This window comes from Daucus carota, chromosome 5 (genome assembly GCF_001625215.2).
Source record: "Daucus carota subsp. sativus chromosome 5, DH1 v3.0, whole genome shotgun sequence".
Lineage (NCBI taxonomy): Eukaryota > Viridiplantae > Streptophyta > Magnoliopsida > Apiales > Apiaceae > Daucus > Daucus carota.
The window spans coordinates 38,543,499-38,662,527 of record NC_030385.2 but is presented as its reverse complement, the minus strand read 5'-3'; the positions used below and the strand labels follow the sequence as shown (position 1 = coordinate 38,662,527).

Genomic DNA, 119,029 nt, shown 5'->3' with positions numbered 1-119,029 from the left:
AAGTGTTTCTTGCTTAAAATAAATAAGTGGAGTAAAAGTTAGAAGCAAGATAAGAGTTATAAGTGATAAAAGTGTTTGGGAAATAGGTAGAAGACCTGAAACAAAAGCTAGCATTCCTAACTTTTTATAAGTACTTCTTTACATATTCATAACTTGTAATCCAGGAACTGGACTTATAAGTCCTAAACAAACACCCGCGAAGTATTACATGTTACTCGAAAACTGAGTGCATCAAATTACAATCGGATGAAGCATCAAATTCACTGATTCTTGGAAGTTTTTTAATAGACACGGAATTGATCGGTATGATGTGAAAGTGATTGTTTAGCATTCAAACAAATGTGAAAAGTTAAAAGGTTAAATTCCATGCTGTCTCGTATAAATTATTCTATAATATTATTTACGGTGGCCGATTACTCCATCATTCCTTCTGCCGTTAATGTTCGAGACTGCTTTGTTTTGATTCTTAAACCCCCTAGCAGGGTACACTGTAGAATAATATATATTATATCATGATGAACATGAACAATAAAAGCTGTATTTTAATACTATTTTGAATTTATCTCATCGCTAATTTAAAAAGTAAAATATTTAGTCCCGCAGAAGAAGTAAATTTGATGTAAAAAAGAAGTCTAGGGGCAGGCCGAGAAGCGATCTTGAATTCTTCTATTGATAAAGCTCTAGACACTGCAGTTGTCATTGCTTCCAATTTTATGCCAAGATTGTCTCCGTCTGCAAACTTGCACTTTTTCAGGACCATTATGTTATCTTCTCTGTCATGCTTGTCTTTTAATTTTTCAGTTATCTTTGTAGATGAAAAGGTGATACAACATATTACTTGATATCTTTATGGTGCTAGTCGGTGTGTGGAATAGACTAATAGAGTATGGGTATATAAATTTGGAATTGGAACCGATAAGTTATTTATGGAGCGTTTGGGTGAGTTTAAAATAAGTGCTTCTTAGTTAAAATAAAAAAAAATAAAATAGAAGTTGGAAACAGGTTTAGACTTATAAGTGATTAAAGTGTTTGGGAAATAAAACAAAAGCCAGCATTCTCAGCTTTTTATAACTACTTCTTGACCTTTTATCCAAACAGTAAAAATAAATGCTTCTACTTTATAAACTTAAAAATCGAGTTTTTAACCGCCCGTCAAACACACATATTAATAACTACTTCTTGACCTTTTATCCAAACATTAAAAATAAATGCTTCTACTTTATAAACTTAAAAATCGAGCTTTTAACCGCCCGTCAAACACACATATTATTTTGTCTGATATTTTTTATAATAATCAAAAAATTTTAGTTAAATCAAAGTATAATTAATATTGTTTTTAGATTAATGATCACGAGAGTAGCAATTGAGGATTTAATTTAAGCTATAATGCAAGTGCAAAATTGTATTATTTTGCATAATTAACTAAAATTTATGATATATGAGTATTTGTACTATTAATTATTCTATTATTTAAATAAATGCAACTCTAAGTATTGTCCGTGTAATAACTAATAAATATATGATCGAATAAATTATATGACAGACATAACAATTATTTTTCATTTATGTGAAAGATTTTTATTGGCGAGACATCGATAGAAATCCGCCTACTCATTAAAAAATAATTGTTAGTATCGTACACTAGAAAATTCGAAATCATATTTATCTATCTAATACTTGTCCAAAAGAAAATGCATACGCGAATATCTTTAGTTATAAAAATTAAGTAAAAAACTTGATGAAATAGCTTTGCATGACTGAATTAGTACACCTACCAGCCTATAAAAGAAATCTGTTAAACAACAAGACAAACTTTGGATAACAATAAAATAAAATTATTATACAGTGTACCATACATATAATTGTGACTAATGGAAAGAATCTATTGAGGGTTAAGGAAAATGGACAAATTAAGTGTGTTTTAACAAACCAAAACTTGCTCAAATGTTGCCCTACATTCATCTTTTCTAATACTTGCCGTCCCATGGCCAACCAATGACAACCATGCAAAGCCTTGTGTTTTCCAAAGACTTTCCTCAATTAATGTATGTCCTATAATGAAATTGACACTATACCTTAAGCTACTGTTGCTTCTCAACATATGTTGTCAACGTATCATCTTATATGAATTATTCTCCCACATGAAACAAACATTAAAATTTAAGAACAACCATGTTCTAACTTTTCCACATAAGGTTGGACCCTGTAAACATAATCAAACATACTCTCAATTGGCCGGGAAGTTCCATCCGAGGAGGATAAAATGTAAGCAAATCGACGTTTCTCAGATAGAAATATCATTTTCTCAGAGACGTGCGAGTAAAATATTATGAGATTTGAGAAGTTCTTGAACATCTAAGAGTTACATTTATACACAGACCAAGTGCTAAAACAAGGAACAAGGACAAAAATTTGCCAGATTTAACAATTTCTACTCAAATCCAACATCCTTAACCTGTATTCTTTTTCAAGCCATTCTTTGTTAACACGAAATGCCTGACAAATCACAAATGCGTGTGCATACTTGCCGGAAATCGAACCAGAATACGAAACAGTGACTAGCAAATATAGAATGTTCATGGTCATCTTTCATGTGAGATGCAAAGTTGAGGAACCATATATTTTCAGTAGGTGCAAGTGATATGACATATAACTGGTTGATCTGGCATCAATGAACAGAAGCTGGTATCAAGTATTTGAGTACGCAATTGTTATACCTTTGACAACGGATTACCTACCGCTAATGGTTTGATTGATTGTTCTAAAAACATTCATGTCTATGCACTATGCTGAGTTCAAAAGCATCATTATACTTCATTAACTCGGAGACCTGTAAGAATAACTTATATAACTATATTTTATATGCATCTTAAATTACGGGCTAAGTTGTGTAAAAAAATTATAAAGAAATGAGAAGAAATAAATCATAGAAGGGACAAATAACATAACTTTTATATTACAAGTAAAATTATATAAATATTAATTGTAAGGTAACTAAACATCCAAGTTAGTTCACTTGAAATGAAAATTTACTTGCATGTACTTAAAAGATAGTAGTAATTTTTGTTTAGGTGCAGATGAATCTTCGCTAGGCCTACAATAAGGATTTGAAGATAAAACAGGAAAAAGAAAAAGAAAGATCATAATTACAGAAAGTGAGGTACTTGTTTGTTGAGACAAAGAATTGAAAGGGACATTAAGGCTTAAGGCTTAAAACTTAAAAGAGTGGTCCTTGTGAGTACAGAAGTAACAGAAAAGTTAGGTGCATAATTTTGTATGTTTTATGGTAGCACTTTAACAGGAAAGCTGATGAGTGATAATATGCCTTGTACTTTACATCTGTTTAAATGTCTTGACAGTTAAAACACACCATTGTCCAAAGTTCTTTCTCTCATAAAGACAGATGCTAGAAACTATTTCACAAAAAAAAAAACACTACCAAGTATTTCACAATAAAGAAAATAAAAAACTGTATTGTAACGGATTATTCAAAAAGTTGAGAAGTACCTGAACAAGCATCTCCAGGATCCATACAAGACAAACAAAATAAACACTTCTAATGACTTAAAAGGTCTCTTAGCATTCTGTATTTCTATTGCTATTGGTACATTCTATATCCCAGATCAACTCACTAGTGAATGCACAGATGCATTTTGGAATCCTCCGCGGTCTAAATCTATCAAAAGCATCCAGCCTAACTAGAACCATTAATGCCTGCTTCATACGCTATCAAATACATACTGCTCAAGATAACAAACTCTACCTGTCGGGACATTGTAGGATCCATCTCAGACACTAAATTCAGAACTAGCTTTTTTCCTCATTTCTATGACCTTCCTGTGCTTGTTTGAGTGCAAATATGGAGTGAAAGTAGGACTGGCTGCTGGACGATATTCAGGAACAAGCCGACCAGACCGGTAGCGAACCCCACATGCATTGCAAAGGGTTCTCGGCCCATTTGGTCCTTCCCTCCATTGTGGTGTTTTTGAGACTTGGCAATGAGTACATCTTCTGACTTGCATAGGCTGATGAGTTGCAAACCCCATGGCCCCGGAGTCATTTGGAACTCCGGACAGTTCCTTTTTCTTCTCTCTCTTTTTAGTGTTTATTTCCTCAGGGTCAGGACTCGGAAGACTCTCCCGTAAGAGGCGGCCCGACTGAGAACGAACTCCACGTGCATTGCACACTGGGCCTTCCCTCTGCTGGGGTGTTTTTGTAACATTACACAGAGTACATCGTTTGCATGGAAGCTGATAAGTTAAATCTTCTGCAATTTCGCAGTCTTCTGGAAGCTGATTTGTTAAATCTTCCTTAATCTCACTAGACAAATTTATTTTCTTCTCTTTTCCTCGAGTGAATGAACACTTCTCTGTGTTTAGACTATGACTTGAAATCAGACGATATGTCGGAAGGTGTTTCCGTTTACGATAACAAACTCCACATGCATTGCAAAGAGTATTAGGCCCCATGGGTCCTGCTCTCCATTGCGGTGTTTTTTCAGCTTGACAATGAGTACATCTTTTATATGGCATATGCTGAGGATAAGAGTCTTCCTTCATGTCGAATTCATTTGAATGCTGTGATGGTTGCATATTCTTCTTCTCTTTGCCTTCTGAGTGCAATATCTTTCTAGGTGGAGTTAACGGAGAGAGCAAATGCCATCTAGTGAAGGTCAAGCTCCGCGGAATCTTAGTCCGAGCTCTGACTGGGACAAGGAGTTCACAGCTAGTTGACAAGTTTTTACCAGCTGAGCAGGAGCTGCTACTTTCAAGTACCGAGTTCTGGCTTGGAGTTTGTAACAAGCTTAGGTTTCTGGGATGAAAAGAATCAAGAGAAAAATTTGTGCTGGAGAACTCAGTAACTGGTAGCAGTTTTCTATCAGAGGCTGCATCATTCTGAAAATATTATCAACAAACGAATAAAGATAAATTATTCAGCAAGCCATTATATATGCAGTCGTCATACTAGTGAACGCAAGCAGACTTTATAAACAGTAAATTAAAATTTAAAAATATACTATAAATTACCGTATTTAAAAGGTTGAAAGTTGAATGCAGTCTGTGTGACATTTTGTTTTCATTTATTGGGAAGAATGATTTTACTTAGATTTTTGATAAATCGTGAGATCCTAATTAAGGTAAATCATAGAATAATCTGTCCGCAGGATAAATAGTCAGCATTGAGTATATATTTTCTTCACACTAGCAGCTTATCTCTTCGCAGACTGAAAATCATTTTACTTGCCTTTAGGAAAGCGTATCAAATGCCAGTATTCTGATGTAAGATAAGAAGAAACACACAGGACATCCTAGGCTGTATCATCTACGTATGGGGCAGAATTTACTCGGTAAAAGAAATGAAGAACCAAAGATTTTAAACTTCTGGTTATAGCGAAATTAATTAAAGCAAGAACATTATCCAACTCCAGGCTTCAGACTAGAGGGGTAAAGATGTAAAAATGAAGAGTGGGCCAAAGCGATTATAAGAACTAATACAGCTGGTGCACAGTTATATCGCCCAAGTTGCCAGAATAAGACATGTTTGCTAAAATTGGCCGTTAAACCGGAAGTATGTGGAGTTACCAAACCAAACATACCCCTGGTATGTTTGACTCAGAAGTAGGGTCCGGGGAGGGTGAGAAATAATTAGACATTACCCCTATTCTAAGGAGTAGATAGGCAGCCGGAAGACCCCAAAAGGTAGTGAGGCGGTATCTATCAAGACCCCCCAACTTGCTGCAAAATCTATTAAAAGTCTCAGATCTTAAAAATTATATATAAGTAATTTTGAAATTATTAAAATGTTTTCAAACTCTAGGAGGAGATGCAAAAATGTATCAAGATACAAAAGACAGTGTAAATGGAAGTAAGTGTATGACATATTTTTAGTACATTAAGAACTAGGTATGCAAAGTACTAGCTAACACCACCCAAAACACAATTCACACAACACCCAAATACCCTACCAATTTGTTTACCCTGCTATTGAATTTATCTGCTCAATAATCCTACTCCGGCCAACCAAAAACATGAAAGTTCTCAAACTCTTACAAAAAGTCCACAACTGTTTTCTAGTGTCCTTTACTTTTTTGGAGTCCTTAAGAACTCTTATCAGAGTTCATTGCCCTAAAAGAAAATGGTTTTAGCCAGGTTTCTAAACCAACAATGTGTAGGACAAGAGATTATATAATTTTTCAAGATCATGCTATGCGGTCTATATTTTATCCAGAAGAAGATCATAAATTGCAATATATCTTTTCATTTGGTTTATTCTTGTGATTTTTTTATGGCTGTAAAACCCTATAGATCTTCATAGGCATGAGTTACCTTTTTGGTATTCCAATCTTCTAGACTTCAAGAAGAGAAAGAAATAGGTTGAGGAAGATTTGCCTTTGTTTATGGAAGAATCAAGTGATATTATCTTTTTAGAAGAGAAAACTCATAGTTTAACTCGAAAGAACAAAAAAAGGAACAGCTAATCGAAGGTTAAGTCGATATGTATTATAATTTAAGGGAACTAGAAAAGGAACACTTAACGGTTTAAGTCAATTCCGGAGATTAAAGTAATGAACAATATTTAGTCCTCGTAAGCTGTTAGAAGCCATATCAGAATACCGACTTGGTCTTGACATACCAACACAACGGTTTCACAGCGAATTATTGCAAATGTTGCAAAATAATTCATAATTCAAGTCTAGTTAAACAAAAGTATTTCTTTTAGTTTGATATTTTTAATTGGCAATTAAGCAAAGTAGGATGAGGTGTTTTAACTAATTAAGCTATTAAGCTATTCAATTTTAATAAGAATCACTAAATTCAAGCCATCGTATAACATCTGGCAAGTCATTCGCAATGTATGACGGTCTTATTTTATCATGTTTGGTCAACTAGATATGGATGTTAGTCATGAGAAATGGTCATTTGCACAAAGTTTGTGCAAATATCAGAATATCATTTAGTATAGTTTGTGCCACAAACTATACTAAATCTTTCTACATAATCAGTTGTATGGTATGCAAATATAGCTTCAACCAATAATGCCCGGTATATGACCAGGAAGTAGGGTCTAGTTACCAATCAGGTCTGAAAACAATATGAAAATAATATAATTATATATTAAACAATATGGTCATGTTCAGGAAAGAACCATTAGAGAGAGAACCCAGAGAACCCTTACCTTATTTCTAGTATTAGTTAGGGTTCTCCAGCAGAACTTCACATGCAAAATATGTCAATATCTATGTATTATATTTTAAAATTATTTTTGAACGCACACAATGATGAAAAAACATGAAAAAAACATGTATTTAGATTTATATCCTAAAAATCTATTTAGAATTTAGAGTTCTGCAGCAGAACCTTAGTGGTTCTCTGGTTCTATTTTAAGGAGTGGTTCTCTCTTGAGCGCGACCCTTAAACAATATCTGTTTTTTAATACTATTTCACCAAAGAGGAGGATTCCTTCTTTTTTTTTACCTTCCAATCAGAGCCTATATAATTCCTTATTAAACACTTTTCTAATCTAATTATACTTCATCACAACTTGCAATTCATTTTGTCACTGAATTATAACCAAAAATTGATATAATTTAATACCTTAATTCCTTAACCTGTAAGGCTGTAACCATATCCACATCATATGTTATCCAATAATCTAAAGCCAACAACCTTACGTAAAGAGATAATTCTGGAACATCCTCAGCATAGTTAACTTCATAAAATGATCGCCATTGAAACAACCTCATCAACTTCCATTTCTTCATTAAGAAAAGTTTATGTTCTTGTATACTTACATTTCATGTACAAGTATATCATCATACCACTACATTCTTGGACTAATCTCTAATAATTATGACTATGTGATTGAGAGTAGATCTAGAGGAACCTCATGTTGTTTCTTGGAATAAGATACTTCAATTCAATAGCTGCTGGTGTTCTTTGTGGAGATGTATATATTTCCTTTGTGCTATTAGGCTTAAAACTCCGAGTGCAAACTGAAAGGAATCCAAACGAACCATAATTTATTTATTTGTGATTGTTCGTGATGAGAGAAAGGCTTCATTCTCAATTTCATAATTAATCAAGATCTGAGATATAACTTTGCTCCTAAATAATCATACAAAATTCATTCTTTTTTATTTCTCGATCCCGATCACCAATTAGGAATTTGCAGATCACAAAATATCAAAAAAGTAATGCACAGGAAGCTAATCATACAACATTAGATATGTCAAAAATACAATGTGTTCTTTAAATATTTTTAGCATCACAAAAACCAGCAACCGTTAACCACATCGAATTGCACCAAAAACCGAATAAGTTTCAATTAAATTATCATAAAAAGTGAGATAAAACCATGCATTGCAATGTATTATTTCGTGAGACGGAGTAGACAGAACAAATTACGATAACTACATTGCCGAAAACAAAGAAAGTTCACCTCAATAAAGCTATAAGGCACGTCTTCAGTGAAATCAGATCTGAAAACTGGGGTAAATTCCTGCACAATTTCTGATGAGAATGGTCCTAGGCTTGGAAACTGAGCATCCCAATTCTCCTCAGCGACACACTTATCCTCTTCCACACTTTCCAAAGGGAAGTCCAGCATATTAATAACGTTATGAAACGAATCATCACCATTAACAAAGCCATCCCAATATCCCCCTGCCTCGCCCATACTCCTGAAACAAAACAGCAATATATAAACATCCGAAAGAAACCAACAAAATATCAAATATTGCTGAAGAATCGGACAATCATACACCTCATACACCATATAGCGTATGTGTATGCTCAATAGATACATTACTGGCATTCACTATACACATATTTAGCTAAAAAAGCTAACAGATTTTTACCCTTAAAGAATGAAGTTTCAAAATTTCAACACAAATTATTACTTACTGAAGTTAAGAGATAACGCACCAAAACTCAAACCAAAATAATATACGTGCAGTGAGCTGGAGCAACGTAATGTAATGCAATCCCATGTAATTTACTAAAATTTGCATAACTTCCATAGCAAAATATGTATTCTCCGTTATCTTGCAATTAGATTTATGAATCAAGTACGCCCGCATTACCAATTCAAGTAAAACGAAATAAAAAAACAAACTTTATCTTTCAGTAAAGTTTGAAGAGTACACAACTCCAACAATTAAACATAGCCACTTAAATATCCAAGGGTGTAAATTGCTACAATGAACAAGGCTATATCTTGTACAGTGATACTGACATACATGCACATTTACAACAAGTAGCAAATCTATTAAGAACACAAACAAGGCTATCTTTGGATAGAGTTAACAATTAAAGATTAAAAGCTAAAAACAGGCAGCCACTTAAAGCAAATCCTCAAAGAATCAAATCAAATATGTAGTATCCAAACGAAGAACCTGCAGTTAATAATGAATTGGAATAACAAATCGTAAAGCATGAGAATCAAGAAACAAACCCTGGGCTATCTTGTGAATTCTGGGGGAGATTCATTCTTGATTTTGCACCTCTAAACTCAAGGAAAAAACAGCCCTTTTTATTTAATTTTATTATTACTCATTGATTTACAGAATAAAGATTACTAATATATAAAGAATGATAAAAGGAGAACAGAGAAAAGAGGGTAAGAAGGAAAAGAAGGGTGAGGATGAAGGGGAAATATTTGTCTTTGTTTGAACAAAGTGAAGTGAACTAACTGATCTGATCTACATGTTCATTGTATCTACATTCAATTATCCATGTATAAAATGGGAAAAATAGTACATAAAAATAGATCATAAGAAAATACGGTATATTTATTTATACAAAGTTTTATTTTTTATATTTATTATTATATTAAATTAGAGTTATTCATTATGTGTATCAATTATTTTATTTTTTATGTTTGCCGTATTTAAGTTCTTTAATTTTTTTAACTTGAAAAATAATTAATATTTGGTTGTGTCTATTATTGTATTTGAATCTAAATTAAAAAAAATCCAAAATTATGTTATTTTTAATTTGAAACAGAATTAATATTATTTATAATTTTGATTTGAAAGTACATAAAAAAATCACATTAGGAACACTTTTAAAATGATTTCAAAGATACATCCAAATTCTCGGCTCTGCATAGATATATAGGCACTTTCCTTTAAAATATGTGAGATATATTTTCAAAACCCAAGTACTGATCGGTGTGAAAGGATACCCTAAGCCCCAGCAACTCGAACTTGCCCGCTTTAACATTTGGATAAATGTAACATGATGCCCCAATATTATTACTCCCTCTGTCCCAATTTATGTGAACTGGTTTAACTTTTTAAAAAAAGGTAGTAAATGTAGTTGAAAATAGTGGAGGAACGTAGTGGGTGCAATAGTGTTTATTTAATAAAAAGAGAGTATAAAATATAGAGGTAATGGGTGTAATAGTGAAAATAGTGAAAAGTAATGTTCAAAATAGTAAATATTGTAAGTTCATTCTTTTTGGGACGTTCCAAAAAGAAAATGAGATCACATAAAATGGGACGGAGGGAGTATAACTCTTCAAAAAGTGATCAAGAAGGGCTTTTTTGAAAACGAAAACCATATCACGAATTTGATAATACTACCGCCGCCAAAATGCTTAATGGAATTAAAATCCCTCACAACCAAACCAGATAATTCACTCCAAAAAGTTTGATGTTTTTCGGTTAATTTTCAGTTTATGGAATAAAGTGTAAACTTTGTACTTGGGCAGCTATACAAACAATGAAGACGAAAGCATAAATTATCAGAGCAATCGAAAAAAATACCAAGAGAGATTAAAAAGGGGGAACCATATATTTTCACCATATCATGATTGCTGATTTCTACAAAACTGCCATGGTTTGGCCTTAAATATGCAGATCAGGATTAGTATGTTAAATAACCTTTCATCCCCCCACCCCAACCTTTTTGCATGCATCTTTATATAAGCTTTGAGCCACATTTATAATTTAAGTTTCAACTTTGTTCTCCTTGCGCCTACAAGCAAGAATATGAAGATAAGCAGCATGCCGACTGTAGTCAATGAAAGGGTTCTCCAAGAGGGGGCATCTAGTGAAAGGGTTCTCCAAGAGGGGGCATCCAAAAAATATCTGGAGTTACTTTTTTGTATATCCTGCAATATAAGGTAACAAAAATCAAAATGTGTTTTTACAATATGACTACCTAGACAAGAAAGCAAGAAAAATCAAACAAGTGTTTTAAGATAGAAGTAAGTGGCAGAAATCAAATTATCAAACTATACGGCCTGGCTTTTCAAGTTTTTTCTACATAAAAAAATAAAATAAATAAAATAGTGGCCCTTGTTAGAAGTTTCATGCAACTGTCTTGGTTTTTGATTCCTACCTTCTGAACTAAGTAGCTTCACTATAGAAGATTGCAACTGATTAGTGTGACTTCAGTGTCAGTTTATTATCTTAGTTTTAAGAAGTAGCATGGTGATATGCATGCAGGAAGATCTGCGAGTAAGATGCCAAATATATCTACATTGTTAGAAAATGGAAAGTTTAAAGCATATTTTTTAATATGTTCTTGATGTAATTTCCGGGACATTTTCTTAGTGAAATCCATTGAGAAATAGAGTTGAATACAGTGGCTTGAAAGAGCTTGAAATGAGAATGTGATTCATTTAATCTGGACAAATGAATCTGGTCAGTATATCTGACAGATACAGATTCATTGAATCTGGACAAATGAATCTGGTCAGTATATCTGACAGATACAGATTCATTGAATCTGGACAAATGAATCTGGTCGGTATATCTGACAGATACAGATTCATTGAACCTGGACAAATGAATCTGGTCCGAATGTCTGACAGATACAGATTCATTGAACCTGGACAAATGAATCTGGTCAGAATGTTTGACAGATACAGATTCATTGAACCTGGACAAATGAATCTGGTCAGAATGTCTGACAGATACAGATTCATTGAACCTGGACAGATGAATCTGGACGGTGTGTTGGTGCCTTGGCCTCACTATAAATAGTGAGCCTCGACACTTGAGTTGTAGCACGGGAAAAACACAAACACCATTCTCATTCTTCTCTCTTACACTCTCACCATCTACTCCGATATATACACATATACATACTGTTCTCGGGCGAACTGAGGTGTTGATCGCTGTTGATCGTACTCGTGTCTGTGAGCGGTTCGGTCTGTGCTGTTTTATCCTGGGAGCGATATTGCGACTACCCATCACAGCGTAGTGGGGCAATAATCACTTCAAGAACAGTCTAGTCTTCATCGAAGGGCTAGGCGACTCAGCTGTTCTGTATACTAATTCTAGCGACGGTGTAAGGTGCGCCTTTCTCTTCTTTTCTTGTAATTTATCAGTCACTGATTATTGTATATACGATCTTCGTGCATGCTATATTGTTGTGGTTTCGTTGGCCTACACTTGTTTATATAATATAACTGCTCTATACATTGTTGCTGTGATTTTCACTGTGACTCCCAACAATCTTGAAGTGATTATCTGTTATATTGTGTAGTAAGCAAGATGGTTAATGAGATTGCGGATTCTGTTGTTGGTGGTGGTGCTGGTTCTGGGTCTGGTGTTACTAGTAACATCGATTGGACTACGTATCGTTTTCCACAGCCCATTGATTTATCAGGTATTCCTGATAAATTCGGTGGGGGAGTTTCTTTTTCTCGTTGGCAGAAAAAGATGAAACTGTGGCTTACGGTTAAGGGTCTATGGCCGGTGTTGCAGTATGAGAAACCAGTTGTGGTACAGGAAAAGGCTGAAACCCTTAAGGCCTATGCTATGTGGGAGGAAAAGGATGGGGTGGCTAGGGCTGCTATTCTAGCAGCCTTAACGAACACTCTGTTCGATGTTTACTCATCTGACTCCTACACTGCTAAGACCTTGTGGGAGAAACTTGATCAGACACACAATACTGACTCGCAAGGGTTGGAAAAGTATTCTGTGGCTAAGTTCCTGGACTTCAAACTGGTGGATACAAAATCCATGACTGAGCAGGTGCATGAGTTTGAGACGTTGGTGCATGCTTTGAAGGAGTCCGGAATGGACCTTCCTGAAAAGTTTTTGGTTATGTCTGTGATTGAAAAACTCCCTAAGTCTTGGGAAGAGTTTGCACTCTCCCTGAAAAGGCAGAAGGGAGAGATCACTTGGACTAGCCTGATGCTGGATATCTCTGTGCAGGAGCAGCACAAGTCCAAACAGGGACATGTGATGCCAACTGAATCTGGTAGCTCGAAGGTCAATGTAGTGACTGTGGGACAGAAAAGAAAGTCTGTCGCTAAGAAGGTGAACACTAAGCCCAAAACTGACAAGGGCAAGGCTAAGAAATCAAAGGCCAACAAACCATGTTGGTCTTGTGGACAGGTTGGTCATTGGAGTAAGGACTGTCCTGTAAAGAAAGCAAAGAAAGCTGAGGTGGTAGCACAAGCAAATACTGTGCTTGGAACCACTGATGGGCCTGTGCTTAACATGGTTGTTGGTGAGGCTGTTGCTTCTGAAACCAATGACGGGTATGTTAAGTACAACCCTGAACTATTTTCCACTTATCTGTCTAATGAGTGGTTGATTGATACGGGAGCTAATGTGCACATTTGTGCTGATATTACTCTGTTTGTATCTTATCAACAGGCTCATGGGATGACAGTGACGATGGGGAATGCTAGTGCGGCTCAAGTTCGTGGAATAGGAAACGTGGACCTGAAGTTTGCTTCAGGGCGTGTTCTATCCCTTACTAGAGTGCATCATGTTCCCGAGATTCGTAGAAATATTATTAGTGGAAGTTGTTTAGTTAAAAATGGCTTTGAACTTTCTTTAAAGTGTAATAAAGTAGTTATTACTCAGACTGGTGTGTTTTTTGGCAAGGGCTACTTGTCAGACGGCTTGTTTTTAATAAATGTGGAGCCTGTTTTAGGCGGTTTTATTAATGATATTGCTTCTCCTTCTGTTAATAATATTGAATCATCCGATTTGTGGCACTCTAGGCTTGGTCATTTAAATTTTGGTGCTCTAAAGAATATGATGAACTTAGAGTTGATTCCAAAGCATGCCATTGATAAGAAAACTAAATGTCAAGTATGTGTGACAGCTAAACTAACAAGGAAACCTTTTCATAGTGTGGTTAGGGATTCTGACTTGTTAGATTTAGTGCACTCGGACATATGTGAATTTGGTGGTGTGTTGACTAAGGAACACTGTAGATATTTCATTACCTTTATAGATGATTGTAGTAGATATTGTTATGTTTATTTTCTTAAACATAAAGATGAAGCACTTGAAAAATTCATTAGATTTAAAACTGAAGTTGAAACACAAACTGGTAAAGTACTTAAACGTTTGAGATCTGATAGAGGTGGTGAATATACGGGAAACACCTTTAATGAATTTTGCAAGAGCAATGGTATAATTCATGAGGTGACTCCACCTTATACACCTGAGTCTAATGGGGTGGCAGAACGAAAGAACAGAACTTTTAAAGATATGATTAACAGTATGTTGATTAATTCGGGGTTGCCCAAGTACATGTGGGGGGAGGCTCTGAATACGGCTTGCCATATTCTGAATAGAGTCCCTCTGAAACATATGGACAAGACACCTTACGAATTATGGAAAGGCAGGAAAACTAGTCTAAAGTATCTTCGTGTGTGGGGGTGCCTTGCGAAGGTACTTGTCCCTGAACACAAGAGAAAGAAACTAGGGCCGAAAACTGTTGATTGTATCTTTCTGGGCTATCTCGAAACCACTACAGCTATGAGATTTTTAGTATTAAAATCTGACATAGATGGTATAGTGGCAAACACGATAGTTGAGTTTCGTGATGCAACATTCTTTGAGGATGTCTTCCCTATGAAGACTGGTATACCTCAAAGTTCTTCTAGTGTTGATCCTACTCACACATCTAGTTCTATTCCCGATCATGTGGAAAAGATGACAAATGTGGGGGCAGATCCTACTAGTAGCTCTACTCCTAATGAAGTTGAGGAACCTAGAAGGAGCAAGCGTGCAAAGGTAGTTAAGGACTTTGGAAGTGATTTTATCACTTACAATGTCGAGGACGAACCTTTGACTTTCCGACAAGCCATGGATTCTTCGGAATCTAGGCACTGGAAAGGCGCTGTGAAGAGTGAAATTGACTCTATTGTTTCTAACGGAACATGGGAGTTGGTTGACCTCCCTCCTGGGTGTTCTACTATAGGATGTAGGTGGATCTTCAAAAGGAAGATGAAACCAGATGGCTCAATAGATAAGTATAAAGCTAGATTGGTTGCTAAAGGTTTTAGGCAAAGAGAAGGTATTGACTACTTTGATACATACTCTCCTGTTGCAAGATTGACAACGATCCGAATGCTTGTAGCATTGGCTTCCGTACATGGTCTTATCATCCATCAAATGGATGTAAAGACAGCTTTTCTTCATGGTGATCTTGAAGAAGAGATTTATATGGATCAGCCTGAGGGATTTGTTGCATCTGGCAATGAGAGCAAAGTATGTAAGTTAGTCAAATCCATCTACGGCTTGAAACAAGCACCTAGAGACTGGCACAAAAAGTTTGATGACACTGTTTTGACTTTTGATTTTATAGTTAATGATAATGACAAGTGTGTCTACTATAAGGTTAAAGGAAATGAACATATTGTGTTGTGCTTGTATGTGGATGATATACTACTGTTTGGAACCAATATTGAGATTATTAACGAGACAAAGAATTTCTTGAAAAAACACTTTGAAATGAAGGACATGGGTGAGGCGAATGTGATTCTTGGACTCAAGTTGACTCAGTCAACTGAGGGAATAACCTTGTCACAATCTCATTATATAGAGAAATCTATACTTGAGAAGTATGGTTATTCAAATTGTAGAATTGCTAGTACACCATATGATCCTAAAGTTGCTCTTATCAAGAATGCTTCAGGTGTACCTGTGTCTCAGTTAAGATATTCTCAGATTATTGGTAGTTTGCAATATCTTGCTAATGGTACTAGACCAGATATAACATATTCTGTGTCTAAGTTAGCAAGATATACAAGCTGTCCAAACAGAACTCATTGGGATGCTCTAGATAGAGTACTTAGATATCTGAAAGGCACCATATATCTTGGGTTGCACTACAGGAGATATCCGAGTGTGCTTGAGGGATATAGTGATGCAAGTTGGATAGCTAAGAAGTCTGGTTCCAATGGAGTGACTGGATATCTGTTTACCCTTGCGGGTGGAGCAGTATCCTGGAAGTCGACTAGACAGACTATAGTAACTCGGTCTACGTTTGAGGCCGAGTTGTGTGCATTGGATGCCACGGGTACGGAGGCTGAATGGTTACATGGACTCATGTCTGTGTTACCTGTAGTAAGTCGTCCGCTACCGGCAATTTCTGTTCATTGTGATAGCCGTACAACTATCGACAAGATCAGAAGTGTCAAGTATAATGCTAAAACAAAGAGACACATCCAAGTTAGACTTAAGTCTATAAGGGGTTTGGTGTCTGATCGGACTATTGCTATTGAGTTCATTGGAACTCAAGATAACATAGCTGATCCACTGACTAAAGGGCTTGAGCATGCTGTTGTCCTTAAGTCAAGGTTGGGGATGGGACTGATAACCCATCATGATTCATCTACAGCGGGAACCCAATACATCTGAGAGGAGATCCCTCAAAGTGTATTCAATGTGGTAAACAAGCTGTAAGGGTGGATCGGTAGTACCTTTAACTACAATGTAGATACTTATGCATCTGAGTCTATCCCCTGCAAACCTAAAAGGTACTGACACTGCAAGTATAGCAAGAGTTTTTAGAACTCTGAATGGGGTCAAGTCATTTGACGAGATGGTTGCAGTACATCTCTGGAGATGCCCAGCTAAGCGAATGTAATTGTGAGGTCGCAATTAGAGGAAAGGGTTATTCCTTGAAACATTCGACGAACAGGATCGAGACACGACCATTAATGTCTCAAAGCCGTAGATCGGCACCATAGCCTTTGACCTGTCGTCGTCTATGGAGTGTGGTTACACCCAACGGATAGAGATTCAAGGTGAAACAATCCATCTATATCCGGTAGCCATCGAAGTAGGGGACTTAGGAGGGTTCAAACCCGGAAGGGTACCTACTCTGAAAAACAAGTCATGATGAGGACTAATATGCATATCTATATGGATTTGTGGGGGATTGTTAGAAAATGGAAAGTTTAAAGCATATTTTTTAATATGTTCTTGATGTAATTTCCGGGACATTTTCTTAGTGAAATCCATTGAGAAATAGAGTTGAATACAGTGGCTTGAAAGAGCTTGAAATGAGAATGTGATTCATTTAATCTGGACAAATGAATCTGGTCAGTATATCTGACAGATACAGATTCATTGAATCTGGACAAATGAATCTGGTCAGTATATCTGACAGATACAGATTCATTGAATCTGGACAAATGAATCTGGTCGGTATATCTGACAGATACAGATTCATTGAACCTGGACAAATGAATCTGGTCCGAATGTCTGACAGATACAGATTCATTGAACCTGGACAAATGAATCTGGTCAGAATGTTTGACAGATACAGATTCATTGAACCTGGACAAATGAATCTGGTCAGAATGTCTGACAGATACAGATTCATTGAACCTGGACAGATGAATCTGGACGGTGTGTTGGTGCCTTGGCCTCACTATAAATAGTGAGCCTCGACACTTGAGTTGTAGCACGGGAAAAACACAAACACCATTCTCATTCTTCTCTCTTACACTCTCACCATCTACTCCGATATATACACATATACATACTGTTCTCGGGCGAACTGAGGTGTTGATCGCTGTTGATCGTACTCGTGTCTGTGAGCGGTTCGGTCTGTGCTGTTTTATCCTGGGAGCGATATTGCGACTACCCATCACAGCGTAGTGGGGCAATAATCACTTCAAGAACAGTCTAGTCTTCATCGAAGGGCTAGGCGACTCAGCTGTTCTGTATACTAATTCTAGCGACGGTGTAAGGTGCGCCTTTCTCTTCTTTTCTTGTAATTTATCAGTCACTGATTATTGTATATACGATCTTCGTGCATGCTATATTGTTGTGGTTTCGTTGGCCTACACTTGTTTATATAATATAACTGCTCTATACATTGTTGCTGTGATTTTCACTGTGACTCCCAACATACATATCATAGAGGGGCAGTAACAGAACAAACCACTTTTTGTGCCATATGCTTATGTTGATTTGCAAAAATGTACTGAGCATGCTTAAAGAGCTGCACATCAAGACTGTTAAGTGACGCTATCTCCCGAAGAATCGATTCAGGTACACGAAGGCGTGCCTGAAAAAAATCGTATTATAATTTTAGGACAGGATACAACACAGTGCATTACCATTCTAAAGAGCATACAGTGCAAACGAGACATTCCTATCTACTATCTTTCGATTAATTTCCTATATGATGTCCCTTGGGTGAACTGAAGTTGTCAATGGAAATAGAATATCCCAGTTACTCTGTTAACTCGAAAACACAACAGGATTCAGAGAGGTAAAGAACATGAATATGTTAACAGTCTATATATGTAAAATATTCTGGAGTAGCTTCTGATAATCGTGCATACAGGTTCTTAACTATAATGAAATTCTTTAACTACAATATATGGCTGAGGAAGATCAGCACAACCGATTAACATTAGCAGCTGTAGCTTGTTATGCAATATACAGAAATATTACCTCTTTCCTAAAGTTTAATGAAGGGATTTTATGAAAAGAAGTATTCCGTCGATTTGTTTGGACTCTACGTAATTCAGGAACACATTTCTTAAAAGCTTCGTGAAGTCCCTCCACAGTCATCTGTTTCAAGGAGCTCACAAAAGTCAGCTTTAAAGGAACCAATAATCATGATGTTAGTCCCACAAAAGCTAGAGTGAGATGGCTCACACTTTCATTTGTTTTCGGAGCGTTATCGACAAATGGAACCTCGACTTCTTTTAGGTGCAAGCTAATTTTCTGTACCATGAATATTAGTATATCAAAAGACAATTAAAAATAAGCATACTTCCCTAAAATAACACAAAAGGTTATCAATGTTTACCTGATGTAATGAAGTGTAAACCTTTGAATCTGGTACTGTTGACACATTTTGCGCTGCAAGAAGTTTGTTAGTAACAATCTGTAATCCTATCAATTAAGAATTTTATTTGAATGGATTCACATACTAAAACAGCTGATGTGCCCCGTCCCAGAGCAGGAATTGCCAATTTGTAATTATCTTAACTTGGCATAAAAAAGCAACCACTTCACAATACATATAACATAATAAATATTTATAATTCTAAATTTTTATTATTTAACCTGCCCAAAGATCCATATGCTTATTATAGTAATCTGACACAAAAGGCCGAAGGACTACCAAAAATATATACTCCCTCCGTCCCCCTCATTTGTTTACATTGGGGGACGGGGACTCGGCACGCATTCTAATGCTCTCGTAAAATGTAGTTTGATAAATTATTTTGAACTTTTTTTTTTCTGAATAAAAATTTGATGTTCGAAATACAAAAAAGGAAAATATCAAAAATAAGTTATGGAACTATGTTTTATATGCGCCTCAAAAATGCGTGTCGAGCAGTGTGAAAAAACTGTAAAGAAATGAGAGGGACAGAGGGAGTATACTTTAATTCTGATTTGACCCAAAGACCACCTAGCCAATTCCGAAATCTAATTTAGTTTCAATGGTATGATTCAGATTAACTGCTACCACTGTGCTTCACATAATAAATAACTAGTACCAGGTTCATTATTAGACGCAAGCTCTGTGCTTAAGTTCAATTCCACCAACTGGGAAATCACTTGTGCACCAACCAAATTTGCAAACAATAAGGCAGATTCATTGTGGCTCTCCGTTAGGCCAACATAGAGCATATCGTCCAGTCTCTTCTGCAAGATATGCAAGGATCAAATTAGATATTGGACAATAAAGTGCATGAGACCAAAATAACACCCATGAATGAAACATTAGTTCACAAGTCTACCTTTGCTACTTCAAGCACATGGTCACCAAGCCTCTGATACTTTATCACACATTGACGCAGTTCGTGTGCTTCCCTTAAATTAGAGTTATTTGTCAGCCCTGCAACCTATGTATAGCCGCCGTTAACCACAAAACCAATTACATTTATTTCAAAATATCATTGTTGGGCCTGCGTGGAAATTAATATGGTAGAGGATTCAAGAAGCAAAATAAGTTGGTTGAGATTTTGCTATACTGTTTTACTATGTGTGATTATACATAACATCAATATGGAACAAATCACGACCTGTATGTAGCATCATTTATTTAGAGGTCTGTCCAGTGTCCACTTGTCATAGATGGAGGATGGGGGGAGAAAAGTGAAAATTTTTTTTTATTAACTTGCCAAAATATAGATAGTAGCTATATGAACATGGTGAAACCTCATATGTGAAAAGAGGACATATCGCAGGTAATTTAGTCACAATTAATTTTATTAAGATGACATAAACACTTATTTATAACAATATATAGGGATTGGCATATGCTACCATACCTGGAATGTAGCTCCATTGTGAATGATGTCCAGAGCTATAGGGTGACGCATGTATTCGATCAATGGCATAACAATATCCTCTGCATTGTATAGGTCGCTGATTTGGGAATAAGATAAGCTTTTATGCTTTCTGGCTTCTTTCTATCCATGTGAAACAAAAGCAGGCCCATCAAGCACTAAAAGTGCACATCAAAATGTAATACATAAAATATAGCAAGAGACATATACAGGCAATTTGCACTTTGCAGCAAATAGGATAACTCTTAAGCGGTCACAGTTCATATTAGACAGATTAAAATCACCAAATATTGCTTTAAAACTTCGACTTATCTGCCAGTGACTAGCTACCAAGACAAAGAACTCATAGGAATGCTTAAGTAGCTGCTGATCCCATTAACCACTTAAGCAAAACCTTTAGACTTTTAAAAGTTTAGAGAACCTCCAAGGTTACATATACGTAGGGAAAGAAAAACTATTAGGAGATGATCTTCAACATCAAGAACTGTGTGTTTCAACATTACTTATATTCACAATGCAAAAAATTGATAAGGTAGAGAGAGAAACAACATAAAACAAGATTTAATTATAAAAAGGAAGTCCTCAATTACAATAAAAGAGAGGCTTATATTATATAGCATACATCTAAGCAATAATAAGGCAAATTATTCTATCAAGGAAACTAATACAATAATGCAACTATCCAATAATACTAAACTAGTATAATAATATTATATATGTTAACAAAAATTACCACACTTAACTATTTAACTACTTTATCATGAACTAATTCTAAAAATTGTCAGACTTAAAGTATCAAAATTTTCCATCATCAAATATAACTCATGCCAAAACTTCTAACTTTAACCTCTGTGATTAGATTTTAGACTATATTTTGTTTCTAAACTAATGTCGTAACTATTATTCTTCTAACCCGGACAGGAAGTTCTGAACAAAGATACATATCCTAGTGTCGGACTTGGCAGTATAATATGAATTTGCATGTTTTTTACCTATAGTGTTGAGTATGAACACTAAGGTGCTTGAGGGAAATAAAGAGTCACAGTAATATAGACCAGTATACACAACTATTTACCACACAATATAATTTCAACTTGTGATCAGCTTCTGAGTTGATCACCTGTGCTATTTGTCATTATATAGTCATCGCTTGCTTGCAAACTAATAATATACCGTGATATTGAAATTACAGTAATGGAGTGGACTGACCCAAATATCATGAAGTCCTTGGTAGTACTACCAACTTCTTTTTTATTAGAAGATTGTTACTCTTATATGAATTTGTCCTTGGTCATAATTTGAATTAAACAGGGTATGAGGATAACTAAATAACTAGTAGTAAATTGGTCCAATCTAAAACATTGATTTTCCTAACCAGCACATACAAATCCAAATCCAATGAAAAACTTCATGATGTTACAAATTTACTACAAAAACATATAGTGAGATTCCTTTTAGTATTCAGGATTGGAGGTAGTAATCTTTTGTGTTTATTGGCCTCCGTGATATCAAAGAAAGTAGACAGAAACGGTATCACCAGAATTTTATAATAATGAGATAAAATCAAAACATTATATAAACAAATATACAGCACACACAACTATTCTCTGATAATTTTTTATCTTCCATAAGGAAGACTTGCGCCTTACCCATGGGAACATATACAACACCAAACAAATTCTTCCAGAATTAAGATAATGTCAATTAGAGGAAATATGGAGAGCAGAATATGCAAATGAGAAGCATAATACATACCCGAGCAAATAGATCATCTCTCATCCAAGGAACTAAATATTTCCATGGCCAGATATCCATTGTGGTTACAGCTTTTGACTTTTTACTTGCGAGTTTAGACATTTTAGTGGCAGATGATATGTTAGGATATATCATATACCTAGCAGCAACCTCTATCGAAAATTCATAACTGCTGAAAAAGCGGTCGATCGGATTCCTAAGTAAAGTCACCACTGATGTTCTATCACTCGGAAGCTTGGACATCACACTGTAATCATCATGACTGGTCAATAACCGGCAATCTGTTTTGCTGCACTAAGAAAACAATCAAATTCAAAAGAAAAACATGAGATATTTGAGTGATTAGTCAATGGACTGTAAAAGATGTATAAACTAACAAGTAACACCACATCCTTTTTATTTCCATTCTTCTCCTCAGTGCCTGTTAAACATTAAGACCTGTGAATGTCTTGCTCAAAACTACTAATCAGAAATTACTGGACTTGTCAGTTCTTAAATAAAGACATTTACTTCAGTAACATGTTAGTTATAGCCTTATAAGAGATAAAATCATATTCTGTAGACCAACAAGTAGAACTATAAAACAAAAGAAAAAAAAATTGTGTGTGTGTGTGTCAATAAGAAAGAAAAGTGTCATCCTTGGACTTTGATTGTCCATATAAGCAATAAACCGATATATCTCGTAAAAATGTTACAGGCTAGTAGTGATTGCCAAACTACGATATTATTATCTTTGCTCCAAATGATCACTACCTATAAAGACTAATGCAAGTTCTTCAAAAAAAAACAACAAAAAAGAACAGTTGCAGGCTTGCAGCAGCATCCAGGCTCTTGAGATATGCCAATAAAATGACATCAAATTTGACATACTTAGATCAATTATACAACGATCCAATCGTATACACAATAAAATAATAAATAGGAATATGTCCAGTTAAATGCCGCTTGTAACAAGAGAAGATAGAGAAATCTTACCTGCGATTGAACCTGAACTTATCATAGGAACGAGGGCATACCAAAGACGAAGGGTATAATTTTCTCAAAAAACTGCAAATATTAAGTATATAGACATTAGGCCCACAAGCTATTTATAATATTTTTGCCTTGAAAACAGAAAGGGTGTTATTGTGGCATCTGAAGAAAATTACCAGTGATAATACGTCCTCCCTCCTGTTCTCGGGACATGAAGAAAAAATAGCAAGTGCTTGAGTACATGCTTATCTTCTCTGACATCTGAAAGGGAAGAAGATTTCCAATTCTTGACTATAGTTTCACATTGATCGAAACTTTTGTGCGTGAATGCATTTCCTGTCGTGCAAGAGGACAAAGTATATACTGCATTAGCAGGCCTACATCCTAAAATCTGTAGATTACGGCTGGAGAAAAAAATCATGACAAATCATCTTGCTCGAGCCTTAATACACACTACCAATCAAAAATTACCAATTACACATGAATCAAAAGCTTGTAAAGAGAGTACAAGAACAAAACTAATACCAATTTCGAAACCTTCTAAGTAATTTCAAAACTTTTCCTTTAAACAATAAAAATTTAGCCATATTATACCTAATCGAGCTACCAAAATATGCCATTGTCTCAGAAAAACACAAACAGATACAAGCTTTATCGAATATATATAAAACAATATACACGTATCTTTTAAAAATACATAAATACATACATACCGATCCGAGTAAGCAGCAGTAGCAACAATCCAAGCTTGAAAAGTTGATCCATTCCCTAAACATATAAAAACAATAATCTTTCCTTCATGCACGAAATGAAACTTTTATTATTATGTAACAAAGAAAGAGAATCGTATGTGCATACGTATAGACAGAGACGGGGACAGAGAGGGAGAGAGGGAGGGAGGGAGGGAGGGAGAGGGAGAGGGAGAGAGAGGGAGAGGGAGAGGGAGAGAGAGAGAGAGAGAGAGAGAGAGAGAGAGAGAGAGAGAGAGAGAGAGAGAGAGACCTATATCGAAAGCTGGGAAATTGAGATGCTACGCTCGAGAAATTGATGCAGGGACTTGGGCGGAGAAATGTCGGAAATGAAAACCACACGGATCGAGAAGCGTAAAAATATTGAAAAGGAAATGCGAGTGTGTGTCTGTGTGCAGGTAGTATGAATGTAACTGAAAATCTGTTAAGTGGCCGGCGGTAAATCGGAGATAGTGAAAACAGTAAAAAGATTGGGCATTGGTTGGGCGTTGGTAGTAGTAACAGCTTTATGTAGTTATGTGTGTGATTAATTTAAGTTGTGTGGTGGAAGGCAATATTGGGAAATTCAACACGAGAAACAAGACCCAACAGCAGCACGCTTTCATTTCTCAAGTGGAGTGCAATTAGCAAGTTTATTTTATGGAGTATTATTTATTTATTTAACTTATGAAGTTAGTAGATTTTATCAGCTCTAAAATTAGTGTTTAACATATTAAAATAGAATCTGGTAGCTCTTTTTCCAAATTCAGATATCCTGTATTAACAGCAAAATCTTGATTAATCAATAATTTATAAAGTAAGAAATCACAATAAGTTAAAACTTGAAATACATAATTTGTTGTACCAACACAATTTGTTGGATGAATATTTTTTATATTGCCGTGATGCCGTCAGTCTTTTTTGGTTTGTCACATCTGCAAAAAATACACATGTAAAGAAAAATTAAATGTTGTAAAAATTTTCCATGCATGCCTTTATTGGTGGTAAAATCAACCATTAAAACTAACAATTAAGAGGTAAGTGTGGAAATATATATATATATATATATATATATATATATATATATATATATATATATATATATATATGCACTAGAACAAGAACAAGAATGATATAATTATTCAGGGACAATTTTTTTTTCAAATTTAACAACTAATAAAGAATGGAGAGAGTATTATTTTTGAGCTAGATCTTTAAAATTCAAATGTGATATACTTTTAGTTATTATTGATGTATAATATTGCTGGTAAAAGACATAAGATTTACGTGTCTAGGTAATTTCTTAATCATGCTCAAGTTAAAAGAAAGAAGGAAGATGTCAATAACTTTGGGTGGATTCAATAAGAAAACAACTTAAGTGGGGATCCTCAATACTGTAACTTATGCTGGAGAAAGAATTTAATCAAAAACTTTGTTGCTATTTTTAATTAAGTACTAGGGATAATTTAGGGTGCTGTTCAAAAAAAAAATCAAAAAGGGGATAATTTAGGAAGTCGATAAATAAAAATGTTATCCACAGTAATATTTTGGCTCATTCAACTCATTTATTGATTATTGATATCATTATTCAAGATATCCTGTATTTATTTGTAGATAACCGATACATAATGCTATTAATGCACTTTGATTTTTAAGATCTTTTTAGTTCATAGGCAATATTTTTGTTCATAGGCGATATATCTGCATGTGACTAATATTTGTTCAGAGTTCACCTGCTGCATGCTAAAAGGCTTAGCATAGAAGGATATCGTCCTTACGTAATATAATATATTTGTTTTTTATTATATCGTAAGAATATAATTATTAAATGGGTTAATTATCAAATTGGGCACTCATTTCACACCAATATATTATCCGGTGCACTCTCGAATTTTCGGTCTCATTTGAAACACTGTTTTCAGAAATCGTACCTGTCTTAAAAATAAAACGTTAAATTCGAAAACAAATTGTTAGTTTAAGAAGTGTTACTCATGAGGTTTTAACACAGTAAACTATAGAGATTATGTAGGTATAATTAATTGAATTTCCGCGTCTAAGAAATGGGTAAAATTGATGGTGGAAAAAATGGGTTATGAAGAACCCTAATAATACACATATAGGCTATAGCCATTTTTTGAATGCAGAAATTCAATTAATTGTGCCTACATAATCTTTATAGCCTATTGTGTTAAACCCCATGTGTAACGCATCTCAAACTATCGATTTGTTTTCGAATTTAACTTTTTACTTTTAAGACTGATACAATTTCTGAAAATAGTGTTACAAATGAGACCGAAAATTCGAGAGTGTCCCGAATGATACATTGATGTGAAGTGAGTGCCCTATCGAATAATTAACCCATTATTAATATTAGTGATATCTAATACAAGATGATATATATTATCATTTAAATCGTTTATGATATATATTAACATATGAAAGGATTATGAAACTTGTGAAATCAACGTTTATGACAGTTATAATAATAAAACATGCCGGTAAAATTTATGGGCAACTTATTTTATGAAAGAGTTGAAGCTTGTGGGTGTGGATGCTATTAAACCATCAGAACCAGAAAAAAATTAAAATATTTTTTTTTTAAAAAATCCGGGTCAAGTCACAAATCTCGGAATCCGGAAATAAGTCAAAATGGCCCGTCCCGATTTGACAATTTTGGTAATCCTCTGGCACACCATAACCCAAATGAGATCATGATCTTTTTTGTGCATTTAAGGTCATGTCTATGTTTATAAATCGAGTTGAATTCTCATATTACTGGATGTAGGATGAAAATATTACCATCCCTCCTTAAATTCGTAATATACTCGTCAAACTGAAATTGTACTTATCTGAGTATTATGAAAAGTCTAATTTTGAATATTTATTTTCAGATGTTTGTCATATCACCGATTTTCGTGTCTCCATATCTATAACTTTGATGAATCAAATTTTCGAATATTAACTTAATATTAATATATTAAATTTAAATGATAATAACTAAATTATTTCAAGATCTTTCAATTCGGGATCACTGGTTATGCAAATTAATGATTTTATTTTGCTAAATACGCAAATAAAATTTTCATCTTAAATCTAAAAATCATTTTAACTAGTCGGCTTATAACTTATACTCCCTCCGTCCCAATTTAAGTGAGCTGGTTTGATTTTTACGGAGATTAAAAAAAAAGTAGTAAATGTAGTTGAAAAGTGGTAAAGTGGTGGGACCTATCGCTATTTAATAATAGATTTGGGATAGTGGAGGAAAGTAGTGGGTGTTATAGTGTTTATTTAATAAAAAGAGAGTATACACTATAGAGGTAATGGGTGTAACAGTGAAAAGTAATGTTGAAAAATAGTAAATATTACTCTATAGGCTATTTTTTTTGGGACGTCCAAAAGGAAATGAGGTGACATAAAACAAGAGGGTATAAAACAAACGGTCTCATTATGCAGACTACTCACGGCCCGCATCCACCGAAACTGATCCACAATCAAAACCAAAAACCAAATTCCCGCTAATACGTATACCCGGCCGTGTCTATAGTTTATACACACAGTCACACACTCGTACCAAAACGAGACTACACAGATTCTCATTTAAACTTGATTTTTCTACGACCATGTCAATCTCACCGGAAAAGCTCACAACTCCGCCGGCGACTCACCTCCGTCAAATTCTGGATTCCTTCTCGTCTACATCCACAGTAAGTCTGTTCTTCACCTTCAATCACACACACACAACTTTATTTAATCAAAACTTCAATTCCACCAGTTAATCGAGCCTCAGAAGTCGAGCCAATTAGCAATCTCCACTTCCGAATTAGCCGATTTTCTCGCCACTTTATCCGAATCAGTTGCGGCGGAGCCGGAAAACTCGCAATTCGAGAACACTGCTTTAGAAGTGCTTTCTGAAATTCATACATACATATCGTCTACTTCAAGTGATCAGGTTTTTATTTTCGTGAATTTAAATCTTCTCATATTTGTGACTTTTAATAATATCCGGTTCAAGTGTGGATTAGTTTGTTGTACTTGATTTTATTTGTTCCACTGCGAATTGTGCTAAGTTGTGAATTGTGATTGAGATGTAGAATAGATTGTTCAATCGTTTTTCTATTATGTAGGATGTTATGGACGCACTTTCGTTTGAGTTGCCGAAAGCTGTTGCTAGGTTTTCGAGTGGCTCCAAGAGGTGTATAGATGTTTGTGAGAGTATTTTTGATAAATTTATCACCACTTGTAGCCCTCGGGATATGCTATCTATCCTCTGCGAGGTTTTTTATTGATCTTCCAAGTTTAAAAACTTTTTATTAAGTATACAGTTTCAATACTAATTATTTATTTTCATATTTTGGTGTTTTGAGCAGGCATTAGGCTGTGATGTTACAATGTGCAAAAGTTGTCGATATTATGCTTTTATATTTAGTGGAATCGCAAAAGGTAATAGTTGCTGACTCATGAATTGCATGTCCGATGGCTATATGATAAACTTTCTTGAATTGAATGAAAGAATTACCTCGGTGATTTGCTGAATCATTTCTCTTGAGATTCATTCTCACTCTAAAAAAAAGATTAATTTGGGGGCATATAGAGGATTGATTATGTAAACTCATGTAATCATCTTAGCATCAATCATGGCTGTCACGTCTATAATTCGAAGTGAGTCAATGGACATCCTGCTAGTCGACTAGTCGTAGACTAGTCGATAATAAAAAAATAAAATCTAAGACACACACACACACACACACACATAATTATAGTATTATAGATCATGTAATTTAGGTTTATAAGTTCTAAGTTCTAACAATTAACATAATTATCATTATGACATACTAACTTGATCTAAATGTGTAATGACAGTTGTGGTACTGATAGTGTTGTGCAAGAAAAAAAGTTAAAAGTTAAAACAGGAGTGCAGTGCAACATAAACATAACATAAGTAATACTTAGCAAATCCAGCAGACACAAAAAAACTTTTGGAAAGGGAAATAATAAAAACAGGGCAGATTGCAAATAACTTGGTTAAAACACTAGATTTCAGAAATCATCGTAAAGATCCAAGATATCATCTTGTGCCCGTGCTTCGTCACTTCTCTAACTTCTATCAAAAGTAATTAATTAATATAAGTTATCCAAAAAAGGTACGCAGCTCTAAAGTTTTGAGTAAACATTTTTATACATGTAAGTAATTATTTGCTTATCCCACAAACACATCTTTTTTTGACTTAAAAGTCATAAAGCTAGCTGCTCAAAGGAAACCAAACATGCTCGATATCTTGTGTGATTTGCAGGTTTCTTTTAATATTTTGTTACTTATATTTTTGAATTGTATTTTTTTAATTTATATTTGTTCGTAGTCTTCCGACAACATTATCAATTTTATACGATATCATGTGTAGAAATATTGATATACATAATTAATCATATTAATTAGTTATCTGTATTTTTGTATTTGTACATAATTAATATAATAATGTAAGTAAATGTCTTTTGTTTAGTTTCTTAATTTGTACTAAATAGAATTAGTGTATGTATATTGTTCTTTTTAATTATTATTACAGTATCTTTTACTATTAATACCTTTTTTTTAAAACTTTTGTGGGTTCCTCTGAGGGCCATGCCACATTATCCCCTTATGCTATTTATATAGAGGATTTAATCATTTCATTTTAATTGAGAAAAAAGCACAAGCATGTGGTGCTTGCAGTAGAAGTAGGAAGCACCAGTAAAATTTTAATTCCACGTCTGAATACTCTTGTTATAAGGAATATGTATTTATAGTAGCACACAGTTGATATATGAACCACTGTGAAACTACTGAGAAAACAAATGTTATGGCTCAAATTTTTTTTACTGGATATCACTACATCAATGATGTAAAAAGTTACAGGTATCTATGCAATTAAGTGATTTATAACCTTAATTTTGTTATGTTTATCGTTCTTTGATCAATTATTTTTCCCCTCATTGCATAATAATCTACACTAATAATTAACAAATTTGCTTTTGCATAGCTACTAGCCTACTATTGACTAAATATGATAACCGACAAGCTTTTGATTGGTTTAAGTGTTCAATGTGTAGACGATTTCCGTCAGAGTTGCTACTGAATAAATGAGCTATATATGAATAATATGAATTCCGGAGCTCAGAAAGTTGGATTGAGTTTGTTTCTTGGTTTTCAGTTTTTCCGTTCATTAAGAGACGGCACTTTGAGCACGTAAAAACTGCGGTTCCAGGAGTACTTAATATATTGAGTTCCATATCTATGGAGACAGATCATGAGGATGCAGATGTTGAGGACTTGTTTAACAAAACAGTTGAAATTGCTAGTTCCATACACACAATCTGTGTAAAGTTGGTTGGTGTCTATTGTACAATCTTGTTCAGTAAGCTTGTTCTAGTGCTTATTCGATCTTTATGCCGATCTTATAATTTTCTTGAACAGGAGGAGGAAGACAATGAAAAGATCCGTGCTCTATTTGGCCTCACCATTTTACAAATCACGGTTAATACTCTTGTACAATCAATTAGTTCATTTTTTTTTGGTGCTTTTTTTCTTCACCTTTACTTTAGTTTAGGGCTGCAATTTGAGGCAGGCTTTTCTTAGTCAAATTGGAGCTTTAGCATATAATAAATGATTTGAAGCTAGCTGACTTGTTAATGGAGAAAAGTTTGCTGTTCAAACTCGAGCTCAAATTCTTAATCAACAACCTGAGCTAAATCGAGTTCGAATTACAGCCCTATTTTGCCACTTAAATCCTAGTATCGTCTCGAAGGCGTTGCTGCACGGAGTTACATCATATCACCTCTTTTTGGTCTGGTACTGCTTTTTTATACGATATATGTTCTGTTTGTGCTATAACTTCTTTCTTGGTTCACAGGCTTTAACTTCAGTTTGCTTGGGGAATGCGATTTCAAGATGCTTTCCTCTGGTGTTAAAGTTGTTTCATTATCTTCAATACTGCCAGTTATCTTACCTTAATCTAATAGCAGGTGCTGATGTTGACAAACTAACGAGCATTGTCCTTGAAGGTAGTCACCCCTTTATCTTACAATTTTTATGAGTTTGACATGTTTTTTTTTATATTTTGTGATCTCTGAGGTTTACTGTTTCATCTGCTCTAAGGTGTGGATGATGAAGAGGATTTCATGGTCTGCTTTTCTCATGTCAACCTTGGAGCAGCACTAGCAGGTATATATATTTGGTCTTGAGTTGTTACTTATAGGTCAAAGATCCAGTAAAAATTACAGTTGTCAAATCTAGTGCCTCTTCTTTTTCTTGTGATCTTACACTTCCTTTATTGAAATGCAGTGGTTTGGGGTCAGATGTCCGATGAGGTTCCTTTGGCTGTCGAGATGGATTTGGCTAAAGTCAAAGATGAGTTACGAAGTCATCAGACAGAAAGATGGCAAGCTGTGGGCCTGTTAAGGCACATATTTCTATGTGCCAACCTCTCATGGATAATTAAGAAGTATGCCATACGATTTGTGCTTGATATTATGAAAGGCGCTGTCCCTAACAATAGCCATGTCGAACATGAAGACAACTCAATTTGTATGTTGAGTCTATGTGCTTCTTTGCAGGTGGATAGTATCACTCGGAGCATCTTTTACATGTCATATTTTTGAAACACATTCTTAAACTGTAATAATCTTTTCAGGCTGTTCAAATGGTCATTATGTATGCATCTGATCGGGTGACAGGGAAGATGGCTTTCGATGCATTCAAAATGGTAAGAAATTGATATCTATCTGTCTTCTTATCAACCCACATATAGCTGCAAATGTCCTGGTGCTCTTATCAAGCACGAGCTTTTTAAAAAAGCATGACAAGCTGCTTAATTACTGGGAACAGAATTAAGGCACTAGTTGACTGATGCTTCTTTACTTTAAGAATTTATACCATACCTGGTTATGTGATTTACATTTAAACTAAAGAAAATCTTCTTGTCCAAAGTTTAGACTGATGCTCTAGATGACAACTGCTGATTAAGGTAGTTTTGTGTAATATAAAAGTGGCAGACGTTGCATTACTATTTAATTAATATTTTATTCTACAATTACACAAGTTTATCAGCTTCAGATGATGGAGTATATATTTTGAATTAAGTGCATTAAATATGAAAAAAGTTGAAACTTTAAGCGAAACCTTCGTCCAGTATATGTCCGGCTTAAACTATGAGCACGAGTTAGAGTTGGAGATTTTCCTGAAGAGGATCTAGGAAATTTTTTAAAACCTGGGTGAAGTTACTCAACCCACACAACTTAAAATGTTGTTAATCTCTCCATTCCACTTAAAGATTGTAGCAGTCCAATATACCTGTTCATAGATCTCTTAGATGTAGCAACTAGCAAGTATGGGGGAAGAGTGACATTCAACCTCAAAATCAACTATAATTTTGCACTCTTTGAAGTACGGTTAAGGGAATTTTACTTTCAAGAATTGCCTAGTTTAACTTGGCAAAGTGCAATATACCTAAAACATATATTACTAAGGTAAGTCTGAAGAGATTAAAGGGTCCTTTGAGGATATAGTTCCTCTTTAATAGTATATTGCATAAGAAATCTGTATTAATAAGATTGTAAAGTTAAGGTGTTGGAGGTTGACAATATCACATCCTTTTTTCATGGAGTACTATCTGTTTTTCCTCTGTAGTAGTCATCTTAGCTATCCTTGATTAGTTAGTCACTAATGTTAGCTTAAAAGGTAATGCCTCGGTCGTCTGCAAAAGTCTGTCTTCTTTTCCTGCAAGTAGAGCCTAGTTGTGATGAATTTCTTGATTCATGAAACTAATTTAGTGGTAGTAAGGAGCCCCTTCGTGGTTCCTGCTTATAAATCATTTATGCAAATTCTATGCTGTTAGGGGATTCACAATTAATATCGGATCCGGATTTTGTAATTCTACTTAATAGCATCAGAATTAAAAATATAGTTTATACATGTGAGAATGCAGTTAGCTGTGTGCATACTTGTATTTTATATACTGTTTTTACTTTATTTAAATTTGTACAGTATAACATGGATATGATATTGATTGGCTTCATATAATCAGGTACTTGCAGATGTCCCGGCTAGACATAGGTTTGATATTTTGGTTTCTCTGATTAAGCATAGTGATTCGTCTTCCATGGTGAGTTACCGAGTTAAGGTTGTTTTTATTTTTATAAACTGAATAGTGACAGATGCTAGTTGTACAGATTGCAATCCTACTTGATTGTTTTAGAGAAGAAATGCACAAGGAAAGTTGTCAAAGGGTTGCAAATGGAAATGGAATTTCAGATGTAAAATATCTAGAATACCAAAATAATGTGTTTTGGAGTGTCGAGACTCTTGAATTGGTAGAACTCATATTGAAGCCTCCACAGGGAGGTCCACCAATTCTACCGGAGGATAGTGATGCGGTATCTCTCTTTTATAAATATTCTTTGTCATCTTTTTATTTTTTGTTCACTTTTTTACTATATTTTAATTGTTCTTTTACTGCTGCCAAATTCTGCACGACTGCTCTATAGAAGTAAAAACTATACTTATCATTTGCAAATAGAAACTTGACCTGTTAAAATGCAGAAGCTCCTTGGGATTTAGTTTCATTGGGATAATGCTTTGATGTGTACCTAGTACCTGAAACCTTGCTTTTAAGTTTTACCTTCGTATTTCTCCTGCTCTTTTTGATTGTGTTCATCTCAAATTTTAGAATGTCTTTAAAAAAACACATTTGTGTTCAACATATTTATTCTTTTGAAAATTCATATGAAATCTTAGAAAATATCAAGGTGTTTTTTTCATTAATATTGAAAATTAGCTAAAGAATCTAGAAGATATTTCAAGTAAAGGTGAGATGCATATTTTTCCAGCATTTTTCCAGCATTTTCCGAACATGAAAGATATATTAACACAATCATATAGTTAGAAGTTAGTATGTCATGATAAGTAGTTTTGTTATCTTAAAAAGAATACCTAAGAAATGAGAGGACAGATTATAGTATTTATTAGAAATGTAGCATTTCAGTTCTACTCTTTTTGCCAATTGAAAATTATGTTGTTTGTGGTCATATGTTTCACTTAATGTCTTAATTGTTAAACTAAGCGCTGAACTGGATGGTTGTGGTCATATGTTTCACTTAATGTCTTAATTGTTAAACTAAGCGCTGAACTGGATGGTTCTGCTTGTCAAATTGTTCTCATCTGCAGTAGCATATATTATGTTGATCTTCCAGTCTGTTGGATACTTGGATGAGAATAGTATGAACACCAGTGCCAATCTTGAAGAACTGATGCACTTTTGTTACAAGTTTGAGTATCAATTATTAAACTTGTTCGCAAAGTATGCACGATAAGATGATTTTCTTTTGAGTTCTTGGTAGCTTGATTGCTAATAAGCTTTTGCTCACAGATGTAATGCATAAAATATCATCATAACTATATGTTTAACTATTTTTCTATTTATGATGGACTGGAGTAGACAGTAAATGCATTACCATGTATGATCATTCTGCCATGACACCAAAGGAAAAAAAATGAAGCTATAGTGTCGATGCTAAATACTATGAAGTGATGTAAACATTTTTGAAGGCTGATCTTCTAATTTGGAGCAATATTTTCATCTGTGAACTTCTAAGTGTCCCGCTTTGGCATTGTTATGCTGGGCCTCTTATAGTCCAACTAGTTAAAGTTCACTTTAAATGGAGACTGATATCGTCTATATCATGTTGCGCAGGTACTATCAGCTCTTAACCTGTATAGATATATGCTGATTACAGAGTCAAGAGGTATAGTAATCCTTGAAATCTTATTATTGATAATATATTCCTAGTGATATCTTATTGGTGTCTTTTGGAAACATCAGGCGTGTCCACATGTGGATCTGTTTTCTGCTGTATGATTGTATTACTGAAATACATTTAAATATAGGCATTCTTTAGCTAGTAGTCACTGGATTTCCAGGAAGCAGTTAGAAGTGAAAACTTGTCGAGTGTGTAGGCATCTTAATAGCTTAACAATAAGGCAAAAGGATCATGGATTACACATAGTTTAACGTGTAACTGAAATCATTAAGAACTGAACTGGTACAATGGCAAAGCTCCTACTGTGAAATCCAATATTGGCAGAGACCTACATATACAGCTTTTCATGTCATGCACCAGCTGAAAAGAAAAGAAGTACAAGAAAATCTGTTTATTATTATTATATAGAAGTGGTACCTTTGAGTTCTTCAGTAAGCTTGCTTCTCGTGTACTCTATTTTGCTGCTACAACCATCTTTGGTTAGAAAAAGTATATATTTGAGTTTTCAGAAACCATTGTGGGGGGATGTTTTAGCTGATTGCTGCAGGTCGTTCTGACTGTTGTGTGCATACAGGGAAAACCAATTACACTGGCGCACTGTCTAAAGAGAACTTACAGAAGTCTTACAAGGAATGGCTTCTGCCTCTGCGTGTCTTGGTGAGGAGTGTAGCAGCAGAAAGCGAAAGGGATCACGATCATGTAGATTCTGAAGCATTATGTGCTCTCAACCCTGTTGAGTTAGTTTTGCATCGTTGCATTGAACTCATCGAAGACTATATGAGGTAATCTTCATTTTGTGTATCATACTAGGCCTATTTACCTATTGGCCCTGAAAACATCAGTGCCATTTGTGTTGACCTTATTTTGGCTCCATCGTGTGGGAACATAGGCGATGGGAAAAATCGGCCTGTATTGTCGTTGTAGACTTCAAAATGTTACAATTGAAGCTACAGTCTGCAGTCACAAGTTGCAAAAAAGAAGCTAAAACTCTGCTTTCCAGATATTTTTGGATGAGATTGTAATTTCTTGCTGTCTAAAGCACAAGCGAATATATAGATAAGTAATTCATCTCTTTTAGTGATTTATATTTCGAAAGAAGGGTTTGACTTATCACTTAATTAATGTCTCTCTAAATTAATAAAGCTTTCTGATCCAACTCTATTAATATATAAAGTTTTACCATACTTGTGAAAATCCGTTGGTCATGTATCATTTTCTATGGAGGTGTCGAAGTTTGATTCGTTACGATAATAACCTTCCCCTCATTTCGGAAAATGATAAACTAATAATCAATATTCTTTAATTAATTAAATGCAGGTTAAATTGTTAAAAAATCATCAAAATAAATATCTTTTTGTGCGATTTGTCAAGCAGCTGATATAAAATCTTGTTAAAGATTTTATCTTAATTAAAACTACTTCTATACGAATTAGAAGTCAGATATAGAATTCAGTAGAGTTAACATGAAATGGTTCTATATAATTTTTCACATAGATTTTGGTCGGTTTCAACATATCAGAAACAATTTTTTTAAATCAAAATTCAGTAATTTATATAATTCAAAAAAAAAATCTAGAAATCCTTTAATCAAACTTAATCATGCAGGTAAGTGCAATTTTTTTAAAGAATGACTGATATTGAACTTGAACCTACGATTTATGTAATTTGATTATTGAAAGTATATAATGAATTACCACCCTTTACACTCATTCAATTGACTGAGAAAAAAGTATAAAAATAAAAAAAAGACCACAAAAATCTTAAAAGATAAGTTGATGTCAAAATCCTAACTTCTCAGACAAGAGAATCCTTATTTGATTTCTTGACCTCATTCTCCTGATGTCCCAAAAGTGGTGTATTAGTGTCCCTGTCTTTAACCTGAAATATATCACATATCTCTCAGCAATTAAGGCAAATAAAATGCTACAGACACAAGCAGCCAGAATACAAAATGTAATCATTTTGAGAATTTTCATGTCAAAAAAAAAATCATTTTGAGAATTTTGCTCTGCCTGTATCCTGTACAAGAATACAGCATCTTTTTGTCGACAGCTTACTCGTTATATAGTACATTGTACAGCACAAACAAGATTAATTTTATGTCGAATGAGAGAGATTTCAGAGGATGAAAAATCATACCTGAGGAGAGGAGAGATCAACCAATTGTTTCTTTTTGTTTTCGTAGGTACAAAAGTAAGAATACAAACCCATGCCAACAATAGCAATGAGGATTCCAATAATGTTCCTAGCAGTGAAAGGATCATGTAGTAAAGTATATCCGAAGCCAAGAACAAGACATGTTTTCAGATGTCCCAAAACTTGATATGTAACCGGTGATGTTTTCCCAATAACCAAAAAGGTGCTGAAGTTAACCGATACAGCAATCAAGCAGGAAAGAATGATAAAGCCCTGCATCATATTGTACAGTTTCACTTGTTAATCACTTAATCCCAGATACGTGTACATGAGTTTTCATTTGCAAATTCATCAGACTAAGATATGTATACCAAGACAAGAGGAGAGTAACTGAAAGCAAAAACATTTTGCTTTGTGAGGTACTGGTCCAGTAGAGGGCCTGTTACAAAAAGGATCGCAGCTTGAAATGGGGCTGACTGGTACAGAAGCTGAGTGGAAGACACGTTTAGCCTCTTTTGTATTGTGTTTGTGAGCTGAAATTAGTACCATTGGTTAAGAGTAAACTCCTGCATCATTCTTCTCTGATAGGAATATAAACCCCAACACTCAATCAAGAGAGGGGCATGACAATGCTACTCTTCTAAAATAAGTTTTTTTTTATAGTAACAGTTTTTTTTTAGGACAAACGGATATATATCAAGACAGGGGAGATATAAGAAAGGATACAATTTGTCCAACGCATGTAGTTGCAATTGCTAGAAGAGAAAGAATTGATCCAACTAAATTGAGCTGAAGATCTGTCACTGAAGCCACCCCAACTCCCATGAGTAAGAGCAGAAGGGAGAGCTTTATTTTTTGGCTGCAACCATGAATGAATAAATTAATTAGCGACGAAAAACACCTCATACCGGTATATGTACAATATAATTAGTTAACCCCAAATGCAGATATCTTACCTGAATTGCTTGTTCAAGAAGATGGTCTCCAGTAACACTGTAAATGGTATAATGGCTAGTTTGGTCATCTGCACCACTCGAGCCCAAAATATTAGCAAGGTACAAAAATAAAAAATATGAGGATAAAATCAAAATTACATACAATAAATGCACGTACCTGGTAAAAACCAATGGAGTTGAAGCCAAGGCTCAAGTTAAGAAATCCAATGGAAACGCCATTAAGGATGCCAAAGAGGATGACAGTCTTCATATCAATAGATTTAGTCTCGAAGAAATTCAAGCGTTGGGCCACATGTAATGTGCAGTATGTTACCATCAGATGCCAACTTGTCAATGTAGTAGCTGATGATCATGATCAACAACAATCTTAACTAAGCTGATAATAACATTCAGAAAAACCATAAAGAGTAATCAACTCACTAAGTACCAAATGGAAAACCAAGATTGCTCATCAAGGCCTTGTTGCAAATCACAATTGACACCGATGAGGCCACCGATAGAAACAATGCACCAATCACACCCAGTTGAAATCCCATCATCATCTTCTCCATCTTATGTTTCACTGCAAATCCATTCTTAATTAACAACAGTATATTGAAAAATATTATTCTTATAGACAGATTAATGACAAACATTTACGAAACAAAATATTTTTCTTAAATTGGCAAAAACAAGGGCAGATGCTACTATAAGATTTACTACGTATTTATTGCAAGTCAAAAATTGTACATTTAGATTTAGTGATCGTTTTTGCGGAAATTTAAATACTCACGTGAGGCTCAAACTCGCGACCATTTTTATCTCATGCTGAATTCTAAATCTCTTACCAAATTTGCAATTCTTTTTTACAAGTGTAATAATGTAACATAAGTAGATATGCAAAGCTAGCTTTTGTGTAGAGATGATGAACAGAGCATTTACATCTTTTATTAATACACATAAACATATAAAAAGTGTTTGTGTCTGCATGTGCAACAGACTTGTGTAGACACTCACCTGCAGATATCAAACAAACGCCGCCGACAGTCGGAGCCGGAGAGTTGCTGGAAGGCTGTCACTTTGGAGAGAGAGAGAGGGAGAGAGAGATGGAGAGAGAGAGAGAGAGAGAGAGAGAGAGAGAGAGGCTTGTATTGTATGGGATGAAAAATTTGCAGGGTTTTTAATTGAGGAATTGTAAGTTGTATGGTGGTTTGGTACAATTAATTTCTATTTGTTTACTTGCAGATGGGTGCTTTAATATTTGTTGCTTATTATATACAGTCCAAATTCCAGAAGAAAGTAAGAGCATCTCCAATGGTACTCCTAAATCATTCCCTAAACAATAATATAAAATATGGCTCCTAGTAAGTTAATACACCGGAAAACGTGAGAACTCCAATGCTACTCTTTAAATTTGGCTCCTTATTCACATTTTATATTTATTTTATATAAATGAGAGGAAAAAGTTAACTAAAAGAGAGAGAAGATTGAAGGAAAAATAATATAATATTGAGTTAGGAGCTACTAGATGCTCTTTAAAAGAAAGGAGAGAGAGTAGGCTCCTAAATTTTTAAAGAGCATCTAGGAGCCCATTGGAGCACTAAATTTTGATTTGCTCCTAAATTTTAGACTTAGGAGCTTGTTTAAAGAGCCCCTTGGAGTTGCTCTAACGGCTCTTATAAGCAAACAGCAAGCTATTTGGTATTGCAAAAACTGAGGTAAGGTTATAATCATATTATAATCCCACTTGTAACTAATAAAAAGGTAAAGATACTTTGTTACAAATTTATAAATTATGTAATAAATATATTATCAAACATACATCTGAATCTTTATCATCTTTTCTTTCTTTTTTTTTTATATTTTATTCCTGCGGTGATTATATTTTTTCCCGAATATGTTATATTGCAGATGATATATTGAAATTTGATTATTATTATTATTTTAATTATGAAATTCATCTTTTTTATTCAAATACTTTTATGTTGCCAATGATATACTGAAATTTGATCATTATTTTTTTTAATTATTAAATTCTCACCCGGGAGTATTTCTATAGTTTAAACCATATACACGTAAACCTGGTTTGTTGGCACTTTAGTCTGTATAATGAATTGATAATACGATAATATAAACATGTTTATATACTATATTTGTGCGACTAAGTTGTCAAGGGATAGAGATCATACGAATAGAGAGATTTTAATTATGATACTATGAATAAAAAGGGACATAAATTAGGTGGCACGGCCATTTGTGTGCAAGTGTGTTTAAAAGAAATAATGCGAGAGAGAGGCAAAGAGAAAATGAAAAAATGATAGATGGATGTTATTGCAAGCAAAGCTGGGGCTAAGCAGCTACAGAAATGAGTTGGGTTGGTGAGAGATGTGATATGTATAACAAAATGGCTTTCATCTTACTCCAACCCCTCACCAACTTGTTTATTTTACATCCATAGCTACGATGTCGTTTGGGTGAGCTTAAATAAGTGATTAAAGTGTTTGGGAAAAAAGTAGAAGTCATGAAACAAAATCTAAGGATACTAACTTTTTATAAATGCTTCTCGACTTTGGCTAAAAGCTTCACCCAAACACCCACTATATCCGCCACTCTTCGCCATTTACGTACAACCACTTTCAAATTTTATGTAAGTTTAAAAAACTATAAATTTGTAGTTTTTCTTCGTGTTCCTTTATATTATTATAATTATTGAAAAAAGGAATTTTTTATTTCAAATTATTCACCATAATTATTAGTGATAAATAAGTAAACTAAAACCTCCCTTACATTTTTCAAAAGAAATAAGACAGAGGAATAATTTAATATAACTTAATCTTATTACTCCCTCTGTCCCATTTAATTCTATACATTTCTTTTTCACTGCTCGACACGCATTTCAATGCTCTTATAAAATATAGTTCCGGAACTTATTTTTGAGATTTTCTTTTTCTGTATAAAAATATAACATCCAAACTTTAATTCAGAAAAGAAAAATTTTAAAAATAGATTGCACAACTACATTTTATAAGAGCATTAAAGTCCGTGCCGCGTCCCCGTCCCCCTATGTATACTACTCAGGGGGACGGAGGGAGTACTGGATTTTATCCGTACCGGAGGGATGAAATCTGAGGCACATGAATCTGTATACTATAGTCGTTACCATCGTGCACATGGTCTCTGTTTAATTGAAATGATCCGGTTTTGAGTAGTGTAGCAAAATTTTATACGTAAACTATTGAAGTCAATGGACACATTAAACTTTCTTGGCTTCCTGTTTCCCTTCACTCACTGTTCCGAGATCTCACTACATACACGCGTGTACTTTTTTTTTCTTTTTCATACAACATTTGCTCATATCCATTTTTGATTCAATTTCAGTGATCTGTTCTCATTACTTTTTGTGACTCTTTTATTTTCAAGAATAAATATAAACCTTTTTGGACATATTAATTGTTAGTAGTCATATTTCATAATGAAATTAACTATTTCTCATTAAATCAAGATGATTAATATGGATAAAGATGAAAAGTATGTTTGATAGAATATTTTAGTAATTCTTTTAAAAGAAATTTGTAAATTGAGAGTATTTTCTTTTCTCCCAATTAAATGTTTGACGGTATATCTTGCTCTCGGTGCTTTTTCTATCACTTCATTAGTTTGTTGGTAATCTGGTTGTGTAATGTCAATTTATACATAGGCCATCAGTGGGTAGTGTGTGTCCTCAACAACCAGGCGGTTATTCAGTCTCACTTTTGGGGTTGGGACTCATGGGAGTATGGGTCATCACACTTATTCTTGTTGGTTGACTTGGCAACTTAAAATTACACTCAGATCTCAAGAAAATTGCGAAAGCTTGTGAAAATATATACAAACCTGGTCTCAACTATTTGTCAATTGTCTTAATAAATTCTGAGCATTAACTTTGATCTGTCGACAGTACAACAACCAGATAATTAGCAGCCGTACAACTACAAACATGGAAAGATTGCCGGATATAGTACAGAAGTTGAACCTCTAAGTTCAACGTTCATGTATATGCACAAACAACCTACATCCTCTCGACCACTTCATATAGTACATAATATGCAGGAGCCCACGGTACTCTATAATATATATATCTGCCTGGCGTAAAGGAAAGGGCTTTAAAAGACCCTTTGCATACCTTGAATGGAATAAAGAGATAACGAGAAAAGGAAATGTACAAGGTGGTGCTGCCAAACATGTGCTGTGCATTAACCCTTCTTCTTCTGCATAAAATATGCCTGGTCTGCATTGGTAAGTCGGTCTTGAAATAGAGCCCACTCACTTCTGCATCTTTGTTTCACCTACAAAAATGAAACGAGTCGTTTCAATCTAGTTGGAGCAAAAAACTTTTCCCCTTCAAAGATTTTATAGTTGGGAAATACTCTATATTTATCAATGTAAATAATTTTAGACTCTCAAATTGCTATTTTTTGTGTTAACATAATGTACCTTTAATTAGTTTTCTGTCTAGTTTACAAATAACTTATATATGGACAAAAAGTAATTTAATCCAATAAGAATTACTTTTGGGTACTAAACTTGTGCACAATTTTAATCCAACATGCATCAGGAAAAAAAAGGATAAAAAAAATTTCAGGGTATCTCAGTTTACTGCCAAAACAAAGAAGTTAAAATACTCGAAGTTACGAAATAGATGCATATATACACTTGAAAATGGTTCGAATAGAAGCAATAGACACAGTAGACAACAGATAAAACATACCCCTTCCCATGGAGCTTTACCATCCTCGGAGACACCCTGTAATATGATTAAAAGTATAGTCAAAATTTTGACCCATGAAGCGAATTTCAACAAAATCATAAACAAAACAAGGACTTCAAGTTCCACAGGACTTAATTCATTTCAATATGGAATCTGTTCACATTTCTTAAAGTTTGGCGACATAATGAGAGATCGTGATGAAGATAATACAGGCACATGATCTACTTAATCAAGATATTAAGAATTTGAGATGCTAATTTTAATTATGTACGGGATGCCTCATGCTACAGATGCAATGACAGCAAACAAGTGGTGCACTCTCATCCTAGTGACAATTAAAGAACACTATTTGGACTGTCATTTGACAATATGCCACTTATTTAGTGCCATTTGGAAGCCTATCCTTGAAACCAGCATGTCAACACACACACATGCAAAGGCATTTAATATAAATTCACAAATATTTACTCAGGAGTCATGCATGCGCTGAGCGATAAATTGTGTATTTAGATACCAATTATTACATCGGTACAAAAAAGCTTTGTCCAAGCATATAAAAGACAGCTGCTTCATTAGTTTCAAGTTAATGTCTCACCTGACTCCCAAGAGAAGGAATTACTTGATGAATAATCCACTGTGAATCAACAACACCGATTTTTTCATGTGCAGGCTGTAGAAGTGTAGAGAAGCATAAAGAATTAGTACGCCAATGATAATTTTGTAATCAAGCTTGTTTAATCATCAAAAAACCAAATGTATGCAGACGATATTTAAAATGCTAGTAGTAGGTCAATAACAAAATAATGAAGATAATGATGAGTTTGTACTTGTGCAGTATATACACGCAACATCTTTGATAATACAATTATAAAATAATAGCCGAAGACATCGTATAATGCACAAGTTCCATTCATGTAGATCGTCTGGCTAACAAACTTGGGTTAACAATCATAAAAGCATCAACATCTTGTATATGTGTGTGTGTGTGTGTGCAAATGATCAAATAGAAACAAATACTAGAATAGAAACTAGAAACATCATTGATTAGCGTAATTATACTTATTGATTATCTTCCTCAACCCACCAAACCCTACAGCCATCCCAACTCATCGCCCATCGCCACCACCCACATCCCAACCCACCAGCCCCGTATTCATACCCCATCCGCAAACACACCGTCATCATCCCTTCCACCTTCCACCTTCCTCCTCACTCTTTTCTCCTTCTCCTTCTCCCTCGATCTCTCTTCTGCCCCCTCCTTGCAGTTAATCGTCGAATTTGGTGGCGGCCGGAATCGACGGTGGTGGTGGTGATTGGAGGTTGACTTGTATATATATTTATTTAATTTAAAAAACAGAGCAATCACTAAATATAATTGTTGCAATCACTGGTTTCTAGTTTCTATTCTAACTTTGTTTCTAGTGTTGGAGGACTCTATATATACATACGTACATACATAAATACATATATATAGGGTAAAATCAAATACAAACTTTAAAATAGAAACCTGGGTAATAGCTTCAACGAAAATTCAGCATATTAGGCTGTCACTTTATCAATGTAATAGTTTCTTTTCAATCACTGGTGTAAGTAAACTAACCTAAGTATAGTTCTTGTTTATAACAATTTCGATTCACGAATGTCAATATTTCCCTCAATGTTTACTGCTCCCAACTTGGAACACAGTTCCTCTCCTATATAAAAAGAGTTGACATATTTAATTTTGTTGAACCTAGTATTTTAACACTATTACAGCGAATTCATTAGTAGTCACTATATGAGGTCTTTACAAGAAGTGGCCACACACACACACACACACACACAGGCACATGAAAACAAATGTCAACTGACAATAATATATATGAAATAACATAAAGCTCAAAATATTGGAACTTAGCGCTTCAGAGGAGAAGTAAAGCATCCACTAACCTCCACACATCTTCTCAGGGCAAAATCCAAACCCCACCCATGCACCAAATCATTCTACAAAGATATTTAGCATTTTAATGACTCAATAAATAAGCATTAGAAAAAAAAATGCATAATCACTTGTTTGGGAATACCCAAATATACCTGAATCATATGCCACACACACCGCCAAGCTTCTCGAGAAAATACTGGTGCCATAATCTCTACAAATCTGGATGAAAAAAATTTCAAATGACAATTTACTTACCAGCAAAGGGTGCAAATTACTTCAAAAATATATATACACATGACAATATAAACATGTGTGGGTAGCGTAGGTCTTGCTCGACCGATTTTTGCATACTTCATTTATTTGTTGCAGCTAATATGGCAGGAAGGACACTCCTAAACGGTTTGAGAACTCCTATTGATATTATTAAAATCTGACATCGAACTCAATGTAAAAAATGTCAATTGACAACGCTCATCATTGTGCTTCTTGCATTGCTGCACAGGCTAATCTTCAATCTGAGTTACTTGATGAGCAAGAGCTCTGATTCAGAACAGGAAAAGAGAACAGAAGTAAACAATGTAGAAGGATAACTAATAAATTAAGAATTTGGAGTAAGTTTCAACACTGGCATTTGCTTTCAACTAATAAGCAGTCTGAACTTTTATCTTTTATATGAAGCAACATAAGGAACTGGAACATAGTTATTTAATGTTGCAGCACAAACATCATAATCATCTTTTACATAGATGTTTATTATGACATAGATAGTTATATATTAACGATGCTCAGACAGTTGGTTGCTCCTAGATGGTTCCTGTTTAATCATGTACTAATAGAGTTGATAGATATTTCTTAAACACAATGAACACATTTAAATTGATATCCAATGGGAAGACAGAGAGCCTTACGCAGCACATGGAGGCAAATGGGGGTCACTGCACCAGCCTGGTCTCTCTTCTGTATTCCTGATAATTAAAGTGTAACAATTGTGAAACTTTATGCTATACAAACATTTCTTAAACAAAAAAAAAATAACAATAGAATATATTGTATCAGAGGAAGAGATGATAAACGAACTTGTGAACTTCTCTGTCACCTCTCCTCTTTGTCATCTGCCATGTGAGTCCATTATTGGGTTCAAGACCTGGTTGGGATATCTCGAGACCATGTTTCTTTACTAGTTCAATAAACCTACAGATTGCTCGCTTTATTATTCCAAGAACCTAATAGACATCACATACGATCGATATTCACAGAAAAGGAGAAGAAAAATACTTGTCCCCATTGAAGTGCTCAACACCAAGATCTTCATCCCAAATAAAAATGTAATCATAGGCTGCTACAACATCAGGATGCAAAAATCTCTTTGCATACCACCTAATAGGTTTCAAAGCAGAGAGAGAACACCAATATTAGTTTCTTCATAACAACCATACAACGTGCTATGAAGAACATAATTTATGAAAAATAATCAACAGAAATAAAACAATGAAAAACTTGCCATTTTGTTTGTTTCCTAACGCTGACATGAACGGCACGCTTTGACCATTCAAACTGATCCCATTCACTAGTTCGACCATCATAGTGGAAAAGCATAATTTGAAAATCATCGGAAAACTACAAAAGAACATCATGGAAAGCATCAGTACCTATGCAATATTAGGATATGCAGTAAATAAATAGAATGAATTACTTTTTTGACTGCAGCATCAATATTGTTTCTCTGATCAAAACCAACTGTAAAGGTTACCAGGTACTTTGGTTTCTTTTTAATATCCTGAAAAGAAATTTGCTAGTCAAGAAATTGCAAAAATCTGCGGAAAGCTAATCTAGATAAAAGTTAAGAATAGGACAATGGCCATGCAAACAATGTATACAGAAAATTTCTTCATTATCATTAAAATAGTTACCTTCTTTAGCAAAAAAAAAAGGGGAAGAAGTTACCTCAGTTGGATCACCCCATAATCTTCTTAACATATAATCTGTCTCAGAAACCACAATTCCTGGAGGCAACGTCTCAGCACCGCGAGGATTAGATGGAACAAAGATCTGGAAGCAAATCAAAAAAATCCCAAAATAAAGCCAATGTAAAACATTAAAGCTTTCGCTCAAATATTAGGCGGCGCAGGTATAGTGTATTAATATGCCAATTACTTACCAAACGTAGCTTATTAATATCTGAACAATAACCTATGAACTGCTTACCACTTTCTAGCTGTTGGTCATACTAGTGAAAGTACTTAAAATTCTTGGTTTATAAGAGAGTTGTGCATTTGTAACTGTGTCCCACCCATATACATTAAAATATTGGAATTTGATATATTTATGATAGCAATACCAAATTGAGTTCATGTCATAAACAGCAAGGACCTTAAGACCTTCAGCTCCTTTCCGAATCTTATATTTAAGCCTAACCAATGGCTGTTATGAATATCCCAAACCCCAACTCCACTTCCAGGTTCACATAAAATACTACATTATTACTCACTATTTTCTCAATTGACAAATTTCAATAGCAAGTTCTGTTACGATATGAATTGTTTCCATAATTTTCATAATAAACAGATCAAGTTACGATAAGTTCCTTCTTAACTTCCTTATCAATTCTACGAACATTGGTGTCACCATAAAAAAAGAAAAAAAGAACAAGTATTACAGTAAAGCATATGTAGTAGTAAATCATATAAAATTATACATAAAAAATGTGCGATGTGGTGGATATTGGGATTTTCATTTAGTCCACTTCGTTTCAGAAGTAGATCCTTTCACCAATTAATTTACTAGTCATGTTACTATTAATAATAAATACGAAAGAATTCTCAGAGACCTGAACAGCAAAGGAAGACAATTATGTTGGTATGTGGTAAATAAAAATCCATTTCCAGCAAGCTTAGAAATATTAGCGGCGAGAAAATAGTACCTTAGGTATTGTAGGTGTGTTACCCGAACCAAGATTTTCAGGAAAACTACGGTCAGCAACTTTGATATTATCATGGGATGACATAAGGCTCGAAGGTAAGTTAATCTGAAAGATTTAATCATATGACAATTATGAAATAGATGATGTTATGAAATTGAAGTACTGCTCAGTGCCCATAAATGAGAACTTACCCTGGTAAGCGAAACTGACGGAAATGAAATACCAATAAAATAACCGAATACCATTCCCATGATGGTTGTTATAACAAGTCTTGCACTGTCATTTGATTTTTTAAAAGGGCCACTGAAAATAAGGAAAATGAAGCAAGCAGGTCAGATTTAACTAGAATCCAAATCACAAAACTTTCAGTTATCACTCGTAAAATTTAAAAGTAAAAACATATATCCTCACAAACCTGCGATGGATGTTTCCCATGTCTGGTAAACTTCCTCAGTTAAAAAGGTTAGTACTTACGTCCTGACAAAAACTGATTCCTTGAGCATCTTTATAAATCAAAATCAATGTAAAACAAAGCATACAATTCACAAAATTGCTGGCCTATTTTTTTCAGAAACATCACATATATATATAACTTAACATCACATTAATGATCAAAAATATTATACAAGCATTTTATTCCATTCACAAGAATATCATCAATTTCATTAACTAACTGATACATTGAGATAAATGAAACCTGGTTAAAAGCTCTTGTTGTCACAAAGCAACAAACAAACAAAACTTTCGTTAAGTACTAAGTAGAACCATCTTTTTAGGTTTCCTTAGCAAGCTTAAATTAAGTTCAACACATCCACTCACTCGACAATCAACGTTCACACACAAAACCCATTTCCAGCCCTCGAAACCCTTCCATCAAAATACTATACAAAACACAACTCAGTTGCACAACAAATTCTAACAGGCGGATTCAAATCAAAGCATTCCTACTTCCTACATCACCACCAAACTATATTACATACACACAAAACTCAAATCAACATCAAACAAAACACCCCATTTCACCAAATCAACACTTCTTACAAAACTACCAGACTCAAAAACGAGATTCAGACAAAACAAAGATTCATTTCATAAACCCCAATTCAACTCACAACACAAACTAAATAAACACAACCCACGAACACAAATCAAATCTAATCCACTTCCCGACAAACAAATCACCCAAAACAACATTAAATCAAAACCAAAAAATCTCAACACAAAAATGCAAAAGCAACTCAACAGCATTAACAAAAACCAAAAACAAAATTAGGGTTATTACATACAAGTGGGTGGAGCAGAATGAGCAATATGAACACAAATATGGGCGTCGATATATATATACGGACATGTATTTGTGTGTATGTATAGGAGAGATCGGCAAGAATGAAAATGTTTCTCTCTCCGGGTATGTTTGAGAAGCAGAAAGAAACTGAATAATAATGGAATAAATAATTTAATATAATTATAAAATAATAATATAATTATAACAATAAAGCTAGTGATACTTTTGTCGAGTTTGTAAGAAGGTAACATGTGTCACCAGAGACTTTAACATGTTGAATTTTTGCTGGCCTTTCAAACATGAATTGTAACAAAGAAAAAAAAAGGGTCAAAATGGCGTATTATTTTATTTTATAATTAATCTCCTTTTTTTGTATTTAGTCGGTTTCCTAGAATTCCGAACACATCTGTAATCAAAATTTGAATTTTTTGGAGATTTATTTAATAATAATATAAAATTATATAATTAAAAATTTTATAATCTTCCCCTATAACCAGTAGCATGGGGACAAATTATGAATGACATGTAATTGGAAAAGAAAGATTGATGAGAAGGAGCTATGGACTAGATTCCAATGACAATATATAAAGTTGATGAGGTGTTGGGAAAATATTGGTCTTTTGAGTATATATAAAGAAAGATGCTATGCTTGAAAAATGAGATTCTCGTTTTCAAGGAGTTTTGGAATTTCAAATTAAAGTGGACGACAACTGAATTTATGCATTTCACTGTAGAGTATCAACCTTGATAAAATGAATGTGATGCTTATATTCACCACCATCACCTTTTTTTCAGGACAATGTTTCCCTGTCACATTTTCTATCATTTTTTGAATAGATGATTAAATTCGGCCAGGAAAAGGCCAATCACAAGTCACAACTATGAACAAAACCCATGTTTAGCTCCAGTGTAATATAGTTCTAGTAACATATCTTCTGAAAATCTCGAGATGTCAGGACCGGAGAAGGAGTATCGAAAATTCGAGTGGCCAAGTTAAAGCAGCCTTTTGAAAAAATAGAAAGAAAAACAGAGTAGAGTAGGAGAGTCAGAGTCGAAAAAGGAATTCTTCACTTTTTTCGCTCATTCAAAATCGTGCATGAGACTTTCATCTCACACAGCTCCTAAGTGATAAAAAAGAAAGAAGAACTCAACTTCTTTCTTATCTATTACCTTCCTCACATGTGTATAAGACCGGATCTATTCGATTTCTAAAAAATATAACTAATCGTTAATCTTTCGAGGAATCGTTCATCAGTGGTTGTATATATTAAAGTAGGTAGCATCAATGTACAGATTGGAAAAGTAAAAATGAATGTAATTCAGAATCTTGTACAATGTGAAGTTAGTAACCACCAGATGCTTGACATCAGATGACTGCACAATGTGAAGGTAGGCCTGTTTGATGATCAACAATGACTGTTTGTGTAATATTGCATTGAAGCACATCCTGTCTGAGCTTTGCCCCTGCGGCCTTGAGTCCTCTGAGCGAAACTGCCTGGTTAAAAAGGCTGAGTGATGGCAACTTTGAAGCTGGTGGCAACTTACCATCTGGCAAATAGTTGATGAAATGATCTTGTAACAATGGCACTTCATAATCACTTTTGCTGTGATCAAGTACATTGTCTTTTGCATTAATATGTGCCCCGGGTTCCATATGGTTGGTCGAAAAGCTGGTTTGGTTCGGAAAATTTGGATACAGACTCACATACCCTCTGAGGTACATCATGTCTATTAAGAACTTTTTCCATGAAGCTTGCCAACCATTTGTTCTTGACTTTGGTATTTGCACTGGGTTTTTCTTGGCATCCGCGGTGAATCTCATGTTCATGTATACATAGAATTCTCTCCATTGTTTTGGGAAGAAGACTGCGCCCCAACTACAGGGTAATTGATGGAGATAAGGCGTGTTTGGATGAATGTGCTTGAAGTATTCGGTTCCATTCCATCTAGGCCTCTCTTTTACTACTTCTATTAAACGGGGGGTGTAAAGAGAGATGGATGAGAGCTCTGGGAGAGGTGCTTGTGGATCGTAATGGTAGGTCAGAAGTGCGTATTTGATCCATAAGTAGTAGTATGGTGAGACTTCAATATCATCTTCAAGGAGGAGGCCAAAGTCATTATCTGAGGAGGGGTACCAACTTTCACTTACTGCGCGGATGAGTCCTCCTTGGACGATTCTTCTCCTGAGGATTTTAGGACCATGCGGCCACTTAAAAGATTGCACAAGTTTTAGGGTGGCCTCGTCTACTTTGTTATCCATGTTAAAACTGATAGGGATTTCATCATCAAGATAATAAGCAGTGCTGAGAGACTTCAGTAGTCTTGCCAATGAATGAGCACGATCCTGCGTGATGATGTTTATTGATATCCGCATACAGTTCCATTCTGCACAAGAAAATAATTAGATTTTATTTGCATAAATATGCCTACTATGGTAAAAAAAAAATCTCTGACTAGATTTACATTTATATTGAGATTTATCGCTCTTACTTGACAATGCTGTAGCGCGTAAATCAGCAATCCAAGTAACCTTTGACACAGAAGGCCTTGGTAGCAAAATCAGTGTTGACTTTGAATTAGTCTCAGTAGCCATTTTCAATGCTTTCAACACATTCAGATCAATATCACTCACTGCGATCACTACACTTGGGTTATGAATTTTGATCAGTCCTTTCATACTAGCATAAACTGCTTGTACCACAGGCACTTCTGAGTTTGAAATTCCTAGAATGGTGTCAATTCCCAAATCAAAGATCTTAAATCTTCTTTCTTTACAGACTTCCTTGGACCAACTTAAGGCAGAGGCAGCATCTTCACAAGCGCAAAATTTTCCTCCAGAGATAGCAATGTATGCCTTCTTGCCAATAGTGGACCTGAACTTAATAAAAAGCTGCGCAAGAGCTTTAGCTTCCTCAACAGAATGGGCATAAAAAAGTGCATCACTTCTTTGAGGATACATTGCAGCCCACTGTGTTACATAACCACTGGAGAGGGCCCTCCACCATTGATCATCGCGGACTTCAACTATATCTTTAAAAATGACTGTGGTTTCGGATACATAAGCAAGCCTATGTTCACTGTCACCCCAGGTTTCTTTGTCTTTTGGATCAACAGGTAAAACAAATGAACCAGCATTTCTGTACTTCTGAAGCTGATAGCTGCATATATGCCAACACTGATAGTCATCAGAACCATGACCATAATACATTAATGCTTCACCGAAAGGGTCATGTAATTGTCGTGCCTTACACTATATAGGCCTGCACTGCTATATGATTAGATTTGGTCGCTTAAGTATCATCTATTTTATAAATCTAAGTCGTAGTTTATGCAAACTAAGAAAACTAAATTACTAAAATTACATACCTTAGGTGAAGATCTTCACCGGTCATGAAAGTGATGGGTGTTTCAGTGAAAAGTGTTTTGACAAGGTCTGCTGAAAGAAACCAAGAGCTAGAAAGAAAATCAACCTGCACCATCTTTTCAACTGTGATATTATAAGCAGGGTCAGGCAAATAAAGACCAGCCTCTTTTGATCGAAACTTTCTGTAACTAGGAAAGCTAAAGTCTTTCTGTCGAAAAGGCAAAAGCCTCCCAATGCTTCCCAGTACTGAGTTCTTATACTTCTCTGTCCCTGCAACATGTGATAATATCTGTATCATTTTTGTACCTGGGATCATGTCGTCGTCAAGAATGTATACAAGGTCAGCTTCGGTCTGCAAGGCCATTTGGAACCTTCCATAATACTTGAAATCATAGCTTGAGCTGATGAAACTTATTCTGGAATCATTGTAGCTCTCCACGATTCTCTTTAAGATAACTTCTTTCGGACTCCCAAATGAAAGTACCCAGACGTGGTGAAAGGGTAGTGTTTGATGAAGCAAAGACTCGAGCTGAGCACAAAGTGTTCTTCTTCTGAAATGATTCAAAATTACAGTCACTTTAGGAATGTTCGAACCTTTTAAATCCCACTTGGACTTCATTGCCATCAGCTCAGTAAGCGTCTCCCTGCCAAAAGACTTGCTCTGATAATCAAGCACTTCCTCATAAAGTTCCCTCCTCATTCTAATCATCACCTCATCATTAGACCTCTTCTGCACAAAATCAATATTCTCATTCTCACACACCGTCGTTTGCTTCAAAGCCTGCTGGTATCGACTCACTACGTGTGGCTGGACGATCAAGTGTTTCCATTGGTGTGCAATTCGCGTAGCCCATGAAAAGTCCGGACTTGCCTTCGAATCCAAAGAAGGGCTCATGTGATACAAGAGGAGCGTTGCGTAAACTGCAAAGGTGAACTGGAGACAAGTGAGCACTGTCACAAGCCTACCCGAGGTACTCTTTTGTACTCTCAACTTAATAGCTTTTCCTCCAGCATTATCACTAAGCATACCATCAAAATAATCCCCGCTTTTCATAATCAACTGTTCTCAATTTTTTTTTCTTTGCAGAGATGTATTATACATGCAAATAATATCAGAATCAAGCAGAGAGAAAGAGAGATGTGTGATCTGTGCTTAAGTGAACAGGAAAAGAGCAAGAAAGCTATGGAAAGACACCCCCCATGAGAAACGCAAAAGGCTCACATGGAGTTGGCGTCTACGATAATAAAGATGATTAAATGTATGAATGTCACGCCTTGCTTCTCCTACAAAATCATGAAAACGAGCTAATTGAAAGCCTGTATTGTAGGCGTGATAAGAGGGCACTTCTATCCCGAGAAGAAGCCTCTACTTCTTTAATCTGCAGTGGAGCATTAAAATGAGTGTGCATGTAGTACTAGCCAATACAAAAACATGCATTAATTTATAAATTTTTAAGTGACCAATTCTGCCCATTTTTTGGGCATAATATTTCCTTTGAGTCCATTTAAATACAACAATATTGAGGGTGATGGAGAGTCGAATTTGAGACTTACGGCAAATTTGAGTTATGATACCATGTAGAGAATCAGTCCATCTAAAATCTTAAGATGTTAAGGAAAGATCATAAATGAATCTTATGTCATACTTCAGCAAAATTAAATTTTTTTTTTTTTACTTGATAATCTTGGTGGATAAACACCTTGCTCATTACATGGAGCACGGTTCGATTTGTCTCAGTTTTAAAGATACAAGTCAACTTGCTATTATCCACAAAAAAAATATAATTATGGAATTATATATGCAAGAGGATCTGAGCGTTGCTTTCTGAGCAAATCAAGGATGGACTTACAGGGAGCAGCTCAAGTTGTGGAAATAAAAATAGATAATGAAAATTCTTATATAATTTTTGAACAAGTGACTCATATTATAAAGTCAATACGATCAAAATGTCGACTTAAGTTAAACACATTGTTTACTAAATAAGCCCATCTGCATGCTTTGACCATACTGTATTAAGGATTGCAGCAACATGGAGTAGTTTCATTTTGGCCCTTACATAGTCTAGTCATTTCTGGCTTCTGCAATGGGTCAACACCAGGACTTGATCCTTCTGCTTCCACTGTCAACCTTGCTGCACACATATTGAGAATCCGGATGAGGGCGAGGGCACATTTTTGTCTGAATGTACTTTCATATCTTCTGTCAGAGCTGCTACAGTCCGCAGGGATTCTTTAGCTTTGAGTTCAGCAGTTATTTTCTGTATTCTGTAGCTACGCCATGCTGCTTGTACAATGCATGCAGCCCACGTTCGCCACTGGTGAGAATGTCGGAGTTTTGGCCTAAGCTGTTTGCTGTGTAGTCTTCCAAATCGGGAGGCAACAACTTTTAAGTCTTCAGCTATGAGAGCAAAGGCTTCAACTTCAGAAGTGGCTTGTACTGAGTGAGTGGCTGACGGACGAATGACACTTGGACGAGGATCAAAGGCCCATGTTAGCAATTCTTCCCCACACAAATCTCCCGGACCAATACCAAAAGAATGAAAGAAGCCACTCTGACCACCATTTGTTGTGCAAGAAAGAAGCTTCCCTCGGATTATAAACAACATTTCATCAACGAGTCCTCCCTCGTACACTAGGAAAGTGTGTTTGGTGAACAGGACAGGCTTGAGCCTCAGACATATGGCTTCTAGCATTAATTCATCCATTTGATCAAACAGTGGAACCTGCAGTTTGATAGAAGAATTAAACAATATATCAGAAATTAAAATAAAATATGATGCAAATTATTTTATACTCAATTTGGATCTGTATATTCTTGAAATTAACATTGGATTGATATCAAAAAGGGTCTAGATCAGAAACTACAACCCTTCAAGTAACACATGCATTTTCTCTTGACATTGTTTTTTATTGTACAGTAATAGAACTCAACTCTCACCAGACTAATGCAGGAGGGGGAAGGGGTTGCTATAAAGGGGACAATGGAAATCAGGATAGGATACCTACCCGTCGAACAAGATCGTAACAAAAGTGTCGTTTTATATCTCTCCTAAGATCCGGTGGGAGATCTTTCAGAAGAGCCTCTTCATCGACTCCTCGAAGAGCAACCCACTTATACTGGTTGTATTTCCTAACACGCTGTCTCAAGTCCTCAGGCAGTTGCCTCCGACGCATCCATTGTTCTGTATCTGTTTTCTTCATTCTCCATTCCTCTAATCGAACTGTGGTTGACTGGAGATATGTCTGCAGTGCAATCAATTTTTGCAAGTATTTTAAGTCGCAAAGAGTGAGAAAATCACAGAGTTAATAATTAATCCCTCCAGTGAGCAAGTAAATCAGTTATTAGCTATTGACTATCATAAAAACTTACTTGCATATTTCCAATAAGCAACGCGAAGAGAAGTAATCCCAGAACTGCAATGATAACAGCAAAACATATTTCCCCGGCATACGTGGTTGTACCAAGACCTTGCCCCAGAGAACTGCACAACTTACAAAAATTGTGAGCGGTTATGGTGGAAGCATTATAGCACATGCCATGTAAGTGGAAGCACTAGTAGCAAATGTATCCTCCAAAGTTCAATTATAGTCATGTTTCTGTACATGATTCTTCCACTTGACCAAAACAAGTCTGTTAACAAAAAGTGGTCTACAGACAGTATATTACCTGAGGTTCCTCAAGCCCCACCAAAGGCAATAAAAATATTTGTTACAGAATCGCGAAGTTGTAACATATTTGGTCACTGCATCGCCATAGATACCAAATGGATAAGAGCTGGCTCTTGGATTGCATATAGACTTGATTTTGCTCGACTTGAACCAATTACTTCTTACAGCATCGTTAGCCTTGTGGCAATCAAAGTAATCATTTTTACATAATTCACTGAGATTGCAAACGCTTCTCCAGCATGCTTCTTGTCTGTCAATAGATAGAAGATACCAGCAAGCTCCTACAAACTAGATTATTTTTTGAAATTATATGGTAATATTAAAAGTCAAAAAGAAGAGAAACAATTGATGAAAACAATGCTACAGACTTTTGTCTTCTAAACACGGCATCATATGCAGCACTCTGCATCATCATCATTTATATACAAAACAGCATGGGAAATATAAATAATTAAGTCCCTGAAAGTGTATATAAAAAGAATCACGCAGATTTTGTTAGTAGTGATATTGAATCACCAACAATTCCAAATGTATATGTCACAGGCTAACCAATGCCTCTTAACATATTTGGCTGAAGAACAAAGAATCAGAACTTAAAATGTTTTGAACATCTTTTGAACATAACAGTAGTTGGATATTAGTGTTAGGAGTTGTCCGGGGGAGGGGTAGATAGCTAGAATATAAGTGGCCAGAATAAATCCAATCAAATGAGGCCTTTTGAGAGGTGACCAAAAACAAAGCCGGGTTAGGCCCAAAGCGGACAACATCATACTATTGTTGAGTTAGGCTAGCATGGCAGGCCCAACAAGTGGTATCATCATCAATACATGTGTATTAAGTTAGTAACTTATTTTTCTTAAAGGAATGATAAAAGATATCTAGTACTTACATGACTAGCTAACATATAGAGCAACAAGTTGTACGCGGCTCCTGCCCATGCTGTTTCTGTCACAGAACCTGTGACTTCGGCAATTTTAGCTGATAATGGAAATAATATAAGAAATAGTCTGGGGAGGTACTGGAAAATGATAATGAATTTAAGGACATCTCTCGTGTTGGCCATTGTTGAACCACTCAAGCTTGGTATAACAATCCAAATTAGTACCTGACCAAAGAACAATCAACCTTTTACAAAGCTGTAACCTTGCTAAATGCAGGGAGATTATGTAGTGGTGTTACAGTAAATTTAAATTGCAACATACCTGAGGAAGGGGCAGTGAAGCAATCAAATCAATCCAAAAATCTTTAAATAAATACTTCTTGGCTATCAGCCAGTAGTCAGTAACTAGTTCTCCTCGCCAGAAGACACGGGAAGAAGGTGCCTCATAAGCTGTACGAAACCTTACATATATTTGAATCATGTAAAAGGCATCATTAAGTGACCTGACAATAGTAAGAATCACTTCAAGGGTTGTGCCAGTATCGATGCAAAGATTTTCTTTGACTACAGGCAAGTAAAAGAACATGGGGTCGGCAAACAAAGAAATTAAACATGCTACTAAGAAAATATTGTTCCATCTACGACTGATTGGACCTTGAGGATCCATTTTCTTCTTCTTTGCCCTCTCATAGTCTTCCCGGATGGCACTTAAGAGTGCTTTGGCCTTCGAGGATCTCATGTATCTTTGGTGTCGAATCTTATGCTGCTGCAGATAATAAAGTCCAAAGATTTACAACTTCCAGCTGAAAAATAACCAGCCAAAGTCCTCTGTGATCCCTCTAATCCCAAAGTCAGGCACTAGTTCAAGTTTAGTGTATGTACAGGTTTCTTATTTGTTAATGTATATACTACACGCATCGGAATTTTCACTCCCCATGCAAGTAAGGGTCAACATGGCATGGTGATGGTTGTTAGAAGCAATTAAACAAATGACGAACAATTGGGTGAGAAGCAGGATACATGCCTATCCAATTCTTCGCACTTTCTTTTCTGGATGTCCACTCAATTCTTTATATTCCAAATTTTTTTAAAATTAGTAAAATTTATAATATAAAAAATTAAAAACTAATCTCACCCAATACTTTCATCCACCACTTTGCCAATTTTCTCACTCAGCTCACACTACTTTATATATTTTTCTTAAACTCTGTGTCCAGCCTCAATATAAAGAATTGCATAGGACGGAGAGAGTAGTTTATATAAATGAAGCTTCTCGGTTAATGGATTTCTGTAAGTCTGACGACCGGATTAACTAGACCAACTATAGTATCTTGACACAGAGGCAGATCTTAGAAGGGGCAAGAGGGAGCAACTGACCCCCCTTAATTTTTTTGTTTGTTAATATTATACATATTTTTAGGTTGTAAAATTGAAATTGACCCCCCTTAATTTTTTTGTGACCACTTTTAATTTTTTTTACAAAAAAATTGACCCCCCTTAACTTCATAGTCAGATCCGCCACATTGTCCTTTTCCCAGCTTACAATTTTTTTTAAGAACTCCTACTTTAACATTTTCTCCCCTTCTTCGTTTTATTTTAGACTTTTGTTTTGTTCCTAGAAAGCTATAAGTTAGCTTTACAGGTTGCACTCCAGGCTTTACTCTTGTTTATATACTTAGAGTCAAAGTAAGATCCAATACAGATTTGGCTGCCACATTTGACTGATATCTAATTACAAGTAGTGTATTGGCGGCTAAACTACAATTTGGAGTTGCTGAATCAAAGACTAAAGAAGACTTCTGCGCAAGGAAATAAAGATGAAAAGACAATACTTCACTTTACATTATAATTTGGAAAACGTTGCTAGACAGTGGTATCGGATTACAATTGACAATCGAAAGAGAGAGAGAAACAACATACAATGAATTTTCTTAATATGGAAAGTATACTCGTAATCAGGGAGCACACAATGGTCTGGATTCATAAGCACGCAATGCTTTATCACCTGTATTGTAATTTACCTGTCATTTGAATACTAGTGTTGTCGAATCCAACCATTGAATTATGATCAAAACTGGTGCTTCCAATAGCGTCTGAAAGCACGCTCTGGTTGAGCAGGTACTCGGTCTCAGTATGATCAGTTGTCGAGTCTTTATCTAACCATGGATGCTCGACCATTGCTTTCAAACCCTCTAGCTCCGTGGCTACTTCCTTCATACTTGGCCTTTTGTCTCCTGTCATTTGTAAACACCTTGCTGCCAGCATAGATACTTGTTTAATCTGCTGAATGTTCTTCTCATCATTAACTAGACTTTTTTGAATGATGCTAGGCATTCCATTGCCAGTCCTCATCGAAGATATGAAGTACATTGATAGACTTCTATTTTTTTCTGGCCTGTCGAAGGATATTGCAGGCTCTCCTGTAAGAAGCTCCGCTAAAACCACTCCAAAACTATAAACATCGCTCTTCTCTGTCAATTCACTTGAATGGAAGTACTCTGGATCCATATATCCGAATGTCCCTTGCACTAAAGTGGCTATTTCAGCGTGATCTCGAGGCACTAGTTTTGAGGCCCCAAAATCTGCCACTTTTGCAGTTAAATTTTCATCAAGCAGTATGTTGTTGCTTTTGATATCTCGATGAATGATTGGCGGAGAAGCAGCAGAATGCAAGTAAGCAATTGCTCCTGCAATTTCTGCAGCTATTTGTAGGCATAATTCCCATGAAAAATAGGTGCTAGTATCTTTACCATGGATATGGTCAGAGAGGGTTCCATTTTCGATAAACTCGTAAACCAGAGAAGGGACTTCTGTCTCCAAACAACAACCTATTAGTTTTACTACGTTGATGTGGTTGATCCTGGAAAGAATGATCACCTCGTTGATGAATTGTGAAGTCTGGATCTACTCACTTATTTTGGACTTCTTGATGGCAACTTCTGTATTATTAGGATATAGCACTCCTTTAAAAACTGTTCCAAAACCCCCCTGACCAATGATTCCAATTTCATCATAGTTATTTGTGGCTTTTTTGAGATCTTCTTCACTAAAGAGCCTGGTTGTTTTGGCCAAGTCATTGTCTTTAGACAGCTCTTCTCTAAGTAAAAAACCACCATTTCGCGCAAAAAACCTCTCTTTCTGTTTGATGTGCTTTCTTTTTGCCAGAAACCAATATATCCAAGCACTCCCCACAACAGGGCCGTGCTCACAGCTGTAATTCAAACCATACAATGAATAATCAATCACTTTTTATGGCATGTGTTGGGAACTTGGATTTCATTTGAAATCCACGATTGATCAAATAACATGTTTGGATACACACAAAAAATTGGATTTAAATTTCATTTTGAAATCCAGATCCAGCAGATATTTGCAGTATCTCGAGCATATATATCATATATCAAGGAATGAAATAAAGGTTACTTACCTATTGCGATGCCAGATCCAGCATCACGACTCTTTTTTTCGCAACCTTTTCCATCAGCTGTAAGCTTATGACCATGTGGACATTGACATTGGAAGCTTCCAGGCGATTCGTTGTGACATGTTGCAGGAGGCTGACAGGGATTTGAAGTTGCACATTCGTCAATATCTAGATGGGATTGGTAATGAGTTAGTAGACGAATAAAATGTATAATATAATTTAGAAATATATATGCTTGAGTAGATAAATAAATGACAGATTCTAATATTCTATTGCAATAATGAACAGCATAGCTCTCTGAATTATAATTATGTGACAGAGGAACAAATCAATTGACATACCTATGCAACCATTAATCAAGTAAGGATTTCCGTGGTAGCCCGATGGACAATAGCACCGGTAGCCAGTGCCCTTGCCATACTCTGAATCAATGCAGGTGCTATCCGGTGCCACACATGCATAACTTGCTTTATTCTTCTTTGCTATAGCACAAGTTTGATTTCCGACAGCCCAATCAAGCATAACAGGAAATGACCTCTTCTCAAATGTGATCAAGTCCGAAGAAGAGAAGTTGTAAAAGCCTTGTTCCGCAACAAAAGCTGAGCTACATGGGATGTCTGCTAAAATTGAGTTATTGTAAACCTGAAATGTCACTTCAAAGTCCCTGGCACCTATTGGCAGTGAAGTCTGGCAACACCCAATCCCGGAGCATGATCCGTCTACCACGCTTTCGACACGGTCACATACTGAGGCACATCCAGTCGTGTAGTTTTGAGCCCGTTTACCTGTGATGAGTGCTAAAGTTGAGCATCCAATGACAGTGAACTTATTGAGGGTGCTGTTGACTTGAAATTTAGATAATCTAAGAGCAACCGAATATTCTCTGAATTTTGCTGTTATATCGTTGTAACAGATGCGAGCTGCAGGAATTAAAATGTGAATATGATGATCATCGAGCGTTATGTTAAGTACAGGTATAGAACTTTTTCCGAGGCGAGGGGTGTGGTCACTGCAGTTGATAAAAAAAGAGCTAGCCTTATTTTCAAGATAGCAGCCTTTTGATGTGCCGAACGGGTAGGGAACCACAAGGCCACCGCAGGTGGGAATACAACCAGGCTTCACAATTTCATATGCCGGTAGTACTGGTGCCCGTGCTGGTGCGGGCATGAGTGCGGGTGCGGATTGTACGATATAGATAGTAATTTGAGATAAAAGTGTGAGCGGTAACCAAACAAATATCATACCTAAATTATACATTCTCTCAGTTTCTAATATTTGCTTCCCCTTTGATCCTTTGTTACTTCAGTTTTATAGGAAGATTAGGTGCATAGACCTGTGTTCGAAGGAGTTTAAGTCGTTGATATTAACACTCCATCTGCAGAGCATTTCCACACGCTGCAGACAAGTCAATGGCAACTAGTCTCGGTTCGAGTTTTGTCTTTTTATTTATTATATTTTTGTCGAAATTTGTTTTTGAAATTCATTTCATGTTGTCATGCATAAACGAATACTATTGTGTGTATTATTTCTTGTAATTTTACTTTTTAATCCTTGATAGGATATACGTACGCAATTTTTTCAATCATGAAATTGGTGTTTTTAGCGGCTTCTTATTCTCTATCAATATTATTTAGCTATCAAGAAACCACAACCTTGATCACATTTCACACTAAATCAGTTACACTATGCTACTAATATAAAGATAATATACAAAGAGAAAGAGTAATGTTATGCATCACGTTAGTCAATTTTTTTTTCTCAACGGAAAATAAATAATTAAATTTAATTTAATAGTTAATATGACTATAATATAGGGTCTCATTAATATTAATATTGATGTGAGTAAAATCAATCATAAATTGTCAATTGAATTTGAAAAAAGAATGTAATAATTTTTAGACACCTAGTATTTCATTAAAAAAATATTATTTTTGATGTGCTGCATTTGGCAACAGAAAATATACTATGGGAACTTATTATAGTCATTTTCCGACTGATTCATGTATATATTTATAGATATGGAAAATGTTATACTCTATATTTTACTGTATCTAATAGCTAGATTTATGTGCATGCACATTTATATTTCTATTCATCATTATTATGAATAATTTCATATATATTAGTTTTATATGTGATTATAAATTTTTTAATGAATCGAATATGAAAAGGGGAAAAGAACAAATATTCATGACATGAGCTAACCTAATATAAACTTCATAGCAAAAACCGAGAGGTATTAGTTCTTTTCGGTGTCAACATAAACGTGGAATGAAATTATATGAATTATTGCAAGTGTAGCGAGCGATCGCATTTTGATTTATTGCAAGGGCAGCAAGCAGGAAACTCTCGTAGCATTTGAAAGGGTGTTGGTTATGTGTGTTTTAAATGATATTCACTCTTCGGCAAAAAAAAAATGATATTCATTCTGTTGTTTTTATTTGTTAATGGTAATTTTTAATTATTTGACATGCATTATTTGACGCATATTATTTGATGTATATAAAACTTTAATTCATTTTTGAATTTTTTAATAAAAATTTGAACAAAAATATTTTATTTAAAATTAAAAAATTAATTTATGAAATTATATTATATAAGAGTGTTGAAATGTGTGCTGAATATTTTATCCAAAATATTAACAAACCTAGACGCACTACTAGAAATTCGTCAATAAACATCGGCTAAAAAGCGATGTCTTTTGAAAATACAAGCGATGTCTTCGCGTGCGATGAGAAAAGTAGGTACATTTCACATCGTTTTTTGAGCCGATGTCTATAAACAATATACACATCGTTTTATATAACAATTTGATGTATTTTTTTTAAATAGATACCTTCACTATAATTTCAGGTCCTCATTCCTATGTCTTCTATATCATTTTAAACTTGTCACATGCTTAATAAAATGATACTTTAATATCTTAAAGTTTTTGTTTTAATTTTGATTTATTTTTAATGATTTTTTCTTGTTTTATAATGAGGCGGGAGTGAATGTATATGTTAAAGGGGGGAAAAACAGTAAGGGGGGAACTTAAAAAATTGACTAAAGACGGGGAGCGCTGGGGCACGGGCTTTAATATTTTTAAGATTGAGATTAGACATCGCTTCATAAACAATGTGATGTGAAGAAATTTTAAAATGAGATTTTAGACATCACTTATGTTAAGGACTGATGTAAAGATACCAGAAAGACTTCACGAGCGATGTAAAAAAGGCATTTTACATCGGTGACATTTTCGACTGATGTCTAATGTGCGATGTCTATTGACGAATTTCTAGTAGTGACGGAGGGAATATAAGATATTGATTCGGTAGAATTATGTGAATTTTGTATTTCGGATATTGTTTATATATTAATTAAATATTTTTTATAAATAAGTGTTTTATTTTTAAATAAATATTTGTGTGTGTGTGTGTGTGTGTGTGTGTGTGTGTGTGTGTGTCTATATATATATATATATATATATATATATATATATATATATATAGAGTCATACTCCAATAGAAACCTCCTATTCTAGAAACTAAAAACCAAGCTGAAATATCACTAAATCCTAAAGTAAATACCACTAAATTCTTAAACAACCCCATATCCACCTCCATCTTCACCAACCCCACCTCCACATCCGCCACTGCCACCACCTCCGTCGTCACCTCCTCCATAACCACCACTACCTCTATGTCGCCCGCCCCCTCCATCTCCACCTCCACCTCCATTATTTCTCTAACAACACAATCTCCACTCCATCTTCACGAACCCAATCTTGGTCGCTGCTTCAACCTCCTTCAGCCCCGTTCATACTTCTTTCTCCACCTCAGCTCAACTTCAAAACGTGGCGGAGCCACCACTATTCCGGCAACGCTCCAACCCCCTACTTCAAGCCGCCCACACCTTCGCTACAATCATCCTTCCTCCATCTCCACCTTCACCTCCACCATCTCCACCACCGTCACCACCATCTGAATCGAAAACGTGAACAGATCTGGAGATTTGAGCAGTTTTTGGAACATATAAGGAGATTCTGGGCGGTTTCTGCAAGTTTTCACTAAGTCTTGCAACACAGATCACTAAATCTTAAAGAGAATATCACTAAATTATAATGAGAATATCACTAACTTGTATTGGTTTCTAGTTTTTATTTTAAGAGTGGTTTCTATTTGATCATGAGCCTATATATATATATATATATATATATATATATATATATATATATATATATATATATATATATATATATATATATAGGGTCATGTTCTCGTACAAACTGCTTATCGTACAAATCTACAAACTAACCCAGGCCCAGCCCAATTCCTAAAGACAGCCCAATTAACTAACCAGCCCAGTTTAAAAAATAAAAACCACGCGACTGATTTAAAAACAGAAAAAGGAAACTATACACGCGCATATACATACATAACCGTTACTCTCTCTCGCTCGCACTGTTCATCTCTCTCGCTCGCACAAGGTTAATTACTAAAAAACTGAGATTAACTACTGTTATTCTTCGATTTCTTGTGTTTTCTTCAATTCTAACAAGTTCTAATACTTCGTTTCGAACAAAATTTGCAGCAAATCGAAAAACTCGCACTGGACTTGGCCTCGAACTCAAACTGAAGAAGAATACCTTCAAATTCTTCGAATCGGTAACTAACTACACTCCAAATCTCGTATTGTAGTTATAGTAATGCTATATTTTCAATGCATGCTGGTACAACAATTTTTCTAGGGTTTTGATTGTAAATATTATCAAAAACTAACAAATTATGTTTATGTGTTCTGAAAACAGCAACTAGTTGTCTAAAATATCACTGTGAAAGGAATATATTATGGCTAGGACTAGAGGAGGTATGTTTTTGGGGTTTTGTATTTTTTTCTTTTCAAATTGCAAAAAGTATATGTAAAATTTTGTGATCAATATATGTACAATTTTGTGATCAGTATATGTACAATTAGTTATTACTGTGGTTATTGCTAATTCTGAATAGTCTTACTGATTTTGTGTTGATTTGGTATTTTTTGTGATGATTTTTTGATTTTGTAATGATTTTGAATAGTGTTGTGATATGATTTGTGCCGATTAGTGATTTTAAGTTTGAAACTGAGGAGAAACTTGTTTATTGTAGTGCAGAGTAGTTGTTTTTTATGTGCAAAGTAGATGTGTCGAAGTAGTTTCAAGGAGATTATTGTAATGAGCGGTATGGTATTAGTGATAACTGTATTCTCTGTATCAAGTAGATAGTAGGAATCTAGATGTTATTTTTTAATATAATGGGAAATTAATAAACAAAAAAGTTATGATAATTGTTAATAAGGCTCAGAGGCTTGAAACTGTGACATTATTAGGAATTAAATTAGTCAAAATATACATGAAACTAAAAATAAATAAGGATTCTGGTAAAAAATACTAGTGATTCTTCATGATTATTGTTGTACATATTAGTGATTATTAGTTGATATATTAATGATTATATGATTTGCTGCGAGTCCCACCACTGCTACTACACTGAGTTTTTAGTTTCGTTTTTGATTTCCGAAGTCTTCACCAATTAGAGTCATGGGTCGAGTCCTGGCTTGAGTTGTGCTGCATTGCTTTGCTTGGTTTTGTTTGTATCCTGTTTTTGTCTGAGTCAATGTCAGTTGTAACCTAGTTGCGTCCGAGTCTTTTCCGAGCCTTGTGCGAGTTGGGTTTAGGAGTTTAGATGAGTGGTTTTTCGTTTATTAGGTGCTCAGCTTGTGTTCTGGTTTTGTAATTGAGTTGAGCGTCGAGTTTTTGATTCATGTTTGCTGTATTAGTTTTCGCCAAGTAGTGTAAGTCTTGCTGACCGAGTCATTCCCCTGTATCGAACCTCCGAGTTGCTATGTTTCGTTTGGAGTCGGTATCGAGTTATTGCTTTCTCGAGTACTTAGTTCTGAGCGCTGCCGAGTATTAGTGTTTGGCTGTTTATTGTGTTGCTGCATATTTCTCTCATTTTAGTCATGTGTTTCGTCCAAGTCACTGCTGTTTTGTTTTAATTTGTTTCGTTTCAGAGTCATGGTCTCAGTTTTATTAGTTTAAGCCACATATTTTATTTATTAAGTTAATAATAGGCCTCATAGGTTTTGGTATATAGATTGAATTCATGGAAATAATTGATATGCCTGCCGTTGTTTTGAGTTTTGTGTGATGTGACCACTTATCAATATGTATTAATTTAATTTATTAAGTTGTGCTGCATTGCTTTGCCTGGTTTTGTTTGTATCCTGTTTTTGTATAAGTCAATGTCAGTTGTAGCCTAGTTGCGTCCGAGTCTTTTTCAAGCCTTGTGCGAGTTGGGTTTAGGAGTTTAGATGGGTGGTTTTTCGTTTATTAGGTGTTTAGCTTGTGTTCTGGTTTTGTAATTGAGTTGAGCGTCGAGTTTTTGATTCATGTTTGCTGTATTAGTTTTCGCCAAGTAGTGTAAGTCTTGCTGGCCGAGTCATTCCCCTGTATTCGCCAAGTAGTGTATTAGTTTTATTAGTTTAAGCCACATGTTTTATTTATTAAGTTAATAATAGGCCGCGTAGGTTTTGGTATATAGATTGAATTCATGGAAATAATTGATATGCCTGCCGTTGTTTTGAGTTTTGTGTGATGTGACCACTTATCAATATGTATTGGTTTAATTTATTAACTTAGCTTTCTTTATAATTCCCTCGCTATATCATAAAATATGTATATTTTATGATAAAAATGGAAGTGCATATCACTTCCATTTTTCAGTGCTGACAACTACTGAATCAAGAAACAGTTATTGCTATACTAATTACTTCTACCTATACATATTTTATCTCTATGACTTGTCTTAACTTGTTTTATGTAATGGATAATAGTCTTTTTAATCAATCATAGAATGACAAAAGGAGATGAAGTACTCAGAAATGTAGAATCACCACAAAGATACTAAAATTATCCCTATAGATAGCAAGTTGATTTACAGTGCTCATTCTAGGCTAAGTTTATGATAAAAACTATTATGCTTCTTTCATAAAAAGGTAATAGTGATTGATATGTAGTGATCTCTTTTCCTATATTTTACTTAATGCCTCTACAAGAAACTAAATTTTCAGGACATAGAGTACAATTGCGAAGAAGTTCCAGGCTTCAAAGGTGCAACCGCTTCAGCAACACTGCAGATGACCCGATTGACCTCGAACCTACCAAACAATCTGAAGTAAATAACAATATGGAAGATGATCAGCAGAATAGTACTCCTACCACATCTGAAGGAAGTAGAAAGAAGAGATATAAACATGCAGCAAAGAAAAATAAAGTCAAACCTGGACAAAAATCTACCCCTGATTCTGATGTATATTTCTCTACTATCTATTACAGTTCAATTCCTCCTTCTAACTTTACAATTGATTTTAATTATTATTCCGAATGTTAATGTAATATTCTTTTACACAGGAAAGTAATGAAGAGACCTATTCAATTCATGAATTGTACAGGGCTGAATTTCAAGCTACAAATACTAACAATCAAAGTGAAGCTACAGATGCTCAGAATCAAAGTGAACAAACTGAAGATGCACGGCAGACTGAGGATCAAACTGAAGGAAATTTTCAACCTCCAACTGAAGAAAATCAACATGAAGATCAAACCATGGATGAAGAACATGCTGAAGAAAATCAACAATCTCAAAGTCAAGAAGAAGCTCAAAATAAAGACAAATCTCCCACTGCAAAAAATAAGAAATGGAAAAGAAAGAAGACCGAAGAGGTACATAATTAGTTTTTTATTTACAATCATGGTTATGTGTTTGTGCTTTTTTTTAAAAAAATATGAGTGTTATAGCTATTGTCTTCATAAAAACATATTGTGTAGCTATCAATCTTTCATCACTTTTATCATTTCAATTCTATAGCAATTGTGAGCAATATAACGTGTAATATATAATACATTACTGACTAATCAGTAATATATTACTGACTAATCAGTAATATATTACTGACTAATCAGTAATATATTACTGACTAATCAGTAAATATAATGTAATATGTTTAGTTTTATAATATAACATCTAATCACTAATATATTGTAATACATTCCTGACTAATCAGTAATATATTGTAATATATTACTGACTAATCAGTAATATATTCCTACTAAAATATTAAAATTCCAATCCCTAATAAATTTGATATGCAACAGGAGGAAGCTCAGCCTAAAGCAAAGCGGCCAAACTTTCATTTGCCAACAAAGAAAGATGCAAATGAAAAATATGAGGTATATTCCTAAACAAATGTATTTAATTTCACTTATTGCTTCTGTTAGATTCCAACATCTAACTTTTATTAACTATCAAACAGGGTCAACCTGCAAAACATTTGCACACTCCAAAAGATGACTTGAAATTAAGAAATTCACCAAGGCTTTTTAGTGAAATGATCTCTGATCTCACAGAAGACCAGAAGAAATGGGTTGAGAGAACTGGATTTGGACGACTTCTTGATTTTACATTGGAGCTTATTCCGGCGAATTTAGCCTATAATGTTTTTCAGATTTTTGACCCAAACACTGTTTCACTGAACTTGAACAACGAGCTGATACCAATTATGGAGGAAGATGTATATGAAGTTCTCGGGTTGCCATGTGGACGTGAGAGCATAACCCTTGGAACATATGATTACTATCGTTCTAGAATTGACGAGTGGTCAGCACAGTTCAAAACAGAGAAAGAAAGTACTCAAGTGACAGTGGCAAAACTAGTTCAGTTGATTAAAAAACAAAGCTTAACTCAGAATTTCAAGTTCAATTTCTTACTTGTCTTGTCAAATGTTCTCATAGGAACACCTACATACTCATACATTGACAGACAAATGCTAAGATTACATGGGAACCTTGACGAGTGCTATAGATACAACTGGGCAGAGTTCCTAATTAGTTATCTTGTGTCTGCCACTAAAAGTTGGAATGAAAATGCATCAAGTCATTTCAGAGGTTCAGCCATTTTTCTAACGGTAAGAATCATCATAATTTGCATCTACCAGTTTATTTTGTTTAGAACTAGTAATAATTATTGAAATTTATCTTGCAGTTGTTTTATGCTGATCGAGTTAGACACAAAGGGATTAAGCTTGTTGAGAGGCAGTGTCCTTCTTTCAAAGGCTGGACACAGGAAAAACTAAGAGAAAGACAGGCAATTGATGTCTATGGAGGCCCTTTTGGATTTGGCTTAATTATGAAGCCATTACGGGACTTGCCATCTTCTCAGGAACAGACTGCAACAGAGGTATACAACTTAATAAATTAGTCATTATATATCAAACTTAATAACAAAATCTTTTAATTAGCACTGTGCTTGTAAGTAGCTACTAGTATTTGAATCAAACGATCATTGATGCTAAATTACAACTTGTAACAATATTTAGTAATTTACTGATTTTTTTTATTTTCAATAATTTATGCTAAATTATATCTTTCATGATTTTTTTTCCTAATTTTAGAATGCAAAAGGAAATGACAAAGGTAAAGATGTCCCTAATCCACCTTTGGATGACTGGAATTCTCATCAAAATGATGATGACCTATGGGAAGAATGGGAAAGGGCACAAAGACAATCAGTTCAAAATGAGGTAAATATTTATACTACATAGTCGATATTCATTTTCTCTTAAAATCAAACACTGGTACATACTAATTTTTGAAATTTAGACCAATGACCGTGAGGATGTCCGTGATACTGAACAACACGTCCAAGTTGAGCAACAACATGATGATGGACAGGCATCATCCGAAAAGGTACATGTAATCTTACATAGCTGATAACAAAACCATAATATGTGATTGATTATTTACATATTAATGATTGATTGACCATAATTTAGAAATTAAGTGCCTTAGAACTTAGGGATTTCATGTTAATTTTAAAATAATATGACAAAAAATCATATTATTTTACCTCAATGAATATACCCTAAAATTTCATAACTGCGGTGATTAGGATTATCAAATTTTCAATCCAATTTCAAGAAACTGAACCTTCGACATGGAATAGTCGATTTTGCTCACCCCTGTACCTTCGACAAGAAGAAATATTTCACACCAAAACTTGAAAGAGACTTAATGAATTAACTTAATTATGACATGCATTAAACCCTCTCTCTTAACTTATGTGCATGCTACTATAAATAACATATATACCGGTCAAGTTTTAACTCAAAGACATGGACCCTGGAGTCTGGACTCTGGACTGTTGCCATGCTCACCCTCACTCTAGACCAGGCCTGCCACGAACCAGCATCTATATTACCACCAGGCCTGCCACGAACCACCATCTATATTACCACAACTGCATAATTAAAAACACATGCATTATTTTACTATTCTAATCAAATTCTTCTAGTATTGTAGTAGTTTAGTTTATTTTTTTTAACTTACTTTACTGATTATTTTTAATTCTATAATGTTTTAACAGGATTTTGTAGAGAGTATTAGGTCAATGGCTAATGAGCTCATTGATACTAAATTGCTCTTTGACACTGAGCTAAACCTAGCCTTGCAAAAATACCCAACAAATAAACAGCTCCTTGATATCAAAAACATTGTCTTTAATGTTTTCCATCAACAAGGAACTGAAAAAACCACAAACACTGGTCCCCCTGAACAAACAACAAAGACTCTTCCCCCTGAACAAACGACAAACACTCGTCCTACATACTCTCGTCCATCAGAACAATGCACAGACTCTTCTCCTCCTGAAGAAAACACAGATACTGAAGAGTTTCAAGATTGTTATGAAGAAGAGGATTTCCAGCTGACAATAGAAGATGTTGAGCAGCTTGATCTTTTAAGTTTTGTAGACTCAGCAAAGATTAATGCTCAGCAGACGGAATTATTTGAGACTGACACTGTGGGTGAGATATATCCTTCCTTTTCACTTGGAATAGATGATGAAGAAGATATTCCACCAATTACTCCCAAACCAGCACTAAGGGAAAAGAGTTCCAGAGCACTGAAAATTGGTCGATATGGAAAATCTCCCTTCATTGAAAGGGTGATTGACATCCATTCAAAAATAACTAACCAAGAATTTGGAGTTTGGCGTTTTATGACTGAAATTAAGGATCCAATGTAAGTTTCTCAGTATCTAACTTAAGTTTCATTCACCCCCCACCCCCCCACACACTTAAACATATATAATTTTAACCACACACTGAAACTAATATTTTGTGCAGGGAGCAAATATTTCTATGCAATGATTTCTTCTGTTTAAGAGAAGATATGCAATCACTAAATATTGGGAAGCATTTAGAAACCATGGTTGTTGATACATGGGCTATAGTTCTCAATGATGCAGAGAAATTCAAGTCAGATGATTCGCCCCTTCGGCTTTTCTTTACAATAGGATGTGTGGTAAATAAAATTTATGTGTTTTCTCTATACTTTTGCCTTTAAATGTATATTTCAGTTCCCTATCTTATATGTCTCTAAATTTTTGTTATAAAGAATGCAACATTGGATGAAAAAAAGACTCTTGCAACAACATACAAATTGTTTGCTGAAAATGTTGATAGTATGCTGAACCAATGCAATCGTACAAAGCTGGATCTCATTGATATGGTAAGACAGTAAATATTTCGATTATAATTTAATTTGAAATTTCCATACGTTATATATAATTTTTGCTTTTTTCCTTTCTATATAGGCATTTTTTCCAATTTGTGCATTTGAGCATTACTACTTGATTGTCTACCACTTGAAGAATTGGAGTTATGAAATCATAGACAACATTGATAGATCAAAAATTGATCCAAAAAAATGCTATGGCGAAAAGCCAAAGATTCTGGTATGTATTAATCCTATGTAACCTACTTTGTACCTTGCCCTGTAATAGTTTATAGCTCACATTACATAAATTTGTCCACTAATCATTTGCTTTTACATTATTTCACAGCATTCTCACTTTGTGAAATATCTGCACGCGAAGGGTCATGTTGGTATCTCAGGAAAAGTTAAAAAGATGAAGCCATCATATCTAAATTTGCCATGGCAGACAAGGAACAACTCCATTGATTGTGGAGTTTTCCTCATGCGACACATGGAAAGTTACAAAGGAGATCTAAAATCATGGTCAACTGGATTGAATGAAGAAAAGGTAAAAAAATCTCAATGTTCTTTAACATTATAAACTGTTTCATTTCTGTATTTCTAATTGGATTAATTCAAAAATGAAGGATGGCCAAGATCATCAGATGATTAAACTAAGAATCAAGTACAACAATGCCATTCTTTCTTCTCAACTAAATCAGAAGAAAAAAGAAATTCTGAAACAAGGCAAAGAGCTTTACATTGAGGCTGCATCCAAAAAACTTGTCGACCTGGTCATTAACTCTTCACAACAATCTCAGGAAGAAAGGCAAACAAGTACTATTGCAGCAAAGTCTCAGAACAAGAAAAAAGTAACCTTTGCCAAGAATTTGATTACTCCATTTAATGAAGTTAGTGATCCACAAAAAGATGTGTAATGCACTTAGTTCAAAATTCTGTGAATAGTGATTGTTGGTTTAATTGGCACTGTTATTTTGTGATTAATGCTGCCATATGTTAGTGATTGGTACTGTTGCTACTTTGTGATTACTGCTACAACTATTAGTGATTGGTATTATATAAAAACTGTGATTAATGATTTTCTTTTAAAAACTGTTATTGTTATTGTTGTTATTAATGTTCATCAGTACCTAAGTGTTAAAATTTATAAAATCAGTGTACTAATATATCTTATTATTGTATTTGAAATTGTCTGCCATTTTACACTAGAAATAGTGTCATGTTCGAGCACAAAAATAAACATATTAAAAATAGTGTCATTTTCGAACACTAAAAAAATTTGACTTCTATAAATTTACATGAGAATATTTTGTATTTTTAATATTAAAATCTTACAGTAAACGCTAACGAGTTGTTGGTTACGGTAAAGCATATGTGCATTTCTCTAAAACCCAAAAATGAAACATTAAACCCTTAATTTTAAAAAAAACCAAAATATTTCTTTTTCTGAATTTATTATACAATACGAATTAAATCATTCTGCAACCCAAACCTAAACCCTAAGTGCTAACGGTTGTAAATTTATGTATTCCGCCGACGTCTCGGCTTCAGGGCCTTCGGCCCTTCAGCCTCGCTTGGTTAGGGTTTAGGCTCGAGGGAGTAGGGCCTACCGGCCCTACACCCTCAATCCTAAACCCTAACTGTCGGACAATTTCATATACAGTGGGAATTAATCATTCTGCAACCCAAACCTAAACCCTAAGTGCTAACGGTTATAAATTTATTTATTCCGCCGGCGTCTCGGCTTCAGGGCCTTCGGCCCTTCAGCCTCGCTTTGTTAGGGTTTAGGCTCGAGGGAGTAGGGCCTACCGGCCCTACACCCTCAATCCTAAACCCTAACTGTCGGACAATTTCATATACAGTGGGAATTAATCATTCTGCAACCCAAACCTAAACCCTAAATGTTAACGGTTATAAATTGGACTTGGTTACTGTAAAGTGTACGTGGATTTTTCTAAAACCCAAAAAGGAAACATTAAACCCTTCATGTTAAAAAACGAAAAATATTTCTTGTTCCGATTTCTCGGCTTCCGGGCCTTCCAACACTGAATCCTCGCATTAATTAATATTATAAAACGAAAAATATTTTCCTAAAACTTTATTTTTACAAAAATATTTAATATTTTTTTTTACATTTGATATATTTTTTCAAATTGAAGTAGAGCTCAACTAATTATATTTATGAAAGATTCTAAAACACTTAAAATTTACAAATACCTATGCTCTAGACTCAAAAAAGATAAAAGATAATAATATCAAATGAAGCATTTATCAAACAATGATAACATTAAAACCAAAAAAAATTCAACAAATATCACTAGTGCAAGAGCAAAAATGAAAATGACTAAACAATTCATTATATAAAAAGCAACATCGCATTTACATAATAGTTTTTTGCCAAAAAACAAAATAAGAAGATATTCTACAAATCTTTATTTCTGTAACTTCTTCTTTGGACAAGTACGTGAATCATGAGTAGTTGCTAAACATTCTTTACACTTTCGGATTCTCTTTTTTGACTTAGTAATTGCTTTCTCTCTCTCGCTAATCAACCTTGTTGATTTGAAATAGTTTCCTTTGTTTTTGGAAACATTAGGAACTAAAACTGTAATTTCACCCTGAGGTTGGTCACCAATCAAAGAAGCAAGATGGTCTTTTTTTGAAAAACCACCACCATCAGTACAACCACCTCCAACTTCACTGCCCAACTGCTTGACTGTCTTATGAACAAATTCCAGAGCTTCCATCTGCAATCCAGCCTTGTTAAGAACTTGACGAAAGTCAAACCAAATGTTCATCAATTTCAAAGAAACATTTTCCATCTTCAAGTAATCAGTAGATATGATATCACATGAGCTTCCAGAATCCGCAATTTTGGACCAACGGTTAAGAAGAAGACTTCTAGGGAATCTAGTTACTCCAATTTGCTTCATGCCACATAAGCTATGTCGGCAAACTATACCACACATCACAAACTTTTTGCAGGAACAAACAGCATGATCTTTACTGACCGACACCTGAATAAACATCAGCTTTATTCAGGTATAAACTTAATTGGGCAGATCTGCTGAAAATAATTTCAGAGGTTTTCCCTGACTTTACTAGAATGGCAGTTTAATTTTGCAGGTTCAAAATGCAAAAATAAAATAATCAATCAATATATTAACATAACAAATATAAGTTTGACTGGCAACACAACAGATTAAACTACATCAGTAGAAAAGAAAAAAGACACATGATTTGGAAAATTATAATGGTACTAAAGCACTAAAAATATACAACAATCACCAACATATTGAACAACAATCACTACCATTTAGGGTCAATAATCACTAACTTAAACAACAATAATCACTATTCTGTGAACCAAAACTATATCATAGGATTACATAGGATTGACTATATCAGAAGTGAATTGTTACAGGGAGTCCAAATTTAATGGTGCAAATCACAAGCAAGTAAGTTAAAAAAATTTATCAAACTGTAATAAATATAAGTGGAAGAATAATATAATACCTTGAAGATCTTTTCTTTAACTTTCACATCCTTAATTTCAAAGTTCGTAACACCATCTATTTCTTCACTCATTCGCTTTATCTGCATATCCAAACAAGCTGCCAGAATTTCCTCCTGAACTCTGTAAAAAACCGTTCGAGTGAACAAATCAGCTGCATCGTCTTCAATAAACCATCTAGACAAAGTAGTAGGAAAGCTTGATTTCGACTCTTCATCCAGTCTCTTTGTCTCGTTTCTTTGTCTTTCCATGGCACTTTGAAACCGCAACCAAAACTCACATAATGTGTCAGCTTGTCTATGAAACTGAGCAAAGAAAAAATTCTCGCTTTCTGACCTAGATGTGGTCCTCATCAACCCAAACATAGGCTCATCTCTGAAAAAGGCTGGAATCCACAATGATCTAATAGCATACATATCAGTCAGCCACTTGTCATTCTCCAAATTAAATTCTTTGATAACAGCTTCCCAACCTTGTTCAAAATCAGCAATCTCTAGGTGTGTTGACCATATATATTTTTTCATTTTCTCCATAAAGTCTGTTTCTTTACATAATCGATTACCAAGCTGTAAAAATATTTAAAAGCCACGTCAAATAATAAAAAAGCAAAAACATATTACTATACAGTTTTACATTGGAAAATAAACTAAACTAAGCTAAGGAAATTTCACCGATACCTTTATAGGAAACTTTTGCATGATATGCCACATGCACAAACGGTGCTTAGTAGCAACAAGACCATTTTTCGAAGAAAGCGACGAAGAAACTGCAATTTTCATTGCAGGACACTGATCTGTCACAATAACAACAGGATGTCGCCCCATACATGTAGAAAATTGATCAAAAACCCATTTATAGTGCGTGACATCTTCCTTTGACAAAAGGCATGCAGCAAAGGTTATGCATTTTTCATGTTTATCAACCCCAGTAAATGGGGCAAAAATCATGTTATACCTGCAAAAATATATAAAATACCCCTGTATAAGAAGACATCAAATCCAGTTTGTTTTAAATTTTATAATAAAAACATCAAGGACTGAAACCATCCAAGGACAGCAAAAGTCTAACACAAGTACTAGATACAATGCTATCGTCTACCAGAAATTCTAAATACAGTCTGCAGACTGAATTACTCCTCAACTAACAACTGATGTATCAGGAATTCACAATAATCGACCATATTTGCGAGGACTATAACTGATTCCTAAAGCTCATCTGCCAAACTGTTCTAAATGTTTTTGAGTCACATAGGAATCACTTAATGATATCCATACCCGACACTAATCTCATGGGAAAAACACTGTGATACTAACTCATCAATTACGACAGCAAATCTATTAAGGTGAAAAGACTCAAAAGGCAAGTGACAATACTAGAATAAAACCATCCAGTCTTACAAAGTTAAGAACTATATTCAGGTCTACTTGAAAGATATATCTTCTGTAACCGACTGTCTTCTACTGCTCAACAGCAGCATACTTAATTGGAAAATTTCAAGCATATAACAAACACTACTGAGATAATTGAATCTGATTTGTTTACATGCTAAGAAAACTTCATGAAGAATGCTCCAACATTACTGTCTACAAGAAATTGTTTTAACAACTAAAACAACAAGTTAACAAAAATTATGCATCATCACACAAAAATTCACTAGCTGACATGAAAGTTTTACTTACTTATTTGTGTCAAACGTCGCATCAAATGAGACAGCATCACCATAAACCTCAAAATTCCTCCGAGAAATTGCATCAGCCCAAAAAAGCTTTGTCAAACGCCCTGCTTCATCAAGCTCATACGCATAATAGAAAGAACTCGAGCTCTCCTGAAAAACTTTAAACTTATCAATTAACATCTGCCCATCTCTTTCACCAACGTACTCTTTCAAATCCCGATTAAAGTTCCTAAAATCCCTCAATGTAGCTCCAACATTCGAATAACCACCAACCATTTCTTTCATCAATCCATAAGCTTTACTACAACCAATGTTAACTTTTGCAGCATCAAACACAAAATTCCTAGAACTAAATGTCATTTCACGACTAGATCGCAAAAACTGCCTTCCAGATTCATCAACCAAGGGGTGATTATGCACTTCATCAAACCTAAAGACAAAGTATTGTCTATCTTTATTAAGCTTCAAAACTATCTTCGCTTTGCAACAACACCTTGTAGAAGCAGTTCGCCTACGCTTCACATTACTTGAATTACTGTCCGAAATACTACGAAACTCATTAGAACCTTCTTTACTGCATGTATAGTGTTTGAAAGTAATAGTACCAAATGCATCCTTCTTTTCAGTTCCCTTCCTCACATCAAAACCACTTAAACGACCATAATCTTTATAGAATGCAAAAGCCTGATCCAGACTCTGAAAAGATTGATTAATATTTGGCTTTGAAACATCAGGAACATTAACAGGAAGATAAAATCTTTCACGAACATCTGAGTAACTTGTCACAGATTCTTCGTTCCGACTCGAGGGAACATTTCCACTAGCAACAGAAGTAACATCATCACAGCCACGATTAACAAGAGAAGAATCCCCACAACTCGAACCTATCATATGAAATATAAATAATCAATACTTACAATTAAATAATAACAGCCATCACAGTCACAAAAAATGTCAATCAAAGTCTAACATATATCAGATTTAAAACATGCAATTACCCTCTCCACAAAAAATATCTAAATTAGATTAAAATGCAACAACAACCAATAATATATGTACTTATAATCATTATTTTAAGCAAAAATTACTAATACATTTAAATTAATAAAATATCAGGACACAAAAACTAAAATTATCATTATAATCATCTACAATCACTATTGTATGTGTTAATAATCACTAACAGATGTAACAACAATCACTATCAAAACCTAATAATTTTAAACTTGCTCTGATCCTTTCTATAATTCTTCTCATCTGACTAATATCATTAACACAAACTAACTGGAAATATAGAACAAATCATCATCCAAGCATAAACAAATGACAGTAATCACAATAATCACAAGAATACAAACCTTGATTGTGGCTAATCTTCACTAAATCTGAAATTATCATCATCCAAGCATAAAAAAATCAATTTCCTGCAAACAAAATTTTTAACACTGCAGTTTACTAAAGCTACATATCATACAAAAGCTATCTGAATTGATTTACTCAAGCTCAATTAACACAATTCATCAGTGAAAACTACCAAACAAATCAAAAATTAACACACTTTGCACTCAATTAAACATAACGATACAAAGATTTCTAAAATTTAAAGAATATACACAACATACATACAAACAAAAGCTATCTGCAGATGATTATTGTACCTCGAACGAGATTAAGCGTGATTTATATCATATTAAGCTCATCAAAACTATAATATTCAAAATCAAGCTCTAATTATATGAGATTACACCGAAGTCTACTCTCAAAATCAAGTTCGAAATACCTCCGACAGCGCGTTAACTCCGACACCGAGTTAACTCCGGCAGCGCGGTAAGATTGCAGCGATTTAACTCCGACAGAGCGTGAGAGAGAGATACCGGCAACGCGCAAGATAAAGGAAGAGAAGAAGAGAGATAACGGCCGCGCGAGAGAAACAGATAACGGCTAGAGAGAGAAAATACTGTAAGAGAGAGAAACAAAACTTTCAACTGATTCAGTCAAAGTTCAAGTCAATCCTTTTAAATATTAAATTAATGAATGGACAAGATTTAATAAAAAAATAAATTAATTGGACGGCTCAGATCTAGTTTGTAGTTTGTACAATTAAAAAGTTTGTATTTGAGCAAAATCCTATATATATATATATAGAGAGAGAGAGAGTTTTACTCCAATAGAAACCTCCTTATCCTAGAAACTAAAAACCAATCTGAAATATCACTAAATCCTAAAGCAGATACCACTAAATTCTTAAACAACCCCATCTCCACCTCCATCTTCACCAACCCCACCTCCATCTTCACCAACCCCACCTCCACTACCACCACCTCCGTCGTCGCCTCCTTCACAACCACTACCACCTCTATGCCGCCCGCCCCCTCCATAACCACCACCTCCATTATTTCTCTAACAACACAACCTCCACACCTCCATCTTCACCAGCCCCATCTTAATCGCTGCTTCAACCTCCTTCAACCACGTTCATACTTCTTTCTCCACTCGACTCAACTTCAAACGCGGAGCCGCCACTATTCCGGCAACGCTCCAACCCCCCACTTCAAGCCGCTCAAACCTCCGCTACAATCATCCTTCCTCCATCTCCACCTTCACCTCCACCATCTCCACCACTATCCCCACCATCTGAATCGAAAATATGAACAGATCTGAAGATTTTAAGCTGGAACATATCTGGAGATTATATTTTCACTAATTCCTGCAGCACAGATCACTAAATCCTAAAGAGAATATCACTAAATTGCACTGAGAATATCACTAACTTGTATTGGTTTCTAGTTTTTATTTTAAGATTGGTTTCTATTTGATCATGAGCCTATATATATATATATATATATATATATATATATATATATATATATATATATATATATATATATAGAGTCCTATTCTACAACAAACCTTCTTATTATACAAACTAAAAACCACAGCCCAGTTCAATCAAATACCAGCCCAACCCAATAGTTTTAGCCTGTCCTGTAATATCCCGTATTATTAAATTTAGATTTGATTATTATAAATCTATTTGTCTAAATATTGTTGTTGGCTTTAATTGAAAAGTGAATTGATTATGTGAATAGTTTTATATGAGTATACTTGTTCTATGGATTAATATGGATTATACTGATTATGCGTCCTCCTTCTTTTTCTGATTCCGAGGACGGAATCCCTATAAGGAGGGTAGATTGTAATAACCCGGATTTTAAAAATATTTTTATTAATATTATAAATGATTTTCTTAAAAAGAAAGGAATAAGATTTAATATTTTATTCCAGTTTAATGAGTTTTCAAGGTTTTATATTTAAACCCCGGGTTATTGTGTTATTGATAAATAATTGTAATTTCAAAATGGATTTTCATATAAAAATTCTGTATGAATATTATGTGAGTATATGTGTTATGTGATGAAGTGGTAGTGGTGAATTTGTTTGTTAATTAGTTATGATTAATTATTAATATTATATGATTAATATATGAATTTTTGTGAATTTTGTGTTATCCAGTTTATTGAGCTGACTGCTCATATGTGTTCGTATCTGAGAGATTTCAATTTCTATATGCTCAGGAGAAAATATAGTTTATTTGGATATTTTCATATCGATTTATGGAATGTTAGATGATTTTATAATCGATTTACGGATTTAATTGCGTATATTTATATTTACTTAGTAATTATTTGACTTCCGTAAAACCGTTCACTCGTAACGAGGTAGTAGATTTTCTTCCCGGAAGTTTCGAGAAAACTCACCTTTAGCCTAATTTGAATATTCCGGACATTTTTCGTGTTTTGACTTTTTCGATCCGGAGTACGGTTTTCCCCGGAGTCGGTCCGGCGGAGTTTTCGGGTATTTTAATTGTCGATAATTATCCAGTTTGTCTCGATAAACGTGAACCGAGATATTTTCTTCATCCTTATCATGTAATAATTGCAGTGGGACCCGCAGACCAATAATTGAGTTAAAAAGCCCCGTTTTGATGATTATCTTGAAAACTAGTACCGATTGGACCCCACTTTCTTAATATAAAGCTATTAAATACGTATTTTCATGTCATAAACGATCCAAAGGGGTACCAATTATTTGTAAGTATAAATATACCTTTCTAGAGCTTATTTTCACCCGTAAAATCATTTCACCAGTTTCTCCGCACGATAATCGAGAGAAACCGAGCGGTGTTCTTCGTGTTCTTCATATTCAAACGAGGATTTGAAGGTGTTATTGGAATCCGATGGAGGCGTATGAATAGTCAAAACGAAGATATCGATGCGTAGAATCAAGTTTAATCATCTGTTTGTGTGCAGATTCAACAGGTGAATTGTTATTAATTTTACAAATTTCGAAATATTATGAGTTAAATAGTGAATTTTTGAAAACGTGTTTGTTTGATTGTTTGGATGATTCCACGTTGTAGAGCATGTTTTTCTCGTCGTTTTGGTATATTATATGTCAAAAACGGAGTTCGATAACATATAGAAAATGAGGTTTAATCTTCAAAAGTCATGTTCTTGGTGTTCTTGAGTATTGGCCGGAAAATTTTGAATTCTTGCCGGAGAATCACTTCGGCTTAACCTGGGTAGATGTTAAAGCTATAAAAATGCTCCTGGAGATGAGTAGAATATGTGTATATGATCATTTGTGGTGTTGGAGCCGTAATGGAGGTGCCGGAATCTGGAAAACGGACGTCGCCGGCGTCCGTTCTTCGGATTTTTCCGGCTGATTCGAGAGCTTCCAGCATGATTTAAGAGTGTAACCATGTTTTTGAGTGGTTGAAGGACAGATCTGGAGTTTTTGGGGATGTGGGGTGGCCGGGAACGCTAGTTCCGGCGAGAGCAGGGGTGGCCGGCGGCAAATTGCCGTTTGGCCACCCAACTTACGAAAATGGTGAAGTTTTGATACTGGGGTTTCAATTCTGACGAATTGACCCCTGTAACTTTGAAAAGTTACACTTTACACCCTTGCCAGAAACTTTCAAAAACTTACAAAATAAACCTTTTGATTTAATTTTTAAAAATTGTTTTATTTAATTATTTTAAATTCCAAAAATAGTTTTTAATTATTTCTTTATTTAAAAATAAATCTAAATTGATTTATTAATTAATTTTAATTAGTAATTAATTATTTTAATTAGTCAATTAATTTAAATATTAATTGATTAATTATTTTAATTAATTATTAATTGATTTTAATTGATTAATTAATTGGATTTAATTAATCCTTTTTGATTTAAAAATTCCGAAAAATAGTTTCGAGCTTTGAAATATTTTTCTAAATTATGTTCAAGGCTCGACAATTGTTTATGAATAATTTCAAGTCCAGTTTTGAGCATCCGGACTTGATTATTTATTTGAAAAATGATTCTTTTATCCGTTTTAATTCCGAAAAAATGTTTAAAAATTCCAGAAAATTCCCGAAAAATCATTTTTAACCCAAGAGTTGATTTGATATCAATCGGGATGGGAAACCTTATGTGTAATGTGTTGTCTGCTATTGGTTGGATGTGTTATGTGCCGATAGGAGAGTGAGAAAACTGTTTTGAGCATAACTTTTGATCCGTAAGTCGGAATCAAGTGAAACGAAAGAGAGACAGAAGCTTATAAAGTCTAGTTTGATATAACATAATAATATGATGGAGTCGAGAATGTGAATAATTGTTGTTAAATGTGCACAATGTGATTATATGTTAATTGATTGCTATTAATTGATGATTACGTGATATACATGTTTATTCATGATAGTATACATGTGTGATAAAAGATTTGGATGACATAGTGTCGTGAGTTGATTGATATTGGATAAGAAGATATGGATTATAATGATTGGATTTGGTTGGTTGATTGTTGATTGAGATTAGATAACAGGTGGATAGTCTAATAAATAGACGAGATGATGTCGGATTTTCGATAGGATTCATATGATAATTGATTTGTAACATGTTATGTGGAATATGACTTGGCTATATATTAGAGTCAAAGCATGATTATGTGTCAAGTGATATGTGATAGGTTTAAAGGGATATATAAGTGGGTATCGATATACGTGATATGTATATGCGATATATTGTTTAGTGACTATAGTATTATCTTATTCTCGTATAGGATTTGAACGAGACGTGTACGCTCGAAGACGTCAGGAAGTCGGAATGGTATTGCAAAGTGAATAAGGGATGAATCGAGTAAGCGAAGCGAAGATGTACGGTAGATAGAGTATAGCCAGAGATGGTCTAGAGACTATGAGATGCATAGATTGTGAAAGTGGAAAGATGAGATTGAGATGTGAGACTGGAGTCAGATTTAAGGCAAGTATCCTGCACCCTGCTTTTGGATATATTGCATATTCTGATCCATTCTTTTTATATGTGTTGCAAGTATCCTAAACCCTTTTCTTGGATATATTGCAAATATTCTGATCCATTCCTTTGGTATCTGTTGCAAGAATTCGTACCTTTCCTTTCTATATTTAAAAGTGCATATGTTCGGATCTATTCTTCCTATTCTTCAAGTTTCTAAAGAATTTCCGTTTTATTAATTAATTCGAAGTTCAGATTGTCATTGAAGCATGTGTTGCTCAGTGATAGTTAGAGCTTTGAATGAATTGGGATCTTCTTGATTATTCAACCCGCCATTGTCATGCTGGTTTAGCAGGCTAAATTCAGTTGCTTAGCCGATAATGGAGGATACTGAATAGTTAAGGATTTCCTGAACTATGATTTATGGAAGGATGGACTCTGGTTTATGAAAAGTTGATTATCAAAGTTTGATTTGGAATTATTCTATCATTGATATTGATTGTGTTTATGTTCTGTTGTTATACGTTGACCTGTTATTGAATTATAGAATTGGATTATTGTTTTTATATAAACCTGTGGACCAGATTCGTGGTCATGTTAGGCCAATGAGTGCCTTGGATCCAGTGATAGAGCATGGCGGGGCCTGCTCGGGGTTAGTGCAGAACTGATCAGCTGCCTAACCTTGGTTTTAATTAAAATGTAATAGTCCAATTCAATAATTCTTTGGAAAGATTGAATTTCTCAGTTTAAATGATGCAAGGTATTGTAAATCATTCTATACAATACCATGAACTCATGAACTCAGGTTGAATTCTCTTATATCTTGAACTCGTGAACTTCTGTTATGTCATTTCAGAACTATCATTGTTTATTATTACTTGCTGAGCATTGTTGCTCACCCTTGCTATTCCTTTCTAACCATTTCAGAAAGGCTGAAAGATAAGATGATTGATTGAGATTGTGGATAAGGCGAATGCTAGGCGAGGAGACAGAGTTGAGGATCCAGTGGTCGAGGAGTATTCAGGAAAGTTGATAAGGTTGGTGCTAGCTAGAGTTATGCTATGAAGTTTCAGATGTAAGTCATGACTGGAGTAAGTTGACAGTGATTCTTCTTATCGAAGATGATCTGATTTGGTAAGGGATGTTGTGTAGTATTAGTGGTGGATTCTAATTTCAATACTGTAACCTGGAAGCGATCCTGTTGTTTTTGGGGGTTAAAATGTTCTCTTTCGAATCAGCTATTAAAGTTTAAATGTTCTCTGAAAAGTTCTTTTATGATGGTTTTCAAATTTAAAATTCAGGTTTTGAAATCATTTGATTTATGTTCTCATACAAATCTTTTATTAAATGTTTCAAGTTTTAAATTCTTGTGGATTTTCATTATCTTTAATAAAAATACAGGGTTTCACAAGTGTTTTAAAAAGGGTTTTGTGTGGTGACGTCAGAATCCAGACCCCCGGATTCCTGGACCGTCACAGTTGGTATCAGAGCAACAGGTTACAAGTTATTGAAATTTGAATATAGATTATAGTCTTAAGTTTTCTAGAGAAGAATGTTGTGTGACCTCATATAGAGGTATTGTGAGACTATTTAGAAATAGTCTAGAGATGCGATAAAGGTATAGAATCTGGTTAGACGATCAAGTTGAGTGTATAGGTTTAGAGAGATTTTGATTCTTAAGTTTAGGCATAGGATTTCTAGTATGTTGATTAATTGAGATGGTGAATTGTGAGAAAGGTCAAGATTAGACCTAGATAGAAGAGTTTGATGGTGAATGATTGAATTGAGAATGGTGAAAATGCAGTGTTCAGATTATTCTGACTATACTGCATAGTTGAAAATGGTCTACTGTATTGATTTGAGAATGATAAAGATGCATGGTTCATAGTATGTTGACCATGTTGGATATTTGGAAAAGTATATTGTTTTGTGAGATATGAAGAGTTAGTGTATGATATGAGTTGTACTGAATCAGAAGGAGAGATTTATAGATAGAGGTGGATAGGTGAGAAGTGAATGATAGAGAGTATGTGGAGTTGAGTCCAGCTATTAGAGGTAATGTCTGCGAGTAAGTTAGAACGTTAGTCCTCGACGACAACGCTTCGAGCTAATCGGGATTTCAAATGGCATCAAAGGTGGGCCCATAACCCACAGGTTGATGATCCAGACAATCGAAGATACGTTACGTGTTGTGCTATGGATTTCAAAGGCAATTGGGATAAAGTAGAAGAATGTAAACTACATGGGCCAGAGTTGTTACGGACGATAACGTCTACGATGACATCTTACGAGGCTATTACGAGTCAAATCGATTGATTATCGAGAACGTTGAAAAGAAGACATATATTGTATAATGATTTATCGAAGTAGAGTCGGAATCTGAGAAGACCTTGGCAATACCTCTCTTCAACTAAAGATTCCTTTGATTGTTTTCTTATCAGTGAGATATTATCATGATATCTTTTCTACAAAAGTTTTGATAAATGAGATATTCAATTTCTCAAATTCTAAGATGACATTGATATTGATTATTGGTATGAGTTGGAAAGCAAAGATGTGTGATAAAGGTTTGTTGTGAAGAGACAGTGGAATTCCTTGATATTATTTGATATTCTTTGATATTCCTTGATATTCTTCCATATTCTTTGATGTCCCTTAATATTCGTTGATATTCGTTGACATTCTTTGACACTCTTTGACATTCCTTGATATCTTTTCGATGTTCCCTAATATATCCCTCGATAATCCCTAATATTCTTGATGCTCCTTGAGATTTCTTGGATTCTTTCCATCTGATTGGGATGAACAACCCTATGTATAGGGGACACAAGGTATACCTGTCTGTGTGATAGGAGTTGGATGGGACGCCATCACTTGTGTGTGTTGTGATTACAAGAAGGTTAAAAACCTTTAGTAGTGTCTAATGTGGACACGCAACACCAAGTTCGTTGATCATATAGATCTCTCAGTCACTCCTTTATTCAAAGGTGATCTACCTTGAAAACATCTTGTTCTATTCAAAATTCCCAAAGATTGATTCTTGGGAAATGAATTCTGCAATTGCGAAAGTTGATTCTCCAATTTCTTTAAAGCTAAAGGTATGCCAAGGCCGATCAAAGGTGTATGATGATACGTTATGACGAAGCGTATAGTGGAATCTCCTAAGTAATACGTTTTAGTTTCTTCGGAGGATTCCGAGGACGGAATCCTTATAAGGGGGGTAGAATGTAATATCCCGTATTATTAAATTTAGATTTGATTATTATAAATCTATTTGTCTAAATATTGTTGTTGGCTTTAATTGAAAAGTGAATTGATTATGTGAATAGTTTTATATGAGTATACTTGTTCTATGGATTAATATGGATTATACTGATTATGCGTCCTCCTTCTTTTTCTGATTCCGAGGACGGAATCCCTATAAGGAGGGTAGATTGTAATAACCCGGATTTTAAAAATATTTTTATTAATATTATAAATGATTTTCTTAAAAAGAAAGGAATAAGATTTAATATTTTATTCCAGTTTAATGAGTTTTCAAGGTTTTATATTTAAACCCCGGGTTATTGTGTTATTGATAAATAATTGTAATTTCAAAATGGATTTTCATATAAAAATTCTGTATGAATATTATGTGAGTATATGTGTTATGTGATGAAGTGGTAGTGGTGAATTTGTTTGTTAATTAGTTATGATTAATTATTAATATTATATGATTAATATATGAATTTTTGTGAATTTTGTGTTATCCAGTTTATTGAGCTGACTGCTCATATGTGTTCGTATCTGAGAGATTTCAATTTCTATATGCTCAGGAGAAAATATAGTTTATTTGGATATTTTCATATCGATTTATGGAATGTTAGATGATTTTATAATCGATTTACGGATTTAATTGCGTATATTTATATTTACTTAGTAATTATTTGACTTCCGTAAAACCGTTCACTCGTAACGAGGTAGTAGATTTTCTTCCCGGAAGTTTCGAGAAAACTCACCTTTAGCCTAATTTGAATATTCCGGACATTTTTCGTGTTTTGACTTTTTCGATCCGGAGTACGGTTTTCCCCGGAGTCGGTCCGGCGGAGTTTTCGGGTATTTTAATTGTCGATAATTATCCAGTTTGTCTCGATAAACGTGAACCGAGATATTTTCTTCATCCTTATCATGTAATAATTGCAGTGGGACCCGCAGACCAATAATTGAGTTAAAAAGCCCCGTTTTGATGATTATCTTGAAAACTAGTACCGATTGGACCCCACTTTCTTAATATAAAGCTATTAAATACGTATTTTCATGTCATAAACGATCCAAAGGGGTACCAATTATTTGTAAGTATAAATATACCTTTCTAGAGCTTATTTTCACCCGTAAAATCATTTCACCAGTTTCTCCGCACGATAATCGAGAGAAACCGAGCGGTGTTCTTCGTGTTCTTCATATTCAAACGAGGATTTGAAGGTGTTATTGGAATCCGATGGAGGCGTATGAATAGTCAAAACGAAGATATCGATGCGTAGAATCAAGTTTAATCATCTGTTTGTGTGCAGATTCAACAGGTGAATTGTTATTAATTTTACAAATTTCGAAATATTATGAGTTAAATAGTGAATTTTTGAAAACGTGTTTGTTTGATTGTTTGGATGATTCCACGTTGTAGAGCATGTTTTTCTCGTCGTTTTGGTATATTATATGTCAAAAACGGAGTTCGATAACATATAGAAAATGAGGTTTAATCTTCAAAAGTCATGTTCTTGGTGTTCTTGAGTATTGGCCGGAAAATTTTGAATTCTTGCCGGAGAATCACTTCGGCTTAACCTGGGTAGATGTTAAAGCTATAAAAATGCTCCTGGAGATGAGTAGAATATGTGTATATGATCATTTGTGGTGTTGGAGCCGTAATGGAGGTGCCGGAATCTGGAAAACGGACGTCGCCGGCGTCCGTTCTTCGGATTTTTCCGGCTGATTCGAGAGCTTCCAGCATGATTTAAGAGTGTAACCATGTTTTTGAGTGGTTGAAGGACAGATCTGGAGTTTTTGGGGATGTGGGGTGGCCGGGAACGCTAGTTCCGGCGAGAGCAGGGGTGGCCGGCGGCAAATTGCCGTTTGGCCACCCAACTTACGAAAATGGTGAAGTTTTGATACTGGGGTTTCAATTCTGACGAATTGACCCCTGTAACTTTGAAAAGTTACACTTTACACCCTTGCCAGAAACTTTCAAAAACTTACAAAATAAACCTTTTGATTTAATTTTTAAAAATTGTTTTATTTAATTATTTTAAATTCCAAAAATAGTTTTTAATTATTTCTTTATTTAAAAATAAATCTAAATTGATTTATTAATTAATTTTAATTAGTAATTAATTATTTTAATTAGTCAATTAATTTAAATATTAATTGATTAATTATTTTAATTAATTATTAATTGATTTTAATTGATTAATTAATTGGATTTAATTAATCCTTTTTGATTTAAAAATTCCGAAAAATAGTTTCGAGCTTTGAAATATTTTTCTAAATTATGTTCAAGGCTCGACAATTGTTTATGAATAATTTCAAGTCCAGTTTTGAGCATCCGGACTTGATTATTTATTTGAAAAATGATTCTTTTATCCGTTTTAATTCCGAAAAAATGTTTAAAAATTCCAGAAAATTCCCGAAAAATCATTTTTAACCCAAGAGTTGATTTGATATCAATCGGGATGGGAAACCTTATGTGTAATGTGTTGTCTGCTATTGGTTGGATGTGTTATGTGCCGATAGGAGAGTGAGAAAACTGTTTTGAGCATAACTTTTGATCCGTAAGTCGGAATCAAGTGAAACGAAAGAGAGACAGAAGCTTATAAAGTCTAGTTTGATATAACATAATAATATGATGGAGTCGAGAATGTGAATAATTGTTGTTAAATGTGCACAATGTGATTATATGTTAATTGATTGCTATTAATTGATGATTACGTGATATACATGTTTATTCATGATAGTATACATGTGTGATAAAAGATTTGGATGACATAGTGTCGTGAGTTGATTGATATTGGATAAGAAGATATGGATTATAATGATTGGATTTGGTTGGTTGATTGTTGATTGAGATTAGATAACAGGTGGATAGTCTAATAAATAGACGAGATGATGTCGGATTTTCGATAGGATTCATATGATAATTGATTTGTAACATGTTATGTGGAATATGACTTGGCTATATATTAGAGTCAAAGCATGATTATGTGTCAAGTGATATGTGATAGGTTTAAAGGGATATATAAGTGGGTATCGATATACGTGATATGTATATGCGATATATTGTTTAGTGACTATAGTATTATCTTATTCTCGTATAGGATTTGAACGAGACGTGTACGCTCGAAGACGTCAGGAAGTCGGAATGGTATTGCAAAGTGAATAAGGGATGAATCGAGTAAGCGAAGCGAAGATGTACGGTAGATAGAGTATAGCCAGAGATGGTCTAGAGACTATGAGATGCATAGATTGTGAAAGTGGAAAGATGAGATTGAGATGTGAGACTGGAGTCAGATTTAAGGCAAGTATCCTGCACCCTGCTTTTGGATATATTGCATATTCTGATCCATTCTTTTTATATGTGTTGCAAGTATCCTAAACCCTTTTCTTGGATATATTGCAAATATTCTGATCCATTCCTTTGGTATCTGTTGCAAGAATTCGTACCTTTCCTTTCTATATTTAAAAGTGCATATGTTCGGATCTATTCTTCCTATTCTTCAAGTTTCTAAAGAATTTCCGTTTTATTAATTAATTCGAAGTTCAGATTGTCATTGAAGCATGTGTTGCTCAGTGATAGTTAGAGCTTTGAATGAATTGGGATCTTCTTGATTATTCAACCCGCCATTGTCATGCTGGTTTAGCAGGCTAAATTCAGTTGCTTAGCCGATAATGGAGGATACTGAATAGTTAAGGATTTCCTGAACTATGATTTATGGAAGGATGGACTCTGGTTTATGAAAAGTTGATTATCAAAGTTTGATTTGGAATTATTCTATCATTGATATTGATTGTGTTTATGTTCTGTTGTTATACGTTGACCTGTTATTGAATTATAGAATTGGATTATTGTTTTTATATAAACCTGTGGACCAGATTCGTGGTCATGTTAGGCCAATGAGTGCCTTGGATCCAGTGATAGAGCATGGCGGGGCCTGCTCGGGGTTAGTGCAGAACTGATCAGCTGCCTAACCTTGGTTTTAATTAAAATGTAATAGTCCAATTCAATAATTCTTTGGAAAGATTGAATTTCTCAGTTTAAATGATGCAAGGTATTGTAAATCATTCTATACAATACCATGAACTCATGAACTCAGGTTGAATTCTCTTATATCTTGAACTCGTGAACTTCTGTTATGTCATTTCAGAACTATCATTGTTTATTATTACTTGCTGAGCATTGTTGCTCACCCTTGCTATTCCTTTCTAACCATTTCAGAAAGGCTGAAAGATAAGATGATTGATTGAGATTGTGGATAAGGCGAATGCTAGGCGAGGAGACAGAGTTGAGGATCCAGTGGTCGAGGAGTATTCAGGAAAGTTGATAAGGTTGGTGCTAGCTAGAGTTATGCTATGAAGTTTCAGATGTAAGTCATGACTGGAGTAAGTTGACAGTGATTCTTCTTATCGAAGATGATCTGATTTGGTAAGGGATGTTGTGTAGTATTAGTGGTGGATTCTAATTTCAATACTGTAACCTGGAAGCGATCCTGTTGTTTTTGGGGGTTAAAATGTTCTCTTTCGAATCAGCTATTAAAGTTTAAATGTTCTCTGAAAAGTTCTTTTATGATGGTTTTCAAATTTAAAATTCAGGTTTTGAAATCATTTGATTTATGTTCTCATACAAATCTTTTATTAAATGTTTCAAGTTTTAAATTCTTGTGGATTTTCATTATCTTTAATAAAAATACAGGGTTTCACAAGTGTTTTAAAAAGGGTTTTGTGTGGTGACGTCAGAATCCAGACCCCCGGATTCCTGGACCGTCACATGTCCACTTTTTAAACACTTTGCTAGCGTGTTTTCTAATAATAAAACCAGCGATATACACGCACAGTACATACAAAATAATCAACACTTACAGCAAAACCATCTCTCTCTCTTTCATTAATCGGCTTCTTCGATCTCAAAGTCTGCTAATTAAGAGTGTTTCCATGGAGCTATGAGTAATTACTCTGTGATCTATTGAGTGGTGTTGCAGTTTATTTAAACAAATCACTAATTTTCGAAGCGCATATCACCAATCTCTCAAGCGCATATCACTAATTTCCAAAGCAAAAATCACTAATTTCTAAAGCGCATATCACTAATTTATACAGCAAAAATCATCGACTTTTGTAGTATATCAACAAGTATATCAGAATCTTAATGATAGAGTCTAGTCGTCCACAAGATTGAGGGAGAGAGATTGTCACTTGTGCCACCAATTTCGCCGCCTAACCACCACCACCACCAGTGCACAACCATCACTCATCACTCAGAATCGCTCTTTTCGATAAATGTATATATTTTGTGTGTATATGTACAACAAGCTCATCTTCCTCTATTTTTCGGCGAGATCGTCAAGATGTATTATATCGGTGGTGCGCGGGAGATTGGGTGGGGGTTGTGGGCAGGGAAGCTCCGGTCAGGGGAGGTGGGAGGGGACTGTGAGTGTTGGTCGGGAAGATATGGGTGGGTGGGGTGGTTGTTATGCTATGCTGGATTTGACTGATTGCAAATATGTGAGTAGATAGATTATTTATTTTAGCAGAGTGCCCTTAGTAATTATAAGAGTTTAAACAGTGGTTTTTAGTTTTTATTTTAAGATTGGTTTGTATTTGATCAAATGCCTATATATATATATAAAGAAATATTATTTTTGTCAATATATGATATGTAACACCCTGCATACAAGTCAATGACGACTAGTCTCGGCTGGAGTTCTGTTTTCCTTTTTGGCCAAAATTTGTTTCTGAAAATCATTCACGTTCTGATAAACGAACACTGTTGTGTTCATTATTTAGTGTCAATAACGATTATTATCATTTTACAATTAATAGCTTTTAAGCGGCTGTTCTTAGCATGTTTTTTTCGGCTTCTCTAGTTCTCCTGTAATAATAACGAAAAAGAATGGAGACTTACTGTGGGTGATGCTTAAGCAGTATTTATAACAGAATATGATTAGTTTCTTGAATAACCTGGTTAAGTGAATGGAAAGAACATGAAGTAATACTTGAATAACCTGGTCAAACAACCCCTAAAATTGTGCTCAAAAGTTCTACAATGAAGTAATACTTGAAACATTCTTATATGCACAAGTTCTTAACCTCTAAGTTAATTCTACTGTATTCTACATTGGTAAATGTCTCCTATCAGCTTCTCATATAATCATACAAATAGAAGAATGACCTCACTATCATTTCTAACTTCTCCCCTGCTTGAATCAACAAAGAAAGGCCTATACATAAAAGGAAAAACTGTGGAGTCTAGTTATTCCTCGTCTACGGAAAAGTCTGGCTCTTCTGGCTTCTGCAATGAGTTAACAGGGCTTGATCCAGGATGCACATTTACACCCATCCTAGTGCTTGCTGTCAGCTGTGCCGCGTACAAGGCAAATCCAGACCCGGGTGAGGGCACATTTTTGTCGGAGTGTAGTTTCAAATTTGCTGTCTGAGCAGCTGCAGGGTTCTCTTTAGCTTTAAGTTCAGCAGTTATTTTCCGTTTTTTGTACCTACGCCATGCTGCTTGTACAAAGCATGCAGCCCACGTACGCCACTGGTGAGAGTGGAATCTGAATTTGTGCCTGAGTTGTTTGCTGTGCAGTCTTCGGAATTGGGAGGCAACAAATTTCAAGTCTTCAGCCATGAGTGCAAAGGCTTCAACTTCAGAAATGGCTTTTACTGTGCGAGTGGATGATGGGAGGATGACACTGGGACGAGGATCCAGGGCCCATGTTAGTAATTCTTCACCACAGAAATCTCCTGAACCAATAGGGCAAGAATTAAAGAAGCCAGTCCGACCACCATTTGTTGTGTAGGAATCAAGGTTCCCTCGGATTATGAACAACATTTCATTAACAGGGTCACCCTCACGCACTAGGCAAGTGCCTTCGGTGCACAGAGCAGGTTTGAGCCTCTCACATATGGCGTCTAGCATTTGTTCATCCATTTGATCAAACAGGGGAACCTGCAGTTTTATTAGAAAAACAGTAGATCAGAAACTAATAGACATATAATGCAAATTACAATATTTTTTAAAAAAGGTCTGAAGATAGTTGAAATTGTCATTAGGATGAGATGACTACAGAAAAATCAAAAGATCACTGCATGTATGTCTTTTATCTTTCGTAATTAAGGTCACATATCCTTTTACTCTGTATTAGGGTTACACGAGGTGCTTCCCAACACTAAACCAATTAATAACAAACTAGGGGGAAATATGACTAGACTTTAAACAATGAGAATCAAAAAAAAATCTCAATACTAACCCGTCGAACTAGATCATAACATAGGTGGCGTTTTATATCTCTCCGGAGATCCAATGGAAGACCTTGTAAAAGAGTTTCTTCATCGACTCCTCGAGTAGCAACCCACTTGTACTGGTCATATTTCCTTACAGACTGTCTCAATTCCTGAGGCAGTTGCCTGTGGTGCATCCATTGTTCTGTATCGGTTCTCTTGATCCTCCATTCTTCTAATCGAACTGTGGTTGATTGGAGGTACGTCTGCAGTGAATTTGCACAAGTATTATAAGTTGCAAAATATGAGAATATCATTAAATTAAAAGTTTCATATTACCGGTATAAGCATTTGAAAGGCTAACCCATGATTTCAACATCAATTTAACACATTCATATTTGTGAGGTAGAGACGCTATATCTGTAAGTAGGTTCTGGGGAGGGTGAGATGTAGGCAGATTTTATCCCCGTGTCCACAAGTAAAAGATAGAGGAACTGTATTTGTAAAGACCTTGGCTTTTGAATTTTATTTGAAAGTTACCAGTTTAAAAAGAGTTATAAGAATACCAACTGCTACCCATGACATAAAGCTTACTTGCATATTTCCAATGAGCAAAGCGAAGAGAACTAATCCCATAACTGCGATGATGATCGCGAAGCTTATTTCTCCTACATAAGTGGTTGTATTAAGACCTTGCCCCAGAGAACTGCAGAATGGAAGCATCACATATTACGTATAGTGTAAGTCTTAAATTCCAATCAAAATTCTCATATTTAAACCTGCCATAATAAAGTATCATTCAAGAACAGCCAAAATGCATTATTACGGAACAGTTGGTTCATAAACATGGTTCAAAGTTATATCTATTTACTCACTAACTAGATATTAAAATTTTTGATGCAGTTATGAGTTAACTAAGAACCCATGCAACTATATAAATGCCAGTCTTAGATCAAGTATTTTAGATGAATCTTCCCATTTAGTCTGTTAAACAAAAAGAAGTCTATAGATGGAATATTACCTAAGGTTCTTCAAGCCCCACCAAAGACAATAAAAATATTTGTTAAAGAAACTTGAGGTTGTAACATCAGAGGTCAACGCATCGCCATAGATACCAAATGCATAAGAGTCGACATTAAGATAGCATATTTTTGTGATGTTGCTCGACTTGAACCAATCGATTCTAACAGAGTCATTAACTTTGCTGCAGTCAAAGTAATCATGTTTACACAATGATTCGTCAATGTTGCAGACACTTCTCCAACATGCTTCTAGTCTCTCAACTGCTAGAAGATACCAGCATGCTCCTAAAACCTAGATTGGAGAATGGGTGAAAGATAATGAACTGGTTTGATAATCATGAAAATAGAACATAAATGTAAGAACAAGAAGAAAATTACAAGTGCGCAAAAATAACCACAGATCTCATAAATTGGCTACTATTTTGATCATTATATACATAAATCGAAATGCTAAAGAGGTCACTATTCTTTAACCAGAATAGCCAGGGAAAGTATATGCTATTTAAGTCTGTGGATGTTATACTACACTTGTGTTTAAAGAAATGATAAATTACTCAACAAAAAAAGGATTTGACAAAAGATTTCTAGTACTTACATGGCTTGCTAACATATAGAGCATCAAGTTATAGGCAGCTCCTGCCCATGCTGTTTCTGTCACAACACCAGTGGACTTGACAATCTGTGCTGATAGCGGAAATATAACAAACAGTCTAGGTAGGTACTGAAAGATTATAATGAATCTGAGGACATTTTTTGTGTTGGCCATTGTCGAACCACTCAAACTTGGAATAACAATCCAAATCAACACCTGACCAAATAACAAAACAAAAAATATACAAAGCTGTAATGTACGACCACAGGGCCAATATAATGAGGTATAATGATAAAATAAAAATTTACACACCTGAGGAAGAGGAAGTGCAGCAATCAAATCAATCCAGAAATCTTTGTATAAATACTTTTTGGCTATCTTTGAAGACTCTATAACAAGTTCTCCTCTCCCAAAAACACGGGAAGAAGGTGCTACATAAGCTGTACGAAACCTTACGAAAATTTGAATCATGTAAAAGACATCAGTAATTGACCTTACAATAGTAAGAATCACTTCAAGGGTTGTCCCGATATCGATGCAAAGATTGTCTTTGACCCCTGGCAAGTAGAAGAACAGGGGGTCTACAAACAAGGAAACTAAACATGCTATCAAAAATATTTTGTTCCATCTCCGTATGATTGGACCTCGAGGATCCAATATCTTCTTCTTTACCCTCTCATAGTCCTCTGAGAAAACTCTCAAGAGCACTTTGGTTTTCAAAGATCTTCCAGTTTCGCTCTCACCCCTCTTAGAACTTGATTGAGTGAATTGTGATCCATCAATCTTGTATTTCACCTTAATAACATTATCTCCATTGACTATGGGAAGATTTGCAAATCCAGGATCATCTTGAAATCTAAAATTAATTTACAATTATCAAGTTCAATAGTTTACTTTCAGCATACAAAAAAAATTTACACAACATAATTAAAAATTATTATGACTAGCCAATTTTGACAGTTTTTAAAATCGTTGATAACAACAAAAAAAGTATATAGTTAGAAAAACAGACCTTACTGATCTCGAATTGCCATAAGCCATGGCTGCACTCTGAATTCACCCGAGCTTCAGTTAGAACGTAAACTGCAGTTTCGGCAAAAGTTATGTCCGTAAATTTCAGGGATTTAACTAAAGAAAAGAGACCTGTATAAGGAAATCTAGACCACTAACAAGAGTAAAGACCATTGATGATTTCCTTAACCAGGATTTAAGTGAAGATATGAAATATAATTAACAAGTTGAAAATAGAGTAACAAATACTTTGTAGACCAAAAATTGAGGTCAACATGCGACTTCTTCTTTGTAATATATTCATATATTTGGTTGTCAATTCTTATGCTACCAGAGCATATACCAAGTCTTAAGATACAAAAACCAGTTAAACAAGAACCAGTCAAGGCCTGCTTTATCAAAGCAATAAGGTTTAATCATCCTCATGACTATGACCCAATACACCAAGAGTCAGGTCCTAGTTCCCTTGACATATGAAACCATAATTTTAACATCAAGAATATATAAACTTCTCTGCCACTCAACATTGAGACTCTCTCTCTCCCTCGCCCCCCCCCCCCCCCCCCCTCCCCCTCCTCGCACACACAAAAAATCAAGAAAAGGGTTACATGAAGGTCTTGAAACCTCCCTCCCTCTCTCTCTCACACACACAAAATTAAGAAAAGGGTTGAATGAAGGTCTTGAAACAGAGCAAAAACTGAAGAATAAATTGAACTCATGAAAACAGAATATACATGTACCCATTGAAATAAACTTACATGCAAATCTCCCTATGAACTGGTCAAGCCATCAAGCAACCATATCAACAAAGCACTCTCTTCAGCTTCCACCAATCCAATAATACTAAAGGGTCTCTCTCTCTCTCTATTGTTTTACATACCAAAGAAAAAACTTCAAATTAAATGAAGACCGACCAAACTAAAAAGGCATATGTACAGCCTTATAAATGCCTACAAAAAGACATCATTTATAATCCACCAGAACCCATATCTGAATCCACAACCATAACTTTTTTGTTTGCTTGCACAAGTATATAGTAATATATAACCAAAGAAAATCTCAGTGTTTACACAAGAAGAGGCAGAGTATGGGATGGAAAAAGATTGTTTAAGAAGGTCATTTAAATGCTGGTACAATATAAATGAATAAAAAAGAAAGAAGAGATGGCTTGTAAGTTGTAAGATCCCATGAGTTGACTATATTCTATAGTACTGTATAGTACTGGTTGTAATAACCTACCTGCCTGCATCTTGAGTTCTTGACACATGCGGCATGCTTTCCTTTTCCTTGCTTTCACTTTCATTTCAGTTTTCAGACCCTCCCCTCTTTATTTTCTCCGCTCCTTTTGAAACTTGTGACTTTTTGTTTCTTCTTCAAAGCCCATTATTAGCTTTACAGTTTGCATTTTATGCTTTTTTTTTGTTTATGTAAATAAATCTACATGGGATCAAAAGTGATCAGGCAACTATTCCTGGTTTGGTACCAAACTGTGATAATGAGCCTATATGTTTGTCTTATAAAATTAAGCATATCAGTTCGTTCTTTAAACAACCTCTTTATAATAATTTTGAAGAAAATATGAAAAATCGGGAAAAAAAAAAAAAAACTCACTGACGACAAAGGATAAACTCGTTAGAAGACTAACAGCCTGTATAAAACAAAGGGTAAACAAGGCACCATGAAAAATCAACCAGTTAGTGGCACCATAGATTCTCCTGTCTAGTTTATTTGGATAAGTAGAAACAATAAACAGTGAAAACAATCAAACAAGACGACTAGAGACAATAATCGAAGTCGGCAGCTTAGTAAAAAAAGATGTACATTATTTGGTTCACAGCGGAGAGCGGTGCAGCCGTAACAGCATGAAAACAAGTCCTTACCTCATAGCTTATTCTGTACACCAACACAACCCTAAATTCTACTCCCTCCGTCCCGGTCAATAGTATACATTAGGGACGGGGGCGCGGCATGGACTTTGATGCTTCAATATAGTATAGTTTTGTAAATTAATTTTAAGATTTTTTTTTATAAAAGTATAACATTTTTACTTTTATACAAAAAAAATAATTAAAAATAAGTTGTATAACTATGTTTTATAAGAGAATTAAAAAGCGTGTCGAGCAGTGAAAAAGAAACGTATACAATTGACTGGGACAGAGTGAGTAATGACATACAGATAGAGGTGTACAAGGTTCGGGTTGGGCGGGTTAGCGGAATTTATCGATCCAACCCAATTAAATCGGGTTTTCAAAATTTCAACTTAACCTGAACCGTATAAATTTGTAACCCAAACCAATTTGTAGTACTTCGGTTTGGATCGGTTCGGATTCGTTTGGTTATCATCGCCAGTGTCAAATAGGTCTTCAACATCAATTTTTTTACACTAAAAATTACTTTAACAATCTTGTCAAAGACATAAAATTGAATTTAGTTAAAAAAAAATAAATAGTAACAAATAATAAACAAATATATTCATAAATTTAATCTCATATTCTCACTCATAAATTTATTCTCATATATATATTTATAAGCAAACAAAAATTAACATATTAAATTTAGGGCACACAAATACAATAAAACTAATTGGATTAAGCTAATATGTGATGAGATGGATAAATTCAATATGTTCCCACATTTTTCAATCGGGTCGGGTTGGATCGGTTTATAAAACCCGAAATCCATGCCCAACCCAATTAAATCGGGTTAATACTATTTCAATCCAATTACCAATCGGATTAAAAAATTTCGTATTGGAACGGTCGAAATATAATCTGTTTGGATCGGGTTGGTCGGTTTCGTCAACGTATGTGTCGCACCGTGCTTCGTTAGTTTCGTATATATTTGCGCGTGTGAAATACAAGGGCATGATTATGTGCCATGGATTAGGGCTGAGTATTCGGTTCGGTTAACCGAATACCGAACCGAAATTACCGAAATATTTCGGTTCGGTTAACCGAACCGAAATATTTCGGTTCATAATTCGGTTATGGTTTTCTGGCTATTTCGGTATTTCGGTTTTTTCGGTTTTTTTACCGAATTAACCGAAAAAACCGAATAACCAAAATATTTTTTAAAAAAAATATTTATATTATATTATATACATAAAAGTTTGTTTTTTTAATAAATCTTGACATCTTATATGATATATATATATCATATTATGTGCTCATTAACTCAGTATTTTACATCAAAGATGCACCGACTCTAACTGGAAGTCTGTTTTCAGATCTTCTTGCTCGTAATCTCTGATTTTTGCTGATCAGTTTTACAATCTGTCTTCCATGTTCCACTACAGGGGATTCAAGTAATACGGAGCTAAGCTTAAGCTTTTTTCCCGATGTTTTTTTTCATTATTTTTGTGAATTTTTTCCATTATTTTTGTGATTTTTGTTCACTAATTAAATACCACTTGTTGTTTTTTTTTACCAAAGAAATACCACATGGTTAGTGTATTAAATTAAATCTCCGGTACACATTAGTCTTCCGTACCCACCAACAGTTATATAAACCCGTTTTTGACTGGTGGATTGAAACAATGTTTTGAGTACCCGATTGAATTAATAGTTTTCTATAAAATTGTTTGATAAACAAGTGATTCATTCATTTTTCCTAACACAAACTATTTTTATCAAAATCTTTGTTTCAATCCATTAACTATAAAACACTAATATCAGTGGATTCTAATGATCAAACCTAATTTTTCCCAAAACCTCTGATTTCTAAATAGGGTCATTGTCTTATTTATAACTCCTGGTTTAAATTATACTATGCATGTATTTTCATAATTAACAAAATTTTATATATATTTAAATCACTTATTTATTTTAATATATTATGTGGGGATTTGAATCTTAAAATTCTAGTAACATCTTAGTGAAATACAGAAAATTCAATTAACGGTCATAATTAATATAATTTAAATAATCTGACGGTTATAATGTATTATGCCGGATTATAAATCAGCAACCAAATTTTTGGATATTTAGTTTTAACTCATTTTTGTAAATGTTCCCATGCCGCTCAATGATTTACCGGACGTAATTTAATGCTCTTATAAAATATTATTCTATAACTAATTTTTAAGATTTTTTTGAATACAATTTTATTATTAATTTATTTACAGAAAAATATTATAAAAATAAATTATAAAATCATACTCCCTCCGTCTCATTTTAGTTGTCACATTTCTATTTTTGTTGGTCAGATTGACTAATTTTTGACCAAAGATTATAAGTCACTCTTTCATTATTTTAAAAAACTGAAAATTACATTTTAAATTAGATTAAAAGTTATTTCCGGTGACATATTTTTTTTTTAATTAATAAAATATTAATAAATTTCAGTCAAATTTTAATCAATTTGACCGGCACAAAATCAATGACAACTAAAATAGAACAGAAGAAGTACTTTATAAAAACATTAAACATGCGTCGAATAATGAATGTATAAAATTAAATGGTACGAGGAACAGAAACCAAGGATATATGCCGGCATACACCGTGTTCGCTGAGTTTACTGTATAAATAAATTTGGCTCATCCGACAATCTAGCTCAAAAAGGAGTGGCCCGACCCACAAAAGTGCAATTAAAGCTCTGTGGCCTTGCCACCGGACAAGGAAGACGCTTATTTAAACATTGTATATCCAACTAAGATTCTAAGAGTAATATATAAACAACGGTTTGGCTAGTGTGTGCCCATGGGCACATACTAAGCACTAACATTAATAAAAATGGAGGGTTTTGATTGGTGTGGTTGTTGTAAATGCAGGGGGGTCAACCATTATTAAAGAAGGTAAGCCAATAGAAACCCTCCAATTTCATAAATTTTGGTGCTTAATGTGTGCCCATGGGCACACCATAGAAAAACCGTATAAACAAATTGCATTTATATATTACTTTGGTATTAGTTTTGTGTAAATTATACATATTGTTTGCAGTCAGTGGCGAAGGGACATGGGGCCTTCTGGTGCCCATGCCCCCATAAGTTTCAGAAAAATGTATATGTTTTTATATGAGATCCACATATTTGACAATATTAATCTACAAAATATTACTCCTTGTGCCTTCTGGAATGTTAAAAATTACCCTTAGAATGTTAAAAATTAAAAAATGCCCCCTTGAGCATTGTGTTCTGCCTCCGCCACTGTTTGCAGTTAAATAGATCAAGAAAATATTATAGACCGAGGGACAGTGCAGAAGTCAGAACTTCAAACCAGGATATGCTAATTGGTTGTTTTGAATCTTAAATCTAGTGTAGTAACTTGATAAATAGAGAATAAATCTCTTATCAGTTTATTCTACGTTTTTTTTTTCTTTTTTATGCTCTATCGTGATTGTTTACGTACGTTTTTTTCATATAAGTTAAATATACCATTTAGCTGCTTGATTTATCACTTTTTCGATAAGATAAGTACTTCTTTAATCATCTTATTTTATTTTTATGAACTTTTAATTAAAAAAATCAAATTATTCATTAAAATAAATAAATTATCAGATTTAATTTGTTATTACTTTTTTAATAATTTATAAATAATCTATAAATATAAAATTATCCAAAGTAGTGCTAATATAAAATAAATTATCAGATACAATGAAAGGCAATAAAAAATAAAAAATTGAATACAATGGAGTGCTAATATATGAATTCAAAGGAAGCAACTTATACAAAAAACACCAATGAAAAGCTTTAGATTAACATGGATGAGCGAATAAATCATATACCAATATACCATACAAAAACGAAATACTATGTCGACAAGTGCAACATGCTTAAGTAGAGACTTAAGAAAATAACCAAAAGAAGTTACCTCACCTTTTTGTGTTAAGTATTTCTTCAGTAACCACCCACAATTACAAGGCTTAACCCCTTTTCCTTTTTCAAATTAAAATTCTAAAACCAGCCCATCTCTTCTCCTTATATACAACCCCGTATATTGATTGTAAACCCTAAACCAGTTTGTCCATTTTCCACCAATTATCCTTGAAAATTCCCAGTCTCTGCTGACCTTATTCATGTACACAAACAAATATACCCCCTTGTATAAAGTAAATGCAAAACAAGAGTCTCCCAGTAGTACCGCAACTGTCTTTAAGAGGTTCTCCGTGTTACCAAGACCGATTTTAAGAGAAGTAAGATATCAAGCGACAGTGAACAGAAACCGAGGAGAATCTTTAAAGATACCTTACTTGTCACCTTGGCTGTGGTTGTGTGGAAAATGACCGAGCAGGTCTAGCTGGTAATTGAGGTGACGGACTCCCAAAATACATTGTCTGGGACCGAGTGACCATGTCAACCATTGATGGGGTCTGATAAGCATGCATTAGAGTTGTACTATCCATAGAATCACCTCTTGCAGTTGCTCGCTGCCATGAATGTGAGCTTAAACCGGACAGAACATAAGCCCTCCCTGAGGACTCGTAGACACGACGGTTTGCCATCCTCTCTTGCATTTCCTTTAATTCAGCACCTAGTGCAACACACAACCTATCGCCAGCTTTTGCTGACACCGTCTCTGACAGTTGTTTACGACATTGCTCAAGGACAGACACTGCAGCGGTTAAATCACCACGTTCAGCAGCTGCCCGTGCTTCGGCCATTGCTTCTGCTGCACAAAGCCTATTTCGCTGCCTGTCCACTTCCATGGACACTGAAAGTTGTCCAGCATCTTCAGGCCTTTGAATTACCACATTCCTGGATTCTTCCAAGCTCACTAATTCTTTTGTGATAGGATCTTTGTAATGATATTTAACATTTATCAATGTCATGTCAGCACTGTATTTATCAACTGGAATGTCCAGTATTACCAGAAAATCTCTCTCTTCTTCAGCATACAGATCCCCGACTTCTATGAAGCCCGTTCTTGCATCGGCTGTTACAGTGGATTTGTAATTCCCAGCTTTTATTGAGTTCAGACACAAACTTGGATTAACACAATCAACTACCACCTGGAGTTCCTGCACCACGACACTTAATAGCCCTCCGATGCATTGTGCAAAAGCATCCTGAATTACACTCTCCGCTTCTATGAAAGAAAATGTCCCCCCAGAGGCTTCAGAGATTGAGTGCATTGAAACCGCGTCATGATCTGCACCGAAACCAAATGAATGAACTGGAATGTGGGGGCCTGCACCACTACCACGGCGCATGGAGGATGGAAGGAGTGACTGGTAATCAGTTCTGGAATTAGTACGGGGACTTGTGATGGTATATGTATCCTGCCCGTCAGATAGGAGTATAATACTGCTGACTGGGCTCTTACATTTGCGATCTGTCATTACCTTGGCACCCTTTCTCAGCCCCTCAGCAATATTTGTGCCACCATTTGAAATGAGTGCATTAACAGCCTGCAGGGCTTCCTGCCTTCCAGCGTCTGTCATCCTGCGAAGTGGAAAGAGGCGTCGAGCTGTGGAGGAGAAAGCAATGACCGAAAGCCTGTCAGAAGGCCCTAGATTTTGTATAACGAATCCCATTGCTCGTTTTAGCAAAACAAGCTTTGTACCAGCCATGCTACCACTGATGTCAAGTACAGTGACAAGATCTACTGGAGCACGAGGGTTCTGAGAATTTGAAATAGCCTGGTCTTCACCATTGTGTTGCTCTCCACTAATGGGAGCTTTAAGATGTAATAATATGTTAAAGTTGCTATGAGATGCTGATCTTGCAACAGAAGAAACCTCAGGATATGTCTTTATTTCTATTGCCCCAATTGACTGGTCACTAGTATAAGTATTGTCAGATGAACTTTTTGCAGTAACCTCACGTTGGTGATCCATGAGTTCATCATCATCGAAGACACTTGGTTCATGGGCTTGACGAAGTGGAGAAATATGGCGATTTGCATCAGGACGGGAATGAGGGAGCCGTTGAACTACAGTCATCCAACCATTGTCTTGAGGCCAAACGCCACGACTAATTCTAGAACGTCTACCAGAAAGATCAGAAGCAGGACTTTGAAATGGAACTTCCTTCCATTTTGCTCGACAAACCGGGCAAATCTGGTTTCCATGTTTTACATTATTGGTGATGCAATGGAAGTGGAAGGAGTGTGAACATTCTGCAGTGAAAATGGCATGTCCCTGGCCTGGTTTCATGGTGGTCAAGCAAATTGAACACATCGTCTGCAAAAGCAAAGATATGCAAATCAAAGGGAGAACATAGAGACAACTAAAATAAAACGACGTATCCAAGATAAACTGTGCAGCTATGAAAGACAATACTAACATAATTCCATGTATGCAAAGCCAAATAAAGAATTTTATCATTTAACATTAAAATTCAAGAATAGAGACTATGTTAGATTGGTAAAGAGATCAATTGATTACTTATATTAGATACTGAATTAATTCCTTATTAGCAACAGATAAACAGTAGGGTAACAATACACCTATCCTGAGTAGATGTCAGATACAATAATCAATTTATTATCCATATTACTAAAACCCTACTAACGTCATTCTTAATATGTCCGATAAAATTCATAATCTTACATTTAAAGAATAAATTAAAATCACTAGAGCCAACTAATTCCCATGACCAAGTTCTGAGAAGAGTGCTAAGCAAATTATCACCTTTCAGAATTCAGCTATTTAATCATATGATTGCTGTTAAGATTAAACATAAGTATAGTACAATGACAGACCCTGTGTCTGCAGAAAGGCATATTATTTAACTGTTACTTGAGTGCTTCAAAGGTCAGTACCATGTGGTGTAAGGTCCACCGGAGACTTCAAGAAATGGTACCACCACCTTCTCATTCATAAAATGGGTACAGCTCCAGATCATATAAAAAGAATCTTGGGTAATGAAAAAACAACTACATGTAGATATCCCATAGTATGACCCATAAATAAAGTCACCCACACCCACATAGTCAAAGCAAACTAAAGAACTAGTAACAGTACAACCCAACAAGGGAACTTTTTCCAAAAGCAAGTTAATCAAGAAACCACCTAAGTGGCCCAACTCAGGGTGATGAAGCTTTTAAGGCATAAAAAAGAAACTGATCAAAGAAACATTTTCAAAAGAATTACTACAAATCACTATTTTCCACAAAATTTTCCATTGTTTTTCAACCCCCTTCTCTAATTACTACAACCAAATCCCTAATCAACAGCCTCCCAGGCCCAAACTTTTGTATAATCAAAAGAGGAGAGAAGACAAGAAAAGATTGATTGGCTATATGTATGTGAAACTGTGCAATTGCTGACTATACAAGGCACTTTCTTTGTATATAGTTGTTCTTTTGTAATATGGCCAAACCCCCAAAGGCAATGGGCCTACACTCCTACTCCCTACTTGCACTTTTTCTCTCCACAAAAACCACAGTGTGCTAGCTGAAAACTACAACACATTAAAAATAATTACCCATCTCTCCTCCCAAGCTCCATTATATGGTATCTCTACATACATTACTGCATTTGCATATCTATCACGTGAACCCACACAGTCTTACCTTATTATCTTGGACCCAACAAGATACTTAAGAATCAACTATAATACTAGATTATTGCATAGTTTAAGTGTGTTTAACACCTCACGACAAATAAACAACATTAATCCTCATAATTTCCGAATTCAAACCCTTAAAATTTGACATAAAACATCACTCTAATTATATATCCATATATATCTATCCGCTTGGAGCTTGACTCATGACAACAATTATTCTGCACTCGTAAAAATCTTATTCAAAAGTTACAAAATTAATTATCCTCACTTGAGCGCAGACACACACATGTAACAAAAATCTAGTTAATTCACAATAATTAAAATAAATACAAAAAAACCTAACCCTAACATTGCAAAATCCGTGAATAAAATTGAAATATTAATCAGAATAAATCACACAATAACAAAACGATTTATATACGTGTGCGTACGGACCTTTGATGATTTGCTGGTATGTTTAGGCAAGCGAAGGCCCGAAGAAGACGGAGTAGGAGTGGTCGGCATTTGAAGCCGCTGAGACTCCGCCTGAGAAGCCGTCGGCGATAGGCCAGACGCGTCGGAGAACCGAGTTCCGGCGGCCGGAGGAGCGTCCTCTAACGTCTTGGGTACATACAGACACGTGTTCAGCCCTAACGCCATCTTCGCTTTCCTCCATTTGCTCGCCATCGTCTAGTAATTTCTAGAGAGAGAAACAATCACACACAATATGCATACATATATATGAGAAAACTAAATGTTGTTGAGATGTTAAAGGAACGACATTCTAGAGAGAGAGCAGATCTCCAAATACTTGTTCGTTGAATTTAGTAACACGGTATCCGATAGGCTTGTATATTTTATTGTGTGTAGATATAGAGAGAGAGGGGAGATTTTGTGGAGAGAGAAAGTGAGGAGTTTATGTTTACGAGGAAGAAGTGAAGGAGAGATGTGTAAGAGAGAGGAGTTAATAAAAGAGAGATGGGAGAGATGAGGAGGAGAGAGATGAGAGGGGTAAAAATGTAAAGAGAGGTTTGACTTTGGCCCCAGTCTAAAGGGAGATAAGTTAGTTGGCGGAAGAGAGAAGTAAATGGAGGGAGGAGGGTTTGTAACTAATTAACCACCTCTTTAGTTAGTTTGGTCTTTTTCGGTCCAACTATTTACCCTTGGGATTTTCTATGGGCACACAATAGTCCCTAACTCCAATAAAAATAGCTCTTTTTATTGGTGGATGAGTAATTAATGATAATGGCCCCCTGCATTCACATCAACTCCACGAATCAGAATAGACCAATAGGCCATTTTTATAGAATTTAGTGATTATTGTGTGCCTTGGGCACACATTAGAAAGACCGTTTACCGTTTATCAACTTTGATTTTCCCTTCCGTTAAATTTTTTACCAAAATTATGGTGTTGAGACGAAATTAAATATTCGTACGGGCATACAGCTGGTTGTGTCCTTCGACGGGTAAGAGGAATTTATATGTTTATTGAATTTTTCGTTTTTAATAACTATTTTTTAGTTAATTGTTGGAATTGGACCACTCCCATCTGATTTAAATGATGGCTCCATAAAAAATTCAGTAATAAAAATCTTTTATCTACGTCAAAAAAAAATTTGTTATGATGCACACTAAAAAGATTCATATGTATTTCATAAAGTGTATTTTATGATGTTTTTATTTTAATTAAATAGAGATTTTTTGGCATAAATACTATGAATACCATATATATTCTTAACACGTTCCGCCAATATTTATATATGTCATATTAGTGAAAATTAAATCTTAATGATTTTGGTTGATCGACATTTGAGCTGGTTAATAGGTCTTTATTTTATAATATTTTTTCATGATTCTTTTAATATACTAAAGCCTATTTCTTCGATCTATTTATCCGTAAGTCTGTAAACAATCTTGATTATTAAAAATTTATTCAACATTTTGATAAAAATATATTAGCAAAAGATGCTTTAATTAGAAAAATCTACTTTTGTAGCATAAATATAGTTTCAAATATTATTTTTTTTTAGATCACATACATTTCTTTATTCATATTGTTTTTGAAAGTCTATTTCAATTCTTCTTATTTCAAACTTTTTGAAAAATGATTTTTCATAATATAAAAACTATCTTACCAATTTTAGCTGTATATTCTGGTCTATCAATTAAAAATTAATATGTCACATGAAAACTACTTTCATCAATTAATTGCTAGTAATCTATCGGTGAACTCCAAATAATACCATATATTTGTAATGACGAGCTCTTTTATCTCCAAATTATCATTATAAATATCTCTAAATAACATCATATGTTTATCATTATGAAAAAAGGTTTGCCTTGTTTTTCTTTTAGAGAAATTGAAAATAAAAATACACCGATAAACATCTTCAATAGTCTTATAATATTTATTCAAATTCTTATAATCTACTATTTTAAAATATATCTTCTGAGTTACCGTATATTAACTCTACCATCAATGGAGTTACATAATTATTCTTTTGGAAACAAATTACAGTGTTGGCCATCGCCATCCTATTAGTATTTGACTCCTTATATATTGTCAAATGTCATCTGACCGAACAAACATCCAATTTTTAGTTCACCGGCTTTAGTCGGCATTTAAAATCATCCTCTGTTTCTCATAGTTTGTTTTATCGTGAACCACAAATATCTGCTCTTGACGTGTGTGTATGCGTTATAGAATCGTATATTCGACCCTCTGATATTTGATGTCAGAAGTGGGCAATTTTTTCTCATACAAATATGTTATACAATGCTAAAACGTTACTTGTTGTTTTGCATTAACAAACAATTTTTTTTAATATACGTATAATGAAAGATTAGTAAAAGAATAATTCTTTGGATTTTCTTTTGCAATATACATGCACATTGAAATTTAGTTATATAAAATTTGCAATCCAAATTAATTACATGCAACATGATTAAAAATAGTTAAAAAGAAGAATGTAGTTTCCCTTGTGATTTTTTTTTGCTAAGTCCTTGTGATTTTTTTTGTAACACATATAAGATATAAGAAAATTATGATTTTAATTAATTTTGTATAGAATTATATGGCGTTAATGTCTTGTTCATCAAAACAAAATTTATTAGATTTTATTATATATTCTTACATCTTCATGTAAATCATCGGTGTAATTGCATAAGAGTTTAATATCTACCAAGAGTCCCTAAACTTAACAAGAATTTGAACCAGATTCATGCTGCTTGGTCAAGAAATAATATTTTAATAATTTTTTCTAAAATGAATATAAAATCATAAAAAAAATTAATAATAATAATTTTACTATTCAATCAGCTAAACAACCCCGCTAAACATGTGTCACAAGTCCAAAGTGTTGGTAAAAATAATGACCAAAAACAAAGTTGTTGAACTTTCACACTCTATGTTGAACGAAACCTAAGCATCAATCAAGAATGTAACTATGTTCGTGTAAATTTGAAGCTTTCACGAAAGTTGAAGGCAATAAATAGAAGCATTCAAGTGGAATGTAAATTTAATTATGGGTACAATGTCTCCATCTTAGTTCAGTATCTCACATGTAATGTCAACTATATGTCCTTAAGTATGAGGTGTTTCTAATACAAATTACCCCATACATGGCTTCACCAAGTGACACATTACCCTCTCACCTACCTTGTAAGTCAGAGATCTAGAAAAAAAAATCTCAGAAACAAAAGTCATCAAGATCCAAAATATCTCAAGTTTATTTGTACGGACCCCAAAATTTAAATACTCCAAAATATAATTTGTGCTTCTTAATAAATTAAAATTTTGAACAATTCTGTAACCACGACATTTCTCTCGAAGATAGTGGTGAATTGACTTCGTAACGTTGACTTAATTTCAGAAATTATTTTAATCTTGATAAACTATTAGTTCTAGTTCGTACTCACAGCTCACTTGTATTCTATGTTTTTTTTTTCTGAAAATAATATCATTTGTGACACAAGCCATGATTTAAAATCCCACTCACACACGCATAGTGAAAAATATTGTGATGAAACCATTACAGAGAGAATCTCTGGTGCTCTTTTGGTGTGGGTCTGGCTGTTGTCTATTTGCTTCTAGGTAGATTACAAAACTTTCTGTTGCAAGTCAATCTAAAGTTTAGTGCATCTTTTGCTGGGGAACATATCGTCGAATGGCATCTTTAATAAGTGCTGAGGGCCTTGGGTGCCTTCACCTTTCATATATGTCAATTTTCATTTCATTATACTCCTATTGTAGAGTTAGTTTAATCTATTTATATATCAAAGCAAACTTATTAAGTATCCTGTTTGGTGTGTGAAATCTAAATTAATTAATGTTTATGATGTAATTAGAACAATGCATATAATATACAAGTCGGAATAACACAATATGCTATGAGAAATACATAGCAGTACATAGAAAATAATGCGGGTTATAATTGTTCGTTGAAATATAACATAAAATGGGATTTTTCCGTAACAATTTAAAATTCTAGATAGAACAGTTCTTAATACAATACCAGAGTTAGATTTGACAGAAGTATCAACTTTCACTCTCCGTCTTTCCCAATATTTTCATAATTTAATATGGACACGAAGACATTAATTGTCCGAGAGATGAGCGTCCGTGATCCATTCTTCAACTAAAAAAATATAATTTCAAATGGAAAAAAGTGTTAAAATATAATATAAAATATTAATAGAGACCTTCCTTCAAAATTTTAAAATTTTAATTGTAAACGTTCTCCATTATCACTCAACGATCGGTGAATATATACATGTAACCAGACGGATGAGTTTTGCTGCTACAGCCAGGCACCCATACTTTCTAGTAAGTTGCACCTATATTTGGACAGTATGGTTAAAATGAGTCTTAGCTGGAGTTGTGGGTGGGGGTGCAATGAATCTACAAAATGTTCCCAATGCAATACCAAACCAATAAGTCTACATGAAGCAGATAATCCGGAACTCTGAATGTTTTCAACCATATGAAGTTTTACTTTGAATGCTCAACCATACAAAATGTAACTCCCTTGAGCTGTAGTTTGAGAGGAGTCGGATAATAATACTGTATTCCACAAGCAAAACACAGGCTGTCAAGAATCAACGAAGTGGGCTGAATAAGATAATGCTAATTTGACATGCCAATGGTCAATCCCTTCTTATTATGGCACACTAGCTACTTGTGCTGGCTAGTTGTCAAACTTATTACTACTTCTATATTTGCCTTTTGCTTTATTATTATTTTTATAGAACATGCATGCAGAAATTTAAGAAAAAGTTCAGTCAATGGGTACAGGGTAGCCACTTGGAAACAAAATTCACCGAATACATTTCCAAGGCCGCCTAATAGTAACAAAACATAACTAAACAACTATATAATCTGGAAAAGAGTGAGGAGAATTACTATGTCGACTACCAGACTAAGAGTAAAATAATCTCTTGAGAAGTGCGATCGCATGATTTTGAATATTATTTGAAAAAAAATAATCAAATAATTATAGAGGCGGTTTGATGCAGATAAGGGCATGTTTGGAATAAGAAGCAACTTCAGCTTGTGATTTTTATTTTTTTTGACATGTTTGTGTAAAAAAGTAGAAGCACTTTTAAAAAATTATGAATATTAGCTTCACTCTCATAACTTTTGCTTATTTTCCAAACACTTTATTAACTTATTTACTTCTCACTTCTACTCCACTTCTTTACTTTAAGCAATATTTCGTTTTATTTTAGACTTGGCCAAACGACTCCTAAAATTACAGTTTCCGGAATTATAAGTCACAATCAATTTATTCCTACTTTTTGTATAAAAAATTTATAAGTCAACTTCTTTAAAGTTAAATAATTAGAATCTAAAAAATTGAAAATTCTAATTTTTTAGTAATTTATTTTTATTTTTGAAATTTGATTTTACAAACGTGAAGGATTATTTTTTTTAAATGATTTATTATTATATTGATAATTTTTATATCCAATAAATTGTGAATATAAAACGAACTTTCTAAACATATAAACTAAACATTACTTTTCAATATAAATTTTTTTTATTAAATTAAGCCAAGCAATCCAATATTGTTTGTATATTCAACTGAGGACAAGTGTTAAATATGAATCTATATTAATCTAATTTGATAAAAATGAAAGCACTTGATTGCACTCGATGCTAATCATGTTTGGGACCTAATTATGATTACTCTATCTTTCTCTCGAGGAAACTAGGCGAACTGGTGAAGGCTATATACCAAACTGTGAGAAAGAAAGAGGCGTTCTGATATTAAATATTTAAGTAATTATTACACGTGAATTGACACCATAATAAGATCGAAACTAGTTTAATTGAGTTGCTGCATATTCACGTGTTTAAATATTATTATTCCATTGCCAAACCATATTCCGCCCTCCTATCTAACAACTAGACAGAGAGATTCACCCTATTCACGTGCTTACAATTAATAACATTTCTTCAGAATATTCAACATCCGAACGATATTCCTGAAGCAATTGGACACCGCAGTCCGCAGCAGACAAAAAAATCTTACTGCTTCGGACACCGCAATAGTTAAAATTATAAAATTTAAATAAAAATTAAAATCCCTCTCCGCTCTATGTTTTTAATGTATTGAAAGACGTCAAATTTTAAAAATATTGTACAAGTTGAGTAACATAGTTATGACAAATACAAAGGTTTTATATACTGAACATTCATGATGAAATATGTTATGCACAAAAATCGACATGGGTCTCGGCAGACCCATAATCAGGCATGGATCACCAAGGTGGTCTCCTCCACCTATATTTATGAAGATTTATCCAGTTTATCAGAGAGAGAGGAGGTTGGGCCACAGATACTGGGATCAACAGCCTATTTGGACCAAGTCTTTTGGGCTCATCATTCTTATAAGGTGCCTCATCAATGAGGTCCCATGACGGGGAATATTGATGAAGACTTGAAGAAGAGCCCCCAAGGGACCATCACCCTTAGGGGTCATCATGAAAATATACCAATGAGCCTAGGGCCTCACTGCTTTATGGCCTCATGCCTCTCAGGGGTCATCACCCTAGGGCTCATTCTCCAGCTAGGCCTCTTGGCCTCATCCTTTCACTACAAGGTGGCCTCATCAGAAGGGTCACATGTTTTATTCTACTAAGTCCTTTAGGCTCTCATCATTAAGGCTACGCCTTCCACATCGGGTTACATCACCCCATAAAACGATGAACGGGCTCTCTCGTCCGATAGAGGATGAACGGGATCCCTCGCCCCATAGATGATGAACGGGCTCCCTCGCCCCATAGAGGATGATCGGGCTCCCTCGCCCCATAGAGGATGATTGGGCTTCCTCGCCCCAAACGAGGACTTATTGGATCGATATCTATTCTCTGACCCGCTCCATGACAGCCTCTTGCCATATGGGCCTAGGCCATGCGAGCACGGGCCTCTCCTGACGGCTGCCCTCAAGGTTCTACGGGCCTGGGCTTTGATGGACCGGACTGACACTTAGCCCATGTTAAGAAGTTTGGCCCGTAAGAACTACGTGGTAGTTTGAACCCCTATAAATAAGGGTGCGTAGGCCTCTTGTGCTAATTATCTGATTCTTGCTGAGAAACGCTTGAGAACACTTTTTCTCTTTCTCTCGAGGATCAAACACAAGATCAGCTACATCATCCATCACTTCCCGTCCCGTGTTCTTCGGATATTCTCCCTACAATCACGTAAGTGCCCATATCTGTTGTTAACCAGTTTCTCCCGTTAACAGAATATATGAGTATTAAGGCTCCAAATGGCATGCTTAAGGCCGGGGGAGTACTCCAATCAGATAAATTAGCAAGTGGTTTAATCATCCGACTAATATAAGATGAACAATGTCTACAATTGACATGGGTACTTATCCTATCACTCAACCCATTTTTATATAATTTGAGTCGTATTAAAAAACATCAAATATGTTAAGCCTGTAGCTTTAAAGTATTAGTGATGATATGTACGGGTTAAGGGAAGAGTAAAACAAGAAATATGTTTTTGCATGATAATAATAATAATAATAAAATGAAGTATATTTGTAAATTGATTCTGCTAATATAAAATAAGGTTAACTTTCATGATATCTGTGATATCGTGGGGGCTGGGCCGATGAATTTCACCCAGGACTTTTAAGCACAGGATAACCACACATCGAAAGCCCGAAACACATAAGCCCAGTATCCATTTCTTAAAATAGACTGCATCTGCCAGTGCTACTCAAGCTACTGCACACAGATAAGTTTAGGAGACAGTTTGGATTAATTTAAAAGAAGTGATTTTTTGCTCATATTAAAGAAATAGAGTAAAAGTGAGAAATAAATAAGTTAATAAAATGTTTGAAAAAAAAGTACAAGTTGTGAGTGAAAAACTTGTATTCTTAGATTTTTAAAAATGCTTTAATTTATTTACACAAACAATCAAAAAATATAGAAGTCAAAAGTAATTGCTTCTGCAAATCAAACGGGCCTTGTATATCATCTCTTTTCCTTATACTTGCTGCATCATGTAATTGTTAATGCTAATAATAATTTATAAGTATCATATAATACAAGTACATGAAATATAGTTGGACAACTTCAAATATTCGTTATTAGATCCGCCATAACAAATGGCATCTATTACATCTCCCTACATGCATGAACAAATACAACAACCAGATCATTACAATGTCATGCACAAGGTTAAATTTATTCTAGTCAACACGTCATCTACACGTTTATTCCCATAAAATTTAGTTACACATTATAAAACATCGAAATCACTAATCATGATCTGACCTCACAAATGTTGTCCATGTTGATGCATCTGTTGCTGCACATTTTGCCTGAGACCCAATGTAAGTGACACATTTCCCTGTCCATCTTGCTCTTGTTGATACGGCACTAAACTCACCAAGGAGCCGTCTATGCTAACAGGAATATGACATTCAGTTCTTGATCGTTTCTCCTCATTCCAGAAATCTTCCCTTGATCTCCTATCATTGTTCGTAAATGCATCCATTCCAGATTGCCTGTTTGCTGGATGGTCATAATTATATTGGAGGCTAGCACATTCCGAAACCATCTTCTCGCGGACTTTATCTCTTGTCATGCGTGAGCTTGCTTCTGCCAGAGCTTTTGTTTCGAGGGAATGTATTTCCTCAACCATTGGTTTCCAGATACGCACTCGTGCATTGATGAACCAGTTCGAGACCTGTACAAAACAAATTCAAGGAGTCGAAAAAATACATTTAAAAAGCAAAATCCTCGGAACTGAGAAAAAAATATTACTTCCTCCGTCCCTTTTTATCTGTCCATTTTGGAAAAAAAAACCACATACCAAGGAATAATTGATTGTATGAACTTTTTTATTAAATGCCTCTAATTAATATCTTGAAAATGGTGGAATACCCCTACTTTATGTCTTGAAAACATGAATTCAACCAAGTTTTAAATAAGTCAAGCCTTGAAAATTGAAATTATGGAGATATATTTGAAAAACTATCATTAAATTAGTTTTGAAAGTATAAAAGGACAGATAAATAGGGACAAATTTTTACTTCCAAAATGGACAGATAAATAGGGACGGAGGGAGTACTTTAGAGAGGATCATTAGTAACATGTGTGCCTATTTGGTTGAAGGAACTATATTATGATTTTCTTACCTGATTTCGAGTTAATCCAGTTTGAATAGCCAGCATATGCTTATCACTATCTGTTGGGTACCTGAGTGTTCAAAATGGAATCTACATCAACTACACAAATTTAGAAGGATAGGAGAGGGTGTTAGGGAGGAGATCCTTACGGGTGAAGAAAGTGTTCAAAAAGCCAAGCTCTAAGCACGGACACAGCGCGTTCAGGGAGGCCTCTCTGAGGCTTCCAAACAGGTTGTTTTTCAAATCTGGAGACACGATGATTGCTCGCACAAGTTTTTTGCTTTAGAATAGTATGACTACTAGTACCCGCAGTTGGCGATGACAAAGCCTCTCCTAATTCTTTTCCCGTGTGTTTGAGTTGGTCCGAGATCGCGTCCTTGAGGCACCGAAAGTTCATGGAGATTGTCTTGACAGCCACCGAAATGTAGGGGGTTGCAGAACTAACACCTTCCACTGATTCGAATGACGAAATCACCATCTGCATTTGCTGCTGATATTGTTTGTATTTTCTGCAAACCTGTTAACGAGTGAATTAATAATCATTCATTTAAATTGTTAGAAACACAAGCTAGCTAACTAACCTCTTGTTGCAGATACAACAAATTTACCATCTTTTTATGATATGTAGGCCAAGAAGATTCACTAGCGCTGCTTCCTAAGAACTCCTCTTCGTCGTCTATTTTATCCGGATAAATTTCACTTATTTTTTGTTTCGAGCCACACAGATCCTCCAACAACTCCAGCGTCGGCTTCAGATATTTTGAATCCTTCAGAATAGAAGCATAACCTGTGAAAGGACCATGCGGCCCAGCTACATTGTGTATGTTTCTGCGACCGTATTCGACACCGAACCCGCCTTTACTTCCTGCGCATGACTGCTTAGAAGTCGAACACAAATAATTAGAGTACTTCAAGGCCTTGGAACACCGAGTTTCGTCTAAATTACTAGACTCTAGGATATCAACTGAAAGCGACAATGATAAGCCTTGTGGATCATGACTCTTATTTGCTACACTTTCGACATTCCATTGTCGGAAGGCTTGATCCACCGGTGTGTTAGATAATGAGTTACTCTCACCGAAACTCGGAAGAAAATGAAGGAGTACTTCATTTGAATCCTTTGCACTATACCTAGCCATATCAAGCTCTTCAACATTCACAAGGGTATTTTGGTAGTCAAATGGAGAAGTTATAATATTATTGCTACTTTCACCTAATGACGAATGTGCAACATCTTGATAACTATAACAATGAGGCTGCCTAGGGTATGCACAAACATCGTTTGTTACATCTGCAAGAAAAGATGCATTCAGATTACCCGTGTAATTGTCAGCCAACAAGTTGAGGTTGGATGATGAATCCGGGTGCGGAAGATAGCTAGAAATCATTGAATTGCTAAAACAGTCATTTTGTGAACATTTTGTCGCAGAATTCAGCGTTTGGGATGAAAACACAGTTTGATCATGCGGCGATAATGTCCCATACTTAGAATTACGAAACTGGTCATCAGGATCCGGGATATGCACTTGATGAAGCCACAATTGTTCAAAATTATGGTCAAAAGAATTCTGCTGTTGAGCTCTTAGCTTATCACGCCATCTATGCTGCGCAACATGCGATCCGCCTCCAGGAATGTTGTTCATCTCCATCAAATCCTTCGGCTGTATTTGATCCTATAAAATCTGGCCAAAAATAAATTCTACATAACCAACAATAAATTGTAATAATGAATATTTTTTTTGCAACCTCGGTTATAAGAGGCACAGTTGAAAATTCAGACCTTAGCCAAAACAAGACTAATTGACTGTGTACCTATATAAATATCTACAATTCATCGGAGAAATTAAATAAAGAGAGAAGAAGAGAATTCTTGCAAGTACGAGTTATACCTGTGTTGTAATAGGTGAAAAGCTGGTCAAATGAATTCTAACTAGTGGAGAACAAGAAAGGTAAGAAGCACAGTTCTTACAAACTGGAGAAAGTAAGCATGAAACACTGTTGATTCTTGGTAACAAGAAAAAAGGAGAACAGTGAAAGACTGTTTAAAAACAGTGTATAATTTAGTTTTTACTCGGCTAGTGATAACCTGCCACTACGCAAAAGAATAAAGAAATCCCAGATAAAAGCTAAATTAGCTTAAACAAAAGAATCATAAAGCCTGTCAAGTAATTGGCGTTACTCTTTGTCACATGAAAGCCCTAATTATTAAAAATGAACTCCGTCAAACTCATAAATCAAGTGAAGATCATGCACTGTACCTGAAGCTGAAATTTGAACAAGATCCACTTCCATAGTTTTTTTTAGATATTAGCAAATATCAGAAGACAAATTAAGCGTATGAAGATAATTAACAAGTACAATATATGAACGAAGACACATCTTGGATTCCTATTGAGACTGGAACCAAAATTTTACCTTTCTTAGTACATTAAAGCAACTCTTGATTATCAGCAGAGCTCTCAAATACCTGCATGAAGGATTAATGAAAGACGTATTTTTCTAGATAGGCTAATTGAAGGAATTACAGAAACGGACTTTGCTGGGTAGGTCAGAGAAAGACAAGTACAATATGTATAAAGTGGTAACTTATACTCTAACTTATAAGTAGTTAAATAAAATAACTAATTGTTTATGAGTGACGAGTAAGTTCTGTGCTTGGTTAACGTTTTTGTTATCCGCAACTCATTAGGTATGAAAATAATTAATACTATAATAAAATATTTTTGAAAGTGTTCTCATAAAAATTTGTTCAGTTAAAAGTTCAGAATAAGATAAGTTAGTATTTTCAATTTCATAAATTCTCACTTATAAATGAAAAATTGGCTTCATTACTAAAAAAATAGCTATTTTCGATTAAAAAAAAAGTGGTTGAAAATACCTAATTTCGACTATTTACAATCGAAAAAAAGATGATTTTGACGGGATCACTGACGTTTGAATATAAAAGAGTCGAAAATAAAGCCCGAGTCAAAATTAATTTACTTCGACTGATTTGTGTCATTAGAGATTGATAAAAAAACAAGGATATGGGCTCGTGTGAGTAGGAAACAAAAAATATTTATTCTAGTTCTATTATCGGCTATGGTTCGAATCTAAGAGAAATTCTAGAGAATGTTTGCTGATATTGTATATAATACATAATAGTTTCCGAAATGAAATCTTAACCTAAAATATAAAAAATGTGGGGAGAAAACCACTCCAAAAGTATCCTAGTGAATCCTTAAACTACTAATATCTTCTTATCATTCCTTATCTTTAGCTTACTACTCTCCTAACTTATATTTTATAATATATATTAAAAACAAATACTTTCATTCTCTTCACTTTTTGTGATAATAATACTTTTTAATGATAAAATATTACACAAGAAATATTGTTGAAGATGAGAATAGCTATCGATGTCTTAAATTATTAGGATCTAATATTTTATATTAAATTTGTGGAATGAACTAAAATATTGTTGGAATTGCTCTTATTATCTGAGAGAAAAGTTGGAGAGAGATGTGAATAGAATTAGAAAAAAAAAATATAAATTTCAACGATAATAAGTTAATAGCACTTAAAAGCTTTTTAAAAAGAGAGTAGAAACATGAGGCTCTTACAAATTTAAATAATCACTAAAAATTTATTGGAGTACTATTTTTTCGCATTCTCTTTAAATATCTTTAAATGTAGAATTAAAAACATTTTTGAATATATAGCTCATTAGACATGCTCTAGAGCTGAAACATACAAGAGATAAATTGACATATAGGCTTAA

At 34.7% G+C, this 119,029-nt stretch overlaps 13 protein-coding genes and 1 long non-coding RNA gene across 25 annotated transcripts; 2 read left to right on the top strand and 12 right to left on the bottom strand.

Moving 5' to 3' along the window:
* Positions 1 to 3,452: 3,452 nt before the first annotated feature.
* LOC108219662 (GATA transcription factor 11-like) lies at positions 3,453 to 9,719 on the bottom strand. The gene is made up of 3 exons (XM_017393151.2): positions 9,454 to 9,719; positions 8,440 to 8,680; positions 3,453 to 4,895 (listed from the first exon to the last, which is right to left on the bottom strand). The coding sequence occupies exons 1-3, from the start codon at positions 9,486 to 9,488 to the stop codon at positions 3,789 to 3,791; spliced, it is 1,383 nt and encodes a 460-aa protein (XP_017248640.1). The 5' UTR covers positions 9,489 to 9,719; the 3' UTR covers positions 3,453 to 3,788.
* A 1,054-nt stretch (positions 9,720 to 10,773) lies between these two features.
* Positions 10,774 to 24,625, bottom strand: LOC108219831 (protein-tyrosine sulfotransferase-like). Of its 3 annotated transcripts, none has more exons than XM_017393365.2 (13): positions 24,259 to 24,625; positions 23,970 to 24,024; positions 23,433 to 23,592; positions 23,260 to 23,331; positions 22,285 to 22,573; positions 20,512 to 20,652; positions 19,978 to 20,082; positions 19,735 to 19,882; positions 19,038 to 19,090; positions 18,884 to 18,952; positions 18,677 to 18,796; positions 18,159 to 18,284; positions 10,774 to 11,115 (listed from the first exon to the last, which is right to left on the bottom strand). In XM_017393365.2, exons 2-13 carry the CDS (start codon positions 24,019 to 24,021, stop codon positions 10,945 to 10,947), a joined length of 1,506 nt encoding a protein of 501 aa, XP_017248854.1. In that variant the 5' UTR covers positions 24,022 to 24,024; positions 24,259 to 24,625; the 3' UTR covers positions 10,774 to 10,944. The 3 variants fall into 3 exon arrangements, with proteins under 3 accessions (XP_017248854.1, XP_017248855.1, XP_063949197.1); XM_064093127.1 differs by lacking the exon at positions 10,774 to 11,115 and adding an exon at positions 11,183 to 11,482 and having other exon boundaries at positions 18,125 to 18,284; positions 24,259 to 24,581; XM_017393366.2 differs by lacking the exon at positions 18,159 to 18,284 and having other exon boundaries at positions 24,259 to 24,584.
* Positions 24,626 to 27,433: 2,808 nt separating this feature from the next.
* Positions 27,434 to 35,890, top strand: LOC108223861 (aberrant root formation protein 4). The gene is made up of 15 exons (XM_017398308.2): positions 27,434 to 27,688; positions 27,757 to 27,933; positions 28,109 to 28,258; positions 28,352 to 28,424; positions 30,170 to 30,345; positions 30,433 to 30,492; positions 30,869 to 31,019; positions 31,114 to 31,179; positions 31,300 to 31,571; positions 31,649 to 31,720; positions 33,041 to 33,118; positions 33,186 to 33,389; positions 34,706 to 34,757; positions 35,347 to 35,554; positions 35,662 to 35,890. Exons 1-15 carry the CDS (start codon positions 27,605 to 27,607, stop codon positions 35,792 to 35,794), a joined length of 1,956 nt encoding a protein of 651 aa, XP_017253797.1. The 5' UTR covers positions 27,434 to 27,604; the 3' UTR covers positions 35,795 to 35,890.
* Positions 35,891 to 36,409: 519 nt separating this feature from the next.
* On the bottom strand, positions 36,410 to 39,093 carry LOC108223862 (UDP-xylose transporter 1). The gene is made up of 8 exons (XM_017398310.2): positions 38,861 to 39,093; positions 38,292 to 38,426; positions 38,022 to 38,206; positions 37,865 to 37,932; positions 37,635 to 37,767; positions 37,280 to 37,441; positions 36,912 to 37,181; positions 36,410 to 36,650 (listed from the first exon to the last, which is right to left on the bottom strand). The coding sequence occupies exons 2-8, from the start codon at positions 38,413 to 38,415 to the stop codon at positions 36,567 to 36,569; spliced, it is 1,026 nt and encodes a 341-aa protein (XP_017253799.1). The 5' UTR covers positions 38,416 to 38,426; positions 38,861 to 39,093; the 3' UTR covers positions 36,410 to 36,566.
* A 2,644-nt stretch (positions 39,094 to 41,737) lies between these two features.
* On the bottom strand, positions 41,738 to 48,895 carry LOC108223834 (uncharacterized). 2 transcript variants are annotated; one of them, XM_017398270.2, is made up of 15 exons: positions 48,718 to 48,895; positions 47,847 to 47,908; positions 47,623 to 47,734; positions 47,432 to 47,536; positions 46,456 to 46,560; positions 46,205 to 46,288; positions 46,013 to 46,128; positions 45,787 to 45,888; positions 45,589 to 45,702; positions 45,420 to 45,476; positions 44,664 to 44,730; positions 44,520 to 44,573; positions 43,186 to 43,260; positions 42,591 to 42,626; positions 41,738 to 42,168 (listed from the first exon to the last, which is right to left on the bottom strand). In XM_017398270.2, exons 2-15 carry the CDS (start codon positions 47,864 to 47,866, stop codon positions 42,076 to 42,078), a joined length of 1,140 nt encoding a protein of 379 aa, XP_017253759.1. In that variant the 5' UTR covers positions 47,867 to 47,908; positions 48,718 to 48,895; the 3' UTR covers positions 41,738 to 42,075. The 2 variants fall into 2 exon arrangements, with proteins under 2 accessions (XP_017253759.1, XP_017253760.1); XM_017398271.2 differs by having other exon boundaries at positions 48,714 to 48,852.
* A 1,063-nt stretch (positions 48,896 to 49,958) lies between these two features.
* On the bottom strand, positions 49,959 to 53,431 carry LOC108222306 (uncharacterized). The gene is made up of 3 exons (XM_017396225.2): positions 52,083 to 53,431; positions 51,207 to 51,874; positions 49,959 to 51,101 (listed from the first exon to the last, which is right to left on the bottom strand). Exons 1-3 carry the CDS (start codon positions 53,132 to 53,134, stop codon positions 50,083 to 50,085), a joined length of 2,739 nt encoding a protein of 912 aa, XP_017251714.1. The 5' UTR covers positions 53,135 to 53,431; the 3' UTR covers positions 49,959 to 50,082.
* A 514-nt stretch (positions 53,432 to 53,945) lies between these two features.
* On the bottom strand, positions 53,946 to 57,516 carry LOC108221945 (protein CNGC15c). 2 transcript variants are annotated; one of them, XM_017395811.2, is made up of 6 exons: positions 56,952 to 57,516; positions 56,639 to 56,854; positions 55,748 to 56,037; positions 55,451 to 55,562; positions 55,087 to 55,323; positions 53,946 to 54,803 (listed from the first exon to the last, which is right to left on the bottom strand). In XM_017395811.2, the coding sequence occupies exons 1-6, from the start codon at positions 57,366 to 57,368 to the stop codon at positions 54,204 to 54,206; spliced, it is 1,872 nt and encodes a 623-aa protein (XP_017251300.1). In that variant the 5' UTR covers positions 57,369 to 57,516; the 3' UTR covers positions 53,946 to 54,203. The 2 variants fall into 2 exon arrangements, with proteins under 2 accessions (XP_017251300.1, XP_063948940.1); XM_064092870.1 differs by lacking the exon at positions 56,639 to 56,854 and having other exon boundaries at positions 54,072 to 54,803.
* Positions 57,517 to 58,441: 925 nt separating this feature from the next.
* Positions 58,442 to 61,369, bottom strand: LOC108221731 (wall-associated receptor kinase 5-like). The gene is made up of 3 exons (XM_064094792.1): positions 60,395 to 61,369; positions 60,057 to 60,221; positions 58,442 to 59,840 (listed from the first exon to the last, which is right to left on the bottom strand). Exons 1-3 carry the CDS (start codon positions 61,308 to 61,310, stop codon positions 59,542 to 59,544), a joined length of 1,380 nt encoding a protein of 459 aa, XP_063950862.1. The 5' UTR covers positions 61,311 to 61,369; the 3' UTR covers positions 58,442 to 59,541.
* Positions 58,631 to 59,137, bottom strand: LOC135152879 (wall-associated receptor kinase 5-like). The gene has a single exon (XM_064094034.1). The coding sequence runs from the start codon at positions 59,135 to 59,137 to the stop codon at positions 58,631 to 58,633; it is 507 nt and encodes a 168-aa protein (XP_063950104.1).
* A 12,688-nt stretch (positions 61,370 to 74,057) lies between the features above and the next one.
* On the bottom strand, positions 74,058 to 77,705 carry LOC108221730 (protein FAR1-RELATED SEQUENCE 5-like). Its single transcript, XM_064094033.1, has 4 exons — positions 76,819 to 77,705; positions 75,817 to 76,093; positions 75,142 to 75,705; positions 74,058 to 74,642 (listed from the first exon to the last, which is right to left on the bottom strand). Exons 1-4 carry the CDS (start codon positions 77,703 to 77,705, stop codon positions 74,058 to 74,060), a joined length of 2,313 nt encoding a protein of 770 aa, XP_063950103.1.
* A 2,102-nt stretch (positions 77,706 to 79,807) lies between these two features.
* Positions 79,808 to 91,055, top strand: LOC135152680 (uncharacterized). Its single transcript, XR_010292057.1, has 5 exons — positions 79,808 to 81,133; positions 82,919 to 83,118; positions 84,037 to 87,668; positions 89,454 to 89,653; positions 90,572 to 91,055. It is a non-coding gene; the product is annotated as an uncharacterized LOC135152680 (long non-coding RNA).
* Positions 91,056 to 92,350: 1,295 nt separating this feature from the next.
* LOC108220265 (protein CNGC15b) lies at positions 92,351 to 97,644 on the bottom strand. Of its 4 annotated transcripts, none has more exons than XM_017393983.2 (9): positions 97,435 to 97,643; positions 96,954 to 97,059; positions 96,197 to 96,267; positions 95,497 to 96,040; positions 95,188 to 95,400; positions 94,592 to 94,884; positions 94,165 to 94,276; positions 93,600 to 93,836; positions 92,351 to 93,298 (listed from the first exon to the last, which is right to left on the bottom strand). In XM_017393983.2, exons 3-9 carry the CDS (start codon positions 96,223 to 96,225, stop codon positions 92,603 to 92,605), a joined length of 2,124 nt encoding a protein of 707 aa, XP_017249472.1. In that variant the 5' UTR covers positions 96,226 to 96,267; positions 96,954 to 97,059; positions 97,435 to 97,643; the 3' UTR covers positions 92,351 to 92,602. The 4 variants fall into 4 exon arrangements, with proteins under 4 accessions (XP_017249472.1, XP_063949386.1, XP_017249473.1 ...); XM_064093316.1 differs by having other exon boundaries at positions 96,954 to 97,055; XM_017393984.2 differs by lacking the exon at positions 96,954 to 97,059 and having other exon boundaries at positions 97,435 to 97,644.
* Positions 97,645 to 101,828: 4,184 nt separating this feature from the next.
* Positions 101,829 to 106,628, bottom strand: LOC108223664 (E3 ubiquitin-protein ligase WAV3). Of its 2 annotated transcripts, none has more exons than XM_017398028.2 (2): positions 106,079 to 106,628; positions 101,829 to 104,313 (listed from the first exon to the last, which is right to left on the bottom strand). In XM_017398028.2, the coding sequence occupies exons 1-2, from the start codon at positions 106,307 to 106,309 to the stop codon at positions 102,385 to 102,387; spliced, it is 2,160 nt and encodes a 719-aa protein (XP_017253517.1). In that variant the 5' UTR covers positions 106,310 to 106,628; the 3' UTR covers positions 101,829 to 102,384. The 2 variants fall into 2 exon arrangements, with proteins under 2 accessions (XP_017253517.1, XP_017253518.1); XM_017398029.2 differs by lacking the exon at positions 106,079 to 106,628 and adding an exon at positions 104,895 to 105,997.
* A 7,450-nt stretch (positions 106,629 to 114,078) lies between these two features.
* Positions 114,079 to 117,826, bottom strand: LOC108221887 (BEL1-like homeodomain protein 9). 4 transcript variants are annotated; one of them, XM_064093012.1, is made up of 5 exons: positions 117,685 to 117,826; positions 115,851 to 116,951; positions 115,419 to 115,786; positions 115,279 to 115,339; positions 114,079 to 114,827 (listed from the first exon to the last, which is right to left on the bottom strand). In XM_064093012.1, exons 2-5 carry the CDS (start codon positions 116,916 to 116,918, stop codon positions 114,414 to 114,416), a joined length of 1,911 nt encoding a protein of 636 aa, XP_063949082.1. In that variant the 5' UTR covers positions 116,919 to 116,951; positions 117,685 to 117,826; the 3' UTR covers positions 114,079 to 114,413. The 4 variants fall into 4 exon arrangements, with proteins under 4 accessions (XP_063949082.1, XP_063949084.1, XP_063949083.1 ...); XM_064093014.1 differs by having other exon boundaries at positions 115,851 to 116,942; XM_064093013.1 differs by lacking the exon at positions 117,685 to 117,826 and adding an exon at positions 117,159 to 117,673.
* Between the last annotated feature and the right edge of the window lie 1,203 nt (positions 117,827 to 119,029).

Excerpts from the sequence above, each read along its gene's own strand:
- LOC108219662 (XM_017393151.2), bottom strand. The coding sequence starts at position 9,488 with ATGAATCTCCCCCAGAATTCACAAGATAGCCCAGG. Across the intron at positions 8,681-9,453 it reads AATTCACAAGATAGCCCAGG|GAGTATGGGCGAGGCAGGGG; the intron begins GTTTGTTTCTTG and ends GTTTTGTTTCAG. Across the intron at positions 4,896-8,439 it reads TGCCTTATAGCTTTATTGAG|AATGATGCAGCCTCTGATAG; the intron begins GTGAACTTTCTT and ends TAATATTTTCAG.
- LOC108219831 (XM_017393365.2), bottom strand. The coding sequence starts at position 24,021 with ATGGATCAACTTTTCAAGCTTGGATTGTTGCTACTGCTGCTTACTCGG. Across the intron at positions 18,797-18,883 it reads CTCCGAAAACAAATGAAAGT|ATGACTGTGGAGGGACTTCA; the intron begins GTGAGCCATCTC and ends TCCTTGAAACAG. Across the intron at positions 18,285-18,676 it reads CATTAAACTTTAGGAAAGAG|GCACGCCTTCGTGTACCTGA; the intron begins GTAATATTTCTG and ends GATTTTTTTCAG.
- LOC108223861 (XM_017398308.2), top strand. The coding sequence starts at position 27,605 with ATGTCAATCTCACCGGAAAAGCTCACAACTCCGCCGGCGACTCACCTC. Across the intron at positions 27,689-27,756 it reads CCTTCTCGTCTACATCCACA|TTAATCGAGCCTCAGAAGTC; the intron begins GTAAGTCTGTTC and ends CAATTCCACCAG. Across the intron at positions 31,020-31,113 it reads AACGAGCATTGTCCTTGAAG|GTGTGGATGATGAAGAGGAT; the intron begins GTAGTCACCCCT and ends ATCTGCTCTAAG.
- LOC108223862 (XM_017398310.2), bottom strand. The coding sequence starts at position 38,415 with ATGGAGAAGATGATGATGGGATTTCAACTGGGTGTGATTGGTGCATTG. Across the intron at positions 38,207-38,291 it reads CAATCTTGGTTTTCCATTTG|CTACTACATTGACAAGTTGG; the intron begins GTACTTAGTGAG and ends CATGATCATCAG. Across the intron at positions 36,651-36,911 it reads TTGATCTCTCCTCTCCTCAG|GTTAAAGACAGGGACACTAA; the intron begins GTATGATTTTTC and ends GATATATTTCAG.
- LOC108223834 (XM_017398270.2), bottom strand. The coding sequence starts at position 47,866 with ATGGGAAACATCCATCGCAG. Across the intron at positions 47,537-47,622 it reads CGTCAGTTTCGCTTACCAGG|ATTAACTTACCTTCGAGCCT; the intron begins GTAAGTTCTCAT and ends TAAATCTTTCAG. Across the intron at positions 44,731-45,419 it reads CATTTGCCTCCATGTGCTGC|ATTTGTAGAGATTATGGCAC; the intron begins GTAAGGCTCTCT and ends TTTTTCATCCAG.
- LOC108222306 (XM_017396225.2), bottom strand. The coding sequence starts at position 53,134 with ATGAAAAGCGGGGATTATTTTGATGGTATGCTTAGTGATAATGCTGGA. Across the intron at positions 51,875-52,082 it reads GGTGAAGATCTTCACCTAAG|CTATCAGCTTCAGAAGTACA; the intron begins GTATGTAATTTT and ends GCATATATGCAG. Across the intron at positions 51,102-51,206 it reads ACGCGCTACAGCATTGTCAA|AATGGAACTGTATGCGGATA; the intron begins GTAAGAGCGATA and ends TTTCTTGTGCAG.
- LOC108221945 (XM_017395811.2), bottom strand. The coding sequence starts at position 57,368 with ATGAGATCCTCGAAGGCCAAAGCACTCTTAAGTGCCATCCGGGAAGAC. Across the intron at positions 56,038-56,638 it reads TCTATATGTTAGCTAGTCAT|TTTGTAGGAGCTTGCTGGTA; the intron begins GTAAGTACTAGA and ends AAAATAATCTAG. Across the intron at positions 55,324-55,450 it reads TGCTTATTGGAAATATGCAA|ACATATCTCCAGTCAACCAC; the intron begins GTAAGTTTTTAT and ends ATTGCACTGCAG.
- LOC135152879 (XM_064094034.1), bottom strand. The coding sequence starts at position 59,137 with ATGGATCCAGAGTACTTCCATTCAAGTGAATTGACAGAGAAGAGCGAT.
- LOC108221731 (XM_064094792.1), bottom strand. The coding sequence starts at position 61,310 with ATGTATAATTTAGGTATGATATTTGTTTGGTTACCGCTCACACTTTTA. Across the intron at positions 60,222-60,394 it reads CTTGATTAATGGTTGCATAG|ATATTGACGAATGTGCAACT; the intron begins GTATGTCAATTG and ends AATCCCATCTAG. Across the intron at positions 59,841-60,056 it reads TGGATCTGGCATCGCAATAG|CTGTGAGCACGGCCCTGTTG; the intron begins GTAAGTAACCTT and ends TTTGAATTACAG.
- LOC108221730 (XM_064094033.1), bottom strand. The coding sequence starts at position 77,705 with ATGATAGGTTCGAGTTGTGGGGATTCTTCTCTTGTTAATCGTGGCTGT. Across the intron at positions 76,094-76,818 it reads GCGACGTTTGACACAAATAA|GTATAACATGATTTTTGCCC; the intron begins GTAAGTAAAACT and ends ATATTTTTGCAG. Across the intron at positions 75,706-75,816 it reads TGCAAAAGTTTCCTATAAAG|CTTGGTAATCGATTATGTAA; the intron begins GTATCGGTGAAA and ends ATATTTTTACAG.
- LOC108220265 (XM_017393984.2), bottom strand. The coding sequence starts at position 96,225 with ATGGCTTATGGCAATTCGAGATCAGTAAG. Across the intron at positions 94,885-95,187 it reads TCTATATGTTAGCAAGCCAT|GTTTTAGGAGCATGCTGGTA; the intron begins GTAAGTACTAGA and ends TCTCCAATCTAG. Across the intron at positions 94,277-94,591 it reads TGGGGCTTGAAGAACCTTAG|TTCTCTGGGGCAAGGTCTTA; the intron begins GTAATATTCCAT and ends TCCATTCTGCAG.
- LOC108223664 (XM_017398028.2), bottom strand. The coding sequence starts at position 106,309 with ATGGCGAGCAAATGGAGGAAAGCGAAGATGGCGTTAGGGCTGAACACG. Across the intron at positions 104,314-106,078 it reads ATACCAGCAAATCATCAAAG|ACGATGTGTTCAATTTGCTT; the intron begins GTCCGTACGCAC and ends TTGCTTTTGCAG.
- LOC108221887 (XM_064093012.1), bottom strand. The coding sequence starts at position 116,918 with ATGGAGATGAACAACATTCCTGGAGGCGGATCGCATGTTGCGCAGCAT. Across the intron at positions 115,787-115,850 it reads TGTTGTATCTGCAACAAGAG|GTTTGCAGAAAATACAAACA; the intron begins GTTAGTTAGCTA and ends ACTCGTTAACAG. Across the intron at positions 115,340-115,418 it reads TTTGAACACTTTCTTCACCC|GTACCCAACAGATAGTGATA; the intron begins GTAAGGATCTCC and ends TTGAACACTCAG.